The 144,179-nt window shown below is 40.2% G+C and overlaps 7 protein-coding genes and 1 pseudogene across 15 annotated transcripts; 4 read left to right on the forward strand and 4 right to left on the reverse strand.

Annotated features, from left to right (window-relative positions):
* Window positions 1–951: 951 nt before the first annotated feature.
* On the forward strand, window positions 952–5,840 carry LOC133011223 (carnitine O-palmitoyltransferase 2, mitochondrial-like; annotated as a pseudogene).
* A 6,747-nt stretch (window positions 5,841–12,587) lies between these two features.
* On the forward strand, window positions 12,588–24,782 carry LOC133011224 (high-affinity choline transporter 1-like). Its single transcript, XM_061078928.1, has 9 exons — window positions 12,588–12,657; window positions 18,380–18,528; window positions 18,606–18,749; window positions 18,861–19,014; window positions 20,754–20,971; window positions 21,047–21,511; window positions 22,358–22,616; window positions 23,977–24,129; window positions 24,667–24,782. Exons 1-9 carry the CDS (start codon window positions 12,588–12,590, stop codon window positions 24,780–24,782), a joined length of 1,728 nt encoding a protein of 575 aa, XP_060934911.1.
* Window positions 24,783–25,004: 222 nt separating this feature from the next.
* On the forward strand, window positions 25,005–33,671 carry c9h19orf44 (chromosome 9 C19orf44 homolog). The gene is made up of 9 exons (XM_061078210.1): window positions 25,005–25,367; window positions 27,326–27,465; window positions 27,600–28,062; window positions 29,223–29,562; window positions 30,054–30,133; window positions 30,796–31,231; window positions 31,457–31,537; window positions 32,784–32,950; window positions 33,239–33,671. The coding sequence occupies exons 1-9, from the start codon at window positions 25,236–25,238 to the stop codon at window positions 33,296–33,298; spliced, it is 1,899 nt and encodes a 632-aa protein (XP_060934193.1). The 5' UTR covers window positions 25,005–25,235; the 3' UTR covers window positions 33,299–33,671.
* Window positions 33,672–34,951: 1,280 nt separating this feature from the next.
* akr1a1b (aldo-keto reductase family 1, member A1b (aldehyde reductase)) lies at window positions 34,952–41,000 on the reverse strand. Its single transcript, XM_061077440.1, has 9 exons — window positions 40,880–41,000; window positions 38,920–39,015; window positions 38,279–38,398; window positions 37,954–38,105; window positions 37,376–37,571; window positions 37,077–37,276; window positions 35,813–35,885; window positions 35,613–35,699; window positions 34,952–35,257 (listed from the first exon to the last, which is right to left on the reverse strand). The coding sequence occupies exons 2-9, from the start codon at window positions 38,998–39,000 to the stop codon at window positions 35,192–35,194; spliced, it is 975 nt and encodes a 324-aa protein (XP_060933423.1). The 5' UTR covers window positions 39,001–39,015; window positions 40,880–41,000; the 3' UTR covers window positions 34,952–35,191.
* A 1,057-nt stretch (window positions 41,001–42,057) lies between these two features.
* uhmk1 (U2AF homology motif (UHM) kinase 1) lies at window positions 42,058–52,552 on the forward strand. The gene is made up of 9 exons (XM_061077439.1): window positions 42,058–42,819; window positions 43,358–43,487; window positions 44,365–44,551; window positions 44,647–44,844; window positions 45,187–45,281; window positions 45,412–45,488; window positions 45,588–45,686; window positions 45,785–45,873; window positions 46,492–52,552. The coding sequence occupies exons 1-9, from the start codon at window positions 42,543–42,545 to the stop codon at window positions 46,636–46,638; spliced, it is 1,299 nt and encodes a 432-aa protein (XP_060933422.1). The 5' UTR covers window positions 42,058–42,542; the 3' UTR covers window positions 46,639–52,552.
* A 1,370-nt stretch (window positions 52,553–53,922) lies between these two features.
* Window positions 53,923–71,285, reverse strand: LOC133010025 (meprin A subunit beta-like). Of its 5 annotated transcripts, none has more exons than XM_061077433.1 (16): window positions 71,218–71,285; window positions 68,527–68,632; window positions 68,389–68,416; window positions 67,942–67,992; window positions 67,807–67,844; window positions 66,650–66,728; window positions 66,446–66,563; window positions 65,721–65,899; window positions 65,133–65,351; window positions 62,492–62,641; window positions 56,444–56,659; window positions 55,547–55,803; window positions 55,259–55,469; window positions 55,005–55,181; window positions 54,175–54,428; window positions 53,923–54,067 (listed from the first exon to the last, which is right to left on the reverse strand). In XM_061077433.1, exons 2-16 carry the CDS (start codon window positions 68,566–68,568, stop codon window positions 54,023–54,025), a joined length of 2,064 nt encoding a protein of 687 aa, XP_060933416.1. In that variant the 5' UTR covers window positions 68,569–68,632; window positions 71,218–71,285; the 3' UTR covers window positions 53,923–54,022. The 5 variants fall into 5 exon arrangements, with proteins under 5 accessions (XP_060933416.1, XP_060933414.1, XP_060933415.1 ...); XM_061077431.1 differs by having other exon boundaries at window positions 68,527–68,635; XM_061077432.1 differs by lacking the exon at window positions 71,218–71,285 and adding an exon at window positions 69,717–69,786.
* Window positions 68,738–82,543, reverse strand: LOC133010026 (meprin A subunit beta-like). 3 transcript variants are annotated; one of them, XM_061077437.1, is made up of 15 exons: window positions 82,372–82,543; window positions 82,234–82,261; window positions 81,623–81,808; window positions 80,344–80,422; window positions 80,140–80,257; window positions 78,271–78,449; window positions 77,834–78,052; window positions 75,424–75,573; window positions 74,204–74,419; window positions 73,342–73,598; window positions 72,264–72,471; window positions 72,010–72,186; window positions 71,535–71,728; window positions 71,218–71,362; window positions 68,738–69,801 (listed from the first exon to the last, which is right to left on the reverse strand). In XM_061077437.1, exons 3-14 carry the CDS (start codon window positions 81,713–81,715, stop codon window positions 71,318–71,320), a joined length of 1,935 nt encoding a protein of 644 aa, XP_060933420.1. In that variant the 5' UTR covers window positions 81,716–81,808; window positions 82,234–82,261; window positions 82,372–82,543; the 3' UTR covers window positions 68,738–69,801; window positions 71,218–71,317. The 3 variants fall into 3 exon arrangements, with proteins under 3 accessions (XP_060933420.1, XP_060933418.1, XP_060933419.1); XM_061077435.1 differs by having other exon boundaries at window positions 71,475–71,728; window positions 82,372–82,542; XM_061077436.1 differs by lacking the exon at window positions 68,738–69,801 and having other exon boundaries at window positions 71,213–71,362; window positions 71,475–71,728; window positions 82,372–82,542.
* Window positions 82,544–82,866: 323 nt separating this feature from the next.
* On the reverse strand, window positions 82,867–97,987 carry si:ch211-247n2.1 (calcium-activated potassium channel subunit beta-2). 3 transcript variants are annotated; one of them, XM_061078397.1, is made up of 6 exons: window positions 97,920–97,987; window positions 96,407–96,634; window positions 86,871–86,978; window positions 85,557–85,727; window positions 85,222–85,417; window positions 82,867–84,350 (listed from the first exon to the last, which is right to left on the reverse strand). In XM_061078397.1, exons 3-6 carry the CDS (start codon window positions 86,918–86,920, stop codon window positions 84,066–84,068), a joined length of 702 nt encoding a protein of 233 aa, XP_060934380.1. In that variant the 5' UTR covers window positions 86,921–86,978; window positions 96,407–96,634; window positions 97,920–97,987; the 3' UTR covers window positions 82,867–84,065. The 3 variants fall into 3 exon arrangements, with proteins under 3 accessions (XP_060934380.1, XP_060934379.1, XP_060934381.1); XM_061078396.1 differs by lacking the exon at window positions 96,407–96,634 and having other exon boundaries at window positions 97,920–97,981; XM_061078398.1 differs by lacking the exon at window positions 97,920–97,987 and having other exon boundaries at window positions 96,407–96,640.
* Between the last annotated feature and the right edge of the window lie 46,192 nt (window positions 97,988–144,179).

Raw genomic sequence — 144,179 nt, forward strand, 5'->3', positions numbered from 1 at the left:
TGGCCGGAGCATTTCTCATTCCGAAAGCCATCACGGAATATTGTAAAAAATTGTCGATCTGAGATGTTCACTCTTAACACGAAATGTCCACGTGCACTTCTAGTTGAAGTAATGAAGGTTCAGGTCAGTCCTACCATTCACTGGACTGGATGGATGCTCGTGACAAAAAGACAGGTGCTCTCCTCCGATGGAAACAGGACTCCGTTCAGGGTGGTTACATCGCTGGGAAGGGTGTGGTTACTCGCTGGGGAAAGCTCGCCATCTAATCCTCTGCATGCGTGGAGCTAGGACGGACATGGGCAAAGTAAGGCCCACGGGCTGTATACGGCCTAGCTCCTTAGCCCTGAGCTAACCCGATAACGCTGAGCTCTGCCTCATTCTCCCTCTGCAGAAACCAATGGGTGACGTCACAGACCCTCTGTCCATTATACAGTCTATGAGTTATACTCAGTGTTGTGCCAGTTCACACTTGAACTAGGCCAAAGTTCAGTTCATGCAGATTAAAATTAACTAGTTCAAGTTAATTTGTTCTATTTTTTATTGTGATGATTTAGGTGACAAACTTACGATCATGTGTTAAGTTATCGATGGTGTCGGATTCATGCATGCGTCTCACTTAGGTAATTTAACACTAAGTCCTGACAACTGCAAAACAACTGCAGCTTCTGCTCTGATAATTGAGCAACAAAGTCACTTACTGGCTGCTTCTAGTGAACAAGCTCTGATCTCACTACGTGTGTTGCTCTGAGCAATGCAAAGCCATATGAAATTGACATTTGACCTTTAATCACCAAAATGTAATTGCTTCATCTTTTAGTGAAATGGAATGTTCGTACCAAATTTGAAGACATTCCCTCAAGCTGATCCTATCATATTCAAGAACAACATAAACACAATTTAGCTGTATTCCTAGTCCATGATCAGCTGCCACCTCGATCATCATCCATGATCATGATCTACAGTCCGCTATCAAGATGTACGATCTACTATCATGATCATGAACCACTGATGCACATTCAAGATACCATCACCATCTCTGATTTGCGATCCACCATCACGGTACACGATGTGGCCATAGCAGTGATCCTTGATCTGCAAATGATAAAGTACAAGGACTCCAGAGAAGAAGTCCAGTCAGTAACATGTATTGATGAGACATTCATGTCAATGTCAATGTCAATTTTTTTTATATAGCATATTTAAAAACAACTTGTTTGACCAAAGTGCTTTACAGGTGGAGTGGTACGACCAAAGGACAGTAAAAACGTAATACATTAAAGTTCAAGTAATACAATAAACATACATTAAAGTTCAAGTAATATAAGACGGTGCCAGTCTGTTAAGAGATTTAAAAGTTAAAAGTAAGATTTTAAAAACGATCCTGTGACAGACATGAAGCCAGTGTAGGATGCGCAACTTGGGTGTAATATGGTCTCTCTTTTTTGTCCTGGTCAGCAGGCGAGCAGCAGCATTTTGGGCTAGCTGCAGGCGTTTAATGGATGCTAAGCCTACCTACAGGGAATTATAGTTATCCAGACGGGTGGTTATGAACACATTTATAATTCTCTCTAGGTCCTTTTTTTGGTAGGTAGGCCTTTACCTTTGCAATTTGTCGCAGTTGAAAAAAGCTACCTCTGACTACTGAGGAGATTTGCTTATCAAAATTAAACGCCCTGTCAAAAAGAACACCAAGACTCTCTACAGTTATAAATAAATGTTAAAATAAATAAATGTTGAAATATAAGTGGGAATAAATGCGGAAATGATTAATAAATGATTAATTTACTTCTGTATTCATTCCCACATTTATTCATTTATTTCCACATTTATTTATTTATACATTTATTTATTTATACATTTAAGTGTCGATACGTAAATGAGGTAAGAGGTCCCAACCCACGCACACACAGGCCCCGGGGCTCCGCCCCCCATACCACCACAGAGTCGCTCAGAGACAGAAGCAGTGACTGAGACTTGAGCTAGTCACCGCGAAGCAGCCGCTCAGTGACTTTGTAGAACAGTGGAAACAGTGAAAACACAGAGTTTCTCTGGTCACATCTGCTCAGTGATCAGCTGCTTCATGGGCAGAGCAGAAGCTGCAGGTGATTTGGCATCACTTGACTTGCACTCGAGATTGCTTCTGCATCTTTGTGGCATTCTTAACATCACATATCATTTTACAGACGCTTTTATCCAAAGCAGCTTACAATTAGTGCATTCAACATTTATGAGGGGCCATTTTTTTTTAGGTGTTAAGTATCTTGCCCAAGGCGACTTCGGCATGCATGTGGAAGAGTGAGGATTGAACAGCCAACCTTCTCGTTGGAGGACGACCATTCTACCCCTAGGCCACACCGCCCCAAAATAGGTCTTTGCACAGTATTTGCAATTGTACACAGCCTTTCCTTCTACATTGGATGGGGTGAAATGTCTCCACACATGAGATGACATGAGTGCACAAGTCATTGTTCTGTAGAATAAGATGAGAAAAGTTTGTAAAAACACTAATGCAATGCCAGAGATATAAATAGTTAGCCAAACAAATGGAAACGTCTGAAAAATATTTTATAATTGATGGATAAATGAATGGAAATAGGCTAGATGAACAATCCTCAATCAGCATGCTTATATATTTTCCCCAGTAATATCATCGAAACTTACCTGACTTGTCCTGCACACTACAGCAGGCCTCAATAGTGCTGTAGTGTGCAGGATGCTGGGAATTATCTGTGCATGTGATGAAAGAATGCACAGTGGAGGGTTGAAATTCAACGTGCAGCGTGTGCTGCATTCCATACATCTTTAAAATTGAGTTTTGAATAATGTTTTTATTGCTCAGCGTTTAATTTGCTAATTTTTTTTTTTTTCAAAATTCCCAAACTTCCCGAGCTTAACTTCCCATGGAAAGTTTCCAAAAAGTTTCCGGAAATTTACCGGAAACTTTCCGCCCCTTTGCAACCCTACTCCCTATAGCAACTCAATCATCTGGATAGACCTGGTCATGGGCTTCAGTTGGCTCTCAGCCAATGAAATGTCAGGGTTCAAATCTCAGGGAGCGGCTAGAAACACAGTGGGGGTCCTCTGAAGGACACCCGAGATGCTTCCCCCACCAAGGAGAGGCTCCAGGTCGGCTGAAGAATGTGTGGATTCACAGTAGAAACCGGTAAAACTGGTTTCAGGTTGGCCTACAGGCCTCAGTTTTATTGCTCTTTGTCTGGAGGTCAGATCTCAGGACTCAACCCTCCAACAACATATATATACAGTAATACAAGGGAAAAGGTCATAAACAATCATTTTTGACGATTCATAAAATACTATGGTTAAGTAAACTAACAGTTACATCACTGCAGGAGAAGTCAGTTGTACATAAGATAAGATTGTGTGGACTCAACAGCCCTGCTGTAGTGTGCAGGATGCTGGGAATTATCTGTGCATGTGATGGAAGAATGCACAGTGCAGGGTTGGAATTCAACGCGCAGCGTGTGCTGCATTCCATACATCTTTAAAATAGAGTTTTGAATAACGTTTTTATTGCTCAGGGTTTAATTTGTGGAATTTTTTTTTTAATTCCCCAAATTCCCCAGCTTAACTTCCCATGGAAAGTTTCTGGAAATTTACCGAAAATGTTCCGCCCCTTTACAACCAATAGTGAGACACTCAACCTATTCATTTCATTAATGGATAATATTAACAGTTAAGATCTTGGATCTTTTGTGTGCCCTCAGAGCAACAGAGAAACTTGCACAGGATTTCCAGAATGGTGTGGGGAAACAGCTGCATGAGGAATTAGTAGCCCAGGATAAAATAAATAAGCACACTAGCTACATCTCAGGTGAAGCCTTTCTTGACAATTATAAATCTGAAGTTGAGCATGTCAAATTCATACAATTATTAATACAACTGGTTGGCTTTCTTTCATTTCAGGACCATGGTTTGATATGTACCTGTCTGCTCGTGACTCTGTGGTGCTGAACTTCAACCCCTTCATGCACTTCAACCTGGACCCTAACACAGAGTACAATAACCAGCTTGTACGGGCAACTAATATGGTGTGTACAGCTGTTCGCTTCATGAAAACACTTCGAGCTGGAGTACTAGAGCCTGAGGTTTTTCACCAAAACCCAGCAAAGAGTGAGACAGACGGATTCATAAGGTTCATCAGCTGGGTCCCGTCCTCTCTGTCTTGGTATGGAGCATACATGATGAATGCTTACCCCCTGGACATGTTTCAGTACTATTGCCTCTTTAACTCAACTCGGAACCCGAAATGTGGGCGGGATGAGCTCTTCACTAATGAGAGAGGGCGACATCTCTTAGTTATGAGAAAAGGCAACATGTATGTGTTTGACATCGTAGACAAAGATGGGAATTTATTGAAGCCTGCAGAGATCCAGTCCCACTTATAGTTAATTTTGTCTGATCCGACACCAGCGCCTGCCTTCCCTCTTGGGTTCCCGAGGACCGAACAGAGTGAGACAGGCTGAGGCCCTATTGAAATTGTAAGGATTATTATTAGGGCACGAGCACTGACAGGCACTGACAGACAGTGAGGCCCTATTGAAATTGTAAGGATTATTATTATTATTTTTCGGGCAAATTAATTGGCTTTTTGAGGGCTCGTGACTCTGTGGTGCTGAACTTCAACCCCTTCATGTCCTCCAATCTGGACCCTATCACAAAGTACAATAACAGTTATGAGAAAAGGCAACATGTATGTGTTTGACATCGTAGACAGCGATGGGAATTTAGTGAAGCCTGCAGAGATCCGGTCCCACTTTGCGTTCATTTTTTCTGATCTGAAGGCTCCATTATACTTCTACGTATCCGTTTCTCGGAGAGGGCTAGAGAGTCTTTTTGATTTTTACTTGTCCGACCACTGTACGTTGAAAAAAATTCACCGCCAAACCCATAGGTGGCGCAACGGAAGACGAGCTCAGAGAAGCCTACCCCAATTTTGGGAAGAAGAAGTCCACGTTGTTTCTGTTTATCTCTGTTAGCCTGCCTCCCACACACTGAACCATGGCAACTAACAGAACTAAATAAAGTGACACCCAGCGGGTCAAAATGCTGATGTTATCGTTTCTTAGCGCAGCGGTTCCCCGGTCTTGTTTCCGAACTGTGTTGCTGATTCCACAGCTTGAAGCTCCGTGTAGCTTGAAGCTAGCTTCCCTCCCAGCTTCCACACAGTCAGCAGGGACTCCCGACACTAACTACTACCCAGTGTTTGCTTCTAACCTGACGGTATTATAGTGTCATGATAGAAGTGGAATTAAAGTCGTGACGGCGGGTTTTTGCTCTGTTACCACCGCAGTTAGCATGGTGGCTAGCCCGCTAGCCTAGCCTGCTAGCGCCGTTTTGAAAGCTCGTTATAACCGTATGTGACCGTGCACACATGCCGTCAGTGCTCTAACAAGTCACCGTCAGCCGGACAACTCCGCTGGCTTAACACACACGTCACATTAATCGTAGAATCATAGTTGTGTTTGGGTTTGATGTGACACAGGGAAGGAAACAGGAAGTTTGAGGTCCGGAAATGACGTCGTAGGGAAATGACGTCGTAGGGAAATGATGTCGTTCGTGGACCAATCACAGCCAAGGTCTGTCCGTGGGCTCTCCGACATAAACACGGACAGTTAGAAAAATCAGAGGTGTACGGAAAGCTCTCCGAGGCGCTCGGAGAGGGCGTTCCACGACGGATAGGGCGGTCTTATCTGTCCATAATAGAAAAGACGTACAAGCATAAATTGGCCTTGACACCAGCGCCCGCCTTCCCTCTTGTGTTGCTGACCAGTGAGAACAGGGATGTGTGGGCTGGGCTAAGGAGCAAAGGAGAGCTTTGATTCAGCTGTGTCAAAACTCACTATAAAACTCACTATGCCATGGAGTTCAAGAAGGGTGGGAAGAAACAGCTAAAGAAGAGCAAGTTGAGTCCAGACGCTATAGCCTAGCTGGCTTTTCAGATGGGCTTCCTAAAGCAGTATGGTCAGACAGTGGCCACATGAGTCGTGCAGCACTGCAGCATTCAAGCATGGCTGCTTAAACGTATGCCCAGGAGATAGGATTTACAACCTATACTGCATCTAGCCACCAGGTGTTGTACAAGAAACGTTGTCCGTACTCAGGGAGCTTTGACCTTCCATGCCTCCAAAAACAAATGCACTTTCTTTTGCTTCATTTTGAAGTCCATTTCATGATGTTGACTGTTTCTTGGACAAAATTTGTTAGAGCCCAGGTGACCTAAACACAACCTAAAATAAGAAAATGTAATGGCAAGTAAGGAACTCTAACAAAAAAAGGAATTGCCTGCTCTTAACAAGGGTCGTTGTTGTTGTAATGTATACATCAGCTCAGCTAGCTGGATTAGTTGTTCTATAAAAACTAGGGCTGTCAAATTTAACGCGTTAATCTATGAGATTATTGTGACCTAGATTAATGCGATAAAATATTTTAACGCAGTTAACTCAGCTTTCTTTACATCCGGTGTGCGGAAGAAAATTCAGCTCCTCCAGCAAGCTGCCAGCATCGCCCTCACCGGTGACCACTGGACGTCACTCAGCAATGACAATTACCTCGGTGTCACAGCTGTCTGAATGAAAGCACAGCAAACTGCACAAGGACAGCAGGAAGAGTTGCTAGTTCAAGATGTTGCCACCCGGTGGAATTCTGCCTTGGAGATGATCAAACGGATCCAGCGAAACAAGGTCCGCTCGCTGCCACCCTCTCTCAGCGCTGGCTGAACTGTATTTCTTTTATTTTGCCGTGTTTGTCTTATTTTGAAGGCCCACAGCCGGAACTTCTGGGGATTAGTGTAGCAGCGCAACTTTTTTATCTCAGAAGCAGTTCTGAGTAAGTTGTGTCGCTGTCTGTTAGTGTTTTAGTTAGTTTCTAATGGTTATTTTAGTGTATGAAACTTGTTTAGTAATATGCAACTTTTCTTTTGTAGATAACTGTGACTGTGTCCCGTTATATGTTACAGAAAATAAAGTTAAACTGTTTCACTAAGCCTGAGTCAAGTGAAGTGAATGAAGAAAGCAGCAGTGCAAACAGAGACCGTCACACAGGCAACTCCACTCTTTCCGTCCTCTCATGTGCATTTTTTTAACTTCCTCGAACTGTGTGTGTGTGTTTGTGCGCATGTTGGTGTGTGTAGTCCTACTCTGCGCTGCTGAAGCGCAGCGCCAATAATATCACATACTTTTGCTGTTATCAGCCTGCAGTAAAAACCGCATTTAATCATTTTTTTCAAGCATATACTTACTTGTTGCTCCAACATTAACTGCAACAGCGTCCCAACGTTTGTATTTTTGTCTCATATGTGCTGAGGATCATACAGCTGACTATACTTCTCCACTTCAATTATTAATTTAATGTCATCCATCTTAAAGAACTTCTCCGCAGTTTGCTCTGTTCAATGTCGGGTGTGGAGGGTAAATTACGTATTCCTGGCTGCCACTTTATAGGTAGGTGTTATAGGCCTGAGTCTCTGTGAAAACACAGCATTGTGTAAAATACAGGCTGTCTGAAGTGATTACTCGTTAATTTATAAGATTTAGTCTTTAGAAGAAAAACAAACTTTTAATCGCGATTAATCTAGATTAATGAATTTCAAAATGTGAGATTAATTAGTTAGTTTTTTTTAATCTATTGAAAGCCCTAATAAAAACCCTTTCTTTTAAACGTGTCTAATTAGTGTGCAAGCTCATTGAGATACTGTGAAATGTTTACAGCATATCAAGTATCAACTCTGGCTCATATGTGTGCCCTGCCTCAAAATAATTTCTGATAATCACAAACATTGAATTAAAGGTGGTGCTCATGTTTCCATGTGAAAGCAGCATTGCATCCTTGTTAAAAAGACGGAGAGTGGGTTACGTCTGTCGTGGAATTTTCCCAATAATCAAGCACAAGTCATCACAATTGTTCTTTCTGGAAGTTTAATTCTACATCTGCAGATGGGCATCACAGTACAAACCATGGCAAAGATTTCATACAATGAGCAGTGATACACAAGACACACAGCACTCTTATACGTGTTCAAGCTCCTCCTGGAGAGGAACACATGTTATCAATTAACCACTTTGATCTTTAGAAATAGGTGATCAGTATCCTGTCTTCTACTCGGTCTTAAGCCCCTTGAGTGAACCATCTGTTTTCAAGGATCTCTTATAAGTGTTTTACAACCCACTCACATCCCCTTTCCTGTGAGGTCATGGTTAGGTGACCCTGTAAGTAAGGAAGTCATATAACAGCAGTTGCTTGAGCAAGACCCTGATACCTAAGGAAATCCTTTTGCTCATCTTCCTATACATCAAAGTAGTTTCTTCCATCAATCAATGCCCAAATGGTAAAATTCCCGCCACACGTCTAATCATTGAAGATCCCCCTCGGTAGCAGGTACAGCCCTATTCAGTTTATTGGCGGGTGACATCCTGCTGTCTTTTCTTAAATAACTCAGTGTCTTTATGCCTCCACACCGGCGACAGCTAGTGGCCAGAGGCATTATATTAACATGTTGTCTGTCCGTTCCATTCTTGTGAATGTGATATCTCAAGACTGCCTGGAAGGCATCTCTTCTAATTTGGTAATCATTCATTTGGACTCAAGGATGAACTGATTAGATGTTGATGGCCAAAGGTTCAAGGTCACTGTGACCACACAAAGCACACTTTTATATTGTGAACTTGATATCTCTGGAACGCTTTGGCATTAACATTAACTTGGACGCATTGATTGACTGATTTGATTTTGGTAGCCAAAGGTCAAGTTTATGGTGGCCTAACAAACCATGTTTATATTTTCTTGAAAATGATATCTTCAGATCAGGTTGAGAGAATGTCTTCAAATTTGACACAAACATTCACTTGAAACATGTTTTTAGGCAATTAAATGTGATATCTCGAGAATTTCTTCACCCTTTGCTCAGTTGTCGCTTAGTCTTAAGAAATGACTGATCAGACATCACTCTACCGCAGTGCAGTATTTCTCGTTTGATTTGTAGCTGTAGTCTGTGATTCTCTCTTGTGGGTTTTGATGTAATTAGGGCCCGAGCACCGAACAGAGTGAGACAGGGTGAGGCCCTATTGAAATTGTAAGGATTATTATTAGGGCCCTAGCACTGACAGGCACTGGTAGACAGTGAGGCCCTATTGAAATTGTAAGGATTATTATTATAATTTTTTAGGCAAATTAATTGGCTTTTTGAGGGCTTTAACATGCTCAAATTCTTACCAAAATTTGCAGAAAATTTGAAAGTGGTGAAAATGTACGTATTCTGGAGGAATTTTCAATGGGCGTGGCAAAATGGCTCAACGGTGCCCCCCAGGCGGCGATGTTGAGCCATTTTGCCATTCTACCCCTCTGGCCGCCCCTCACTCCTTCAAAGGACTTTTTTAGCATTACCATTTAGTACTGACAACTTCTACCATTACTGACAATAACTCCTGAATTCATGTGTCATGCTGCTCCCTTCTTCTTTATCAGAGTATCTTGTCATCAATGTATTAAATCCTGTTGTTGTGTTGATGTGTTCAGTTCCATGCAGCATCTTGTGTACTTGTGTCCTGGGAGAGGATCCTAACATGGGACTGCATCTAAAGCAAAACAAGACACACACTATCAGTACAAAATCACAGAGGCAGCTGCCTGTGGCGCCATCTAAGATCTATGGATTGACAATAGTGGACAATAACTAGGGATGAGCGAGTACAGCATTATCTGTATCTGTTTACCATATGAATTATCCGTATCCGTACTCGGAGTGGGCGGGGCCTAACCCGGAAGTGGGTGTGATTTAACCCGGAAGTGGGCTGGTTCAACATAACTTTCTTTTTAAACTTTGAAATTTTTTTACAATTTTTTAAATTAGTTTCCACACCAGGTGTGTGTGTGTGTGTGTATGAGTGAGTAAGAGAGAGACAAAGAGAGAGAGAGAGAGAGAGAGAGAGGGGGGCGGGGAGACTGTGCCCGATGCTGTTTGCTATTTCCCGGGGACAAGATTGACAGGAGACGCGGTGTAAAGGTCACCTAAGGGCACCTTATGTATTGATAAAAAGTGCATATGTCATTAGTCAGACGCCTCAAAACTATAAGAATGAGGGAATGGATCTGTGTATGTATTTGTTTATTATTTGTGTGATTATGTATATATGGGGTTCTGTAACGGGAAATGTGTTAAATATGGGGAAGTGACGTCCCGACGGGGTGTGTGTGGTTTTTTTTTTAATGCTGCGGGCTGGCGGTGCGGCCAGAGGTTCAAGGGCCAGGAGATCAATTACAACTTGCAAGGATTTTTCTCTGGAACGGGATTATTGCCTGGGAGTTACGTAATGGATTATTTCAAGGACTGAACATTTTCTGGGCACTGGAAGGGGGTGAGAAAGCGTGGACTTGGTTTGGATTTGTTTGCGACACTCACCTCGCCACACCTGCAGTCATTTCGTTTGGACGTTTGTTTGGGGATTATGTTATGGACCTGGGGTGGGAAAATGTTGATGTTTGAATGTGTGTAAATACCGTGTTTATGTTTACGGGTCCGCCATTGTTTGCGGGCACGAGCGCGGGGATATGTGGGGTTTGATTGGTGTTTTGTTTAAATACAGTTTATAATACGCAACCTGTTTGAGTCGAATTCGTTTATATTTATATTCATTTAATTAGGGGTTAGACCGATAACAAGGTCATCGGTCCAACCAGGGATTTTTCGTTTATGATAACTTGGTCGGGCAGCGCGCAAGGTACACAGTGGGTCGGGTCCGCCCGTGTCCTTAAAATTAAAGCCTAGAACATTTCCCCTGGGGTTTAAGCAGGGCGATTTGTTACAGCGGGTCTCTCCTGTTTCGGATGAGGATAATTAAAACAAACACGGTATAATCACATTCATGTGAACTAGAGCGATGCAGCGGAAGAAAAAAAAAAAATCTCCGACAGGCAGAGACGCAACGCGAGTCGCTTCTACCAGCACCACGTCTGAACGAACCCACGTTTAACAGAACTCTACTGGTTAATAAGTAAGTACAAACTGAAATAAAAACAAACTTCAAGCTGAAGAAACCCTAAACGTTAACGGAAAAGACCCGTGAACCTGAGTGACTGAGAGCTGATCTGTGAGTGTGCGAGCAGAGCCGTGTGTGAAGGCGAGGAGCGCTGTGACGCTGTGTGAGGATTTTCATTCAGTCCGAGCACAGATATTGACGAGTATTAATCGGATAATACTCGTACTCGGCAAAAGTGCTTTATCCGTACCAGATACTCGTTTCAGCCGAGTATCCGGCTCATCTCTAACAATTACTTCAACTCCACTATGGGTTGGTTCACAATGATCGTTTGACGATCAGTAGAACCTGTTCATTTAGACATTTTTCTCCCTACAAACAAAGGGTAAGTGTTAGTGTAAATTAAAGGAGACATATTATGCCCATTTTACCACAAGTTGAGATGGTTCCTTGGGGTCTTAATGACATGTCTGTAACATTTTTTGGTCAAAATACCACAAGGATCATTTAAAACCTTTTTACCATGTCTAAAACAGCCCTCTTTAGATTGACCTGTTTTGAGTCCCCCCGCTCCCCCCGCCCCCCCCCCCTTGTCAATCACACACACACACACACATCCACTTTCACGTCTTAAATCTCTCCTTAGCATATGTAAGGTTGTTAAAATAATTTTAAGTCACTGTCCTACACATATTTCTGTATTTGTTTGTTGTGTTTCTTCATTGAAGCTACAATTTTAAAACTACTACACCTTCTGATAAAGATGTACATTTATTTAAATGCATTAGATATGTGTGTATACAGTATATAATTGTATGTGTATATTTATTCATACAGGGCATATATTCTGAGCGCGCGCACACACACAGACACACACGCACACACAGACACACGCACACACACAGATAGACACAGACACACACACAGGCAGACAAAGGGATGTGGGGGCTAGCTTTGGAAGCTAACACTGCTGCAACTTTTGCGGCGAAATGCACTTAAAACCCGGTATGAGTCTATTTTAAAGCAAGCGACGGAGGCAGCAACGAGCTGCTGGTGACCGGCACCGGTTCGTGCAGCTCGGGGTGCGTGGAGCACATCTGTAAGAGCCATAAAAGTTATAAGGCGCAGCTCTCTCCCCCCCTCCTCCTCCTCCGCTTCGCCACCCGGGCTATTTGTATTTATACATGCTGCTTCTACCGGGGAAAAACACACACACAGAAGCCAGCGTTAGCTGCTGCTGCTAACAACAACAAAGTCACATCCAGCTGAGGCAGCACAACCACAACATCAACACAGTGAAGCAGCTCCGAGCTCCTACCTGGAAAAAACACCAACAGCTCACTCTCCCGGCTTCGTGCTCTCATCTCCCGGGCTCCGGGCTATGCGGTGGCTCCGGGCTACGCGGTGGCTCCGGGCTCCGGTGGTGGCCATCATATATGAACTCAATCCATCTCAAGCTTGTGTCTTCTGAAGCTGGAGTCACATGAAGAGCTTTGTGCTGATTTGTGCAGCCCAGCACTGAGCATCTCGGTGGTTGAATTCATTTCATTCTGCTAGATAGCTTATCCAGGTGATTCCGAGGCTCGCAAGAATGCAATGGCGGCGCACACCGATGGACCGTCAATGAAGTGGGTGGTTCTTAAATCTATGGTGGTTCCATGCATTGGTGGGTCGAGTGGTGGTGGGGGACTGCAGGGTTTCCCCCAGTGCTGTATAGGCCTGGCGGGCCTTACTCCCCCCCCGCCAGGCTAAGCGTCGCATGTTTTTTTTATTTAAAAAAAAAAAAAAAATCTGTCACTCGCGCACATCAACAACACTTCACTTCCTCATTGTGCCCCGATCCCCAAGCAACCATCCTATTGGTCCAAACAGTCACATGTCCCACCCAGACGCCTTCACTGACCCTCGGACATCAGAATGCTCCTTTAACACAGTGTTTTACTGAACATACGTCGCCTTCACTGACCCTCAGACATCAGAACGCTCCTTCAACACAGTGTTTTACTGAACATAAGTCAAAACCGAACATAAACATAAACCTAGTCCGTTACACGATTAGGCTGCAGCTATTTGGTTTTATTTATTTAAAAATAGGGTACTTCTTATTTCATACATTTTCCACAAATATGAGGAGGACTCAAATAGCCCTACAAAGTTCTGTGTTTAATTTATTTCAAAGTAGGCCGACACTTGCCTGTGTATTTTGTTTGTTTGTTATTTTGTTGCTTGTCTGTTTGAGTAGCTGGCTGAAAGCAAAGAAGTAGTGCGCTTATCTTTTATTGGTAACCAAACTGTTACGGTTCATTGTTTCTGAAATAAGAGGCCTGACTGCTATGTTCACAGCAAACTTGAATTTTTTTTAATATTAGGTAGGGCTGCCAATAACGACTATTTTTCTATCGATTAATGTGACGACTATTTTATCGATTAGTCGATTCATCTAAACGATTAATTTTCCTCCAAAAAAATCAAATTGACCATTTCAATTTAGTTAATTTTATTTTGATAACAACAAACTGTATGTCACCATATAATGCAGAACAAAACAAAATGTAAACAAAGGCTCAAATATTAAAGTGCAAAACTGTAGGTTTAAACTAGTAACTCCAACGTGATAAAAATAAATAAAAAAGAGGGCTTATAAGTTAAGTCAGCAGTGCAACTCAAAAAGATATCAAAGTATCTATTTAACCCCTTATCAAAATAAAAAAGTTAGGTGTGCATATTAAACAAAGTGCAACATGTTTAGAGTATAAGAAACAATGGTGTCCAGATCAAAATCCGACTCAACCCCCCACCCCCCCCCCACCCCCCGCGGGTGCCTTCTAGCAGCCCTACCACCAGGCTTAGCAAGTTTTCTGGGGGAAACCCTGGACTGGATAGAGCTATCGGGGAGTGTTCTATGGCAAGAAGTGACGTAGGGTGTAACGGCCCCCCGCTTCTCCACACAAACGCTGAGTCTCTTGAACTGATGTTACACGGCTCTTTATTTTCACTTCTGGCTTGCCGTAGTGACACCGTAAAACTGTAATGACAGTTTACAAGTTACAAAGATTTTAATCATTATAACCAAACACGAACGTTAACATACAATGAACAAACAAATCGCCACGTGAGACACATCTGACTCGTTAACGTGACAAAGCGACTCCCGTCCGCACTACCCGCAGCAAAGTAAATGGGACCAGCTTTCTTACCTCGTTCCGCTTGGCGAGGGGTGTTAAGCTATAGTTGTTTGGATGGTTCTTTAGGTCCGAGAAATGCCGCAAAGCTGGCGTCCGGTTTGGTTTCCGCTCCTATCTGTGCCGGGGTGACGGCAGGTATTTTATTGCTCTGGGGCGGAAACGAGGGATCAGGTGTGTCGCAGTGTTAATTTTGGCAGCTATTTTTGATTTAGTCTTAGTCTAAAGGCCAATTTATGCCTCTCCGTTTCTTCTATTACAGACAGATAAGACCGCCCTATCCGTCGTGAAACGCCCTCTCCGAATGCTTCGTACAGCTTTTCGTACACGTCTGATTTTTCTAACTATCTATCTATCTATTGGAGACCCGACGGACCGCTCTTGGCTGTGATTGGTCCGCGAACGACATCATTTCCGTATGACGTCATTTCCGTATTTCCGGACCTCAAACTTCCTGTTTACTTCCTGTTTACTTCCATGTAGCATCAAACCCAAACACAACTATGATTCTACGATTAATGTGACGTGTGTGTTAAGCCAGCGGAGTTGTCCGGCTGACGGTGGCTCGTTCGAGCACTGAGGGCATGTGTGCACGGTCACAGACGGTTATAACGAGCTTTCAAAACGGCGCTAGCAGGCTAGGCTAGCGGGCTAGGCTAGCCACCATGCTAACTGCGGTGGTAACAGTGCAAGAACCCGCCGTCACGACTTTAATTCCACTTCTATCATGACACTGTTTCTATAATACCGTCAGGTTAGAAGCAAACACTGGGTAGTAGTTAGTGTCCGGAGTCCCTGCTGACTGTGTGTGGAAGCTGGGGGGGAGCTAGCTCCCCTCGAGCTTCTAGCTACATGTAGCCTCAAGCAGATTCAAGCTGTGGAATCAGCAACACAGTTCGGAAACAAGACCGGGGAACCGCTGCGCTAAGAAACGATTACATCAGCATTTTGACCCGCTGGGTGTCACTTTATTTAGTTCTGTAAGTTGCCATGGTTCAGTGTGTGGGAGGCAAGCTAACATGTCAACAGAGACACGTGGACTTCTTCCCAAATGGGGTAGGCTTCTCTGAGCTCGTCTTCCGTTGCGCCACCTATGGGTTTGGCGGTGAATTTTTTCCGGACGTAGACTGACGGAGAAGTAAAAATCAAAAAGAGTCTTTGCCCCCTGCTGAGAACTCACCGAGAAACGGACACGTAGTAGTATATAAGAGCCTTTAGTCTTTTGACGAAAATGCATATTAGTTTTAGTCACATTTAGTCATTTTTATCCTTCTTAGTTTTAGTCTAGTTTTAGTCGACGAAAACAAATTACATTTAAGTCTAGTTTTAGTCGACGAAAACAAATTACATTTTAGTCTAGTTTTAGTCGACGAAAACAAATTACATTTTAGTCTAGTTTTAGTCACATTTAATAGCCACATTAAACTCCTTATCTTCCCTTATCAGGTCCAGGGACCCCCTGTGTTGTGTCTACAACTGCATACTAGTCTAGCATTCAGTACTTAAGTACTTAGCAGGGGTCGGCAACCTTTACTATCAAAAGAGCCATATTGCCCCCTCTTCCCCCAAATAAAATTTGTCTGGAGCCGCAAAACATATTTGATAACAAAGCTGATAAAATTTTATATAAAGTTATACTATACTAATCTGTAGATTATTGCATTTATGAAATTATAGAACAACAATAAAGAAAACTGTTGACATTTAATATATTTTTACCTGTTACAACAAAGGGAAACACCAAATGCTTATGAAGAGGAGAAGAAAATACTAGGGATGAGCGAGTATAGCATTATCTGTATCTGTTAACCATATGAATTATCCGTATCCGTACTCGGAGTGGGCCTAACCAGGAAGTGGGTGTGGTTTAACCCGGAAGTGGGCTGGTTCAACATAACTTTCTTTTTTAACTTTGAAATTTTTTTATGATTTTTTTATTTTTATTTTTTTTAAATTTATTTCCACACCAGGTGTGTGTGTGTGTGTGAGTGAGATGCGAGGGACGTTCACTGTCTCCCGGAGAAATGAACACTCTGTGTTTTTAGTATAGAAAGACGTGAATTATATTCGTTCACAAGTCATACAGACTGGTTTTGTTATTTTCACTTTACATTAACACTTAAAGTTTAGTGCAGTGTAATTGTTTGCCGTGATAATTAAATGCCAGTGTGATAATAAATGACAATTTCAAACCATACAAACTGTCATGTTGTACTGTATTTAATAGAGGGTTACTTTACTGTAAAGTAAGTGTAAATGTAAAGTGAAAATAACAAAACCAGTCATTATGACTTGTGAACAAATATAATTCACGTCTTTCTATACTAAAAACACAGAGTGTTCATTTCTCCGGGAGACAGTGAACGCCCCTCGCATCTCCAGCGCTCCTCTACTGAGCCAATGCAGGTCTCGTGAAAATTTTTCCAAAGACTCGTACCGGAAGACCCAGTCGGGAAATGAACGAATCATTTCTGCTTCCTTGACTGAGCCTATGGAACAGTCCCGATGCGCAGTGAACCTGAGTGACTGAGAGACAGAGAGCTGTTCTGTGAGTGAGTGAGCAGAGCCGTGTGTGACGGGAGGAGCGCTGTGACGCTGTGTGAGGATTTTCATTCAGTCCGAGCACAGATAATGACACCGATTACTCGTATAATAATCATACTCGGCAAAAGTGCTTTATCCGTACCGGATACTCGTTTCAGCCGAGTATCCGGCTCATCTCTAGAAAATACACAGGCAAGTGTAGGCCTACTTTGAAATAAATTAAACGCAGAACTATGTAGGGTTATTTGAGTCATCCCCATATTTGTGGGAAATGTATGAAATAAGAAGTACCCTATTTTGAAATAAATAAAAAAATATAGCTGTAGCCAGGGACAAACTCTCCCACCCATGACCTGACTATTAACTTTGACAACTCCGTGCTGACCCCCACTCAGACTGCTAGGAACCTGGGTGTGACACTCGACTGCCAACTCTCCCTTTCTGCCAACATTACTGCAACAACGCGGTCCTGTAGATTTATGCTTTACAACATCCGGAGAATACGCCCCCTTCTCACTCAGAAGGCGGTGCAGGTTCTGGTCCAGGCCCTGGTCATCTCACGCCTCGACTACTGTAACTCCCTCCTGGCAGGTCTACCTGCTACTGCCATCCGACCTTTGCAGCTCATCCAGAATGCAGCAGCTCGACTGGTTTTTAACCAACCTAAATTCACTCGCACTACTCCGCTCCTCCGCTCCCTACACTGGCGAGTTGGCGAAATGTGAAAACAAAAAGTGAAAGCAGATCAGACTGGAGGAGGACACAGAAACTGAAGCTCGGTAGAAACCAGCTGCAGCCTCTGCTCTGATCCAGAAGCTGCGGCGCTGATCCCAGAGCAGCTGAGACCAGAGGAACTCTGTGTTTTCACTGTTTCCATAGTTAAGAAGCAGCCGGTGAGTCAGTGACCGGCCTGCTTCAAGTGAACGAGCTCTGATCTCACTGTGTCTCTCTGAGCGAGTGCACGGCGGCAGGGGGCGGAGCCTCGGGACCGGTGCGCTGTCTGGGAGCACACACAGACACACACACTCGTCGCTCCGGGTACTTCATGACGGCCTGATACGATTATGTTTTTTAAAATTGTTGTGACTTAGTCAACCGCCAACATTTTCGTTTCGTCTCGTCTCGTTAACGAAAATTAAAATAGATTTTGTCATAGTTTTTATTTTCAAAGATCCATTTCGTTACGTCTTCGTCTCGTCTTAGTCATGGGAAAAGGGCCGTTAACGAATATTTTTCGTTATCGTCAACGAAATTAACACTGGTGTGTCGAATAAAACCGTCCGCTCCTTTGCTGCAGGTAACTATGCGAGGGGAGTCGCTACGTGTAAAAGACAACAAAATAAAACTGAAAATAACCCAAACCGTAGTTGAACATAAGAACAATATATAGCCCAACCCTAAAATAAAAGAATAAAACAGTCTGCATAAACTGGCCGGTTTTGCTGACAGTTACATAGGGATTTACAATAATCCCATAGGACGCACTCAAGCATACAGTTTCTGACAGAGAGGAACCCTAACCCTAACCCACTTTAAGCTCTCGTCATATGTGTGTGTGTTTAAATGTCAGTTTAAAATAAAAGTATTTGAAGGAATATGAGTCAGTGATACTTGTACAGACTGTATAAATGTAGAATTCCACTGATACAAGGTGTTTAACAGGAGGCACCATGAGTGTGGTCCTGGATTTGCCCTACACTCTGTGTATCTGGAGCTCTGCTGCAGTTGTCATCATCTACACTGTGCTGGGAGGTCTCTACTCTGTGGCCTACACTGATATTATTCAGCTTGTTCTTATATTCATTAGCTTGGTGAGTTGCTGTTCTTTAAGGTTTTATAAAATGGTTGAGTCCTTGTCCATTACTTACATTTGTATTTGTCTCTGCAGTGGCTGTGTGTTCCCTTTGTCTTGATGAACCCTAACTGCTTGGACATCAGCAAGACACTAATGAACAACACCTTACACGCTCCCTGGATTGGTGCACCAGGACTGAAGAAGACTGGGATCATGATGGATGAATTCTTGATGTTTGTAAGATGGAGCAAAATTGTGGCTGATGTCAAATGTACTTCACTAGTGTTGAGAGAATTCCTCAGGATAAAGACACATGACTCATATATTTAATTCTGTTTCATTTTCAAGGCATTGGGAAGTATGGGATTTCAGTGTTTTCACCAGAGGGCGTTGGCAGCTTCTTCATTAGTCACAGCTAAGGTCTCGTGCTTAGTCGCTGCTTTTCTCCTACTTGTGTTTGGAACACCTCCAATACTGCTTGGGGCAGCTGCTGCATCTACAGGTACTGACAACTTGTACATACTAATTTAAACTGTCAAATCTAACATCCACTTATCTGTTGTATTTAATGTTACCGAAAGAACAAAACATGTTAAATCAATGGTTAAATCGCAGGAAACCAAGGAGCAACATCTTTGCATAACTTAGTGAGCAGCTATCGAGCAAGGTGACCTTTTGTTGATTTGTGTACTATCATTGGGTTTTGAAACCAAGGTTGAACCATTACCATATAAAAGAAAGTGCTGAGTCACAATAATTAGTGCAACAGAGTCAACTGCAAGAAAATAACTATTTTACCGTCCATACAAAAAAGACCCCATGTTGTGCAATTGATACATTAAACGTGACACAATTAAATGAAAGCTCTAACTATATATTTGATTAACAATTAAATTAATAACTATAACCAAAATAACTATATAGATAGTTATTTTGAAGGATATAGAGTTCTTGACAGTGTAGAGGTTGGCAAAATTCACACTTGTGCAACATTAATGTAAACAGCACTTGTGAAAGAAAAACATTGATTATGAAGATAATAAAGTATAAAAACACAAATCACTAAGGTGTACTTACTATATTAATATGTGTACGTGAGTATGCGTGTGTGTCTTTGTGAGTGAGTGTGCTTTCAAAATGGAGGCTGGCCACAATGAAAACAGGACCCCTAATATGTTTACGACACGGTAAACATACCAGGGGTCAGAGAGATGTGTGCTGAGATATGCGTGTGTGTGTGTTTGTTTGTGCCAGGTTAGAGAAAGTAGCTAGTTGCATGCAAAGAAAGACTGTGAAGAGCATAACATAACTAACATTAACTTTCAAATAACTTATAACCAAAATATCACAGCAACACAAATCAAACTTATAAACATCACACAGAATCAAATGAATAGTCTTTGCTCAGCCTAGTATAATTATTAAGACCAGTTGTGTTACCTGTCCATGAAAAGTGAAAAAAGATGATGTGTTGTTCGAAGTTCAGTGAAGTCGTCTTGCTGGTTTATGGATCCTTTTTTGTGGTTCTGCTGTGGGATGCAGCTCTTGAGCTGGTTCTTAGGCAGGCCCTCACGTCGCTGCCTTTTGGAAGGTTTTATCAGTCTGCTGCAGTCAGGCCTGCTTGAAGGTTGGCAGAGCTTGGATTGGGAGGAAGATTCCCTCGCTCGTTGAGTGGAAAGTTGCACCTCTCCTCCATTGAAGTTGAGCAGAAAGAGAGGTGACCTCCTCTTGGAGAGTTGAGTCGAAAGGATGAGTTGAAAAGAGCAAGTGAGCTGCACAGCCACACTTCTCCTCTCAGAGAGTTGTGTAGAAAGAGAAAAAGGAAGGGAGAACTGGGCTTATATTGGCCTGGTGACCTCATGGGTTATGGGGCCCAGAAGGACCAATAGTGGTTGAAACTTGTGTCTCCGTTCAGATTTCACACCTTTGTATGACGTTGAGGCACCCTGGGAGACTGAGTTCTGGAGGCTCTGGTTTGTCTCCAGAACGAAGAACCTGTGCTCAAGGCTTTGACTAATCATGTGGGCCGAACTTTAGTTAACAAATACCCGGTACCAACATCCGAACTGATCACTGTAAGCAGACCACTTGATCACTATAACCAAGTTATTTAACCAGCCTTTGAATCGAAGTGATGCTGTTGACGATTTGGACGGTTGATTACTTTATCCTTGATCACTTTATACAGTGTCAACTCTAGTGTTTTATTTTTGTATGAATTTTCTTTGGCCTGCTCCTCAGATTGGAACCTGACGTCTTATGGTTCTCCATCTCCATATGAACGTGGGGAAGCGGCTCAAGTCCTGCCCATCACATTACAGCACCTTACTCCGTCCTTCATCTCCATAATTGGAACTGGATGTATTGCTGCTGCTGTGATGTCCTCTGCTGATTCTGCTTTGATTTCTGCTGCTTCTGTCTTCACCTCCAACATATACAAGAACATCCTGAGGCCACAGGTGAGAACATTAAATTGAAAGATAATAGTTAGTATCTCACACCTCTTCACCTCCTCCTCTCTACTTTTTCTCCAGGCATCAGACAGAGAGATTCAGTGGGTGATCCGAGTTGCTGTGATGGTCGTGGGTTTGGTTGGTACGTCACTAACCAGCCAGGAAAACAGTAGCTTACTCCTCTGGGTTCTTGGTGCTGAAGTAGCCTACATCATAATCTTCCCTCAACTGGTCTGCATCCTCTTCGTCAATATCTCCAATGGTTACGGAGCTGTTATGGGCTGTGTGGTGGGATTGGTGCTCAGAGTTCTCAGTGGACTCCCATCACTCGGACTGCCAGTTGTCCTCCACTTCCCAGGATGTGTTCTTGAGGATGGAGCTTATGTCCAGTACGCTCCAGTTAAGACCATCTCCATGCTGTCTGCCATTGCTGCCATCGCGTTGTTCTCCTATCTGACATCTGTGCTCTTCAACAAAGGCCTGTTACCTGAGAAGTGTGACGTGTTCAAGGTGAAAGTCCAGCAATCAGCACGAGAGCTGACACTGGTACATAGGGCCAAAGAAGACACTGAGAAAGAGACACTGGATAACACATGTCCTCAGACTGAGGCCTCAGAGCCAATGATTAGCTCAGAGTGTTAGAGTCCCTGACTATCTGTTGTTTCAATTCTAACACAGACCAAGAAGCTCTATCACATCACATCACACATCATTTGTTAATTTATCGTGTATACGTTCAAAACACCGACTTGTTATGGAAAGTGGACACTCTGTTAATAAATTATGACTATTGACAAATCACATGTCTCAAAGGCTCGATTTTCTTTTCCATGTAAAAGTGCAAACAGTTATGATTATCAGTGTTCTATGGGGCAATTATTACTTTATTTTGTCTGCCTCTTTATGACCTACAACAGCAAATGAGGCTATCTGCGAGAAAATTGGCCTTTTCTATAAACCTGACGAATAAATCTTATTCACGTTATATAGATGTTACCTTTAGGTCCCATTTTCTAAAAGTCCGTCTCCATAACGATGATAGATACTTTACCATGGAAATTTGGGCTTTCATTAGCACATACGAGCATAATAATAATAATAAGTTAATAAGCAGTGAAATGATTGTCTCACCATCAGGTCTACTACAAAAGCAGTTAAATAAACAAGATCCAGCCCACATCCAGCAATTCAGGGTGTCCAAATACAATAACCTCAGTCTTGTTTTCATTTAGTTTAAGGAAGTTAAAGTTCATCCAGGATTTTATGTCATTTAGGTAACTAAACAGGGGCTGCAGTGAGCTCTTAGTATTAAGATTTCAGCGGCAAGTATATTTGAATATCGTCCACAAAGCAATGGAAAGAGACACCATATTTTCCAAAAATTTATGCTAGAGGGAGCACGTGAACAGGCTGAGGGAGGTGACCAGGCTGCGGCAGGTGGACAGCCTGCGGCAGGTGGACAGCCTGCGGCAGGTGGACAGACTGAGGCAGGTGAACAGGCTGCGGCAGGTGGACAGCCTGCGGCAGGTGGACAGCCTGCGGCAGGTGGACAGCCTGCGGCAGGTGGACAGCCTGCGGCAGGTGGACAGACTGAGGCAGGTGAACAGGCTGCGGCAGGTGAACATTCTGCGGCAGGTGAACAGGCTGACAGGTGAACAAACTGACATGTGAACAGCCTGCGGCAGGTGAACAGGCTGACATGTGAACAGCCTGAGGCAGGTGAACAAGCTGCGGCAGGTGAACAGTCTGCGGCAGGTAAACAGTCTGTGGCAGTTAACAGGCCGAGGAACCACTGAGACAATCCAGTGACACAGAGAGACACAGGGAGGGTCATGCTGAACCATGATATGTTAAGTGTATTACAAACAGTCCAATAATTAAACTTAAAAGGAGGTAGAGGAGTGGTTTTCAGCGGATTCCCAAAATGTAAAATACAGAAAGAACACAGACAGAGGGAGACTGGCTGAATATCACCAGATGAGGTGAATACCTGCAAACTCTTCCCATCAGGTTCTGAGAGGATTTCAACCACACACAGCATGAACCCTATGAAGGTCTTCAAAAGTTAAATTATCTGAAATTTAATTGTTATTTGTAATTGGTTGCCTCAATAATCTTTACATACAGAAAAATGAAATGGACACAGATAATTTAGAAAAATCTTCTCGGCCTGTCTGTTGTTCACAGTGTGCAGGTGAGTGTGCACTGAGCATGTTCCAGGACTTGTAACGATCTGGGACTTGGTGCTTTGTATTATAAATTGTAAAAGTGTGTTTTGTGTACTCTCCTGTTTGTTTTCACACTGTGTTTTTGTTTCCTGTTTTATTTTGTAGTCTATGTTCCTTGTGTGTTGTTTCTGTCTTCACTTCCTGTCTGTGATTGTCAGCCCCAGTCCTCATGTGTAACACCTGTGTTCAATTGCCCCTGCCTTCCCTGTGTGTATTTAAGCCTCTGTCCTTCCCTTTGTCCTTGTTAAATTGTTCTTGCTGCTCCTCTTGTTCTTGGTCGTTCATGTTGCTGTTCTGTTCTGCGTTTCTGTCCTGCCCTGTCCTGATCTCCTGAGCCTTGTGTAAGCTTCCTTGTGCTTTTTGTTTTGTCCATTTAGTGTTCACGTTTGTTTAGTTAAAGAGGTTGATTAATTAAAATTACCTTTTTATTTTAATACTCTGCGTCTGGGTCCTACTCCTCCCCCCAAACACTTACAGGACTAGGCTAATTGGATATGGACAACCATGTTAATGTGGATTAATGTTTAGTGGGGAAGCACAGCAGTGTAATTCATATATAATCAACAAGCATCCTCATTGCATTTCATCATGGTAGTGGTGCATATCAGCAAAAATCTAATGTTATTTTCTATGCACACACGCTTTGACTTGAGATTCTTTCTTTATCCAGTGTGAACAGAGTTAAAAACCTACTTAGAATTGCTATAGACATTGAAACTGACACCACAGCAATGTTTTCAACTTACACCAGTTCAGCTGTGAGCTATATGGGCTTCTCCCCAGTGGTGCCTGATGGGTTTGGCATTGGCTACGCTGTCCACAACGACTGGATTGGCTGTAATGTGTCCAGCTACCCGGCTCGCAACGTCCATGAATTCGTGCAGTTTGTCCACAAGTCAAGTCCTGGAGAGCTTACATTGTATGATATACACAGAGGTATAATATGAATCTGAAATAATAACTTTAATTAACATTACAGCTACCTCGGGGCACCACCCTTTAAAGGAAGGGAAAACATAGCTAATTTATCGATTAAGACTCATGAAATTACTAACTTCAAATTTGGGACTCTGATTGATCATCGAAAAGATCACTTGGATTCTGCAAAAAGGAGCCGACTGTTGAAGGGATCTTGCAGATGTAGGTGGTGCACATGGATTCTATTGTATAGTGATGCTTTGTAAACAGAACAGGATCCTGTGCTGGTTTCAACTAGAATAACAACTGCAAGGGCAGAATGAACAAAGATACAACAGCATCTTAGCACATGTGTAGTGCTAATTATAAATTGTCTTTACATATAAACACATGAAACATATGACTTGATTTAAGTCAGATATTAGACAGGCTTAGTGTAAATGACCTGTATTTATACAGTGCTTTTATAGTCGTGATGACCACTATAGTGCTTTAGAGTACAGTACTTTACAGTTGGCCATACATTCATGGGAACTTTTCAGTGCTGCCTTTCAGGGTTCAGCATCCTGCCTCAGGACACTTCAGCATGCAGATGGGAAGACTGGGATGGAACTGCCAACCCTTCTGTCTGGAGGCGGATGCTCTCCCGCTCAGCCACAGATGCAGGTTAAGAAGTAGAGCATGATTGATAAGGTTTCTATTTTCCCTAAAGAAAGACGAAGTATTACTTTTACTATGATTATTTTAAATATTTCATCATTTAGATATTGTATTGATAGATAACCCGATTACCCTCCACACCAGTTGGTGGCGGTAATGCGCAACAAGGTAGCTTGCCTATTGCGATAAACATCACGAAGAAGAAAAAACAGGAAACTCCTCCATGGAAACAAGGGACTCCATAGTGTTCCGTAAGCTGTTTACATCACACAGTAACTCAGAGAATCATGAAGGTCTACAAATCAATCTATGACGAACATTTTATTAATATGCACCGTGTGTGTAGCTAGCCAGTAGCCAGCTAACATGCTATTGGCCACTAGCTAGCTAGTACCTTTGCCTGTAACGCAGGATGAAACAGTTGTAAACACGCGTGGCTGCTGTTAGCACAACGCAGTGTGAAGATGTGGAAACGAGGCGGGGGGAGCTCGGCCCTGGACCGGGCTGAGGAGCTGCTGTCCGCCAAGAGGAGCAGCAGAGGAGCCGCTGCTGCTGAGGCCACACAGCGACCTGCACCCACAGCACCCCCACACACCGTGAGTCTGTCATGTCTGTCACAGTGCTGGAAGAAGCACGGAGTAAAGTCCTAATAAGATAATGTCAAAGTGCTTCCTTGATTTCATTGTATTCACAATCACTATCTTTAATTAAGTGTTCATGGGTATCAAATGTAAACGTGCCAGATTCAATGATCCATGTCAAGGTGCAATGGGCTCCTTTTATTTTAATGAGATGACATATTATATAATTGTTATTTTAGTAGTGGATTATTATCTGATCATAATTTGAATGTTGCAGTTGCCTGGTACAAGTTTATCTTTTATAAACAATTATTCAGCAGTTTATGCTGAACTTAAACATCACACTTAACAAACTCAATACTTACCGTCTGAATCAGTAATAGCTGTCTATTCAGTGTTGCAGAGTTGAAAGTATATTTAAAAAAAAAAAAAAAAAAAAGCTTCTTGATATTTTTGAAAAAGCAGAACGTCCAATTGGCCCCAAATTGCTCAAGCTTCATCACAGCCCCGTCCTGAACAGATCCATTTGTCAGTATGTAGTGATAGCGCCACCTACTGGCAACCGGAAGTAAGCCTCGTTTTACAGCCTTGATTAAACATTACATTTCCACTGTGTGGTCCGCACTTGATGGCTTGGACCATAAAAACTTTTTGTTTGTTTGATTCGCTCTAGAGTTTATGACACACATGTAACGTAACATGACGCACAAAGTCAGGACTTTAGTGTTAAAGTTAGCTGAATGATCCAGAGTCATGATGCGACATCATCGATCAATAACTAAATACGTGTGATTATCAGTTTTTGTGAGGAGTAACAGAGACGTGGCCCACACACACACACACACACACACACTCCTGCAGACAGACTTTTTTCTTAGAGATTAGGACTCAACGATGGGTTTTAACTTGTTAGCCGTTTATCCAGGAACATAATTCCAGTAACGATTTCAGCTGTTTTTTTATAAAGTGATTGTTAAAAAACATCAGAGGAGTCTCTTGTTTACCTCCGCAGAGTAATTCACCTCAGGGCAGTGGCGCGGGTCCAGGTGTTAGTCATGTGTCAGATTACCTTTTGAACAGTGCTATTTAACTACTCACACAGCTCTTCTGTCACCCTCAGTTGTTTTCTCTTGTGTTATATTACTTGGCGCATGTTGTCATCGTACATGATGAACATTTCTTTCATCTTCTGCAGTTCTTGTCTGCTCTTCTCTTCATTCTCCTTTGCCCTCAGTTCTACAAGGTACAGAGGCACAATGTATCAGCTGTTGGTCATTCATATTGTGTGCCATTCTGGTCTTTTCATAGATTTACTGCACTGTTGAGTTTAGTTGTTCAGGTGATTACTTTGAATATGTTGAACTGAAAGAAGATAACTTGTTTTTTAATAACTATTTAATTCCGTCCAGCTTTATATAACAGAAAACATCAAAGGATTCAATTCATTCCTTGTTGTCAGTTTGCTTTAATGTGAGAGTGTCAGTCCTCATAGATTGCTTTGATGTCTTGCACTGTTGCAAAGGTCAAAGATGTATACAATCGGAAGAGAAACAAGACAGTGCTCATGAAAACAGCCTGTTTTCAGCTTTGTGACGATGCATTCTCCATCTTTGAATTTTCCCAACAAGGAACCAGCTTTCAGTTTATCACAAACATTTAACATCAACACATCTGGAGATACTCCGTTAGTCAGACGAATAAAGTGGAGTAAGAGGTACAATATTTCCCTCTGAGATGTAGTGGACCAGCCGAATGCCAACACTTAGATACCTCAAATGTGTTCTTAAGTACATTGCTTTAGTAAATGTTCTTAGTTACAGTCGCCCAACGCTGAGGCAAACATCCTGTGAAGATATTGTGCTTGATGCTGTTCCATTCAGAACATAAAGAGTGGATAATTTGTTAGGCAAGTTTGACAACAAGCTGCCACTTTTTGTGATGCTGCCTGACCTCGTCTCCTTCTCTTCTCCCAGGGCGTCAGACCGCAGAGCTCTATAGGAGGAGGAGGAGGAGGAGGAGGGAGCAGGTTTTTGAAGAAGGCTCCACCGTCTGCAACCAACAGCAACCAGTCACCTGTCAGCAAGAGCCAAACACAGCAGATCCCTGAGCCAAGGTACGATTCTGTAGATACAAAAAACAGATGTCATAATGAGCACCTGAGTGAAAAGAATGGATGTTTCAGTTCAAATAATCACTGTTAAAACTTTATTCTTCTCTTGATTCATCAATCGCTCCCCGTCTGGTCAGATGTATGTCATCCTCCCAGACTGCTGCTCTGAGTAGACTGGCTCAAATTGAGAGCAGCCTCCGCAGCCGAAAGCAGGTCCAGGAAGAAGCTAGACAGCGAATCTCTCCTCCACCAGAAACAACCAGTGTGCCTGTCTCGGTTCAGTCCAGCAGTGACCAGAGTCTAAATAGGAAACGTTTCCTCAAGAACAAAGCAGCAGCCAGAGCCGTTGACAGCACCAACACTGCTGCTGCTTCTGGGTTTCCAAATGGACCAGATGTGGGCATCAGGTCCAGGTCCAGAGCTGCTGATGCAGATCTCTCTTTGGCACGTTTGGAGATTAAGTCCATGAGAGTTGTAAGAGGTGTGAATCTGGAAAGTGATGAAGAGGACATGAGGAAACTGCTCGGAGACTCTTTGGATTCAACAGACAACAGCTTGTTAAAGCTGGGGATACCTGCTTCTGTGAGAACAGCAGACAAGGTACCTTTAACTTTGATGTCTGAGAGAGCAATGTTATTATATATTGTTATCAGGATGTGTTAGATTAATGCCAACATTTCACATTTCACTCATTGTTACATTACATGTTTTAAAACCATTTTTCAAATAATTTTGATTGATGAATTTCAGAAAAATAATGGAGGTAAGATTTATATAGAGGATAGAGGTTTACTGCACAGCAAACATATCCATAAGATGCAAGTAAGTGTCAGTGTATGAGAAACATGATGAAAAACATGTAAGTATTTCGAATTTGGCAGCACACTCCCCATCATGCTTCAGATGATGCAAATTGCAATTATGGAGTCAGTACATATTCACATTTGAAAAATTCATGCTGCATTATTGCTAGCAGGCACTATTAGCACGGCAGCCGTGAATGCACATAGAATTCTGAATATAATTACTTTTAATCCTTAGAAAAGCCTGAGGCCCTGTTCAAATCAGGTATTAGCATCCATCTTGGGTGAACTGATCACATGTGAGATATGATCACTCTAACCACATTCAGAGTTTATCTTGGACACATGTTTACACATTCTTTTCACTGTGTGAACACAAATGCATCCTGAAAGTGTTTTTACACCTGTCATTATATCAGATACACTGATTTATTTGTGGTCACCACAACACCACATTGACCTGCCACAAATTGATTATCTACTTAGTTTTTAACTATTTGGAATTGATAAAATTGTATTTTGTATTGTTTTGATTCACTCTGCATACCCTTGATGAATGATATATATTTGCATAGAGAAAGTGGGAGTAAGATCCATTTGTGAACAGGGCCTATAAGGATCAAGAGCCTTAAGCTAACTTCATATTAAAAATAGATTCATGTAGATTCATGCTTGACAGACATCAGAGAAACATCTACAAGTCGAAAGAGCAGTTGAACTGATTCAATTCGATCTGCACATGATTGATGCCTTCATTGATGGCGTCATGCATACACCTGGAGGACTACATTTCCAGTTTTACACTGAAGGAGGATGAGCAGACACAGAAATGTGCATTTGGTGGTTGCACATATCAAATCAGTTTAGTCTCACACTTCAAAATCTGTATTTTAAGACAGTGGTTGTTTACATTACAAAACAAAAGATGCACTAACTCTCTGCTTTCCTCTCTTACAGAGCAAAAGTAATCAGAAGGTCCACTCCACAACTCCTCAAGGTGCTGTTCCTCCTTTGCCACCTTCCAATGCAGCACCACCTCGCTCTCCCACCTCTCCTTCTCGCCGTTCGTCTCCTTTTCGCTTCACTGGGCAGGTCCAGGCCCAGTTCAGCCCCTCTGCGCTGTCTCCCACCCCCTCTCCCCCAAGGAGAGGGAACTCTGCTCGCAGGATGGCCAGTCCACAGCGCTCCCTCTCCTCCATGTCAGGCCACAGTGAGGTGCATTCTCTGGACGAGCTCTTCCCAGTGGCGCTTGGCTCTTCAGATTCCCACAGCGAGATGAGCTCAGTTTCATCTGAAGGTGAGAGAAGTGTACACGACCAATCGGATACATCAGTAAGAGATAAAACGTCAAGAGTCAATAGAATCGTATGTAAACAGAGTTCCTCAGTGATACGTCACAATATTTTATTTGAGATGGTTTACTAGTGTGCAAATATCCAGCCTATCATTTTTCATACAAAAGAAGTAACACACTGCTTTTGTTCATTAATCATTTTCTTTCTTAACTCCTTATCTCATGCATCCTAGATGGACAACAAGGTACATAGATCTTTCCATTGTAGAGTTTAAAAGAGAGTTTTAATCACTTTACCCTTCAGCATTTACCTTTAAAACATAAATGTGTTTAAAAAGGATAATCACCTTAGACACAGCAACCTAGAAATACCCAAATGTTCTTGTTTATTAATTTTTGATGTCTTGTGTATTACTGTACGACTATTAGCACACATGGCAGTTGTGTTGATATACGCTGTCATTTTATAAAATTCGGATCTTGTTTTATTACAGACTTCAAGATAAATGTGATGACGTTAGATGACCTTGTCCCGGCTTCGTTTGGATTTACAGAGGAAACACCAAAACAGGAGGTGGGCAGTGACAGAAAAAATTATAATTAGATCAGTATAATAAAAACAAACATTCCATACCCGTACAAAAGTGAAAAATAATATTATTGTGGAATTTTGACAATAATTTCTACTAACAAACTTAAAATTAACAGCATCAGCTGCAATAATTATTATTATACGTGTATAATGATAGATCCAATGACTGTAATGTGAAAATGTTGATTGACAAACCCACTGAGTATTTTCATCCAAATCAGTAAGTTCCCATCAGCTACTCTGTTTGCAGCTTCTGTTGTTTTATATGAAGCTCTGATTAACTCACCGTCAAACATTACACAAAGCCAGGAGCTAGACAAAGCCTTGGATATTCCACATGATAAATTGTTAATATGTTTACAGCTTGGTCCACTGATCTTAGTGATAACATTTTTTCATTTATGCTGCTTCAAATGTTTAGCTTTTTAATCAACTGTTTGATCAAATAATGTATGAGTGCTCTGGAATTATTTTCTAAATTGTATTTCAAGCCATCATTATTGTTGATAAGAATAATGGCTTGAATAAGCATAAACCTTAACAAATATATGTATTTTATGGCCATAGTAATCCAAAGTAATGGGAATCTTTTCTGATATCCTGATGGATTGATGTTTTTTGCTTCCTTTTTACTGCATGAACAGAGAGAACACAAGGAGAGGGAAGAGGAACAGCAAGAGAAAGAGGAGGAGGACATATTGGACTATCAAAGTGACTTTGAGAGTGAGAGCAGGTCACAGCCAAATCACAGTGCCAGCCAGGTTTCAGAGCACCTGCAGGGAGACAGAGATGAAGTGGAGGTGGCGTTGAAGGTCAGAGAGGAAGCTTCGAATTCAGATGTGTCCAGTGAGAGGACAGAAGACGATTACTCGAGCACTTTCTCGGACACAATCTCACAGACCCCAGGTCGCAGTCAAACATCAAAGTCATTCAGCAAAAGCAGTGACTCCAGATCCTCAGTGTCACACGGCCGCAGGACCTCAAGTCACCAGTCGAGGAGACGGGCTTCAGAAAGAAAGGTTTTAAAAGAGGCCGCAGTACAGACGCAGCCTGATACCATGTCGCACACATGGTCAACTGGTCAGTCATACAGTATATTTCATATTGTATTTATGATGTTGTAGAGGCCCCTTTCTTCACCATGGTCACGTACTGTAGGTTAATCATCAAGTTATCAGGATTCATTTGATAATGACATTGACAGTAAAATAACTACATGTATGATATTTACCTAACCCTAACGCGAAGTTTATGACTAAACAAAAATTGTCTGTTTCTGATCTCTGACTCTCTCCCTCTCTGCAGGCGTAGCTGCATTTGACCCCACAACCTACATAAAGCCCACGCCAGTGGCTGCTTACACTCTGAGTGCAGAGACACTGGAAGGTAAGAGACAGTGAAATAGAGAATAAGAGACAACATAAACAGACATAACAATCCTTTATATTGATAATAGAATATCGGCAGTTGTTTAAAATCTGCACCAGAACGTCGATGCACTGACAAATATGCACATGGAGACACACATCAGTGCCAGTTTGTTAATAGTAGCAAGGATGTCCACTGAGGAGAATATCTGGGTTTTGTTCAATAAGAAAATAATGCATAATTTCCTCTCAGGTGCCCATTTACTCTTTCCATGTCGCTGCAGCGCCATCTGTTGCTGAAATGCTATTGAAGTGTGCAGGGTGGCTTTGAGCCAATTCACACAATACCTGCAAGAACTTGTGTTTACAAAAAAAATAAAAAAAGTTATAACTATCTGTGAGTACTAGGGTAGCAAAATGTGTTCATGCCATACTGCAACTGAAGGAGGATTAGATATTTTGGTGAATACACTTGTTTCCTTTTTGCTAAATTTGGTAAGTTAATGCTCAATATTACATTGGTCACAAAGCAGTTGGCTTAGAAAAAAGAGTGGGAACAGGTGTAAACTCCCAGCCAAGAGATATCATTTGGTGAGGCTTAGGGGTGCAGGTAGATGATTGAATTTCTACATTTTTTCTTATTTATTATTTTTCTCACTGTTGAGGCTGTGTCCCCCGTCTCCACATTTTGTCCAAAGTTAGCTAGCTGCTACTTGGATGTTGCTCAAGCTATAAATAGGCAGAAAATGTCTTCTTAAAATGTCAAATTCCTTCTTTAATTGTACTGCATTTTGCCACTAACATGTAGACAAATCATGTTTTGTGTAGTGATGAAGTCAATCATTTAGTGTCAGGATCCTTCACACAAGTGTCACACAACATGTAAAAACAGTCCCTTTATGGGGGTTGTCTTTCTTTTGCCACCTGTTGTCACTTTCCTTTACACCAAAGCAGGTGAAACTGATTCACAATCACTTGTGCTTCCTAAATGGACAGATTGATAAACCTGAAGTTTAACTGACTGTGTTATTCTGTGAAGATTAAGTGTTCTAAAAATTTTTGAGCAATGTATATGTTAACCAGATGCTCCATATTCCTACTATTAACACAGACAACACATGAGTGCGTATATTCACCCTGTAAAATTACACATTACCTAAAGTTATGACGTTTCTCTCAGACTTTGTCTTCACCAAGCTGACCTATATGAGTGCTTTAGTCTTAGTAGTATTCTTTTAAAGTGTGCCCCATGTCGTCCTCCTCAGCTGTCAGCACCTTCAACCCAGCTGCGTTTGTAGTCAATGAAATGCTGAAGCAGCAGCTCGCCTTGACGAGGCGGTTCATCGAGAGCAGCCGACACCTTCACTCCAGCCTGGTGCAAAGTCTGGAACCACCCAACTACAGATACACCACACTGGAGGGCACCATGCAGGTAAGAGCACATTGCTTATACACACCCACACACCCACACACAATTACTTTCTAGAGTGAAGTTGTGAATGTCTCAATGAAATGACAAAAATGGAAATTTGTGGAGCAATAAAATTAGATTCTCCCATCCCACTATCACTTTGTGCAAGAGAGGAATTTGACTGCTTTGACCAGTGATGCAGCAGAAACCTGTCACCCAATAAATTGCTGTTATATTCAAACGCGAGGCTTTATTAGAGCTGAAGTTAACTCACAAACCTTTTACAGCAGTTTTGTATTCTTTCCACAGTACATTCGCAAGCACAGATGTTCCAAACTCACAATGGAGAAAGGCGTAGAGGAGGTGTAGCAGGAGATGACGACTGTTTGTGACCGATGACTCCGTCAAACTGGATCACTGAATCTGCTGGTGCAGCGCAAGAGACAGTTGCCATATATAAAGTTTTAAATAGTTGATATTTTTTATTTTGTATGAATTACTTGTTGTCACTTTGTCAAATGCCATGAACAACACATGCCTACAGTGTCTTCAGTGAGAAAAACCTGTCATCCATTCAGTTAGAATCATGTGATATTAGTATTGTGAATGGATCAGGCTTTTTTTAATTGTCTTAATGAGTCATTTATAGGACTTGACACCCCTTCCTTCCACTGGTGAAATAATGTGCACGCTGTCCTCTGTATATTCTCAGGAAATAATGATAAACAGTCTTAAACCTTCATGACTGTGATTCTGTTGTTTGGCATTGGATAAAGTTCCAGTCTAGTATCTTATTACTCCTTCTAAATCTTTTTTCAAATCATAACTAATCATAAATAATAAGGTCTAGACCTTAAGATGTACAGCGAAATGCAACACTTCCCACAATGAGCAAGTATTTTGGAGAGAGGGGAAAGGAGGAAGACCAGGAACATCACATTTGAACTCTGTAAGTCTGGTTGTTGTAATGAAGATAATAACAACTAAGGCTGAAGGTTAGTCTGACTGGCTACTGGTTCGAATAGTCAAAACATTAAGCCTTTTCCAGCTACTGAGCCCCACCAAGAAGCTGATACAATGGTTCCTTAGCTTTGTGACATCACAAACCCTGGCAGTTGGAATCTGTTTTTAAGACTAGCATTTGCTTAAATGGTAAATGGTTTTGTATTTATATAGCGCTTTTCTTCCTCGCTAATAGCAGCAATTTGTAGTTCTATGAGGGGCAATTTGAGGGTTCAGCATCTTGCCCGAGGACACTTCGGCATGCAGATGGGGAAGACTGGGGATCAAACTGCCGACCTTCAGGTTGGAGGACGACCGCTCTACCCCTCAGCCAGAGCCTGCTTAGTTAAGTAAAATGTTAAGGTGGAAATACTTAGCCATGGAGCTTTGGCTTTTAATATCTTAATATATTAAAAGCCAAAGGGGGGACATGTAACCATGTTTAGAAACTTGACTTTTAAATTATAGAAATGTATTTGTCGGAACAAAATAATAATAAAAAAAACATCTGCATCACTATTTAACGTTAAAAAGTTTGAAGAAATGTCTGCGGCGAACACAGGAAAAGGGGAAAATAATTGCAGTTAAGTTGGAAATCAGGAGGCACAGGTGGTCCAGCTCATCCAGGATGACACATCCATAATAATTTGAATAATTTGTTGGTCTTTTCACATTACGTGAAACTTTAGTTACAGCGTGATTTGCATCATACCTTTTATTCCTCTGGTGTGACAGCAACACTTAGGTATAACATTCGCTTCTGAAGGAAATAAGGTGTTTTACTGAGTAACACTTTACATATCTATTCATTACTTATTGATCTACCTTTGAGGAATATAACTAAGATTATGTTTTCTAATGCTTGTCTAATTCTTTATTAAAATCTGCTGCACTGTTTTTGTGAATTGACTCAATAGAAACACCACAAATCTTGCAAACATTTATAGTCTGAGTTAAAACTCTACAACATCACATTGTTGATTTGAACGAATCACCTGGTCAAAGAAAGACACTTCCAAGTGAAGTAACAAAATGTTTATTTAAAAAATAACACATACATAATGTGTACAGTCAAGATTTTCCAGTCTCCATAACCAACATTAACTTGAAATGATAACGTGCAACAATTCACATGAACGAAAGACAAATTCTGGAGCCAGGATCCAGAACATGTAACTAGTGATTTGGGAGGGTGGTGTTTTGAGGCGTGGAGCTGATGGGGGTAGTTGAAGGCACGAGTTTAGGTTGTAGTGCGAGTCATCAGTAGGGGTCGTTGAAAGGGTAGTGAGGATGTCCTGCATCCCGAGGAACTCGCTTTCCGTCCACCTGCAACATCCAAACCAGAGTCTTCACTGATGGGTTTACATTCACCTCTTCAAACTGTTGCTTTTCAATCACACATTCACTTCAGGTGCCTCTGCTCCCAACAATATGCTTGATTTAATGCAATATGGAAATGTTTTAACTAAACTTTTAACATCTGTAATATTTTGTGCCAATATCCTATACATTTTTCCCATTTTTACTATATCCAGGATAGAAAAAAACTCACATCAACAAAGAAAAGTTAATTTAACTTAAAATCCTCCTCTGACCTTACAAAATGATAAGTGATCATCACAGGCTCCATTATATTATATCTTACAAACTAAAATAAGTTGGTCAGTTAAACCCCACTTACTTCAATCATTGGCACAATGTAGCGCCAGCCTTTGTTCAGCGCTGTAATACTTTTCATTTCCTCTGGTTCCAGGGTAAAGTCAAACACCTGCAACAGACAATTTCATCAGCATTGTTTGAATTAAGATCATTAAGGAGAACATCCAAAAACAAGTATCTTGATATTGAAGTTAGTAACTGTGGCTAAAACTCCTGTGGCACCTGAATGTTCTCTTTGATGCGCGACTCCGTCACACTCTTGGGGATTGTTACCACTCCTCGCTGTGTCTGCCACCTGCGGATGCAACACACCTACAGTCACTGGAGAGTTTCCTTCCTTTAACTACTGCATATTTCAGCCCTGTTACCACAAATGAACCATACAATGGCAATGCTTTTAACAGTTCTTCAAGGCATTGTGTCTTTTTGATTGTTTTCAAAAATCTCCATCATTATTTTGCCAAACATGAACTTTTTTTACATAATTATGAAAAATCCAAAAAGGAAATGAATATAGCTGATTGACAATTATGAGAGTTGGATATTTTTCAGTGGGAAAATAAACCTGTCATTGCTGTCAATGTCTCGGTCAAGGTGACAGAGGCCCTGATTGTAAATAAACTTCAGTTTGCACCTACTTTCTACATTTGCTCACATGCAGTATTTTTTACTGCACGTGCTGTGTATGTGTTATCAAACTAGTAAGGTTGCTGTTTTTTATTAATTTGCTTGTGTCTTGAATATTTGGATGCATTTTGTTTCTTTACCTGCTGTGAGTTGAGCTGCCATGTCCAATGTAGCAGACAACTATAGACACTGCAGCAGAGAGATGGTTTTAAATAATTAACCAATTAATTCAAAGCAACTTTCCCACTACATTCTTACCGTTTGAGGCTTATTCTGTAGTAAATTCAATATCTTTGGCCTAAAAATGTTTTGGCATATGTAAGCCAGTATATTTATACGGATATTTAATAAGTTATCATGATCAAGACAAATACAGAGTTGAACATTTTACTGTAACAGGGACACTGAATTAAATTGTCTGTATTTTTATAGCACTTTTCTAGTCTCAAAGCACTGAGCCCCAGCGGCCCTTCTACCTCAAAACTAATTTGTTCTTTATGTGCTGCAACTAAATAAACACCAATACCTTTTTAGTAAGATAATATAGATGTATCAGTCTGGCTGATTTATGAGGAAGCTCAAGCTGATGTCTAAGATCAAAGGTGGGACAGTGTTTAACTTTCACTGCATCAGAGAATAGGTATCAGGAATATATCGAACATTATTGTTATTTAGAATCAATAACAAGTTGTCAGTACAGAAACTAACCTTTTAAAATCAAAAGTTTGAAAATTAGAAAACCTCAGACAATTTGATTTAAGAAAAGAGCTCAAGTTTTAAAACTCAAAAGGGAGATTTTTTTATCTAAAGATATAGTGTATCATTTAGCAAAAACACCTTCACATAATAGGGAAATCACCTCAGAATAATCTGAGCTGGGGACTTTTTATATTTCTCTGCGAGGGTGGCGAACACAGGCTCCTGAAGCACCACGGGTTCATCTGGATGTTTCCAGGCCCGGTCGGGGGAGCCCAGAGGGCTGTAGGCCGTCATCACCAGGCCTCGGTCGCGACAGTGGGCCAGCAGCTCTACCTGGGCCAGGTAGGGGTGGCCCTCTACCTGTCCACGCAAAATAAAGAAACACCAGTGTGACTCATGAATTTTACTGCCAGTTTCTCACCTCAACTCTTTTGTGCAGTTCATTGAAACATCATGTACCTGTAGGACAGTAGGTTTGATGCTGGCGACAGACAGGATTTCATCTATCTGCCGACTGTTGAAGTTGGACAGGCCGATGGATCTGACGAGACCCTTCTCCACCAGCTTCTCCATGGCAGCCCAGGTCAGCTTGAAGTCTGTGTCGTCATACAGCATGGTGCCATCCTCTTTCCTGGGGAAAGTAGCATCTCCTCGTCTGGTGGATACAAAGGGGGGTGCAACATTTAAGAGATTAAAAGCAACCAAAGACAGACTGAGGAAGGTAGCAGGCAAACTTGACATTTTCCTTTCCATTGTTTCCTCACAAAATTTAGCTCTACAAGTTTCACTTTAAATGTAAATAGCATGAAATGTAATTTATCCCACTTTCCCGAAATACCCACAGTCTTAACAGGTTAACCATCTTGTCATCTTGAAATAACAACTTAATTACCTTGTTATCTCAGGATACCAAAGATGTTTTCATCTGATATCTGATATATTTTAATTACCTCGTTATCTAGAGAAAACAAAAGTGGTTTTCTCAGGATAACAAGTTCATTCTCTCATTATTAGACCTTAGAGCAGGTTGAGCTCACTGGAAGGCGTAGGGCCAGTGGATGAGGTAGAGGTCCAGGTACTCAAGCTTCAGGTCCTTCAGGGTCTTCAGCAGGGACGGCTCCACGTCTTCCGGGTGATGTTTGGTGTTCCACAGCTTGGATGTGATGAACACATCTTCTCGCCTCAGTGACTGGTGCACACAAAACATGTCGGGTGTAGTCAGAAAAAGTGTTGAAATTATAATAGAGGAATTCTGAGTGTCAGGATTATACAGATGAAAAATACAGACTATAGATAGAGATATCTGAAAGAGATCAGGATCTCAGCATGAGCTTCTCAGGTAGTTTGGTGTAGGTGTTTCACCTTGTTGGGGCCCAGTGTCTCCTGCAGGGCTTCTCCAATCTCAGCCTCGTTGCCATAAATGGCTGCACAGTCAATGTGGCGGTACCCAGAATCCAAGGCCCAAACAACGGCTTTTTTTACCTGCAATTGGGATATAATGTGGCAACCGGTACAGTGAAATACAGATTAGAAAAGATACAAGGACAAATTATTTACAGACATGGACATCAACTGGTAAATTGTTGAACTTGTTAATATTTTTTGTGAGTACACACTCTCTCAGCAGTTGTCCTTAAAATAGTGTAAACATTAAAATACCATCTGACTGGTTTTGACAGGTATAACATTTGACAGATTTACCAGATTTGGTTGATAAATGTAGTCATAGCAGCATTAAATAATATTCTGCCTTTGTGGGTGCAGTGCAGTGTTAAAATATTATGAGATACAAAATTGAAATATTAAACCTGTAACTAAACCATTGCCTACTGGCATATGCAGCAGACACAGAGCAACACTGGCATTAAGTTAGAGCCGTGTGTCTCCTTCTGGCACATTAGGGCCAAACATTTAAGCTCTGTTTTTGTTGCCACCATCTACTGACAGTTTTTTAGCTTTAGTTCAGATAAGTCAAGGGTTGTGAAACCATAACAATGATCTACCTTTCCTGGCTCACTCTTCCATGTTCCCAGTCCGAGCAGGGGCATCTTCCGCCCCGTGTTGAGAACTGCAAAGTCATTCATGCCTTTCAGTAGCACCTTTAAAAAGGACAAGGAGAGCATGATTCAGACTGTGCAAGGAGCTGCTCAGCTCACTACGATGTTTAAAGCTGCAGTAGCAAGAGTATTATGCAAAACTGCAGCGCTCTTCTGGGCCATATGAAGCTATGCAACAGCATGAAAAATCCAATGCAAGCTTCACTGAGGAACTTAGCACAGATTGATTAACTACCATAAACTTAAATAATTAATAAAATAAAAGGTCACAAAACGAGACTAGAAAGGCACTCGCAAACCTCCACAAAAGCCAAACAGTTCCCTATTATCAAGAAGCGGTCAGTTGCTCTAACACATATCAGTCCTGTAAATATGCCAAATTTAGTTTTACATGACAATCCAATAATCATTCCCTAAAAATAATCTATGGAAATTTTGAAAAACACCCTTTATCACACTGTTCTAAACAAATTCTGGAATCATCCTCCTGATCTGCACCAAAATTAAATGGGTTCTTCCCTGACCCACACTGCATCCTTTTATCAAGTTTCCTGGAAATCTGCCCATTAGTTTTTGTGTAATCCTGCTAAGAAACAGACCAACAAACATCTTAGACGAGAACATAACCGCCTTGACGGTTTTAATAACATTCATTGGCGGAGGCAACCAGAATGGCAGTAAATGTGATAGCATCACCAAAGCCCAACAGTCCCTTAAATTCAATCAAGCCACATCAAATTGCAAACATTCATGGATATCACTCCTATATATGCGGGATTTCTTCATTCAGATCTGTGCAATTTTCCTTGATAAATTCATACAAATTTCAAACGGCTGTCTTTTTGAAAATGTTGAAATAGGGGGGAAATCCTGAATCTGCCCCTCAATTAAAAAGTAATGTGTTCTGCCTTAATCTGACATCTACTGCACTTGTGTCCATCCAGGGAGAGGGATCCCTCACATGTGACTCTCTCTAAGGTTTCTTAGCTTTTTCTCCCACGTTAAAAAGTATTTTGGGGTGGCTTTTCTTAACTCACGAGTCACGAGTCGACCAGGGTTAAGGGCAGAGGAGGACGCACCTTGTCAAGCCCCATGACACAAACAGGGGTTTGTGAACCGGAGACAAAAGTCAGCTGCAGTCACTGTGATACTGAGAAATATTTAACAGTGGTTCAAATAACTGTATTACAAACTCCCATATTGGTAGTGGGACAGACAATGCACTGCAAAAACACCATTGCTTTTTTTTCAGTTCTTATTTTATTGCATGCTTTAATAGCAGACTTTACTCTCTTGTTTCAGGCTCTGTTTAATTAATTTGCTTTATATAAAGCTCTCTACATTTTCTTTCACGAGAGGAATTGTTCATTTTAGCAAAGGCAAGTACGCAGCAATAAAAGCAAACTAAAGTGTGTCAACAACGTGACGTCAATAAAAGGGAGAATCTTCTGTAGCCTCCGTGGTTTCTGAAATATCTGGGAATAAAAACGTCTGGATCTAAAATCCCAGATCTGTCAGCTGACTTCCTGAAAACAAGTCACGCGCGACAACCCCACCTCAGCGACAACGAGCTGCAGATTTGAGTTCCATTTAAATCCAATTAATAACACACGTAAATGAGCAGTTAGCACGAAGACATGGTCGGCGTTACACTGTTTAATAAGAGCAATAGCAGTAGCATCTGTCATTGTTATTAGATACAGAACCGGGCCATTAGCTGATGAAGCTAGAGCTAGCTAGCTTGAGCTTCTTCCTATATAAACACACTCCCCTGAAGCCTGTCGTGTTCCCGGCTCCCACTGAAGTGTTACAGACTCACTGTCCCTCTCAGCAGACAGTCAGCTGGAGGAGCCGCTCACGTCCCAATGACTGCATGTGAGCTGCGGCTCTCTGCTCGGTCACTTACTGTCTGAAGATGTGCGTTTAAAAACAGCGGCCCTCTGTCTGTGGTCCTCCAGGTGTGCAGAGACTGTCGTGTTTTTCTTCGAGGGTTCAAAAACACCACCTCATTTTTGTTGACACTTCCTGTTCCGGTATGGTGAGTCCTCCGTTTCCGGTGGAGGAAACCACCAGTCATCATAAAGTCTGTAGTCTATGAGCTGGATCAGGGGAGTCCTGAACCAGCCCTTAGTTATGCTGCATAAATGATTTATTTTAGTACAAGTCACTAACTTTGTGTTTTTTCCATTCTCTTTCTCTCTCTCACAACATCTATTATTATTATTATTATAAATATTATTATTACATCTTTACACATAATAATCACTTTTATTGTTTTCATGATACAATCTATGAGGGAGTTTTTTCTCTCCGCAGTAGCTGCTAATTATGGATACTGTCGGGATTCTCTACTATTTTTAAGGTTTCGACCATCTATTTAAAGTGTCTTTAGATAATCTATTTTATGATTTGGCACTATGCAAATTCAATTAAATTCAATTAAATTTAAATGAATCAGCCTCCTCAGCTCAGACAGTTTCATTTAGTGTACTGGCCAAGTCCCACAACAATAAATGTACATTAGTAAAGGCTGAACCTTCTTTTTGTCTTTTTTTAAATGGAGGCAGAATTTTTGACCTTCAATTATAGAAAAGCTTGCATCAATCTCTGCACCAAATATATATAATCTGTTATTATCTATAATACTGTATGTGTATATTACAGTTGTATCTGTTATCGGTGTATATTACCTATGTTAGATATAATATTTGTATCACTGTTAGTTCGTATTTATTTTTATGAAACTTTGAATTTGTACTGAATGATCTGAGACAAAAATCAAATATCTCTAATGCATTAAATTGATTTTACACTTTGTGTGCAGCAGCAGTTTGTGCTTTTCATCTGATCACAATTTGAAGTCCTGAGGAAGAGAACAAGTACTATGAACATTTTTGAAAAAGACAGCCTTCAGTGGTCTGAAAAGCTAACATTGATAAAAAAAAAAAAAACACATAATAAGAGACAATTTCATGCTCTGATGGAAAAAATCTGACAGAAATCAGACAAACCCGTGTAGGTTTACTCCTGACCAGCAGGGGGCAGACTGTAGAAAAGTTGCACAGACGTGCAGGGACGGGAGCAGGAGCGGAAATAGGATTAATATCAACAACCTGAGTTTACAACAACTCCGGTGAAACTTCACAACACTCCAACCCGATAAGCTCCGTCACATTGTAGTGTTCAGTTAAAATGCTTTAACAATATCCGGCACAATATGGTGGAAGTGGTTATATGCGCTTCGAGGAAGAGGGTTGTTTTTGGTGCTGAAACTCGGTGGCTAGTTTAGCCTGAGGAGCTAAATTAGCTAACTTTTAGTCAGTTGATGCGTGAAGTCATTTCGACAGCCTCGGTGAGGAAACTGTCAACTAGTATGCTCGGATATCGCTCTTTGGTTAAGTCTCTCAATGTTGCGGGGGTTGCCAGATTGTGTGCCAGCTGCTGTTGACTCGTCCTGGTAGTTTTATGTGGCTTGATAGTGCCTGGTCCGCTCATAATGCACCTGCAGCTGCTCCCACCTGTCAACTAGCTGGCTCCTCTCCTCCTGTCCACCCGTCTGCCGTCGCCCAATGGCTCACTGCGGCTCCTCCGAGCCAAAGCCACAGGCACCGTCGCAGGGCAGCGTAGATCAGAGCATGAAGCCCGTGCTGTTCGAGATCTTCGGTGAGATATGGACCGTCGATTCGCGCCTCGGCCAAGGAGTCTCGGCCTCGGTGTACCGGGTCAGCTCAGGCAGGGCCACCACCGCCGCTGTCAAGCAGTTTCAGGTCGACACTCGGGGAGGAGATTACGGGTATCACAAGGAGAGGTCTGTGCTGGAGCACATACAGGGACACAAAAACATTGGTAACATTAATATTTACATTGTTATTTAAAAAATGTTGACCTGTATGCATGTGACAGGCAGTGGGTGTTCACCAACAACATCAAACAATAACACTAACGTTGGAAATGAAAATCTTATTAGAAATCTTTGAGTAGAGAAAATACCAAATGCTTATGAATTCAACTTGAACACACTTGTCATCATTTGTATAGTTAAGCTCTCACCATTTATAAACTTTGTAAATCTGCTCTTTGATTCTGCATATCAGAACTTAGCTAGCAACAACTGGTTTAACTTGCATGTCAGTCTTTCAAATTCTCAGGTTATCATTCCATAAAACATGGCTAACAACAGTTATGTTTGCAAATCTATTGTAAAGGTTTACTTAAATAGAATAGGCTGTATTTGAGTTGACAGTTCAAGTGAGGTCCTCATTTATCGACACTATGGTATCACTGCTGTTTTTCTAGACTCGTCCTCTTGCTGTCTTCCCAACCTGATGTGAATGCACGGGATAAGGCATTGCTGTTTGTAATGATGTATTCATTCTCTTCACAGTGACACTGTACGGGGTTTTCACCAACAACAGCTGTATGGGTGTTTCCACCCGCTGTCTCCTGCTGGAGCTCTTGGATGTCAGTGTGTCCGACCTGTTGGTGAGAGGAAGGAGTGATAACCAAGGTGGTAGGTGAGTAGTTTAATCTATTCTGATGACCGTGACTGTGGCAGTAAATCTAGCTCAACCATGTACAGATTCTAGAAATGGTATTACACGCTGCATACAAGGCATTCTCTGCCTTATGTCTGTGTCTAGAAACGAACATGATCATTTGTGTCACTGTTTCTAATCTTTGAAGGAACAGTTCTCCCCATTACTCCCCACCAAAGATTAGATTAAATTAAACAATCCAACAGTTATTACTTTTGATTTAGTCATACAGGAAGTTTCTTTTTTTTATCATCAAATGTTGTTTTAACCTTTTATTCGTCTATTAAACATCCTGGCCTCCCTTATGCAATGAATATTAATGGCATTTGGTTTGCGAAATCTGAAAGCACTAAAAGTGTTAGCAAGCATTGATACATTGTATCAGTTATAGAATCATGTATAAAGCTTAATTCAAAAGATTGGACATTGCCATCTACTGTTAAAACAAATCAACCGACACTAAACCGTCTGTGGTGCAAAATGATTCATGGGAGAAAGTATCCACCTCTCATACAAATGATCACTGATTCAAACCCCTTATTGTGAACTGTAACTAGACAACATAAGTAAAACACACATATTAATTGTTTAATCCCAAGGGCAGTTTTCTTTGCACAGTGGCACCAGTGAGTTAATAAAAAATATGACTGAAAAGTCACAGCAGCACTAGGTGTAATCAGGGTAAAGTCATTATTTGGTTGAACAGACCCTTTAAATATCACCAGTTTTTCCAAAATCAAATCAAGAATGTTGTGAAAGAAAGTAATTCAGACTTGTCAAAATAGACATGGTCTCAGAGAAATTGGAAAGATTTCTATGTGACTTCACAGTATTATATACTGTATATTCTTGGCAGACCCCAGCAGGGTCACTCCATGTGGCTTGTCCAGCACTGTGCAAGAGACATCCTAGAGGCTCTCGCCTTCCTCCACAAGGAAGGCTATGTCCATGCCGATCTCAAGCCTCGCAACATCCTGTGGAGTGCTGACGATGAGTGCTTCAAGCTCATCGACTTTGGCCTCAGCTTCAAAGAGGGAAACCAGGTATGTGTGACTGAGAAGTAGAAGTAGATTAAAAGGGGAGCTGGGATAACCCAAGTTTTGTTTTTCTAACCCTGACTCTTCCTCACCTCCTCCAGGATGTCAAGTACATCCAGACAGACGGGTATCGAGCACCAGAGGCTGAGATTCAGAACAGCCTCGCTCAGGCCGGGGTTGAGGTGGAGGGAGACTTAGGCTGCACAGCCGCTGTGGACCTGTGGAGCCTTGGCATCATCCTGTTGGAGATGTTCTCAGGAATCAAACTCAAAGACACCGTCCGCTCACAGGAGTGGAAGGTATGACAAAGCTCAATTCAGGCAAAAGGGATAATGTGGACTTAATTGATGATTTGAGTTCATCAATACTTTTTTGAAGGCTTAAGAAAGTAATATAATGTAAAAGATCTACAAATAAAAGGAATTAAATCTTTGCTTAGAGTAGCAGTGAAACTTCCCCTATAGTCACAAAGTTGAAATAAAAAAACACAAAAAAATAACATTATACAATACATATAGTGCTGAAAGAGAAAAAAAGGTTTTAAAGATTTTGGACATTTTCAGCAAGGAAATGCCCAATAATGCAGACACCTTTATGCAGTACTAAAACAGTATACTGCAATCTTTTTCTCTCTCCTTTAGGATAACAGTGCTGCCATTGTTGACCATATCTTTGCCAGCAACAGTCAAGCATGCCCTGCCATCCCTGTCTATCACCTCAGAGACCTTATCAAAAGGTAAACCTCATCTACTACACTATGAGCTGCACTGTATAATGACACAATCCCGCCTGCTGTGTAAGCAGAGCGCTATAGTCTGGTCTCTGAAAGGTCTCGTACTATTGATTGGGTTATGTTGTGTCTGCAGCATGCTTCTCATTGACCCAAAGCAAAGATGCACAGCTGAAACTGCGCTCCGGAGCCCGTTCTTCAGTATTCCCTTTGGTATGGGTCCATATTTATGACAAACATCAAGATTAACATATCCCTCAGTGAGCCATGTTTACTTATGTGTGTGTGTGTGTGTGTGTATGTTTATGTCAGCTCCTCACATAGAGGACCTGGTTCTGCTGCCCTCTCCTGTTCTACGTCTGCTCAACCTGATTGACGACAGTCATCTGCACAATGAAGATGAGTATGAAGGTACAGCATATCATATATATGAATTGATTGGTACATTTCCAAATGGATATCTACTTTCTTACAAGCTTGTAGAGGTTCATGTACATTGTTGTTCCCAGACATCCTGGACGACATGAAAGAGGAGTGCCAGAAATACGGCTCAGTGGTTTCTCTGCTCATCCCCAAGGAGAATCCAGGGAAAGGACAGGTAATTTTGTTTCATCAGCAAGGATCTTCATTATATTCTGTTTAACAAAAAGGGATTCTCAATAACATTTAGCAAAGCAATCTGATGGTAGAACGCCTGTACTTTGTTTCAGACACCACACTTAGTGCACCTTGTTGAGCAAAATATGGGAGAACATATGGTGAGGGAAAGGGGCAATTTACTCTCATGTATGATTTTTGTTGATTTTAGTGGTTCACTGTGTTGTAGTTCCAGTACTTGCCACCAGTGTAAACTGGATGCAACTGCAACCTTGCAGCTCTGTCGCTGCTTCTTGAGATAAACCACATACAGTGACCTGTGAATGAATATTAATTCCTTCATTTATTGACAGTGGATTTTTCCCATTGTCTTAACCATGCATGGCATGAACTTTTTCTTTTAGTTAGGAAGGAAGCCTAGAAGGAAACAACTAACATGCAACCAACATGCATTTTTATAAAGAACGAATATCAGCAAAACTGCCAAAATCAATATGAAATGTGTTTGCTGAAGGACCTCCAGCTGGAAAATGTCTTGTACTGTGCTGTAATCAGGCCACAGCACACGGCTACATGCATTCACCCACTTATTCATCCATGTTCTCTGTGTGTCCACCAGGTGTTTGTGGAGTATGCAAACTCCGGCGACTCCCAAGAGGCTCAGAGGTTGCTGACAGGCCGCACCTTCGATGGGAAATTTGTCGTGGCCACTTTCTACCCTCTCAGCGCTTATAAAAGAGGTTACTTGTATCAAACTGTGCAGTAAAGCCCTAGAGCTCACTTTATATCATTGGGAACTGCATAGGTCACCACAAAAGAGAGAGAAAAGTTGTTTTCTCCCTTTGAAAAAAGACCTTAGAAGCTATGAGTGGCCATCCTGCAGTTAAAATGCATTCAGTTAAAAAGGAGTGTAGTTTAAAGTTCTGCATGCAAGTCATGTGGTACATCTGTGTAAATTGAACTCAGTTGTGAGCAGTGTACAGTAACACTCATCATATCTCTGCTGCCTCCAGTCTGGTTGCCACTCTTATCAGTACACATCCATCTGGTGCTTCGAGGTGAACTGCATCTGTTGTTACTAATGACTCTGGGGACAGACTACTTACTGTTCTCTATTCCATTTTTCACACTTCATTCACAGAAATGACCAATGCTGAGAGAATGTGAATCTGAATAGTTGCACATCTCTAGATCTCTCTGGAAAAGTAGTCGAATACTTTCAGGGATGAGATTAGAAACAAGCGGGATAACACTGACCTCCTAGTCGTAATGAATGGGAGTTCTAAGTCCGAAACCTAAAAGCCCTGTCATGCAGCCGTATGCTTTGTAGCTTTTTTGCATTAGTTACAAGATACAAAAGCATCCATATGTTCTTTTGGTTTCACTCAGTCCATCATGGTATCGGTGGACCTGCAGTGCCCGTCAAGCAAACTGTCAAACAGGGAAGCATCAGATGGTTTCTATCCAAGTTCCCAATGACATTCACAAGCTAGCTAGCTAACTAACCAAAATGCTTCCACAACAACAGGTTGTGCTGCACCTGTATGTGTTGGTTGCTCATGTAGCTGAAGCAGATGCCTTAGAAAAGAATTCCCTTCCAGCAGTCGTAACCTAGTGCTGCTCGCTAACAACATGGATTCTTAAATATCTTCCAAAAGCTGCTCAGTGCAAAAACATTTTTTAAACCTGGCTATAACACGTAGGTGGAGAGTCATGAAGTCAGTAAACTGAGTGTGCGATTTTAGAGACATATTTTCATGAGACAACGTTAGCAAACATTATTCAACATTAGCCACTTAACATTAACCAACATTATCTACTTCAAGTCTGCTAACATTAGAAAATATTTACTACTTTAAGTTCACTTAAATTCGTCCAGATTAGACATTTTAATCAATCAATCAATCAAATTTTATTTGTATAGCCCATATTCACAATTCACAATTCGTCTCATAGGGCTTTAACATGGTGTGACATCCGCTGTCCTAAACCCTCATTTTAAGTTAGCTAGCATTAGCCAACATTAGCTCCTGGCTAAACCTAGCTACGTCGGCCCTAGCATATTGAACTCTGGCATAATTCAATGTTTAATCTTTAAGAGGTAGGATGAAGGTTGATTAGTTGTGCTTTAAAGTCTGGTGTGTAGAAGTGCAACTGGTTCACTGATGTTGTAGGACACAAAGATAAAGCACTGCTTCTTCTGAATGGGTACTTAATTGAGTATGTGAGAAAAACTATATATTCACAAAAATTCAGAAAATATCTGAATCTTATGGACGTATAAATCTTTCTGAAACATTGCACATTCTACAACAGAAAAATAAAAAACCTAGAGTCAGAAGAAAAAGTTGGAGATTTGTCTTTACGGAGTGACTCCAAAAAAAACTATTTTTCTACATTCTTTTATTTGATTGAGCTTGAAATGTAATTCTGGCCTAAAAACTTGATTTAAGACTCCAACCACATGTCTGTAAAGAACGTGTAATTTAGCGGCCTGTGGTAAATTATCAAGATGGTCAGTGTGGCTCTCAATAATAATCCTGGACTAAAAACCAATGAACAATCTTTGTCTCATAGTCCTGTCAAGGACCGAAAAAAAAATGATTGATAATGTCAGGATAGTCTTTTAAGGCATTTAAAGTTTTATTTTGTCTTATGATCTAAACTCGCCATAGTTCAACTGCACCTTATTGAATGAGATAACTTTGTTTGTGATCAATGATGCATGTGCACAAGTCATGGTCTATACAGAGTTTTGAGATACTGTGTGAGTGTCGATTTAATTAGTTAAAGACGCTGTGTTACTGAGTGTGTTTTGTTTGAAAATGAGGTTGCTTTTTCTTTTGGATAATTTTTGGGGCATTTTGCTTGAACAAATGAGTAGTTTCCATCGAAGATCCAGACAGGAGACATGGGTGGAAGAGAATCGTATGTAACAAAGGTCCCCAACTCTAATGGAGTGTTAGGGCATTGCAGTTACATTGCTCATGCCTTCCTCATTGAAAGTGTTGGGTTCAGTTTGAAACTAAATGCCCGCATATTCACAGGAGCTGGCAAGACTATTTCTAATGAACAGCCATATACAGCTAAATAAATTGTGGCTTGTGCTTCTTTTGACAATACGAAAGCAAACCAGTCAACTGTAATGGTTTTTTACAGATCTCTGATACTGGGGGTTTCTATCCTCACACATGCAGACAGCACGTAGTCTTCCACACTTAATCAGCCTCTTCCCAGTGTCCCTTCCAAAGCGGCCATCTCACTATCGCTTAGGGTTGTTTTCATCACTCTTGATGTTACATGTGAGAGAGATGCCACAACAGGTAATCAGAAAAAGCTAAGATTAAAGAGATGACTGACAAATTATTAACAGTAGCATCCACTGAATTCACTATTTAAAGCTTCACTGCCACTTTTAAATGCACTGCACCATGATCACGGTCCAATCAATTGTTGTGTTGGTTCAGTTGTCCTCATCTTCTACTGGAGGATGTTTCTATATCTGTTAGCATTAGGTTATTAGTGGCTATGGAGTTAGGGTCTGTACTGTTTCTAGTTAACATAGACGAGGACAAAGCAGGTTCTTCTGTTGATGGCTGCACCTCAGTATTATAATATTTTTGTTCTTACATTTTTTTCCTGCTGCACTCAGTCTGGTGCCGCTCAGACTTGATTAAAGGTTCAGTGTAGAAGATTTAGGTGAAAGATTTTATTGGCTGAAATGGAATATAATAGAATATAATGGAATATTCCAGTGATGTCTTCACATGTGTGTAATCATCTAAATTTTACAAATTGTTGTTTTCTTTACCCTAGAATGGGCCCTTTATTTATTTATTTATTTCATTTGGCGCTTGTCCTTTCTACTGGGGCTGCCATGTTTTTTACAGTAGCTCCGACTGGACAAACTAAACACCTTTTGAGTTTTTATGACAACTGCAGGTTAACACAGGTTCTCTTTCATGTTTGGAAGGGGAGGGTAAGGTGAGGGGTATTCACCACTAAATTCGACAAACTGAACCTTTAAATCAGCTTTACGCCAGGTTTACACCGGACGCTGAAGCGATGGTTAAGCGTCGCGTAAGCACAGCGCCATGCCTTGAATAACAGCTGGCTCCCATCCACTCCCATGTTAATCCTCTGTGCCGGTCCCACCAGAGGCTGAGGGGCCGTGCGGAGCAAACAGCGGAGAAGTTCTTGAAGATGGATGACATTAAATTAATAATTGAAGTGGAGAAGGAGTACAGTGAGCTGTATGATCCTCGGCACATGTTGTATTAAGACAACATTAAAAAGGACAAATTCTGGGACGCCGTTGCAGTTAATGACAAATATCAGCTGTATGTGTGGTCACAGAGAGGAATCGCAGGATGACCGCCGCGGGGTTAAGAGTGTCCGGTGTGACCAGCCAAGCGCCGGCGCGCTAGGGATTAGCGCTTACCCTTACGCGACACTTACGCGTCGCTTCAGCGTCTGATGTAAACCCGGCGTAAGCCCTGCATGTAATCATTGGCAGTCTGACAGATATTGTGCTGTCGCAGAGCTGTGAGCGTCTGCAGTGGAACAATGAGACTGGCAGCAGTGTTTAAATATTAGACTCAGATATTTATTCAGGCTGATTTGAATGATATGATACTAAGTTGTTTGCTGCAAGCTGATCCTTTTTTCAGTAGGAGGTTTAAGTTGAATCCTTAAAACATCTTTTGACCAGTTAAGCACTGGGGTATACGAAAGCAGCAGTTTTTTGTGTTTGTTTACACAATACTCTATAAATATATCAACTATAAAAAAAAATTTCACTTTTGGTGTAAATAGCATTTATTCTCAAACTAGGAGTACTACAGTATTCACGGCACACTGTTTATGTGTAACCCTATTAATGTGACATTTCTGTCTCAGTCATGTTCTCACTGTGGTTAATGCTCGCTGCCACTGTTAACCATCAAGCAATATCAACAAAGCTGCAGAGATCTATTAAGAACATCGACATCCAATGACATAATTGGACCATACCATGATATTTAGAGAGAGAGAGAGATCTCTTTTGTGCACTGAAAGTTTTAGAGTCGGGCTTTAAGACCGTGTGTGTGTATCAATTATGTGTGTGTGTTGCCGTAAGCTAGAAGGTGATTTGACATCATTTTATATTATAAGGACAGTGACCGAAACAGTCAGTTTATAACTGAAGAGATAAGATGCAAACGTACAGCCTGCCATTTACAAACTGTGTCTGTGGTATCCATTCCTATAAACAAGCACACTTGACATGAGCTCACCTTAAATTTGTTACAGCACAGTAGATGAAAACGAAGAGCAGCGGTGCACAAATCTTGTTGTCTTAAAAAGTTGTCTTAAAACAACTAAAGTTGTTTTAAGACAACTTATTCATAAAATTGGATCAATTAAACATGAATATAAAAAAGTTAAAGTACATCAGCAGTTAAAACTTTTAAGTGACTTTGGTTGGTTCATTTCTTAGCTGCCCTGCTGTGATGCATATTAACAAAGTGTCTACAACTGATAAAAAAGAACTGTGATTTCCTGTGAATATTTTTTTTGTATCTCCATTTTTAATTTAAAGGTTCCGTGTGTAAAATTGAGTGACATCTAGTGTGATCAGTTGTCCTAATAATGCAAAAGTTGTTTAGTTTATCCGGAATGGACTTCTGTAAAAAAGAAAAAGGTGGCCACAATGGAGCGGACCAACTTCTGATGTACATACAAAGTATTTAAATATAAAGGGCTCATTCTAGGGTAAAGAATATAACAATTGATGATTGCACACCAATGCAACTAGGATTATTTTACATTCCATTTCTACCAATAGATTCCTTTCACCAAAATCTGACACGCTGAACCTTTAAAGCTGCAGTAATTATACATTTTTGGAGCCAGAGAAAAAACACCCAAAGTAACTAAAAAAGACAAACTGCAGTCACAAAAAAATGTCTCTTTCTATATTTACACATGAATATATAGATATAATTTCATATGAAATGGGACCCGTGTGAACTTTATTCAAAGCCAAAACTGACTTATTGCTGTTCGCCTAAATGTCAAGGTGCACAAGCGCAGTTGTCCTAAAAATATCATATTCTGAAAGAACTATCAAACAACTGAACAAAATGATTCGATGGGAACTTGCACAGTCCCGTGTTATTGTTTTGAGTCTGAATAACTAAAAAATGTAAGGTCTTCATTGTAATATTTAAAAATATATAAAGACAATCATTGAGATTATTTTTGCCTTTATTTGATCAAGGTCTTCCTTTTGTTTTCAGCCAGTAAGGTTGAGGAGATGTTTGTTGAATGTTGTGTAAAAGTTCAATTTGGACATTACATGATGTTCATTATTGGGTGAAATGAGGTGTATCAGTTTTTCTCAGTGAAACATTCGAATGTAAAACCTGTTCATGTTTATTTCTGTGTCCAGATCACATATCCTCATTCAGTGGTCCGGCCTCATGAGACTTACTACCGATCAAACTGTAACTGATAGAGCAGAGGATTGTTACTTCCTGTTTCAGAGCGTCTGTTCAGAGGAAGCACAATGTGAGGAGGTCACTGTGTAACACACACATAAGATGGTGGACCTGTGTGTTAGTCTATTATCCAAGATTCATAGCACTCATGTTGTGTTTAGTATCTCAAAAAATGAAATAAAATGATGCTTAACTTGACCTGATGTTTGTCTGGTATTTCTTGAATGGATCTAATGCCGAACAGTAAAATTGGTATTTTATTGATTTTAAACTATGTAAGTCAAGATTGACTTTAGCTTCACTATACTTCTATAAGTCCCTACTGACAAACAGAGTTCAGATAGAGTTTTTCTTTCTTGGAAAATTTGCAACCAGTTTTGGAAGGGAATGTGTGGAAGCGCACACGCAAAAAATAAATGAATCTAAATCCAACAACTGTAGATCTATGAAGAACAACAGGAATCCATGGAACCGTAACATATCAATGTAAAGGTCGATAATGAAAGCATCACTTAACATTGACTCGTCTGCTACTGTCAAACCTGTACTTTGGAGAATATGGTGCCATGAATTTACACCGAACAGTCATTTTGAGCATGGTGCCTCTATGGCTGCTGTTTGTACTACACTTAGTGACAGTAGGACCTGTACCATCAGGTCCTTGCTGTCACTAAGTGTAGTACGAACAGCAGTGTATTACAGCTGCATTTGTTAATTGTACCAAATATATGGTTGTGAATAAATGTGAGTATCAGCTCTTATAGTTACTTTAGCAGCTCAGGAAACTCATAGTTGATCATGTTTTAACCAAAGGAAACTTTGTGATTCTTGCCTTCATTTTCTATCATTTGGATTACTGCAATTCTCTCTTCATGCCAAACATTTCAGATCTTTTGAAACCACACGTGTCAGGTCGTAACCTGTGATCCTCAGCGAAGGCTCAGCTTGCCATTCCATGACCCTGGCTGAGGACCAGGAGACCGGGCCTTTTCTGTCAGGTCCTTGGAACAATGTCCCTGAGAAGATCCATCTGGCAAGCTCCTTATGCGCTTTTAAATCTCTCTTCAAGGCACATTTTATAGGTGTGCTTTCTCATTGTTTTAAAACTAACAACATTTTTTTCTATTTTGCAATGGTTTATCTTGCTTTGATGCTTTTATTTTCTGTCACACTTTTTATTTTTTGTATTTGTGCCCTGATGCTATGTGATCTTCAGAGAGCTTTGGATTGTTTCCTTTTGTTTGCCTTCAATTTTTTTTAAAGCACCTTGTAACTGTGTTATTAAAAGTCATCATAAATTGTAAATGTGTGGCTTTTAATCTGAAGGGCTGAAGGCCAGGTGACCAAGTGGTGGGAACAGAGAGCTCTTCAAACTGGGATGATGCTTCTTTCAGGGAATACAATGTCAAATTGAATTGCTGCTCCACAATAAAGCCAGTGACTAGAAGTTTATGTTACATAAATTACCAAACTTCCTTATTCCCCTAAATTTGAGATGACTTTAAAGTTAACACAATAAACAATCACTAATGAGAGAGAATTTGTGAACAAAATAATTTGAATACTACTCCTGTCAGACATTTTATTTCCGAGATACAGCTTCAGATTCTGTGAAAATGACTCATGTGCAGAGATGTGAAGCGTCCTCTGCTCTGGTCAGTGAGGAGCTCATGCAGAGATCAGAACTGAGGGTAAGTCTTTGGTCGGGTGCTCCTGTGATGAAAGAGAGATTTAGAATTCAAGTGTTACTGCACGCTAAATTATAGGTAGAATAAATTGTAATGACTTAAATTTGAGCTGACTCTAATAGTCTGACTCACAGTGAATTGCATATCATGTAATGTCACCACATCGTCACTCCCTCGCTGTCTTCTCCTCACCCTCCACGCCTGGCCAAGAAGTAGTGTGGAAACCACAAAAATGGCTGCTGACACAGACATCGCCACAACCACGATCACCATGAGGTTACTAGCTGCTGCCTGTGGAGTGTCTTGGTCTACAGCCTTCATCGCACTGGCTTCAGCATAGTCTGCAGAGCGAGGACGAGGCTGAGGTTGCAGCAGGTCAGATATATCTGAGGACAAATACACAACAACCATGATGTTTCAGAGACTGGAGGAAACAGATATAAACTGTGTCTAAATTCAGGGGCTGCATCCTTCAGAGGTTGTGTTTCAAAAGCGATTGCATAACAGTGGCACGACGAGGCTGTCCCATTTCGAGGGTTCCTCAAGAAGCGACGGCTCAAACGTGTTGATCCTTCCCAATCCAAATTTACCCAGAATTCATTGCACTTCAGAGATCAACTGTTCTTCAAAGAGGTAATGGTGCCGGCAAGTGATGAGACGTCCAGCACTTGAGTGTCACTCTTCAACCAAACAGCTAACGATTCATATATGAAAATAATCAGGGGGCTTATAACTGTCTTGGTGTGTCCAACTTTAGCTCTGTTGCTAGGCAACAGCAATAAAGGCTGTACAAACTAGTGGTGCAGATCACCAAAACCCTCTGTAGACGGACTTGTTTTGTTTGTCTATGCAGCCCACAAAGGAGGATGTCTACATGGACGGTGTAGACCACGCTCACTGAAGGATGCAGTAGGAGTATAAGTGTGTGTGATTTCCTCGTCCTGTCTGAATGACTTCCATACCATCCAGACTTAACAAGAAGAAGGCATCATCTCCTTTGATGAACTGTCTGCTCCTCAGCCTGCTGTGTGTGATGAAGGTTGAGGTCCCGGTTCCTGGGCCTCGATAGTAAAAGCTGCCATCAGACTGCGTCACTTTCGACCCCACTTTCCTTGGGTCATCCCAGTAGTACTCAGTACCTGAGAGAAAATGTTGAACAGTCATTCTCTGTTTGACTAACCCAACTCAGTAGATATATATCATCAACTTCTCTTACCATCACTGGACACCTTATCAGGGTCAGTGGTGACCATTCGGTGCATGTTCATTTGCTCTCTGATGTCAGAATGCTGATCCATCAGGGCCATGGTCGCCTGCTGCCAGGGGCAAGGCCACTTTAGGTTGTGGTCGTTGGGGCCTGAGGTCAGATGGAAGTAGAGGCCCATGTACCCCTGACGGTCGCTTCTTCCATTTAGATATGCTCCAACCTGCAGATCAGAGAGCGGCATGAAGTGAGTTCTGTGGACTCAAACAATTCACCCACCCCTCTAAAGAGGACATGTACCTGGAAGGAGTAACCTGCTGGAGAGAGAAAGCGAGGGCTGTACAGTTTTTCTCCTGCTGGTGTGCTGGCCATCAGGCTGGTGATGTTGCGGATGCGCCAGACGTGCTGAGGGCACTTTGTGGACGACAGGTTGATGTCATCAAGAGAGAAACCCCCACTCGATGGACTCTTTCCCCTCACGGCCTGAAACACCACACGGGCCTTCTCTGTCACGCTCAGATCGACATTATGCAGCTCCCAGGAACCCATGACACCTCCTGTAACAGAGAGAATGTATATTAATCCCTATTAATCTGATTGCATTATAGGTGAAATTGTTATATAAACTGCACTCTAAAGTATCACTCTACAACTCATTCCCCATCGCTTAAAACAGCAGTTTCAAAACGGCGTTGGCTCATGATGGCTTATTGACTTGGAAAAGGCAAGAGCCAGGTTTCCCTCTTTCATTCACTCCTCACTCTGAACACCTGTTCTTACTCTGTGTAAAGTTGGTGAGTGAGTTGGATCTTCTGTGAAAACTCTGGAACTAACTGATGGTCCCATCCTCCATTGTCAGAATCAGGTCCGACAAGTTCAAGAGTAATGTTGAGCTGCAGATGAGTTAAAAAGCCAGGAAACCTTTCAAATAAAAATAATTACAAACAGAGTTTCTTTGCTGCAAATCTTCTGGTTTAGGAAGCCAGGAATCATGGGTAATATCCACCAATCAGTTGTGCTTCTGGAGCCCAACGGAATGAATATGTAGAAGGCGATGTTCCTCACCCTAACCCTCAGTAAAAATGACAAACTGTGGGATTAATGTTGTAAATTTACTATGTGAATATTGTATCTTTTACATAAAATCATCCCCTGCTATCATGTTCCTTCTAATTGGGGCAAAATGTCATACATTACCTGAAATGCTCTTGAAGAGGCTCAGTTTACCGCTGGGTGTGGCCTTGTCGTACTCTCGCACCCAGATGTTGAGAACATCATCAGCCGCCCCCGTGTTATGGAGGAAGAACTGCAGACACTGAGCTCCAGGTTTGGGGTAAAGCCAGCGACTCTCCAGAGAGGCCTGGTGCCCAGGTTCAGTAGAGGCTGTGCTGAAGTGCATGAAGAAGCCTTTCCCTGGCAGAGCAGCCGAGAAGCAGGTCATACTAAGCATCCACAGTTTCTCACATTTGATTAAACTAGTAATGTTTGCTCTGCATTATCGCCTGTGAATATTGCAGTCAGCTGGGAACCTTACCAGAGTTAGAGTTCTTTCTCTCTTGCAATATTCATAAACAGTTTTTTACGAATGCCCCAAAAAAAGAAAAACATTGAAGAGTCGATGCACACCCTGCACAAGCACTTTATGTCCCAATCAGACAAATACAAATTTATTTTTGAATAATGCCATTTCTTAATCCTCTCCTCATGTAAAAATACGATGACAAATGTTCCATTAGTCTATTGTAAATATGTTGCAGTTCTAGATGTGGATGTAGAATGTGTTTCTAATGTTATTGGTTGTAAAAGTACAAAACTATAAAGTATGGCTATTGGAAGCATAGTCACAGTAAGATAGCTGCGGTGCGTTACTGTTCAGAGAACGAACCTAGAGTTTACACATGTTCCAGGGTGGGTATATATATATATTTTTTTTTTTTTTTTTTTTTTCATTTATTTATTTTCTTATTTTTTTTTTTTTTTTTTTTTTTTCTCCCGTTGTTCTCCATTTTATATTCTCCCGATCTGGCTATACAGCACCATCCATTTCAGCCGTATCATTACCCAATCCGCTTGTTTATTAAGCTATGAATAGAGCAAACACAACTTTAGCTGGAGGGTCTGCAGTACGTTTTGTTAGCTGGAATGTCAGAGGCATGAATGGCCCAGTGAAAAGGGCGCGAATTTTTTCACATTTAAAACGGTTGCACACTGAAATTGCATTTCTGCAGGAAACGCACCTACGAGTACAGGATCAAGTTTTGCTTAGAAAGGCCTGGATAGGTCAGGTGTACCATTCAACCTTTAGTAACAGAGTTAGAGGTGCTGCAATTATAATCCATAAAAAAGTACTCTTCACTGCTTCAAAAATAATTTCAGATCCCCAGGGACGTTATGTTATAGTATCAGGTCGTCTCTATCACACCCCGGTGGTTTTGGTTAGTATTTACGCCCCCAACTGGGATGATGCCGATTTTTTCAGGAAGATAATCACCTTATTACCAGATTTAAATACTCATCATCTAATATTTGGCGGTCATATGAACTGCGTGATGGACACAGCCATGGACCGGTCAAGTCCCAAATCTGCACCTTCATCCAAAATGTCCAGAGCTCTTATAAGTCTTATGACGCACCTTGGCTGTATTGACCCATGGAGATTTTTGAATCCAAACAAAAAGGAATTCTCTTGTTTTTCACATGTTCATCAGTCTTATTCAAGAATAGACTATTTTTTCATTGATAGGCGTCTTCTTCCCTCAGTGAAATCTGTAGACTACTCTGCTATTGTAGAATCTGATCATGCACCCGTCATCCTTGATATTGGCTTTACACTTAATTGCCCACCAAGGCCAGCTTGGAGACTTAACACGGCATTACTTTCAGATGCAGATTTTTGTCAGTTCATGTCTAAAGCAATAGATGATTTCATTTTAACCAATCAGAATGACTCCGTATCACCATCCATACTATGGGAAACATTAAAAGTCGTACTGAGGCGACAAATTATATCATTTTCGGCTTCACGTAATAAAAAAAGAAAACAAAGACAGGAGGAGCTCATTGATTCTATTCTTAAAATTGATCATCAGTACTCAACAACTCCAACGCCTGAACTATACAAAGAAAAATTAAATCTGAAAGCAAAATATTTATTATCTACTGGAAAGACTGAACATAACTTGTTAAGATCACGAGCATTCTTTTATGAACATGGGGAGAAGGCAGGACGCCTACTTGCTCACCAGTTAAAGGCTAAGTCGTCTGCCCAACTCATATCAACAATTAGGAAAACACCTCAAGAATTGACAATTGATCCCCAAGAAATTAATAATACCTTTAAAACATTTTATTCTGAGTTATATACCTCAGAATTCCCTCAGGACACTTCTTCTATGGTTAATTTTTTAGAAACCCTGAATACTCCAACAATTGCACAGGAACAAAGGGACAACCTGGAAAGACCTCTAAACCGACAGGAAGTAGATAACTCAATTAAGGACATGCAGAGCGGGAAGGCCCCTGGGCCGGACGGCTTCCCAGTCGAATTCTATAAAAAATTCTCCTTCAAACTGATCCCTTTGCTTCTCAATATGTTTAAGCACTCGTTTGAACAGACAGCTCTCCCAAAGAGCCTCACAGAGGCTCTCATCACAGTCTTGCTGAAGCCTGGTAAAGACCCGGTGGATTGCAGCTCTTATAGGCCTATTTCTTTACTGAACGTGGACGTTAAGATACTGTCTAAAATTCTGGCCTCTCGAATAAACACCATAATATCAGACATAATTTCAAATGATCAAACCGGTTTTGTGAGAGGCCGTCACTCATTCATTAACATTCGTAGACTCCTGAATGTGGTGCATTCTCCAGCGTCTGGGGGAGGACCAGAGGTGGTGGTCTCCCTAGACGCGGAAAAGGCATTCGACAGAGTAGAATGGGAATATCTTTTTGCTGTACTGGGTAAATTTGGGTTTGGGCCGAAATTTATGTCCTGGATTCGTCTATTATATTCATCTCCTAAAGCTGCAGTAGTCACTAATAAATTATGTTCACAGTATTTTCCTTTATCTAGGGGCACGCGTCAAGGCTGCCCACTTAGCCCATTACTGTTCATTTTAGCGATAGAGCCCCTGTCAATTAAACTTAGAACTACACCATCCATACATGGCATTAGAAGGATGGAGATGGAATATAAAGCTTCCTTGTATGCTGATGATCTCTTAATATTTTTAACGGACCCGCTATCCTGTAAATCCGAACTTTTGAAGATTCTGGTTGACTTTGGTGGTTTTTCAGGTTATAGAATTAACTATTCAAAAAGTGTGTGTTTCCCTATCAATGATAAGGCAAAGCAGATTCCAGACACAGACTTGCCATTTTGTATATCACATTCAGGTTTTAAGTATTTAATAAATATCACCCCTTCTTTTTCTGAATTGTTTAAGGCCAACTTCACACCTATAATGGAGAAACTAAAATCTGTCCTCCAGAGATGGAGTGCTATTTGCCTTTCTTTGGCTGGGAAAATCAACTGCGTCAAGATGAATGTGTTGCCTAGATTTTTATACTTGTTTCAGAGCATCCCAGTTTTCCTGCCAAAATCCTTCTTCCGTTCACTTGATGCCCTACTCTCAAGTTTCATATGGGGAGGTAAATCTTCAAGACTTCGTAAAACATTGCTTGAAAGACCGAGAAAAGGGGGTGGGCTTGCTCTCCCAAATTTCAGGGTTTATTATTGGGCAGCGAATCTGCAAAAAATAATGTACTGGTTTCAGGCCCCAGACACGGGTTGGTGCAGTGAGGAGGCAAAGCTCTGTAATCTGTCATCACTTCCTGCACTGTTAACAACAAAACTTCCTCTCTCCCCATCACAGTTTTCCTCAAGCCCAGTAGTGCGCTCATCCCTAAGAATTTGGATACAATTCAGGCAAACATTTAAATTGTCTGGCCTTTCTATGCTAAGTCCCATATGTAATAACCACCTTTTTCCAGCTGCTGAACTTGATGTCACATTCATACAATGGAACACTATGGGTCTTACTACATGCAAGGACTTTTTCATAGATAATATTTTTCCTACTTTCACGGATTTGGCCAAAAAACACTCTATTTCTAAATCCAGTTTTTTCCGATATCTTCAGATACGCCACTTTATTCAAACGTACAACCCATCGTTCCCTCAATTACCGGAAAGTTCAAACTTAGATGTCATACTAAAGATTCCCTTAACTTTGAAGGGCCAAATCTCTAATTTATATAATTCAATTATGTCGTTTAGTAGTGTATCAACCGAAGACATCAAGACAAAATGGGAGGAAGAATTAGGAACAGCCATTTCAGACGAGACATGGGTTAGAGCTCTTAGCTGTGTAAATGGAACCTCTTCTTGTGTACGCCTCAATCTGATTCAATTTAAAGTTCTCCACCGTACTCACTATAGTAAGGCCAGGCTTGCAAAAATATACCCTGAACTAGATGATACGTGTGATCGCTGTAAAGCCACTAACGCAGACCTAGCTCATATGTTCTGGACGTGCTCCAAGTTGGAAGAGTTTTGGAAATCAATATTTGGGATTTTGAATGTTGCTTTTGGCCTACATCTACAACCTAGCCCTTTAATGGCTATATTTGGGGTAAGGGGTAACGACACTGCGACAGCCACTAACAAGAAAAATGTTATTGCCTTTGCCACTCTAATTGCTCGAAGGAGAATTCTCTTGGAATGGAAATCACAATTACCACCGAAGGCATCTGTGTGGCTTTCTGATATGATGATGTTTTTAAAAATTGAAAAAGTTAAATACTTTCTTAGAGGATCAACCGGAAAATTCAACAAAGTCTGGGACCCTTTACTGGTCTATTTTGACAAACTTGTCACTCTCCCCTCTCATTAGTATAGGGCGTTAACGTAAAGCGCAAACGCTTTCATCTTAGGAGAACTTCCCCCCCCCCCTCCCTTTTTTTTTTTTTTTTTTTTTGTGGCACAGGGAATGTTAGGGTGGGATGGGGTTTATAAAAATATAAAAATGTAAATTGTTAAAATGCTACTGTTTCATTGTACATTGACACAAAAAGAAATTTAATTGAAATATTGCAACATGTGTGACAGTGTACATCTTGTCTAACAACCAATAAAAATACATGTAAAAAAAAACAAAAAACTATAAAGTATAAACTATGAAACAAAAAACGATATGACATAATTTCTTTCCTAATAGTGATGCCATGATGACATCATACCTACCATATAATCATACATTATTATTTAGACTATATAAGCTTCGGGTCATGTCTCCAGTCCTAAAGAATGCCTCAAATAATGAATATGATGTCATTTTCTGACATCTTTGTGACTTCTTCATGACGTCAATTATCTCAAGATGTAAGAAGTGATGAGGACTTATTTTCTGATCAGTATAATTTAGATTTAGATTTTGGTTGACCTTGACCTGTGATCAATCAGCTCCATAAGTTAATATTCAAGAGAAACTGTCCTGAGTAAAATGGGAAAAGAAAACAGAACATGTGTTGTTGAATTATTTTGTACACATACACATAGACAGGATTGAAAACAATGCCCTGCTTCCAGTTATGTCAGCGCACAGGGTAATAATTGTTATACTGCTGACAAGAGGATGAGTGTTCCCAGTACAGAAGCAGGGCAGTGGACAGCAAACCACTCAACTATGTTATTTTCAAGGGTAAACTGAATCCAGAAATTGTGAAACATATTTTAATTACTAGGGGGATTAAGCTCTGTTGAATATGGGAGGCAATGTATACGATGCATTTATATGATGCTCAATTTAAACAGTGTGTAGGTCAGAAGTAGGAGTTAGTGGTCATAGTTACTTAAGACATGCAGATTCAACAATGAGCTGTTTATCCAGCAGGCAGATACTGCACAAAGTCCTGAATGAAGTATGATCATGTTTATCTTGAACCATTAAACTATGATCATTAAGCTTGATACTCTGTTCAGTTCACTGTTGTAAAGCAATTCAGCTACATGTGTTTTTCAGATACACAAACCCAAAGGTCAGATAGGGAACGAAACCTTTGAAGTCAAATCAGAGGAGCAGTAACATTTATAACCACACAAAGAAGCATACTAAGTGTTATCTAAACAGCTATACACCTCACTGTGATCCAATAAATGTAGTGGAGTAAAAAGGGGAAAATTTAAACCTCTCTACTTGAGTAAATGTACTTTGTTACTCGCATCCATTTTTAATGATTGATAATCACCTTTGCATTGTCCCATGGCGGTGAAGTCGTGCTGAGGCCCTCCACTCACAGAACTGCGTTGTTCCCACTTTTTGTTCCCATTTCTTTGGATCATCCCACAGATGTTCTCCTGTTCAAAGTCACAGCTGTCCACAAAGGTGGAGGACTCTGCTGTGGACAGGGAAGAGCTGATCAGACACTGATCCAAGGACTCGAATAAGCCAAACTTTTGTTTGACCGTAGCTCTGTTTTCATTCATCTCAATATCCTGTAATTCAAATAAAGTTAATACATTTTTTATCATTCATAACACAATTATTCAGCCAATTTAAAATGTATGAAAGGTGTGAGAGACTGGCAAGAGGAGGGTAAGATCACTACTGAATATCAGACCTATAAATGGCTGATTACCTGTTGCATCAGGCTCAATAATCACCTGATGGAAACTTCTTATGTAATCAATCAGGGCACCTCTCATCCACCACGCTATCATACAAACAGTTTAATTTGCCCTGCATGGAAAGAGTGATGCTGATATGATACAGGGTATTGATACTCACAGTTTGATTACAATGAGTGAGGAAAATAAGCTAAAATAATAAGTTAAAGCTAGCAGAGAAAACATGACTTCTGGCCTGGGCACAGAGTGAAATCAATTGGAAAACCTTCACTAAAGAAGTGAACCTGGATAAGTAGCCAGTTTTCCTTGTTGTGATGTTAATCAGCTGATTACTAAAGGCTTCAATTGCTATTTTCTACCTGCATTGCTGTTTAAATACACAATAATACAATCAATCACTGAAATTAACAATGATCACTTTAGCATTTTATGGCATCTTCAGAGTACTCAAACTCATGATGCGTATTAGTAAGAGCTGGTTAGTGCCCAATACTATCAATAGGCTATATTTTACACTCAGCTTTTGCTAGATAGACTCTGAATGTCCATGTAACCCTGGAAGGTTATTATGAGACAAACATAGTTTTATAGGGTGATTTAGTTTAGTTCAAACACTCCAGGGACCCCTCCAGTGCAGGTTTATGCAGCCTATGTCACACCGCGGTGAGATCATGTCTTGTTTTGTGTTTTTTGTCTCGTCATTTCCGGTTTTATTTTGAAAAGTAACTCTCCTCTCGTTTCAGGTCACTTGCCCTTCCTCATATGTCACCGGTCTGATCGTCTCCCCTGATTCCTGATTGTGTCCACCTGTTCCCTTTTCCCCCATGTGTTCATACAGTCTGCGTCTCCCTTTGTCTTGTGCCAGTGTGTCGTCTTTAGTCGTCATTCCAGCCCGTGCCATAGTTACAAGAGTCATAGTCTTAGTTTTTGCTTAGCCTCGTGCCTATAGTTTTACCTCAATTGAGTGATTATTCTTTGTAGCCTTTTTTGTTTCAGTGTTTAGTCTTAGTTAGGTTTATAGAATGAAGCTTTGTTTTTCCTCCCTTTGGAGCGCTTCAGTTTAATTGTTATTTTTGTATTGCAGTATTAAGATAGCGTTTTCCTCCTTTTTGGAGCGACTTTATTTTTGTACCATAGTTTACTCTGTGTGGAGGTGTAAATAAAACATTCTCCTAACACATCCGCTCTGCGTCTGAGTCCTGCCTTTTGCCCGGCCTGACAGCCTATTCACATGTAGTACTTACTTCGATTTTAACATTTAATCTGTGGTTATGTTTTATAATGCTATGCTTATATGTTGTATTCTGATTCTGTTTGGAATCCAGACACATGGTTGGTTTTTGGCAATCTCACTCATTATGAGTGAGATATTATATTATATGTTATATTTTCACTCATGTCTGTTTGATTGATGGTTTATTTTCAGCAGAATTATCAGAACCTACGAAACTGATTTCCACCAAACAGGGACGGGGCCTGGGAAGAACCTTGCAGGATTTGTTTCAATTTCTTTACCTTGACAAATGAATCAGACCACTTGGTTTTTCTATATTTCTACTAGGAACTATACAATCATGTGTAGCATTATTCGGCCTTGCAAATTTGTATGCTATTCCTTGTGTGTCTTCATTGTTTGCCATATGTTTTATGGGGAAAGTCACACTATAGTGTCGTGTAATACTTTGGAAATCTAGTTATCCCATGCTATGGCTACAAATACTTTTGTATTGTATATAGCAGTGAAGCTGAACAATACATGATGTATGATTAGTGTTCACTGCTGTCTGCCATATTTGATGCAACTACATGTTCGGTTTGTGCCAACTCTTAAATGTTTAAATTCTATGTATAGTGGCTTACCTGGCATCAGTACGTGAACTGAGAGTTATTCTGACAGCAGATGACAGTAACCTTAGCGAGTAGATAATATTAGCTAGATAAAGGAATAACTGCAGAGCCAACGTGGTAACAAACCGTCACATCCCCCTCTCTTCCTCTCAGTCCCTGTCAAGATCCCCTCAATACACTTTTCCAACCAATTACTTATCAGTCTCAGCTGTTAGAGGCAATGATGTCTAACCCTGTCTTTATTACTTTATTGCAATGATTCCATTATCTTTCATACGTCTGTACATTTGTTTACTTCCTATATATATACATTTACATATATAACTATACTGATATATCCCGCGCAATGTGTTGCCTGAGGCTGTCGTACCTCTAAATCTATCAAACACCTGTCTTTTTCATTGGTTAACTTACTGCATTTGTAGAGACGGTTGAGTTTGGTTAGGTCACTAGCACTGAACCCCATCCTCTGACCAATCACATCCATGAAAGAGGGGATGTTGGTTACGATGGTGGGCTCAGAGCCGATGTTGAAGGAAGTCTTACTGTAGTGCATCACTGAACCGTAGTCATAGGGGACGCCCAGAGCACTGGACACTTTGTCATCATATGTCTTGAAGTTGTGCTCTTTTCCTGAGGAGGGCATAAAAAGAAGCTTGGTTTTGTGATTTTTACAGATATGGATGGAGTAACAGGATGTATGTATGTATTCAGATGGTAGATGAACATGAGGAGATTAAGCAGAGCCTCTGAACAGTTTAAATAGTCATGTATTAAATATTGTTATAATATGTAACACTTTTCCTTTCTTTTCATTTCAATGACATTGCTCTTACTGCATTTCAAGGCTGAGCTGACATATCCTTCTCATTCAACAATTTTTATTTTACCGTTGACCCCGTGTTAACTAACATAAGACAAATAAAACTCGAAACTTGAACTTGAAACTTGAATCTGACCTTTGTCAAAGTTGCGACTGTAATTCAAAGTTGTTAACTTTACCAGGTTCAATGCGATCCCACATGATGTTGACGTAATCATCACGATCAGCTCTGGACTGCTCGTGCCAAAATCCAAGAGCATGCAGGAACTCATGCTCAACAGTTCCAAGACGATCACAGTTATTACCAATGGACAATCGCTGCTTTCCCTCCTGCTGGTTCCCTACAGAGGAGAAGCATCTACAGAGAAGGGAAGCAAAATGCAAGTTTGGCAAAGTGGTTTAGTGTCCTATTATTACAAATATATTGATTGAGCAATTTAACTAAATCATTTATTTATATAGCGCCACACATTACCTCAAGGTATTGTGAGGTTGAGACTATTGTGTACCTACATGTGCCCTTTGTCCTCAGTGGGGTAATGAGAGTAGTGAGACTAAACTAACACAACAAAATGTAGTCTTGGCCACAAAAATCCAAACGATCTTTAAGACACTATAACACTGCAAAGTGAACTGCAGAGTTGGGTGATAATAACCTCAGCCAATGTTAGCCTTGGCGGATGTATGTGCTCTCTGTTTAATCAAGTTTCATGTTGCGTGTAATATTTACATCTATTAATATGACATGAATATATCAGCTATTGCATTGGGTGCAGCATTTTGTTTATTGGATGTGTGTTATGACTGTTGACAAAGAAACATACAACCAGCAAACATGTCAGGCGCTGGAATAGCTTTGTCTTGTTACATAATGTACACGTCTGAAAGTGAAATCTGAACTCACCCGCTGCCTTTGAACACAGAGATGTAGTTCTTTTCTCCATTCCATGGTGTGAAGTCAATACAGGTCTTCAGTCTGTACTGGTCAAAGGCCTTTAGGATCACTCCCTTTGCATTCATTTCTATATGTTCCAAAGTGAAATTAAATAATGTGTTACTTAAGTGCATAACCATGGCACGTACTTTGAATTTCCACACAGTGTCTTACCCAGGCTGTCCTCCAGGTAGTAAGGAATGGTTGTTGGCCAGCGAAACGAATCTCCTATGATGGAGTTTCTGCCCGATGGCTGACAAGAAGGAAGAAAGGAAGATATACATAGATGGTGAATAAGAAACCGATGAAGGAGAAACACAACACAACCTTGACCAGGCTCACTAAAGTGTGTAGTGGAAAAATAACTAAGTGTAGTGGAAAATAGCTAAGTGTGGTTGAAATCGATAGTTGAAGAGTAACTTTTTGCAGACCTGTCTAAGCCTCCATGACCTGAAATGTTTATGAACTGAAACCTGTATGACCTTTCTATATACCTGTTTAACCTTTCCATTACGTATTGACTGTCCAAAGAACCCAATTGAAATGTATGCAAATAATTTATTCCTGTGCTTTAGTTCCAGTCTTAAACTACGCTTACAGAACCAGTCTGAACCGGCTCAGGCAAACAGCCTTGTCCTATATATAAGATCTATGCATTTGACTGTTCTCCATCTTCACTCTGAGATCCTTATGGTTTCCCTGTGTTGATCCTTTCTGCAGAAAGCCCCTAATTAAATACACATAAATAACTTTGTTGTTTCCAGCCTCTTGTATTTCCAGATTTCCATCACAAGTGATTCAACCATAACTATGTGTTTTTTAACTTCAGACATTCTTTGATTGTTATGCAAAATTATTGATGTACTTAAAGACATTGTTGGTTATTTATTCCTATTAATAAAAGAAATGTAATAATTATAATAATCAGATATTACACAATATTTTATAGATATATATATATATACATATCAATAAAATCTACTTTTATATAGCTCTGCTATTCACATAACCATTGAATTGAATAAATGTAGTATTTTAATTGCTGATTGGTTGTTTTACCTCCAGTATGACCATTATTAGGACAATGAATCACCAGCAGGGAATTAATCAGCATTCAAATATTATTTGTATAGCCCATATTCATATATTACAATTGGTCTAATAGGGCTAAGGAAAGTAACTTATAAAATAAAGCATTTGCATAGAATCTTTCTCTGTGCTCAAAATATCCCTTCATGCACCCAAAGCGCCACACTCAAACAGGCCTGAAGATCCTGTTTACCAAAAAGTATTCGCAACAGAGTCTTTGTTATGTTCACTCACTGACTTACCATGTCGATATCTCCCTCCAGCAGGTCCAGCTCGGCCGCTGCAAAGAAAAAATGTGTTTGCATGAGAAAAACCTCAGAAACATTTGATGACATAGTACAACAAAACCAAACAAAAAACAATAAGAGTCCTCAAACCTTGATTGATGTCGAAGATGTCCCAGTCATGACCTTCATCAACATCAGTTTCTGCAGTAGGTCCAAATAAGTCCAAATTAGATCACAATATGATGAACTTAAACATACAAACAACAGATTCTGATATATAAGTTACTTTAGTATTGCTGAACTAGTGCAAAATATGCAGCACAATATATATACAGAAATAGTCATGTATCCAATTAAACTTATGAAGAAATATGCTACACACACACACACACACACACACACACACACACACAGAATCTATGCATTTTACCTTCAATTTACTTTTCTTTTTTTTTTTTAAACAGCCGCAAGAAATAGAATATCTCTGCATTAGCAGTATTCAGACTGAAATACTTGCATATGGGAAGGATGACATTTTTAGCTGGAACTTCTGAGTAAAATGTTCTGATAAAGAACCCATCATATTATCTGACTCACCTGTTTCCCCTGTTAGTGCAGCTGCCGTCTGTAAAATAAATTAAATAAAGCACGTAACATTTATGGAAAAAAATTATGACATCATTTAATTGTGAAACATTAACTGACATCCTGCCTCTCAAAGGGCTTCATACTCACCAAACCCAGGCCAAAAAGCAGAGTTAGGAACCGGAGTGACATGACTCCTGCTGCTCACACACTGTGTTGCTTCGAGTCTTGATGTGTCTGAGAGAGAGTTGCTGCTCTGCTTTTGGACAGAAAAAAGTGCAGCATGCAATATTCACTTTTATGACTCTGGTTGGAGAAAATTACGTGACTGTGTAATTAATTATTAATTCAAAAGTCATAATTCGCTTATCTGAGAATTTTAATCCCACTAATAAACATGCACTGAAACAACAATACAATAAACATACAGTACAAATGAACAGAGCTGGCTTGGACATGGTGTCTATTCACCGCAGATTCTGAGAGTATTAACTGCTTGGAACAGTTTGCATTTACAATCAATAATCTAGGCTACACATTGGTGAAGATTTAACAATGTAAATAGATGAGTCAACCAGAGCTTTGAAAAAAACAAAGGTCATAGGTGTAATGTTGCCTTAGTGCTCCGCAAAAACATCTTATTTGAAAAACCTCCACCATAATATGTTTGGAGCTCATTAACATTTCTGTCGGGAATTGAAGATGAAACATCCAAAGTCATGCAAGAGAGATTAAGATAAAAAATTAAACAAATGGAAAGGTAAATGTTTTCATAGTGCTGTTTGTCAGTGACGTGTTTAAGTGTTAACTGTATAAGCTACTGGATGATCTGAATTTCCCTCGAGATTAATAAAGTATCCATCTATCTATCTATCTATCTAAAGTCTATTGACCAATTCAGTGTCAACACATGTACTCATGACTACCTTGCAAGAAAACAGCCTTGAAAGCCAGTGGCTGCCCCCCCATGTTTATTGAAAGCCATATCAGACTTATTGGTGTTGCCTTAATGTCAAGGTGCACAAGTGCAGTTTACCTAAAAATATAAAATTCTGAAAGAACTATCAGACAACCAAAACCAAATGATTCGATGAGAACTTAAACAGTCCTGTGTTATTGTTTTGAGTCTGAATAATAAAAAATCGTAATATTCATCGTAATATTTAAAAATATCAAAAGACAATCCTTGAGATTATTGTTGCCTTTATTTAATCAAGGTCTTCCTTGTGTTTTTAGCCAGTAAGGTTGAGGAGATGTTTGTTGAATGTTGTGTAAAAGTTCAATTTCGACATTACATGATGTTCATTATTGGGTGAAATGATTTGTATCAAATGTAAAACCTGTTCATGTTTATTTCTGTGTCCAGATCACATATCCTCATTCAGTGGTCCGGAATCATGAGACTTACTACCGGTCAAACTGTAACTGAGAGAGCAGAGGATTGTTACTTCCTGTTTCAGAGCGTCTGTTCAGAGGAAGCACAATGTGAGGAGGTCACTGTGTAACACACACATAACATGGTGGACCTGTGTGTTAGTCTATTCTCCAAGACTCATGTTGTGTTTAGTATCTCAAAAAATAAAATAAAAATGATGCCTAACTTGACCTGATGTTTGTCTGGTATTTCTTGAATGGATCTAATGCCGAACAGTAAAATTGGTATTTTATTGATTTTAAACTATGTAAGAAAAGATTGACTTTAGCTTCACTATACTTCTAGATAAGCCCCTACTGACAAACAGCGTTCAGATTGAGAGGTTTTCTTTTCTTGCAAAATTTTAAACCAGTTTTTGAAGATAATGTGTGAACAGACGTGCACATACAAAAAATAAATGAATCTAAATCCATAAACTGTAGATCTATGAAGAACAACAGGAATCCATGGAACTGTAACATATCAATGTAAAGGTCAATAATGAAGGCATCACTTAACATTGACTCGTCTGCTACTGTCAAACCTGTACTTTGGAGAATATGGTGCCATGAATTCACACCGAACTCATTTGGAGAATGGTGCCTCTCTGTGGCTGTTGTTGGTACTACACTTAGTTGTAACAACTGATAGTTTGTGGGTAAAGGTATTTCCAAATATATTGATGTTGAATATAAGCTAGCATACATAATATATATCTCCACAATATAACTTTACTATTAGAATCATAACTCCAAGTTACTACAAATTAAACCTCTTGTAAAGTTAATGCTCGTATACAACAATATGTTCAAGGCTGAAAGTTTACAAATTACATGATGTCCTCAAACTGATTTAGAGAACTCCACATTAATGTGTGTAACAGCTGCATTCATGAATTGTACCAAATATATGGTTGTGAGTAAATGTGAGTATCAGCTCTTATAACCAAAAGAAACTTTGGGATTCATGCCTTCATTTTCTCTCATTTGGATTACTGCAATTCTCTCTTCAGGGGCCTGCGCCAAACATTTCAGATCTTATGAAACCACACAGGTCGGGTCCTAACCTGCTATCCTCATCAAAGGCTCAGCTTGCCATTCCAGGACCCTGGCTGATTTGTGCCGTGACGCTGTCTGGTCTTCAAATAGCTTTGGATTGTTTCCTGTTGTTTGCCTAAATTTTTTTTCTAGCCACTTATAACTGTGTTATTAGAAAGTCACGTATAGATGGTAAATGTGTGGCTTTTAATCTGAAGGGCCGGAGGCCAGGTGACCACGTGGTGGGAACAGAGAGCTCTTCAAACTGGGATGATGCTTTTTTCAGGGAATAAAATAAAATGTCAAATGACATAATTTATGCCAGTTGAAACTGTACTGTAAAGAGCTTTGAGACTAGAAAAGCGCTTTATGAATACAAAAAACATTTACTTCAGTCAGAGATTTTATTTCCGAGGTACAGCTTCAGATTCTGTGAAAACAACTCATGTGCAGAGATGTGAAGCGTCCTCTGCTCTGATCAGTGAGGAGCTCATGCAGAGATCAGAACTGAGGGTAAGTCTTTGGTCGGATTCTCCTGTGATGAAAAAGAGATTCAGAATTCATTGTAAGTGTTACTGCACACTAAATAATAGGTTGAATAACTTGTAATGACTTAAATTTGTGCTGACTCTAATAGTCAGACTCACAGTGAATTGCATATCATGTAATGTCACCACATCGTCACTCCCTCGCTGTCTTCTCCTCACCCTCCATGCCTTGCCAAGAAGTAGTTTGGATACCACAAAAATGGCCGCTGACACACACATTGCCACAACCACGATCACCATGTGGTTACTAGCTGCTGCCTGTGGAGTGTCTTGGTCTCCAGCCTTCATCGCATTGGCTTCAGCATAGTCTGCAGAGCGAGGACGAGGCTGAGGTTGCAGCAGGTCAGATATATCTGAGGACAAATACACAACAACCAAGATGTTTCAGAGACTGGAGGAAACAGATATAAACTGTGTCTAAATTCAGGGGCTGCATCCTTCAGATGTTGTGTTTCAAAAAAACGATTGCATAACAGTGGCACGACAAGGCAAATTGACCCAGAATTGATGAGTTGCCAGAACTTGAGTGTCTGGCAACTCATCAATGGACGGTGTAGACCACGCTCTCTGAAGGATGCGGCTAAAGAGTATAAGTGTGTGTGATGTCCTTGTCCTGTCTGAATGACTTCCATACCATCCAAACTTAACAAGAAGATGGCATCATCTCCTTTGATGAACTGTCTGCTCCTCAGCCTGCTGTGTTTGATGAATTTTGAGGACCCTAATCCTCGGCCTCGATAGTAAAAGCTGCCGTCAGACTGCGTCACTTTCCAGTCATATTTCCTTGGGTCATCCCATCTGTACCCAGTATCTGAGAGAAAATGTTGAACAGTCATTCTCTGTTTGTCTAACCCAGCTCTGAAGATATATATCTTCAACTTCTCTCACAATATGAAAACTCATCAGGGTCAGTGGTGACCATTCGGTGCATGTTCATTTGCTCTCTGATGTCAGAATGCTGATCTATCAGGGCCATGGTCGCCTGCTGCCAGGGGCAAGGCCACTTGAGGTTGTGGTCGTTGGGGCCTGAGGTCAGATGGAAGTAGATGCCCATGTACCCCTGAGGGTAGCTCGTTCCACCTAGATTCACGCAAACCTGTGGATCAGAGAACAGCATAAAGTGAGTTCTGTGGACTCAAACAATTCACCCCACGCCTCTATCGGCATAGTGGTGTGTAGATAATGAGGGAGTTTTCATTTTTCTGGGAACTATCCTTTTAAGGACATTATGTCATTTAGGAACTTGTAATCTAAAACTATACCACTGTACCATGCACTATACTGTATATTATTAATTATTAATATAATATAAATAATTACTATTACAATTACAAACTCTTAAAAAATAGACTTCAGGTTTCTTTAACAGGCTTGACGAAGTGTTTAACAGCATCGACATTTGTATATCTGAGATGGAATGGGTCATCATTTCAAGCTGCTATTTCTTTAAGTGGCTGCACTGGTTGAATATGGAAAGAGTCTACTGCTCTCTTCACTAGAATTTACTTTCTCATCTCTCCCTGCATTAATAATTAACTCTTTATCTGTGTTCAAATCAGAAAAGCAATGGAAAGTTCTTTACTGGTCTCTGCAAGTCAATCATTTAATTTATTTTGATTGTTTATTAACATATGTTTTTGATGATGGGCAAGATAAAGTAATTTATAATATCAATATTCTATTCGATAAATTACAGCAGGCCGGACAAAAGATTAATAAACTATTCCAAATAGTGATATTTACAGTTGTGACAAATGTATTTAGAGCAGACTAAGATGAAATGGAGTCCTTACTAATGACATAACAATTGTTATGTACATTTATTTCAGTCCAATTTAAGCTTTTCATTTATTTATTAGGTCTTCGTATTTTGTTCTATTTCTTTTTATCTGTTGTTTCTCCTGTAAAGATCTCTTTTCTAAAAATTCACAATAAAAACCGTGGAGAAACAAAAGAGCACATATACCTGGAAGGAGTAACCTGCTGGAGAGAGAAAGCGAGGGCTGTACAGTTTTTCTCCTGCTGGTGTGCTGGCCATCAGGCTGGTGATGTTGCGGATGCGCCAGACGTGCTGAGGGCACTTTGTGGACGACAGGTTGATGTCATCAAGAGAGAAACCCCCACTCGATGGACTCTTTCCCCTCACGGCCTGAAACACCACACGGGCCTTCTCTGTCACGCTCAGATCGACATTATGCAGCTCCCAGGAACCCATGACACCTCCTGAGAGAATGTATATTAATCCCTATTAATCCCATTGCATTATAGGTGAAATTGTTAGATAATCTGCACTCTAATGCAACACTCTACAACTCATTCCCCATCGCTTAAAACAGCAGTTTCAAAACGGCGTTGGTTCATGATGGCATATTGACTTGGAAAAGGCAGGAGCCAGGTTTTCCTCTTTCATTCAGTCCTCACTCTGAACACCTGTTCTTACTCTGTGTAAAGTTGGTGAGTGAGTTGGATCTTCTGTGAAAACTCTGGAACTAACTGATGGTCCCATCCTCCATTGTCAGAATCAGGTCCGACAAGTTCAAGAGTAATGTTGAGCTGCAGATGAGTTAAAAAGCCAGGAAACCTTTCAAATAAAAATAATTACAAACAGAGTTTCTTTGCTGCAAATCCAGGAATCATGGGTAATATCCACCAATCAGTTGTGCTTCTGGAGCCCAACGGAATGAATATGTAGAAGGCGATGTTCCTCAGTAAAAATTACAAACTGTGGGATTAAAGTTGTAAATTTGTATGTGAATATTGTATATTTTACATAAAATCCTCCCCTGCTATCATGTTCCTTCTAATTGGGGCAAAATGTCATACATTACCTGAAATGCTCTTGAAGAGGCTCAGTTTACCGCTGGGTGTGGCCTTGTCGTACTCTCGCACCCAGATGTTGAGAACATCATCAGCCGCCCCCGTGTTATGGAGGAAGAACTGCAGACACTGAGCTCCAGGTTTGGGGTAAAGCCAGCGACTCTCCAGAGAGGCCTGGTGCCCAGGTTCAGTAGAGGCTGTGCTGAAGTGCATGAAGAAGCCTTTCCCTGGCAGAGCAGCCGAGAAGCAGGTCATACTAAGCATCCACAGTTTCTCACATTTAATTAAACTAGTAATGTTAGCTCTGCATTATCGCCTGTGAATGTAAATTGTCTTTCAGAAATTCAGACACCCCCCAGGTTTATTTTACTTATACCAAGGATATTATGTTTTTACTTCTACATTTGGTAGTTTGATGTATTCCCTGTGTATTCTAGAGAAACTGTAAAATGAGTAAAATGGGAAAAGAAAACAGAACATCTGTTGAATTATTTTCTACACAGGCGGTTGAGGCTGAGGTTGAGAGTGGTCGTCCCCAACCAGAAGATTGGTGGTTCAATCCTCATGTCGAAGTGTGCTTGGGCAAGATACTGAACCCCAAATGGCCCTTCATAGATGATGAATGCACTTAATGAAAGTCTCTTTGGCTAGAAAGTGTCTACCAAATGACATGTAATTTAATATTATGTAATACACATAGACAGGGGTTAAATCAATGCCTTGCTTTCAGTTATGTAATAATTGCTGTACTGCTGACAAGAAGATGAGTGTTCCCAGTACAGAAGCAGAGCAGGGCAGTGGACAGCAAACCACTCAACTATGTTCTTTTCAAGAGTAAACTGAATCCAGAAATTGTGGAACACAGTTAAATTACTATGGGGATTAAGGTCTGTTGAATATGGAAGGCAATTCATATGATGCATCTATATATATATATATATATATATATATATATAATGCTCAATTGCAACTGTGTGTAGGTCTGAAGTAGGAGTTAGTGTAATGGTAACTTAAGACATGTAGATTCAACAATGAGCTGTTTATCCAGCAGGTAGATAGATACTGCACAAAGTCCTTAACCACAAAGAAGCATACTAATTGTAATCTAAACAGCAATACACCTCACTCTGATCCAATAAATGTAGTGGAGTAAAAAGGTGAAAATTTAAACCTCTCTACTTGAGTAAATGTACTATGCTACTCGCATCCATTTTTAATGTATGATAATTACCTTCCCATTGCCCCATGGCGGTGAAGTCGTGCTGAGGCCCTCCACTCACAGATCTGCGTTGTTCCCACTTTGCGTTCCCAGGTTCCTGGATCATCCCACAGATGTTCTCCTGTTCAAAGTCACAGCTGTCAACAAAGGTGGAGGACTCCGCTGTGGACAGGGAAGAGCTGATCAGACACTGATCCAAGGACTCGAATAAGCCAAACTTTTCATTTGTTTGACTGTAACTCTGTTTCCATTCATCTCAAAATCCCGGAATTCAAATAAAGTTAATACATTTTTGATTATTCAAAACACAAATATTCAGCTTTTTTAAAATGTGTGAAAAGTGTGAGAGACTGGCAAGAGGAGGGTAAGATCACTACTGAATATCAGACCTATAAATGGCTGATTACCTGTTGCATCAGGCTCAATAATCACCTGATGGAAACTTCTTATGTAATCAATGAGGGCACCTCTCATCCACCACGCTATCATACAAACAGTTTAATTTGCCCTGCATGGAAAGAGTGATGCTGATATGATACAGGGTGTTGATACTCACAGTTTGATTACAATGAGTGAGGAAAATAAGCTAAAATAATAAGTTAAAGCTAGCAGAGAAAACATGAGTTCTGGCCTGGGCTCAGAGTGAAATCAATTGGAAAACCTTCACTAAATAAGGGAACCTGGATAAGATGCTACAGTAGCCAATTAACCTTGTTGGGAATGTTAATCAGCTGATTACTAATGGCTTCAATTGCTATTTTCTGCCTGCATTGCTGGTTAAATACATGATTAAACAATCAATCACTGAAATAAACAATGATCACTTTACTATTTTATGGCATCTTCAGAGTATTCAAACTCATGACGCTTATTAGTAAGAGCTGGTTAGAGCCCAATATTATCAATAGGCTACATTTTACTATCAGCTTTTGCTAGATAGACTCTTATTGTCCATGTAACCCTGCAAAGTTATTATGAGACAAACATCATTTTATAGGGTGATTTAGTTTAGTTCAAACACTCCAGGGACCCGTCCGGTGCAGGTTTATGCAGCCTATTCACAGGTAGTATGTACTTTGATTTGAATATTTAATCTCTGGTGATGTTTTATAAAACTATGTGTTTTACGGGTTCCAAGATTGGTACCACAGCAACAAAGTATATCTGTAGAATACAGCATGAATGCAGCAGCAATGATGACACAGAGCATTCAGTTCCTCATCCAGACTGCATCTGGCATGTGGGCGGAGGTTACCGTCAAAGAGACAGTACGGTTTGCATCTGCTCCCGTGCCAAACGTTCCACCTGAGTGCTGCTGTCATTTACTGATCGATCTAATAGACATAAACCCACGTGACTATCACGTGTATTAATAGGAATAATCTTAAATTACTATTAAAGTAATTAAATTAAATATTTTGGGGCATACCACATATGCTTCTATGTTGTAGTCTGATTTTGTTTGGAATCTAGTCACATTTGAAATTCTATTGGTTTTTTACAACCTCAAGGGAAGGTTATATTTTCACTCATGTCTGTTTGATTAATGGTTTATTTGTCAGCAGAATTACCAAAACCTACTTAACTGATTTCCACCAAACAGGGATGGGGCCTGGGAAGAACCTTCCAGGATTTGTTTAAATTTTTTTAACTATGTTTTTATGACTAATGAATAAGACCACTTGGTTTTTCTATATTTCTACTAAAGGAACTAGACAATCATGTGTAGCATCATTCGGCTTTGGCAGATGTGTATGCTATTCCTTGTGTGTCTTCATTGTTTGCTATATGTTTTATGGGCAAAGTCTCACTATAGTGTTGTGTAATACTTTGGAAATCTTTTTATGCCATGCTATGGCTACAAATACCATATAACATATAATTGTATATAGCAGTGAATCTGAACAATACATGATGTATGATTAGTGTTCACTGCTGTCTGCCATATTTGATGCTACTACTATTATCATCTTTCATACATCCGTACATTTATTTACTTCCTATATTAATATATATATAGAGTAAACTTTAGGTTCAAATACACTGATATATCCAGCAGAAGGTGTTGCCTGAGGCTGTCGTACCTCTAAATCTGGATTTGGATGGATTTGTATTTATATAGCGCTTTTCTAGTCTGATGAAGAACACTCAAAGCGCTTTACAGTACAGTTTCACATTCACACACACATTCATACAGTGCATCTACTTGCAGCACTTTGTTATTCTATGGGGGGCTATTGAGGGTTCAGCATCTTGCCCAAGGACACTTCGGCATGCAGATGGTTCAGACTGGGGATCGAACCGCCGACCTTCAGGTTGGAGGACGACCACTCTACCCCTCAGCCACAGCCGCCCCCAATGCGATCCCACATGATGTTGACTTAATCTATCAAACACCTGTCTTTTTCATTGGTTAACTTACTGCAATTGTAGAGACGATTGAGTTTGGTTCGGTCACTAGCACTGAACCCCATCCTCTGACCAATCACATCCATGAAAGATGAGTTCTTGGTGACCATGGTGGGCTCAGAGCCGTTGCTGAAGGAAGTCTTACTGTAGTGCATCACTGAACCGTAGTCATATGGGATGCCCAGAGCGCTGGAGATTTTGTCATCATATGTATTGAAGTTGTACTCTTCTCCTGAGGAAGGCATAAAAAGAAGCTTGGTTTTGTGATTTTTACAGATATGGATGGAGTAACAGGGGGTATGGATGTATTCAGATGGTAGATGAACATGAGGAGAAAAATTCAGCACAGCTTCTGTACAGTTTAAATAGTTTTGTATTATATTTTATATAATATTTAATGCTTTTACTTTATTTACATTTCTATGACATTGCTCTTGTTATTAACTTTACCAGGTTCAATGCGATCCCACATGATGTTGACGTAATCATCACGGTCAGCTCTGGACTGCTCGTGCCAAAATCCAAGAGCATGCAGGAACTCATGCTCAACCTTTCCAATCTTATCACAGTTTTTACCAATGGATAATCTCTGCTCTCCCTCCTGCTGGTTTCCTACAGAGGAGTAGCATCTACAGAGAGCGGAAGCAAAAATGCAAGTTTGTCAAAGTGGCCGTCAGGTGTTTTGTTCCTTAGATATTGAAAGAGCCATTCAATTCATGTCTTGCACGGCTGGCAAAATCAGTGTTTCCGCAATTGTATGGGGTTTGCCAAGCTTAGCAATTGTAAGAGCAACTAAATACGATGCCTCCAGAACACTGCTTGAAGAAAGTGCTATGCTTGGAGATGGTGGTTTGTTGTTGCTGGAGGCCATCACGTTTACGTTTAAAAAAGTCCACAGGCTTCTCTTTCAAGTCCGGGTGTTTGGTGTCGAGGTGCCTTTTTAATTTGCACGTCTTCATGCTGTCATTTGCCAGCACCTCGGCACACAGGACACACTGAGGACGTTGCTCAGTCGTGCCAGTGACGGTGAAACCAAACTGCATGTAGCTCTCGTCATATTTGCGAAGCTTTGGCTTCTTCGCAACTGGCGCATCGGTTGACTGACTTTTATGAATCAGAAACTTGTCCATAGTACAGTGTGTGTGAAGTTAATAAAGTTTTAATTGCAACGTCGTGGTCGTGTGAGTGTGTTTGTATGTGTGGCTGTGAGTGACTTGCACTCGAATAATGAATAAGGCTGGTCTAGGCAATGGTTCCTAACAAAACGACCAGTACACAATGTAGACAGGGACAGCACAGAATAGTTTTCAAGTGCTGGCGTTTTATTTATTGCAACACGGTGGATGATTGAAGATGTAAAGGTAGGTGTTAAGGAGAAAAGGGCTAGCTCCTGGGCCTACGAGCTTTCTAAAAAGACTGTGGAGCAAATTACTCCTTAGATTAGGCTACAAATAGGCCTACTGCACGTGCAGGAAGGTATTACCAAGGAAGGAGTGAGTCTTTAAAAAGACTGTTTATAAAGCAATGAATAAAAATTTTTTAATTTCAACCAAAAAAAAAATTCTCCGTCTGTGACATCGTGTCTCCCACTTTGAGAACCACTGCCTCAAGGCATCGTAAGGTTAAGACTATTGTGTACCTGCATGACCCAAGAAAGAAGCCACTAAATTTTTGGAGTGGATTAGGGAGATCCAATGTTAGCCTTGGCAGATGTATGTGCTCTCTGTTAATGTAAATGGTAAATGGTTTTGTATTTATCTACTGCTCTTCTAGTCTTGATGACCACTCAAAGCGCTTTACAGTACAGATTTACATTCACCCATTCACACACACATTCATACAGTGCATCTATTCGCAGCACTTTGTTATTCTACGGGGGGCCATTCAGGGTTCAGCATCTTGCCCAAGGACACTTCGGCATGCAGATGGGTCAGACTGGGGATCGAACTGCCGACCTTCAGGTTGGAGGACGACCACTCTACCCCTCAGCCACAGCCGTACTACAAACCAGTACAGCAAAGACGTCACGGCAGAACTACAACAGATTTAATACATCTTCAAATTAAAAAAAGAGATTAGCTTGATGAACTCTATTAGACCCACCAGTGGGTTTATTTTGATAAATTCATGTTGCTTGGCCAGGCATGGTACAATGTGACATGAATATATCAGCTATTGCATTGGGTGCAGCATTTTCTATATTGGATGTGTGTTATGACTGTTTGACTTAGAGACATACAACCAGCAAACATGTTAGGCGCTGGGATAGCTTTGTCTTGTTACATAATGTACACGTCTGAAGGTGAAAACTCAACTCACCCGCTGCCTTTGTATACAGAGATGTAGTTCTTTTCTCCATTCCATGGTGTGAAGTCAATACAGGTCTTCAGTCTGTACTGGTCAAAGGCCTTCAGGATCACTCCCTTTGCATTCATTTCTATATGTTCCAAAGTGAAATTAAACAATGTGTTACTTTAGTGCATAACCATGGCACTTACTATGAATTTCCACACAGTGTCTTACCCAGGCTGTCCTCCAGGTAGTAAGGAATGGTTGTTGGCCAGCGAAACGAATCTCCTATGATGGAGTTTCTGCCGAGTGGCTGATAGGAATGAAGAAAACCAGATATACCAAGATGGTGAATAAGAAACCGATGAAGGAGAAACACAACACAACCTTGACAAGGCTCACTAAGTGATTCAACCATAACTATGTGTTTTTTAACTTGAGACATTTTTTGATTGTTATGCAAAATTATTGATGTACTTAAAGACATTGTTGGTTATTTATTCCTATTAGAATTAATGAAGGAAATTAAATAATTATAATAATACAAATATTATAGTAGATTTGATATATACACACAATGGTCACTGAATAATAAAAACTTCATTACTGAAAATTATCTAATTAAAATCAGACATTGCTTTTGAATTGTGGTTCAATAGAAACATTTAAAAAAACGAACTAATGAAAATGGCCTGGACAAAAATGATGGTCACTGCAATCAAGCGATTTCTGTAGCTCTCAATGAAACTTCTGCACCTGTCAACAGGTATTTTGGCCCACTCCTCGAGATCAAACTGCTCCAGCTATCAATTTTCCTCATGCGGCCACGTCCAGGGAGGTTGGCTACAGTCCTGTGGACCTTAAACTTCTGAATAATAGGTCCAACTGTAGTCACATGAACATCAAGCTGCTTGGAGATGGTCTTATAGCCTTTACCTATAACATGCTTGTCTTTTTTTGTCTTTCAAACCTCCTGAGACAACTCTGTCCTTAGCTTTCTGTGGTCCATGTTCAGTGTGGTTCACACCATGATACCAAGCAGCACCGTTACTACTTTTCACCCTTTAAATAGGTAGACTGACTGATTACAAGTTTGAAGACACCTGCCATGCTAATTAGAGAACACACCATAGTTTAACATGTCCCTATGGTCAAATTATTTTTAATCTTTTCTAGGGGTACCATCATTTTTGTCCAGGCCATTTTCATAAGTTTGTTTTTAGAATGATGCTGTTGAACCACAATTCAAAAGCAATGTCTGATTTTCATTAGTTAATTTACAGTAACATTTTATTTATTATTACTTTTGTCAGTTTCAAGTTATTTCAGTGACCATTGTGTTTTTTTCTTTCTTTAACAGAAGGGTACCAACAATTTTGTCCACGTGTGTACATATATGTGCTCAAAATATCCGTTAATGCACCCAGAGCGTCCCACTCAAACAGGCCTGAAGATCCAGATTACTAAAAAGTATTCGCAACAGAGTCTTTGTTATGTTCACTCACTGACTTACCATTTCAATATCTCCCTCCAGCAGGTCCAGCTCGGCCTCAGCAAAGAAATAATGTGTTTGCATGAGAAAAGCCTCAGTAACATTTGATGACATAATATAACAAAACCAAACAAAAAACAATGAGAGTCCTCAAACCTTGATTGATGTCGAAGATGTCCCAGTCATGACCTTCATCAACATCAGTCTCTGCAGTAACAGAATCAGTCATAATGAGATCACAATATGATGAACTTAACCATACAAACAACAGATTCTGAGATAGATATTACTTTAGTATTGCTGAACTAGTGCAAAATATGCAGCGTAATGGACAAACACTATATTTACATATATAATCATGCATCCAATTAAACTAAAGAAGAAATACCCTACACACACATATATATATATATATATATATATATATATATATATATATATATATATATAGAATTGATACATTTAACTGTCAATTTACCATTTTTTTTATTTTAATACAGCCCCAAGAAATAGAATATCTCTGCATTAGCAGCATTCAGACTAAAATACTTGTACATGGAGTAAAATGTCAATGTTTTGTCTCCCTCTTTTGATCAGTACTGACGAAGAACCCATCATATTATCTGACTCACCTGTTTCCCCTGTTAGTGCAGCTGCCGTCTGTAAAATTAATTAAATAAAGCACGTAACATTTATTGAAAAAAATTATGCTGTGATTTAATTGTGAAACATTAACTGACATCCTGCCTCTCAAAGGGCTTCATACTCACCAAACCCAGGCCAAAAAGCAGAGTTAGGAACCGGAGTGACATGGCTCCTGCTGCTCACACACTGTGTTGCTTCGAGTCTTGATGTGTCTGAGGGAGAGTTGCTGCTCTGCTTTTGGACAGAAAAAAGTGCAGCATGCAATATTCACTTTTATGACTCTTGTTGGAGAAGATTACGTGACATACAGTACAAATGAACAGACCTGGCTTGGAAATGATGTCTATTCCCCGCAGATTCTGAGAATATTAACTACTTGGAACCGTTTGAATTTACAATCAATAATCTAGGCTGCACAATGGTGAATGTTTAACCGTGTAAATAGATGAGTCAACCAGAGTTGTATTTCCGGTAAGTATGGAAAGAGCTTTGAAAAAAACAAAGGTCATCGGTTTAATGTTTTTTGTAGGGACTTAAAGATTTAATCATCCAATATATAAAAATAGACAAATGGAAAGGTAAATATTTTCATAGTGCTTTTTAATGTGTATTGACCAATTCAGTGTCAACTCATGTACTCATGACTACCATGCAAAAAAACAGCCTTGAAAGCCAGTGGCTGCCCCCCCATGTTCCGTTCTGTGCTCTTATTTGATATGGTTAGTGCACATGGACAGGAGGGGCAGGGAAATAGTAATTGAACCATAGGCCACCACCCAGGGGATTTGGGGGATTTGTGGTGTGCGTCCAAATCATTAAGCTACCAGGTTGCCCCAATGATTTTTCTAGCTACTATGTTAATGATGAACTGACAGCACACATTCTTTCATCGATCAATCTTCTGAGCTGGAAATGAAAGCTGGCTCAGCTATTTGATCATAGCCCATTTGATGTGCTTGAACTCTGCCTGCCCATTGGATAAGCATTGAATCCACGCTTGGTTCATGTGGCCCCAGGTGGCTTAAATGCACTTTTGGTGTCAAGATACGAATATCTGTCATTACAAGTTGGACATTTTCAGAAGTACAGTTACACAATACTATTTTGCTAAGCGTTAGACAAAACTCGGATTCCTAGTTCAACTTGATCTTAGTAACCCATTTTTTTTAGGACAGCAGACATCTTAAAAACACTTTATCATTGGTTTCAGACAGTTTTTACACCATTTTTCATAACACCTTGTACAAATCTCATAAAGAGACCCAAAACTACACTGGACAAACTGCGTTAAACAGATGGAAACCACTTGTCATTATGAATATCGCTTTTGTTTCTCAGTATTTCTCACTGTAAGTAGTTATGAGAGTCAGGCCAGCTGTTTCATTTTGTTTGGAGTGCTAAGCTAAGCAAACTAGTTGCTAACTGTAGCTTCATATTTATTGGACAGTAAATGGCAGAGAAATATCATACTTCCCGAAATGTTTAACAGCAAATGCAGAACAGATACGTCAACATGTTATGTCACATTTGCATAGATTTTACTAAATTAAAAGACTGATCCACAAACACGTTGCAAATCATCATTTCAAAGATTGTTACTACACTTCAACCACCAGCAGAGGCCACAAGTGTACAACCAGCATCAGTTTATCTTTAAATGTGGCTTTCAACTTTCTCAAAAACACGTGTTCCTCTTTCTGAAAACTTTGAGATTGTCACTGTGTAAATCCCAGCATTCCAGGTGTCACCTAATGCTTCCACTCATGTCGTATGTCCGTATTACAGGAACTTCCATCTGAACCAGCCGCCTTTCTCTCCGTCACGTCTTGATGCGGCTCAGTCGATCACACATGATGGATAGGTACTGAGTGAACTTCACCATGGCAACGATAATGGCTCCTCCGATCAGTGTGCAGGTTGGCCAAAACAGGGAGTGGAAGACGGCGACCCGACCGTAAATCTGAGTCAAAATGGCACAGTCCATCCTCTCAGCAGGGTCCACGAAACACTGAACTGAGTGCTGAGGCCTGAGACGCCCAGAAATGTTCTGAACTATGGCGTGTGTGGCTGCATAGTCTTTACGACACTTTGGGATGTAGAAGCACTGAGGGAAAGGGGGAAGAAAGAAAATAGTTAAGATTATATTATTAAGTTATGTTATATATATATATATATATATATATATATATATAATATTTACTTTTCTCTAGATAAATAATATTATGATACACCAGTCTGGTCTTGTGGCAGAGGGCGATATAAACATATATGCTTATATATATCAAAATACATACACTATGACTCCTATTCTACTCATTTCCAATGCATGCATATAGAATAACTCTGATTTGCAGATAGACAGTTTAGAATACATAACGACTCAAAACAAATGGTCTTCATAGCACTTTTCTAGTCTTGATGACCCCTCAAAGCACCTTACAGTTTTGCCATTCACCCATTAACACCAATACACTGCATCTACATGCAACACTTTCTCTATCACAAATCCATCACAAGCTGTCGGACAGCCTTCAGGGGCAAATTTGGGTTCGATGTCTTGCCCACCAAAAACTGCAGCATGCGATATGTGGGAGAACCATCAAACCGCCTGGTTGTAGACGACCAACTCTACCTACTGAGCCCCAACCGCCCCCCAAATGACTTTGCTTTATTAATAAACCACTACAATGCCAATGTGTGTGCTTAACACTATAGACCACTGTTCAATCCACTGGCTTATTAAATGAACATGGCCTGTAGGTTTGCAATCCGAAGCCATTAGAAGTCGTGTGTGTGTGAGTGTGTCTTAGGGGGGCGGATTTAATGAGCAGCTTTCTAAAACACTAATAAATAAACCATAAATATGTGTAATATTAATTAAGGGGCAAACACATCCTTAGAATAGGTTAGAATGACTCAATGAAAAAATAAATGTTTCAGGGTTTCTAGCAGGAGCATCATCAAGGGTTGAGTACCTCAGGGTTGTTGTCCTCAGTCTCCTCGTTGTGTAGCAGTCGCATCACCTTTCCTGAGGAGTTGAGGCTGACGTAGACCTGGAGACAGGGGTAGCGGGAGTTCTTCCAGCACTCTGACCCACAGCTGTACGAACAGTTTACATCCCACATGATGGTGGAGTTCACGATGGTGCAGCTGACCTCATTAGTCCACACACTGTGGGAAAGACCAATGATTTCCACTTGTTGCAGGGATCGTATATCTCTGATTACATAAATCGATCGATCAAACAACAACTGCGTTTACACAAAACTGAGCATGCATTTGTTGCCCTTTGGCCTGAAAGTGTCTCTACCTGTCAGAGTAAGAGCGCAGTATGGTGATTCCCAGGACAAAGTACGTCATGACAGAGAAGAAGACCATGCTGAGGCCCAGCAGTATGGCTCTGTCCTCTCCTGCTCTCAGAGCTGTCACCGTCTTCTTCTTGTCCAGCACATCATACTCACGGAACCTCTGGTAGATGGATCTGAACATTTGTATCAAAGAAGATTTTTTATAGTGCATATTCACAAATCACAATAGATATGTGCAATATTAATTAAGTTGCAAACAAAAACATTTATCATGATGGTAGATCGCGGATCAGAGATCACGATGGCGGATAATGCATCGTGATCATGTTTGCTGCTGATCATGGATCCTGATGGTGGATCCTGATAGTTGTTGTGGATCATGATGATGGGTCATGGTGGCAGCTGATCATGGACTATGATTACAACAAGACTGCTTGAGCTTCATCTCTAACTGCTTATATCTCTGCAGTTGTCTGATAATTTAATAGTCGTCTCATCAACCCTTCAACTGACTGTTTACCTGCTTTCAGACTCTTCACATCATCTGACCTTTCAAATGAAAATTAAAATGCTCCAGTATTCACAAGACACATACTTACATTCTCACTGCCACTTACACTTCAATCAATCAATCAAATTTTATTTGTATAGCCCATGTTCACAAATCACAATTTGTCTCATAGGGCTTTAACATGGTGTGACATCCTCTGCCCATAACCCTCAACAAGAGTAAGGAAAAAACAACATAAAAATACCTTTTAACAGGGTAAAAAGAACTTAGAAACCTCAGAGAGAGCCACATGTGAGGGATCCCTCTCCCAGGACGGACAGACGTGCAATAGATGTCAAGTGTAATGGAGAACATTAGAAAGATAAGGGTATTTGCAGCATTGATTAGAATAAACACTAAGTAACATACTGGAAGGTAAATTAATTCATGGATTATTGTCAGTAATGGTCGAATATCTGAGGAGAAATATTATATATCAAGCAGTCTTGTTGTAATCATAGTCCATGGTCAACAGCCGCCATCAGGATCCACCATCAGATCACATTGTATTTATATTTTCATCATCAACAGTTAAACTGCACTATATCTTCCTTGTAACATGCAATTCAGCTAACCACTTTAAAACAAATTAAAATAAATAAATTAAATTATTTAACTTTAAATTGCAACTCCAAATTCAACACGTCACTTGCAAAAACGATTAAAAAAAATTTCTGTCTTAAATTTTAATTCCAGCAACATGTTGCATTTACGAACATTTCTGCCTTGTCGTCAGATTTAACTGAGGTAAGACGGGATCCAATACCTGCGCTCGCTTCTTCCATTTGTTGCTTTACTTCCTGTCAAAAGAAACATCCTCTCTGAGGCATGTGGGAAATCAAGTCCACCGTTGCTGCCAGAGGTGCTGACTCTCCTGTAAGACACGATGAGTGAGGTAGGGTCTGTTAAAAGAGCGATGAGGAAGTGATGTACATGTCCTCCTCAGTTGTAAAACTAAATCCATGTAGCTAGAATTAATAAAGTGGTTTGTGTTAGTGTGCAGTGCCTCCAGAAAAGCCTACCACACAAGAAAAAAACTGAATAAAAAAGATTTTGTTCAAAAATATTTTTTTCACAGATACATTTTTCAGTTGATACACTTAGGAATTTCCAATGAACATTCAGAAAAATACTTCTCGTCAACCAGGAAGGGAAATAGTTATTGAAGAGATTTTATAGTATAAATAAAATATAATAAACATAAACATTTAAATAATAGATACAATTGAATAAATAATAAATTACATAGTATAATATTTCCTTGGCAGTGGCTGCTTGGTTCACCTGTCAGGAATGGATGATCGTGAATGGGTTTGCATTGTTAATTGAAAACATGGTGAGTCTCTGTTAGTCTTTGTTAGACAATGAGATAAAGAGGCCACCTCAAGAAGAATTTTATGTAACCTTATGTTAGTGATTTCCAAAACTTTGATCATAATGTCCACAAACATGACAAAAAGAGTCAAAAAGCTGTTCTGTTAACAGTGGCTAAAAATATCAGTGGCTGGGCTGATCTGAAGTGAACAGGAGTGTGTGTAACATCAAAGAGGTGAAAACAACCCCAGCTGGTTGTCAAGACGTACGTTCATATGTCAGCACCGACCTGACCCAGCATGCCTCATCATGGTTTACGACCCAGGCTTGACAGGGTTCTCTTGTCGGTCATCAATACAATTCAAACACTTCTTGAGTAGTTACAGCGTCGTCAGCTGTTCTCTTGTGATAAACCAGCCCATAGGTCATCTGTGCAGCAGCCTATCACACCCATAGTTACATTTTATTGTTGAGTGACGCCTGGTGGCCCTAGACATTGTGCCAGGAGGAAAGAAGGAAGTAGGCACCATGGCATAAAGAGTGATGGATCCTGCTGCTTGTTTTTATTGTAAAGCCAATAGTCTGTGTAGTTTCCTTTATCAGCGACCTATTCAAAACCTTACCTTTTCATTATTTTAACCATAACAACAAAAATTGGGTAATCTTAATGAAGTACTTCTTCTTAACTAAATGCTCTTATTCTCTTCCTAACCCTAACGTAAGAAGTAGTAGACATTTTCCGTTAAGGTATGCAAAGGTATGGTTTGCTGTTGCTGGTAAGCTCTGCATGTTAATTGTTGTTTCCATGATGACCAAGATCTGTTTCGCCTGCGTTTTCTAACTGAAATGATCTCTGCAAGCGTTTTGTCTCTGTATCAGTTTTAATCCTATCTATACATACACGCCAGAAAAACGCGTCTCTCGTGACCACTCTCGTACACTGGGCATGGGCGTGATGGTGTAAACAGGAAGGCATGTGCGACCCCTAGACATGGGAATTGTGGCATATGGTTATGATTAGGCCTCTTGGCTAAAACAGACAATTCACCTCTATGTTCAATGGAAAACCTTCCCATTATCCTTGAAAGTGGTGACGTCATGTTTTGGTGAACTGCAGTATGGTGTCATTGCTTTGATTTGCCTGCCAAACACCCATGTGCAGGCACTAGCCAATCAAATCGTGTTAATATAAATAAATGTCCTGTCTGACTGAGAATGAGCCTGGAAAAATGCGGCCGAGGCAGGTGGGGAACCTGGTATGTGTTCATCCTGTTTATTTCCTGTGTATCTTCCCTTAAGCACTGCACGGACTTCACAGTCTGACATGTTACACACCCACCACAACCTTCACATTCCCACTTTCCTCCGCGCTGCATATAAAGGTGACCCCACATTCCACTTTGCCAGTGAGTGTTGGCAGTGACTGTAAATCTTGAGGTGCAGATTTTTCAAAAAATGACTAATTTCCTGGGAGCTTTACTCTGGTTGTTCAATTAAACCAATCCAGCTTAACACTATTAAATATCTGATGAGGAACTAATTCAGTGGGAAAATACATCAGTGCATCTGCATGTCAACTGATGATAAAACATGTGACCTAAATAATTGGGGCTGACGTGCGTGTGTGTGTGTGTGTGTGTGTGTGTGTGTATGTGTGTGTGTGTGCACACGTCTTTCTTGAGAACATGTGTTTCTTTTGATTTATGTGCGGGCGAGTGTGTTGACTGACTGCATGCCTACACAGGTCTGCGTGTGTGTCTCTGAGTGTTATATTTGTCTAAAGAGAGTTATCTTTGTAATCTAGTCCACAACACATAACTGCCATTCCTTTCCAGTTTAAGGGCTCTTGCACAAACAGGAAAACACACTCTCGTGAAGGCTGCCATTGTGAAGGTTACTAGACATTAAGAGTAAAACATTAAATAATGCTAACTCGAGCACTGCGTCTTGCGAAAAAGGAATGTGTAACATCAATGAGGTTAATCCTTTAAAGCAGAAATTAGACACACCTCTTGCTACATGTTCCCACCCAACGTGATTCAGTAGATTGTATAAAACCCTATTGAGACATTGTATATTTATTTTATAAGAGTATATATTCCTACAACATTTGGATTGGGAAGAACACAGTCATTTGAGGCCAGTTGATGTCACTTACTTCTAATGCACCACAGATGAACTATAATAAAGGTGCATCTCCACCAGCATGGTATAATTTAAACCAATTGATAGTATTTCCTCAATAGAGCTCATGTCATCTTTAATGATAGTTTGGTTTTATCTATCACATTCAAATTCCAAACACAATGTCTCAAATCCTCCCCCCAGGTCTGACTGCAGTATATGAACCATGGGAGCAGCAGGCTAGGATATGAGTTATGATTGCAAAATAATCTAACAATATCCATGCCTTAGGCCTTTAAATATTCAAATGTTTTATTTTAAATTGTGTCAATTTGTTTTGATTCATTTTTGATAATTTATTTCTCAGTTTCTCACTGCCTGGGAAAGACAAACCCTCAAGTTTTTACATGGCAACGTTCTGCTTAGCTATTATTTATTTCAGTCCAGAGTGCATCCATCATGAAAAACAAACATATCAAAGCCAGCAAACCTATTCAGACTGACCCTACTTCTCCATTTTCAAGAACAACAAGAATACTCACAACAATAAACCTAGAAAATGTGAAAGACCTGATAAACTGAAAAGGTCTCTTTCTTTTCTGCAAAGTGGCATCAAGCGCCTGCGTGACGCAAGTGTCTTTTTACAGACCAACACAGTTGATAATTTACCATCCAGCATCCACATTGTATTACTTCCAAATGTGCTTTCCCAAACTGAGAACCCATGGAGGTGTTGGTCCATGGTGATACGAATTTTGCATTACTATGACAAGGTAGCACAGGAAAAACTAAATCTGAATATGAAATTGGCAAATTCTTAAAGCAATACCTTAAAAACAGGGATTCAAACAAATCTGTGTCCTCTGCAGAGAAGTATTATATCTTAAATTTCTAAATATAATAGCAATATGTCACAGTGCAAGTGAACCCGGCTTCTTAAAGCAATAGAAGATGACACTGACTGGTTTATTGTACATTAAATGGTGAATGGTCTGTATTTATATAGTTCTTTTTAGTCTTGATGACCACTCAAAGCACTTTACAGTGCAGTTTATTGCCATTCACCCAATCACACACACATTCATACAGCACTATTTTTCCTATGAGGGGCAACTCTTGGTCCAGTGTCTTGCCCAAGGACACTAAATAGAGACTAAGCTCAACCTTCTTGAACCATGGCCCTGGTGCAGTGACCTCTTTCTGCTGATTTTTTATCATTCATAAGAGGCTGACTGAAATTTTTTTTTTTATATATATTTAAGACAAGACCAAATGTTTTTGACATAGTCTTGAAATAAGTCTGTGGTGCGTTCAGCATGAACAAGAAGTAACACACCATGACATCATGAAGCTGTTTTACCTGAACATAGCAGTCAGGCCTCTTATTTCAGAAACAATGAACTGTAACAGCTAGGTTACCAATAAAACGTAAGGGTACTACTTCTTTGCTTTCAGCCAGCTACTCAAACAGACAAACAACAAAATAACAAACAAACAAAATACACAGGCAAGTGTCGGCCTGCTTTGAAATAAATTAAACACAGAACTTTGTAGGGCTATTTGAGTCCTCCCCATATTTGTGGAAAATGTATGAAATAAGAAGTACCCTATTTTGAAATAAATAAAAACATATAGCTGCAGCCTCATAGTGTAACGGACTGGGTTTATGTTTATGTTTGGTTTTGACGTATGTTCAGTAAAACCACTGTGTTGAAGGAGCGTTCTGATATCCTGAGGGTCAGTGAAGGGGTTGGGTTGGGACATGTGACTGTTTGGACCAATAGGATGGGGTTGTTTGGGGATCTGTGGTCAATGAGGGGGTGAAGTGTTGTTGATGTGTGCGAGTGACGGAGTAAGAGCGAGAAGTGCACATGTTCGTGTAGAGGATAATAAAAGTTACTAAACCACGAAGAAGTTCCGTGTCCTGTGGAAGCGGAGACGCTACAATAGCTTAAAAATATATATTTTAGTTAGCGAAATATTAAAACAAAAAGCGAGAGCAGGTCAGACTGGAGGAGAATACAGATACTGAAGCTGCAGCTACAGCTCTGCGTTAATCTCGCGTTAAAAAAAAATGACGGCGTTAAAATGGGTTTGCGTTAACGCCGTTAATAACGCGTTTAACTGACAGCACTAGATGTAACACCATATGATTTAATTAACATGATACTGAACACAGCCATGTAATGTAATGAACTGTCTACAGGAGCAAAAACAAATTAATGTTCTAATGTAGTATTTCTCAGATGGGGGTCTGTGGCACACTGCCACGGGGTCCATGAAAAACTTCCAGATTTATCCATTGAAATGATCATCATATATTTGTTGTTCTTTCACAAAACTGAGTAGAAGCATAAAAAATAGAAAATGTCAAAATTACAATGGACATACATAAGGAGGCCCCTTGGAATATTTCTTGTAGAGGTTCCTCAGAGAAATTAGAGAACCTCTGTTTGAACGGACATGTTGATTTTCTTTGGTCAGCGTAATAACAAAACATTTAGTTCAGTCAAACCAAAGCACAACACGTCATCAGTTATGGCTCAATCCAGTCATATGTGAACTGAAAACAATATAAACCATCACTATCCTGGTTCCAACATCCTATTTTACAAAAGCAAAGCATATCCTTATATTGCAGAGGTAAGACCAAATGGAGCTCACCTGATCTCTGATTGTGATGTCTGACAAAAGTCAATGGTCAGACTGTCGGAGCAGTCGTCCCCAAACATGGCACCTTGCACATTACAACACCTCAGGCCATTGGCTCATTTTAACCTTTATCCAAACTAAGCTTTCCCGATTTCATCAACTCAATGCTCCTCAGGCTTCACTGTTGGATGCTGAAACAAAAATAAATGTCCGATTCGCAGCACCCAACATTGAGGAAGCTTTTCTAATATTTACTGTCAGAGGAAATCTGAAAACACGGCAATCAAAAAAGATTCTAGTTTTTAAAAGGTTGGAGAGGTAAAATGGAAGTTACTCATGACAAAACCTGCAAATGGATTCCTCTTTGCAGAAAACAAACCTATGAAAATTGTCGAAGACATCTGTTCTGTCTGAGGTATCAGGTCTATATAACAGGATTGTACGTCAGCTTCATCAGCATCTGTCAGAGAGGATGTGGGTGGTGTGTGTGTGTGTGTGTGTGTGTGTGTGTGTGTGTGTGTGTGTGTGTGTGTGTGTGTGTGTGTGTGTGTGTGAGGGCTGGGGGGAGGGGGGGGGGGGGTGACAGAAAGGAAAGGGACATGAACATGACAATATCCTAAAACACCAACTCTGTTCTGTATCTGAGCCTCTGTCCTTCCTCCTCCTCACACACTACTGACCAAACTTAACAAAAGTTACTGAATTTACACTTGATTGCAGAATGTAAACAAAGATCACGTCACCTAAAGACTTCACATTACGACAAAAGTGACGTTAAGGGTATAAAAACTCTCACGACACATTCAGAGAGCAGTACAAATGGCAAACTTGACCCCAAAATATAGTGGACTATATAGTGAGTAGTGATTGATTTCCTGAAAAATAGAAATTGAGTGACACAACACCCATTTTTCTTTATAGTTGACTGGTAAGTAGATGACGGTGTGTGTTAGGTGACACCGCCAACCCAAATTATCAATACTAATGATCAGACAAGAGAAGCTTATCAAGAGACGGAAGCTGCAAGACAGCAGAGAGGAAGAGATGGACAATAATAATTCAATGAAATGTATCATCGTGTGGATGCACATGCACTTGGACAATAGTCTTCAGAGACTTTAACATGAATGGTATCATCTGTAATGTCATGTATGTATGTATGCACGACGCCATGTGTTTTACAAATAGCCCATCAGGCGTCAAGAGACCATTGGGGTCCAAGCACTAAAGTCTATTCCTCTGTTTACAATAAACAAAATTCATTCAAATTTACAAATTTTCATTTGTTTGTCTGTTAGATACTACCAGAGAGAAAGTTATGGATGATTTACATTTAGGCTCTTTGACTCTTCTTCTAAAATTAGTTGTGTATTAATATAACTGCATTTTTCAGAAATGTTTCAGTACATCAGATTACTCAAATCAAGCAGATATACAGCAAAGCTAGTTGGTACAGTGTTCCACACACAATTTTGTATGATGAAAATGAAGCTGCAGCAGGGAACCCAGTGTAGAATAACCCAGTGTGTTTTACAGGTCATGCTTTAATTTCTCTCACACTTTTAGTGTTTTTATTCTTAACTAGTGACACCCTGTTTTTTGTCACAGTTGGAATCCCTGTTCACAAACCATGGACCCGCAACATCTTTTGATTTTACTTGGAGACATTTATAAATGCATTGATTCACACTTGAATTAAAAAAAAAGAGTATGTTGTGTCCACTCCCACCGTTGTGATCTCCCATATGACTGCCAGTATGTGTAACTTTTCCTGAAATACATCTGTACTGCAGCTGGAGAGGCCCAGTATCTTTCTAGAAGCTACAGCAAAGTGCACTCAGTGAAACAGAGTGAGAGCGAAGCTTGAGAGGCCCGAGCAGAGAAAAAGACAGAGGGACATGCGGACGGGACAGTGTGATGCACTGTAAATAGCATTAATGTTGTTTTGTCTGAGACATATTCTGTTGTCAGTGTTGGACTGAGTGCTAATGGCCGAGGAGCAGAGGCAGCTGGTATTAATGGTTCAGACCAGACTTGGCGGCACCTCACAGCGATGCACCGTTAGTGGAACGATCCAGACCGCTGTCATTGCAGTGCATGTAAATTACACTATCACCAGAGCAGACAGTAGCTTGGTGGTTGGTCACCTACATTTGAGTTTGGACAAAATATTTTAAGACTAATAAACAAGAAAGGGACTCATTTTCTAATGTATTTTTTCAGATTTTGTTTTATTCCTTCATTATTCCACATGTCGTGACAGTAAAAACTTTAGACAAGTATTTGTTAGTATAGCTACACATTCGTTTTTCCTTGTAAAAATGTTTAAGGGTCAAGTAGGAGACTGTAATCCAATTAATTTCTCATTGAATTCAGTGGATATCTCTCCATGGTCTGCTGGCTGTCTGTTTGGGTTGTGTATTTAAAAAATGTGATGCTCTATACAGCCTGAAGATTGGAAATAAACCAAAATACTCTGAGCGAGCCACACAAGACAATCAGCAACAAGAGGCATTCATGCTCACGGTTAGGATGCAGAAAAGAAGAAGAGAATGGGGGTACTGGGCAGTGGGAGAGAGAGGGTAAATGTGACGTATGCTTATGGTTGATTGTGCCAATTTAAGGACTTTCAAAAGGAAGACGAATGAGCAGTTGCCCCTTTTGTCGTAGATAGAGTTTTTTTCCCTCCACAGTCGCCAAAGTGCTGCTCATTGTGGGAAATGTTGGGTTTCTCTGTTATTTTGAAGGTCTCAACCTTCTGTGTAAAGTTCCTTGAGATTACGTATAACATGATTTGGTGCTATACAAATATAATTGAATTTAATTCAATTGTCATCTTATTCTGAGGATGAGAGTCTAGCAGCTAATTTAAAGTGAGTCCATGGAAGGCACGTCTAGCTGTGCGACGGCAGCCTGTCAAACTTTACCTACGATGCCAACAAGTATACATAAACATTAAATACAATTTGAATTGAAAGAAAGAAAATATAGAAAAACTATTTTTTGTATGAAAAGATAGATTTTTGTCACAATGCTGATACTGACCAGTAGCTATTAGTGACAACAGAGATTAAGATTAATCTGAATCCTCTTTATTTGACATGTATGAGGACACATACTAGGAATTTGACTAAATGTACTTCAACAGATAGACATACAATTAACTACAGACTAATTAACTAAGACTAAGAAACTAGCAAAATAAGCACAGCATAAACTACTATGTTCAGATAGAGTTAACTGCTCAAGACAGTTGTGCAAGGGTGGACAAAAAATATTACTACTTTGCGAATATAGTGGAATTGTAACCAGAGGATCATTAACGTACAGGCTACTTATATACATGAGGAAGGTGATTCATATGGTGCTGAGTGCAAAGTTGCTGGAACAGGTATAGGTTATTAATGTAAAGGATGCATATATGCAAAGTAGGTGAATCATATGACGTTTGTGTATTGTACAGTATATACAGTCTGCTTAGATTGATATTGTCGGAGATATGTATGTGTAAACCTGAATTGAGTGACAGCAAATAAATAATAACTAATTGGGCTTTGTGTTGGCTGACTAATGTACAGGTATACTACATACGTACACTGTAGGAGTGATGTCCTGTGGAAAGAAGCTGCTTCTGTGTCTGGTTAGGAGTCATGGTTCTAACTACTTGATGAATTAAAGGCCAATATTCACTCTACTTCTACTTTTTTCTACTTTCCCCAAACTCCTGATGGAGATATGAATTGCTGACTCTGTGTGTTAGCTGTTAAAATGCCTCATAGAGCTGAAACCCTTCCATTTCATTACATGTGGTCGATTGCTCTGTTTACCAGTATAAAAACAATTTCATAGATAATTCAATGATTTAAATTACATCAACTTTAACTGCAGAGATTTAAAGGCTTACTCTCAATGGGAGTCACATTTTCACCATAATGTGATTTATTATGTAAAACAATGTTACAAGCTCTTTACATTTATCTTCTTTTAAATTTCCAGTATGGATGTATGGCTACAAGTTCGGTCTAAAAATGCTGCATAGAAAGATCATGGGAAAACATAATGAAGGCAAAATTAAAAATCAGCTCACATAGGACACAGGGCATTGGTTAAGCTTTCATTTCAGTGACTAAAATAGCCCCCCCCCCTCTCCAAGTTTTTGTGGAATGTAGTCAAAACATCCCTCTGTCATCCACTCAAGCTCTCAATTCTTACCTTCAAATGCTGCTGAAGTCAGAAGGTTTCCTGTTTTTTCATTTTGTCTTTTAATCCCATGGCATGTTAAGAGGTGTCCACTAGGCAACATGTGACATTGTGTTTATCAGGGACATAGCAGCTCTGAGCATGACTCCCATGGTGCAGAGTGAGGGGCAGCCACAACAGTCACACTACCTCACAGTGCTCACACTAATAATCAGAGTCTGGTGGCTATTGTCTGTGGGACTTAGAGAAGAGAGACAGTGTTTGTGAGGGACAGAAAGAGGAAAAGTGGGCAGGAGTAGACAAGACACAGAGACAAGTAATAAAACAATAGATGCTATGTACACAATAACAAAAACCACACTGCACATATTACATTTATGAAAATAGGCTTTATATTTTGAAATATTATAAACGAAACCAGAGAAGTCCAGATGTCCATGTATTAAAATAAATGTCCATAAACCTCAGTCAAGGTATGACACTGCTGTGGTTTATGTTTAGAAACAGGGACCTCTAGCGGTGGCTAGCTGCTACCTACAAGAAATATGAAACTAGAATTAAGTTGATGAACATAAATGTATGTGATTTGTTCTGGGTTTGCAGAGCCTGACACTGTGGGAGATTGATATCACGTTGATATGTAATTGATATTTGTATGCTACGGTTAGGTAATTCATCTCAATCTCAGTGTCGAAGGTACGGATGTAATGCAGAGGTGAAGAGGCCATTTCCTATCGTCTTCATTTCAGCCCTAAGCCGCTGTGGCTTTAGAGGTTTCCTGTGAAACAGATCAGCTGAATGTTGCTTGACATGAGTAGGAGGAGTGATGACATTATGACATCACTATGAAGGCAGGTAATTGTCATATATTGTACTGATGCTTTAACTTTTACAACCAATTAAATCAGACACACCATCTACATATAGATTAACCAGCCATTCGTAATCATGGTATAATTATATACAAGCCAACATTATGATGACATTATAAAGTAGTATTATTACAACATATTGCCTGGTTTGGGTATATACAGCATGCATATAATGCATCGCCTCTTGTCTTTACCACTTGTGGCAGTGGAGGCCGCTGTTGCCGCAACAACAACTAAATAAGAAAATCTCTAAGAGCTGTTTATATTCTATTGATTCAAATGATATTCCTTTTTCTTCTGAAAAAAACGGAAGAAACATAACATAGCACCTTGGTGAAAAAATGTGTGTATATGTACATGTTTATTAGAGAATCATTCTTGTTTTTTGTAGTATTGGTAACACTTTATAACACTTTCTAATTGAATGTGTCCCATAGTATTCCAGTAAACATTATTATTTTCTTAACATTATAAAGTATACAAGACCAATAGACCAATATGGTTTTCTCAGTCAATTTTAAGATAAAGACCAAACCCAAAGGCGATACTTTCTTCTCTTCTATTTTTGTTTTGCAGAAATATGAAAGACATGAGATGAAAACAGGGATTAAAGCTGGTATGTAGTGAATGGAGAAATGGATCAGAGAGCTCACCCTGAGGTGCAGTGGGCGTCGGCCTTTCTGAAGCTCCTCTGGGTCAGCATGCTGTTGCTGTGTTAACGTTAACACAGAGAACTGACCACACACACACACAAACACAGACACACAAGGACCACAGGATGGACTAAAATGCTATAATCAAAGAGAGAGAATTGGAGGAAGTGGAGGCTTGGCTCAGTTTCCTGGTGGCAGCAGAGGGCGGCTGCCATTAAATGCTTCCATCCAGCTTCAACTTTCAAGTTTCTTGACTTTGGTCACTTTAATAAGGTATTTATTACATCATTTTTGTTATATACTTATATAGCTGAAGATCATCATGCTGCTACTATTGATTCATGTAGAAATCTTTGACCTACATAATATAAACTAATATTGATTTTGCAATGATTACTGAGAGTGATTGTTAGTTCTCTTAAGATTCTCACAGTAAGTTCTCCTATCAAAGCACGTGACCCACTTTAATGTGACAAAAGGTTAAAATATCAGGATCATCCTGGAGTGTTAAGACAGGGCAGAATGTCCTCCACTAGGTGGAAGCAGAGAGGCAGTCTGACGGTGATTGTAAGTGGTCATACTTTTCAACAAAAGCACAGTAGGGGGCAGTGTGGAGTCATAGAAATCGACATGAAGGGGATGCTGTTTGTCCATAGGGGGCACTATATCCATAACCTTCTCTATTTACGAGTGTGTGTGTGTGTGTGTGTGTGTGTGTGTGTGTGTGTGTGTGTGTGTGTGTGTGTGTGTGTGCGTGTGTGTGTGCGTGTGCGTGCGTGTGCGTGCGTTCGTGTGTTTGAAAGAGCGAGAGAGAGAGAGAGAGAGAGAGAGAGAGAGAGAGAGAGAGAGAGAGAGAGAGAGAGAGAGAGGTGTGTGTGTGTGTGTGTGTGTGTGTGTGTGTGTGTGTGTGTGTGTGTGTGTGTGTGTGTGTGTGTGCTTTGAATCAGGGTTCACTCAGGGCTTAGCTTGGCATTCTATTTTCGAACTCCACCCTTAACAGCTCTAAATGTGACTCCACCCCACCCCCATAGTGTGTGTGTGTGTGTGTGTGTGTGTGTGTGTGTGTGTGTGTGTGTGTGTGCGTGCGTGGGTGTGTCTTCTAGTGCGTGCAGAGGTGGGAAAAAGAAAAGCCAGGCAGGCATCGAAGGGCCAAGGCATCAGGAGGAAATGTAGGTCATACTAGATATAAGGGAGGAAGAAGTGAAGGAGACAAGAGGGAGGAAGACAGAGGAGGACAAGATACTCGGCCGCCCACAGTCCCCCATGTGTCCTTTGGCAAATGAACAGCAGGGACAGAGAAACAGAAAGAAGAACAGAGGGATGGTGAAAGCAGAGCAGCACGGAGTCGATCACAAGTGTATTTGCTCTGCGTGTGTCTGTGTGTGCGTGTACTGTTCTGACCAATCAACACCAACCATTACATTGGGATGCTTCTTCCTCTCTCCTTCCACAAAGAGGTGACCTAAATACTAAATCCACCCGACTGTTGGAGAAGAAAGTGGGAGAAACTGCCCTCTGAGTGTGTGTGTGTGCGTGCGTGTGTGTGTCAGGGGGGGAGGTAAATGTTGCATCAGTCATGAAAGCCATAGTACTGCAGCTCAAAGCTATTTTCTTGCCTGTTGGCATAGCAACCACTGAGTCAAACGAGGATGATCAAAGAGGGCTTGATTATCCAGTGTGTAAGTGTGTGTGTTTTTGTGTATGTGTCTGTTTAAAGGTTATACACACTGCAGTTAAAACATTGATGGAGCAGCCAATAACATGTTCTTAGTGCTCCACATTAATGTTGGTGTATGCTGTATGCCATGTCTTTCAGAGCACATAAACACTACCTATACTTTCATGGACACTAATATTCCAACTACTGACCTTAATAGAACAAGGTAGTACAGTAGGCAGATAGCATGTTCACATGATGAGTTGCTAAAGGAATGAACGTTTATATTCCCCATGTATAGAGCATAGTCTAAATACGTGTTATCTTTTCCTGCTACGCGTTTACACTCAAACACAGGGCATGTGTCGTCAAGTAGTCCATAACTGCCATTATGTCAATGTTACAAATTACTCTGAATTAGGAGATTTTAATGTGATTAGGACATATACGTGTCTTCATCTTGTGACTAATACCACAGTACTCAGCTTGTCTTTCATTTCATTTCATTATTGTTTATTCCAAGGATGATTTTGTTCAGGTTAAGAAAAACTCGGTCTTATTCAGACTATTGTGTTAATCTGGTTTATATTGAAATATTGGTGTACAAAAACATGTCTCTTAACACAAATATCACCTGCCCACCATGCTGCTGTTGAACCAGAATTACTGTGGCCACACATTATTTATCTAAAGAGTATTGTTTTCTAGTCTGTTACCTGTATGACTGAGTTTAAGCAATGAAAGCTAATGAGTCAAAGTTAGAGAAAGATTGTGGTCACTGGTGACATGATCGTCCAGACACCCTATACTGTCTTCTCTAATACTTTCTATGGTGGTATAACAACAACACATAACTGTTTCCACTGCTATTATTTGTCATTTCAAAAAAATTATGTTAAGTTCATCCTGTATCGGCTGCCACACTAAAGGCTTGGAATAAACTCATTTGTATGAAGCGTTGTTTGATCATGTGTCGAAGCGACAGTGTTTATAGCCCGAGCTTAAAGCTAAAAGCAGCTGGTTGAAATCTCAAACGGGATTAAGTGAGAAACCTTTCATCATCCTTATATTTGGAGACACAAAAGAGATTTGGGGGTTTCCTGCATCTCAGAGAAGGGCTGGAGTTCACAATGCTGAATTTTCAGAAACAGGATTATGCACAATCCTATGGGTGGGGAACAGTATTTAGCCACATTATTATTGAGTCAGGAAATAACACGATGGAGCTGTTTGAAGAGCAAAGGAAAGACGGGAGCTTGTTGATAGATTTTAAGTATCCCTCCTCTGTGAAATGCTAATGACCTCCTCTTAAGCGTTTGCTTCCTGTACATCTGTTTTTGTCAGTGGGACATGGCCCCTTAGTGCACACATAAAAGGTTACACGCAAATATCTTGGTCAACACCTTACTAGCATCTGCTCGCCATGCGTGTGGATGCAGAAACACGTTTGAGGCTTTAAAATAGCTCTATCCTCTGTTACTACTACACACGATAAAAGGTTTCACTGCTCAGTTGAAAATTCAAACCAGCTTTTATTCCAGTATTTGATAAAATCATAAGGTTGGTTTGTCTATATAATATCAACATCGTACCACATTGCCGATACAGTCAACAACACACCCAATATCCCAACAGACCTCGTGGCTTGTGCTGCATCTCATTCTCTCTGCAGTCACCTCACCCTAATGACCTCAGATGAATCAATGCAGTGGGAGTTCGGAGGTTTGTCCCTTTCCCTCAGTCAGGTAAGGAAATTAAAGCCAGTAAAGAATCAGTGAAGCCAGTCTGACAAAGAAAATGCTTGAGATTCATTTGACAAACAGGTTCAACGTGTTTTCATCGGAGGGAAGAGCAGAGCTGTAAGTGAGAGAATAGGCGTGTGTGTATTTTTATGTGTATAAAATGTGAGTGTGTGTGTGTGAAAGTCAGTATGGGGGTGAGCCTGGTGTTAGAGTTATAAAAAAAATAACATGCCATCATTTCTCAGAAATCACAGAGCCGGTTGCCATGGGAATGCTGCAGGGAGCTCCTCATCCTCCCACCAATGGGCTTCAGTGATTTGTTACCGCGGGAAACCTGGCTTGTTGCCTAGGAGACTGAGAGGCTGCGTGCTCCTGCTCAGATGAATAGTTGTTTCTGCTTGGCTGTTACCAAAGATGAAACACTCAGCGGAGGAAGAATGAATAGGATTACACACACATCGGGGTTTACTGGTGTGTGAGGGGAATATTGATCTGTGAATTAAAAATTGGATATCAGCCAGTGCATGTCGTCCATCTATATTGCAGGTTTATTCATTCTTAAAGGAATAATCCACTAAAATGGCCAATGATTAACAATGTCTTCTATTTCGTAAAACATAAATATCCAAATTATACACTTAAAATTGGGATCATTATGAATTTCTTTCCTTCCTCCACAAATAAGAATACAATCCAACGTCATATATATTTATATAGCCAAACCAATGAATTTTAAAATGAAGACTTAAATTTATTGTAAAATTGTCCATTTATTACGTGTAAGCATTTGTTGGTAAAATAAAAAAGATCATTGAACAGGAAATAGAATATTTCACTCAACATACAAGGTTACACAGATGTCGCTGCATTTCTACACCAATTGTAAAAGGTTAAAGACTCTGACATCACCTGCATTTACAATAAAATGTCAACATTGTTTCGGACAAAATCAATTAAATGTGTAACATCACAGTGACCAGTGAATGAGTGCAGTCGGGAATCTGTGCGACATCACCAAGCTTCTGACACAACCTATTCCCATTAACTCGCAGATAAAGATGTGTCCTTGTTGTAAACAAATTCCGTGGCTAGACCGAAACCAACTGTCCAATAATTAACACTCACCAAACGTCTGGTACACTTAATGTAGTTTCATTTGAAAAAGCTGGGCCTCTGCATGTTTTAGCAAATGTTCCTCAAATAGAAGGAAGTCATACATATGGTGGGAACTATTTTTAGCAGAGGATTAATCCTTATTCGAGACCAGGGAGTGTTTACAGCAGCAGGATAGACAACGGTAAGTAGGATAGAGTCAAAATAAACCACAGTGCAGCATGCTACTCAGTCGATGATGTGGTTTGTTGGTATTTTGAGGAAAACATCAGGTTTGGATACACAATAGAGCTATAAATCGTTGATTTAGTTTTGTGAATCTTTGACGTGAAGTAAAATATAGAACATCTTAACACTTGCTATTTCATCCCACTCCTCCCATCTCTATTGTAAAATAACCTTTTACATCACACAAGCCTTGTGAAAATTATTCCAGTGTTGTACGGCCAACTCACTTATTCTGTTTATGAAATTATAAAGATTTGATTTTAAGGATAATGAGATAGTTCTGAATAGTAATGGATGGTTCACTAACAAAATGAATAAATTGCAATGTCAAGGCAACTTTGTGATTCAAATATTTTGTGTGACAAAGCATTCCACGGGAGTGTTTTATGTGGAAATTCACATTAAAATGTTTCAGAGCAAAGAATGAAGAGTGAAAGAAAGTGTTCAAAACACGATGAATTATTGATAAGTGTGCCATCTGGAGATGCAAATAACCTCCTACTAATTCACCAAGGACACAACCTGAGTGCACGACAGCACTGCAATGCAGAGGAAAATATCACATTGTATTGACATTCGGCTGAGAAAATAAAATGTGGAACCAAAGCTCATTTCCTGGTTTTCAAGGTTTCGTATTACAGTGTGTGTGCCTGTAGGGGATGAGGTTTGATACTGTCCAGCTATTGAGGAGTTCATTGTTTTACAATGGCTCACTCCTCTGCATTCATCTCCTATAGCAACACTATCAATATCGATATACTGAAATACACGAGTATGCATGATAGCTTCACGTAGAACTGTCTAACGTTTGTGCAGGGTAAGGAAAAACCAAATATCCTATGATAAATTAAAAAAGTATACATGAAAGAATATGTTTTAATGTGGAGATAAAGAGATTCTAAATCCAAAATTGTGAACAATAAATATACATTTTCCAATGGATTTTTGGCCCAACAACTAATATTTTTTTTTTTACAAATGATGGATTACAACTGTTGCCTCACAGCCAGAATGTTCTGGGTTTCAACGTGTTGGCTGATCAGGGTTATTCTGTCTGGAGTTTACAAGTTCTCCTCGTGAAGATGTGGGTTTTGTCCAGGTTCTCCAGCTTCCTCCCACAGACCAAAGACATGCAGATTGGGGGTAGGTTCATTGGAGACGCTAAATTGAGTGAAGGTGTGAATGGTTCTTTGTCTCTGTTTGTTGGCCCTGTTTTATGCTGGCGACCTGTCCAGGGTGTACCCCACCGCTCGCCCAATGTCGGCTGGGATTGGCTCCAGCTCCCCTGCGACCCTCAAGAGATAAGCAGTGTAGATAATGGGTGTTACAGCGATATCACAAAAACATCACACCAAACAAAACACTCTCTATACAATGGTGCATAAGGTAATTCTATTCTCAACAGAACATTTTTTCTCAAACTATCTAAGATAGATGCACAGTGACTGAAAACATCAAGTTGGACCACTTATTGATAAGAAAGGTGAATATAACAATGTTCATTCCGTATGTTTTCAAGCTTTCAGCTACGCAGAGAAGTGTTTGCATGGCTTTCAAAAAGTGGAAAAACACTTATTCACCTTTTAGAAATAATTTGAACACTTACATAATGTAAATATGCTTTCACACGAATACTTCAGAAATGCCTCATCTTTACAATTCTCTGAACTCTGCTTAAATAGAACGACAGAACTAGTGCTGGCCTAGAAAAAATCCCGGCCTCTGCGTGGTGCAGTTGGTGTGTCAGGGCAGATTTGAGTGTGTGGCGCTCATGGAGAGCTTCTGTTTACATGAGAAGGAGGTCATCCTGCTCCCCGGAGTATTTCCTCTGCACTGACAAAGACTGAGACAGACAGATGCAAGATTCTGCTTAAGCTTGATCCTTGACGAGAATATAACCTTTCCGGCTGCTCTGTGATTAGATTGACACGCTGAATGTAGTAGGTGGTTTGTCTGTCTTGATATTTAATATTTAAAAAAATGTATTTAAAATGTTTGGTTCACGTGAAGTGTATATAATGTAATTTGCATCATTACTTGATATTATTTAATCCTTTCTGCAGAGCACTGATGTTTAATGAGATGTGCAGGTTTTCACAATATTTGTCATCGTGTCTGTTCATATGAAATATTACACAGTGACATAAATATGCGTGTCAAGCTGAAACAGCTGAAACAACCTGCAAGTGTGGTGACGTTGTGACAGCAGGTGGTGAAGTGGCCATGGGGGAAAGGCCTCCTTGTGATATTACACAGAGGTGCACAGTGTGACACAGCTAATGTAGGCTGACAGCTACTTCCATGTTCTCCATTCAGGTGTGCGTAGGAATAAAAATGGTCACGACATCTTCTTACAGAGCTGCTTATCTACATGGTTAAATGTGTGAAAGTGTAACACAGATATGGCCACTGATAGTAACGTATTGATACGACTCATCCTAAAGTGAGACTGAACACTGTGGATACAGCAACACTCTGTTTTCACTCCCATAGTTTTATGCCTTTGTCTCTCTCTCTCTCTCTCTCTCTCTCTCTCTATCTCTCTCTCTCTCTCTCTCTCTCTCTCTCATTCTGCAGTTATCTCTGAAAACATCTCACCAGAAATAGCTATTGGCTATCTGAAATGAAGCTAAAAGTTGCTAGATTGTATACAAGCGTCACGTCTTATATAGATAAGTCTAATTTGCATACGTAGTGTTTCTGACAGGCATCCCATTGTCTTGCTTTTTTCCTCACGCTTTATGCAGTGCCTGTGTGTTTTTAGTAAAGTGCCTTTGGATTTTACCATCATTTTAATTTAGAGTATCTGCATCGTCACGGTACAGTACTGAGAGTAAAATGCCGGGATGTCTATAGACGTATTTAGAGGACAGCGGCCTAAAATGATTAGCACGTGTATGTTTACCTATACAATTTTCTCTGTTCATACATACGGGCTAAGTCCGATGTCTATTCATCCCCGATATAGTGAACAAGTTCTAGTCATTCTCTATATAGGGCATGGGGATGAATGGAGTTTTCAGACATAGCTACAGAGGGCTCATAGGACTTTGGTTTTATCCACATGCACGGCGATAGGCATCATAGCATCATGGGATTCAAGTCTGTGTCTGCCTGCAATGCACACTATCATGATTATTATTAACTGGTGCTCCTATTATAAATAACATCATTACAACAACCAGTCGGATAGAGCTAAAGCTATCATCGCTACTTCCGGGAGTGGACTTTAATGTTTACAACAAGGTGTAAATTAAATGACGCCGTTTCGAGTCGAATATGAATTTTGAGGCTTGCGGACAATTGAATGACACCACACAAGCAGTATGGAGGCATGCTAGGTTTCTTTCTGTTGTTCTTTTATTACGTCTAAAGAAGAGGTAGCCTTGGCTGCAACGCTGTTTACCCCTGAGACTTGTGTTTTCAATCAATCAATCAATCAAATTGTACTTGTATAGCCCATATTCACAAATCCCAATATTTCTCATGGGGCTTAGCAAGGTGTGATATCCTATGCCCTTAACCCTAAACAAGAGTAAGGAAAAGCTAAAAAAAAAGAATCATGTTTTTTGTGGACTCAAACACTTCACCCACCCATCCATCCAGTGGTGAGTGATAATGAGTGAAATATTTATATATATATATATATATATATATATATAAAACTAACCCTTTAAATATAATTGTTACATAACTGTTCCTGCTCTCTCTCACCACCCACCACTAACCCTGATTTTCTCTGCTTACCCCAATGGATCGAAAAAGATGTCTGCCCACATTGAGTCCGGTTCTGCGAGAGGGTTCTTCCTGTTAAAAGGGAGTTTTTATGCTCAACAGTCGCTGTTGGGTTTCTCTCTATATTTATCAGGTCTTGACCTTATATGTAAAGTACCTTGACATAATGTATGTTGGGATTTGCCCCTACAAGAATTGAAACACACACTCGCATGTTCTGCTTTGCAGTTCCTGGTTAATTTACTGCTACACGCCTGTCTCCTGCTTATTTTCCTGTCCCTGTACTTTTCTGCCAAGAAACCTCTTTAAACAGTCCACCCTTTCCTTTGCTTCCTGCCACGTTGTCTTGTTTCCCTTCATTCCAGTGTTTTCCCCATGTGTTGCTTCCCTGTGTTTGACCTTTGTGTTTTTGGACTTTAGCCTTTTGCCTGTTTTGGTTGCTGTTTTTGGACTGACTTCTTGTTTATGAAGATTTGGACTCTGAGTAAAGACACTTTTCATCTTAAACCCTGCTCTCCTGAGTGTTCCCTGCATCTGAGTCTGATTCCTCTGCCAGTATCACAGATTTCTCATTTACACATCCAGCAGTTACAGAGCAACGTCATCACTCACTTGCAGTAGTGTTTCTTGCCTCCTGATGAATGTAAAAACACAATGTTCAGTCTGTATTTCACTGCTAAAGGCTTTTTCACTGAAAACATCTGTGGCAGAAGACAATGTTCTGACCGTGGTCAGCAATGAATGCTGGGAGGAGCTGCAGATTCGGTGGATAATGGTCATTTGATGCATTGTTATTACTGCTTGCCAGCTGTGGGAACTGTTGGGTTTCTGTAAAATGTTGTGAGGTCTTGATCTTACTATGTAAAGTGACTTGAGATAATTTATGTTTTGATTTGGCGCTATACAAACAGAATTAATGGAATTGAACTGAATAGAAATTTAAATTAACTGCTCTTTATAACTGCAACCATGTCTCCTGAAAGAGATGTATTTATACAACTAAACAATACATTCTGAACAAAACTTAATTGCGACCTAATTATTTTTGTATTTACACAATGAGGATATGTTAATTTTAGGGCTGGGCAACGATTAAAATTTTTAATCGCGATTAATCGCATGATTTCCCTGATTAATCACGATTAATCGCATTTGTATACGCAAAATCCAATAATGAATTAAAAAGTAGTGTATAGCGCAATTTTATTTCAATGTTCTGCCATTTGAACGAAAGTGCCATAACATTTGTTGTGCAAACACTTTTAACATCAGCATTTAATACAGTAGCAGTTAAATAAAATATTCAGTGTAAATCTCAACTTTACAATGTTATCAAAGCAAATACAAAATTAAAGGTCAATGCCACTGCCAGGGCATTAACTCTTCGTTATGAAAAATGTATACTCCTCCCTGCGTCTAACGTAGTCTGCCGAAGCCTCGCTCCACTCACTGTTTCGTTGAGTGATTTGCTGATATCAACTGTGTGTTTTGCATTTAGGTGATATTTTAGACTGGAAGTACTCCAGTGATAAAAAAATTCACCTTGGCAGTGGCTAGAAATTACTTTGGTTCTGTCGACTCCGCCGTCTGGAAGAACTTTAAAATGAAAATGGCCATGTAAAAGCTCCATACCCTTATCCATGGTTGTTTATCCGCCAATTATTTTCTTTTTTCCTGTTCCGCAGCAGTCAGCAACAGACTTTCACAAAATAAAAGCCTGACTTTCACAATAAAACAATAAATAATCAAACCTGAGTTAATGCAAGATAAAATAATTAATCGAGTTAACTCATCACTTGAGTTAACTCGATTAAAACGAGTTAACTTGCCCAGCCCTAGTTAATTTATGTAATGGGAAATTGACAAACACAGAACAACAACAGATATATAGATGTATAACCACTAGTATAAGTAAAGTACAGCAGAGACCACGCAAAATTATATAGAAACCCAATAATTGGCACAAAGTGCAAACACTCTATAAACCCCATTCCAGCAGAACCAGACTCCACCAGTTGGGATGAGCAGAGAAAAATTGGGAAGAGAGATGAGTTTGGTCAAGAGGGGATAGAAGAGAGAGTGGGGGTGATAGAGAGGAGAGACAGACCAGGAACAGTTGTGTTACTGTGAGGTAGTCTAGCTCAAGGGTCACAAAACATGATGGTAGGCAGGCAGACTCCCAGAACCTAGAAAAAAGATGAAACAAAAGGAAAATATCAGAATCTACAAACTCTGCAAAGGCAAATGCATGCTGGTGGCAACACAGCTTCACCTCTCCTTATACCTTCAGAACTACAAAATTCAGCTGCTTGAATAGGGTGAGCAATTCTCACCTTCAGCCGGAACCATCACGAGCCGGTAACTAGAAACAGTATACTTCCTGTAAATATTATTTTCCCACCTTATGTCCCACTATGAAAGATCATTCACAATTACTGAATTGCACTTTAAAAACATTTTTTAAAAACACACACCGCAATTTCTACATAGAAATCACAAAATAAACTCTCCTGAAGAAAAGAAAGCCCCTTTTGTTCTTTTGGTTTTGTCCTGGTGATATAATCAATGACATCACCAAGACTATAAAAAAAACAGAGAATACTGGGCAGTGTCCTTTCAAACCCTACATGGCATAACGGGCTAGAACAAACACACAATTAAACAGTGTTTTAACCTGCAACAACATTAATCTACTCATGTATTAGGATGTGAACTGTAACATTATGCCAACATTAACAAACCCGGGTAGTCAGTCATGTAATGTTACTTAAGTTATTGTAAATCATAGTAAAATGAATTGGTGTGATGTGTTAAAACTAAAAAGTGCCATGTCGAATGTGGACAAATGATGAGTAAAGAGGGGGGGTCTCTACACAGTAACCATACATGGCTCTGTCAGACTGGTTGTTATGATAAAAATCATAATAGTGATACTTGTGATGTTATTAATAGTGGGAGCACCAGTAAATAGAGGTAGAAGGAATGATAATTAATATGCGTAGCACTGATTTCATTTCAAATATAATTATATGCTGCCTCTGAACATATTTGAGCCAACAGTTGTGTCCCAATAATCCTTATTTATATAGAAACATAAATTCTAGGAGACAAGTTAAAACAACTGCTGTATCTTCCATGTGGAGGGAAAACCACAACCAGTGTGCTACAGGATTTTGGTGCAAGATAGAATCAACTGAATATGTATACGCTCTGATCATTACACTATTGAAATAAAGTCTGGTCTAAATTCTGCTGTGAACGGACCTTGGATCACTGGAGCCCGTTGACTTATGGTTAGTGCTCTTCTTCATTTACACTGGAGTGATGGACCAGCGGACACAACATGATCACAGCATGATCACAGCAACACCTGTGAGCATTAAACAGGTTTCACTGATCATTCTGAGCATTAAAATATTCTTTATCGTGATGTGACTGGTGGGGGAGGGGTGTGATCACCTGCTGGGCCTCCTACTGTTAAAAGTATGTTAGTGTCATAAGTGAACTGAAGCCCTTGAAGACACCACTTGACCCTTTGAGGCCGTGATTGGCTGCCTCGCCACACGACGTGACAGTTGGACGGCTGCGGCTGATGACGGTTCAGCTGTTTAACCACAGATCCGATGTATCAGAGAATCTCAAATCTTCTTCTTCTGTCTCCGTCGGCCCCCTTCTGGCTCCCTGCCTGCCTCTTGTTTAATATTTCAGGTTATCACTAATGAAGGAAGTTATCTGTCTCTCACTGTGACAGCAGCTTTAAATAGAACTGGAGCATCAATTCACAGCTAACCATCCCACAGCTCGCTTTCTTTCTCTCTCTCTCTCTCTCTCTCTCTCTCTCTCTCTCTCTCTCTCTCTCTCTCTCTCTCTCTCTCTCTCTCCCTTTGTGTTACACAACCTCAGCAGCCGGCCTGGCAATATTCTAACACACAGAACACATCGTCAGATTTCAGTGATTTGTTTAAATTGCCCCGCACTCTGATGATATTACCAACAGAATCATAATGAGGACAGAAACCAAAGGGAAAATGACTGTCAGGCTCTGCTGCAGTTAAATGAGGAGGGTGGCTGCTGATAAATCAAGCTCATGTTCAGATCGTCAGGGTTCAGATTAAATCCCCACACGGATGAGTGTGTGTTCTTTGTTATACCCTTGTGCTGTTGTTCAGATAATTTAAGGTTGAGTGTGGTGAAATACTTTTATTCATATTAAAAGACCAGATGGGAAACTGATAAATCTTTCATGTAAGTTGAGTAATTTGGGCTTCAGAACCTGAACTCAACCTGTACTCAGGATAAAACAAATGTCTGAGTAAGAGGCTTCAGATGTGAGACCACAGCAGGAGACCCTTCACCAGAAACAAGAAGCGTCGTGTTGATGACGTTTCTAACACGTGGCTGACGCAAAACTATGACAAAAAAAAAATATCTCAGAGAAAAAGGTGCCAAACATAGAAGACAATGACAAAGATGTTAAGAGAGTTTGTGGATGATAAGAGCAGACACCGTTGTCAATGTGCTCTAAAGAAAAGCACACGATCTCCACTGCCTAACATTGTAAAGCTTTTTTATATGAAACATACTAAACAAAGTAAATAAAACATGCTATCTACAGATTTTTTAAAGTGCTCTTAGTGGTATTGTTGTCGAAAGACAGGGCCAGGCTGTTTCCCCCTGTCTCCAATCTTTATGCTAAAGTGACTACCGGGGGCTGTAAATAATTGTTTTCTGTGCAACCATGAGACTGCAAATCTTTTATGAAAAATAAAACATTCAACCAATATGTAATAATGAGAAACATGATGATCCTACTATCTGGTCGAATCTATTTGCAGTTCGGCATGTAATTAATCACTAGGGTTGGGTACCGAGAACCGGTTCCAATATGGAACCGGTTCCAATACAACCGGTACCTACCCGGACTGAAATGCAACGGAGATTTCGGTGCCTCATTTCGGTGCCTGAGCCAATCGAAGAATGAGGTCTCCGCTCCTCCCGCCTCCTCACACTTCCGCTCCTTCCTTCACGGGAAGCGGCGGGCCCCCGCGGGGCCGCCGGGCGCGGGAGCCCGGGGACAGACTCTTGTCCCCGGGCTCCCGCGTGTGTCCGGGCTTCCGTGCAGGTGGGGGGGGAGTATCTCCTCGTGAGCCCTCTCCCCGGCTCTAGCTGGCCCCCCCTCCCCCCCGCCGGGCGCATTTCCTCCGTGGCGGTGCTCCGGGACCGGCTCCGGGTCGGCTTGGAAAGGCTCGGGGCGGGAGGAACGAAGACCACGCCGAGACAGGTTTCACAAAAGCGTCCGCAGTTTAGGGGGACGAAGGCGGGGGGCCGAAGCCCCCCTGCGGCAGCCTCAGCCGCGGAGAAACGGGGGTCTCCGAGTGATGGAAAAGCGACCCTCAGTCTTCATTTGGCTCAGGCACTGTAGTCAGAGTCACGAGTCAGAGTGTGTGTGTTTTGTATTTATTTTTATTTATTTAAGTATAGTGTAAACTTTTGTTAACAGTTCGTATGTTATTCATAGTTTTAAGTTATAAAGGGTTTTGTATTTATTTATATGTATAATCTGCTTTAAACAGTTAATATATTTGGCAATTAAAAAAGCCTTTCTTAGTCAAGCATCGTTTTGTGCACTTTTTTGAAAAAAGTATCGGTTCAGGCACCGTTTAGGCACCGGTATCTTTTTAAAAGTATCGGTTAGGAACTGGTATCGGATAAAAACCAAACGATACCCATCCCTATTAATCACTGGACAGTGAGAGAGACTCGGAAACCCCAAGGACAGTCATAAAGACCTGAGGATGGACCTGATCCAAATTGTGGTCAACCTGAACAGACCCATAAAGAGACACAGACAGTTTCATGATGCAGCACCAATTACTGGACAGCTGCAATCGAAAAAAGCAGCAGCAGGCCACATATCTTTTTTTTCCTGCTCTGTATAATTCACACTCTCTGTGTCGCCTCAAGACGCACATTTTTCTCATTCAGTGATTATGACTCACTATGATCCGAGCTGATGGCAAATGCACTTGGATCCACTCAGGAGTATTGACACACAGAACTGACACCTGTGGCAATAACTGGACTCCATGCAACCACTTACATTAAACCAAATTTATATCTTACTCAAAATAGGTTGCTGGTCACTTCAGGTCAGGGGTTCGATCCCTGTCTCCTTCATTCCGTGTTCCAATGTGTCCTCAGGGAAATTCCCCAAATTGCCTGCGAAAGCTTTGCTGACAGTGTGTGATCAGTGATGTGTGATAGAGAAACTGTTGCATATTGATGCATCGTCTGAATGTGTGTGTGAGTGGGTGAATGGCAAAACTGTACTACCGAGCTTTGAGGTGTCATCAAGACTAGAAAAGCTTCAATTCCATACATTTATTTTATCATCGGTTACTATGAACCAAATGGACTTGTGAGGACCATAGCTGTATCTGAAATCACTCACTCATCACACTATAGTCCACTGTAGTTCACTATATAGTTAAGTTACCATTTTGTAGTGCTGTCTCAATGTTTAGTGACATTTTGTATAACCTATAGTAGACTCATTGTTTCCCACAATGTGTCATGAAAAGTACTATACAACCGATGATCACTAACTGAATCATATATACCATCATGCATTGGGCTTGCAGGATTGCCAGAAAAAAAAAATTAGGTACCAATTAGTGGGCATCAAGTCTGAGCCTTCTCTCTCCATTCTACTTCTTATTCTGATCAATATTCTTATGAATCATCAGGAGGACAAAGAGAAACGAGCGGGTAGGCAGAGATTTTAAAACAGTCATTTAGCCAACAATGAATCCTGTGAGAGGTTGGACTGGGAAGGATTTATACATTGGAGCCTTAAGAGTTTCTCAGGGACAGAAGGATGCATTGGTTGACCACATTTGAAGAAGCTTTTGAAATGGGAACAGCCTAGTCGTGACACAATCTGTCTTCAAATGCATCCGCCAAAAGCAGCCCCTGAATTGAGATGTTGTTTGTGTGGGTAACACAACAGGATGAGGAAGGTGTGGCCTACAGAGCATTTGTTTTGGTCTGAGATGCTGCTGCTAGTGCAACATCATAGTAGCAGTAAGTATTGTAGATATAACTTCTAAATCCTGACAGTAACTTAAAAATACCTCGGTCTTCTTCTCTCTCCTCCCTCCTCCAAAAACTCTGCCTCTCTCTCTTTGTTCCGTTCTCCAGAGAGAGGGTAAGTCTTCAGAAGAGCTCTGTATCCAGACAGACAGACACATAGAGGATTGCCAGTCTGCCAAGATAAAGGCAGCGAGAGAAGTAAAAAATATGGCAACAGACAGATTTGCTGGGGGAAAAAAAACTGGATGATTAAAAGTGAAGCCCGGCTACATTTAAGTTCAAGCAAAGTTTAGATGTCCAAGCAAAGTTCAGTGGCGCACTGAGAACTAAGTTGTCCTGCTTATTTCTTTTATTATTTCCGCATAATACTCTGCAGCTTCACATTCCACATTTTGATCTTGACTCTGACACTGTACACTGAAATAACCCTTTTATTCCATCACCCGATACACAGGCCTACAGCCTAACACTCAGTCACAAGAGGATTTGAATTGTCTTCAAAAGTCATTTTTCCACACAAGAGTTCCAGTTAAACCAGATACCAACATGAAGATTCAGTCATTAATATGCAGAATGTAATCCCAAGCTGTACTTCCACGTGTGTGTGTGCGTGTGTGCGTGTGTGTGTTAGGCGTGTGTGTTGTGGGATGTGAGCTGTGAGCACTCTAGGCTACATTGCTATTTATAACTGACATTGGCAGAGTTGCATAAGGACAAAGCAGCACATCAGACTGTGGAAGACGGGGAGAGAACTGCAGAAGGAGAATGTGTTGGCACTGACCGATGATTTGTAAAATGCCCTCATTCTACTTTAGTGCCGCATTTCCACCTCCTGCACTTTATATCTTTTTTTGTCATTTTTATTTATAAAGTATCACCTCGACAGGACAGTGTTGTTGTAGATCAGTGTGGTCAGCTGCCATCTTGTTCTGATATTTGGCATTACTTGATTTAATTTAGCAAATATTGCAGAAGCAGAGCTAATACGGATGAAAATATAGTTTCATTGCTTTATCAATCCACATTGGGTAGTGCCAAAGAACGACACTTTAATCTGTTGAACAACTTACCTTTTGTTTCAACAGCAGGCCTTGATATGTTATATGTCATCTGATGCTTAAGGTGACAGCAGAGTGGACTTTAACAACTGTTGAGCAAACATTTTATATATTTACACATACATGTATATGCACTTGGAGATAAAATTATTCAAATTACAAATTAAAAGCATCAGACGGGTGAGCTACATCCTGCAAATGCTCTATATTCTTACTATATTATAATATTGTCCTTTCATAACAATTTATACCATATGATGACGAAAAATTGGTTTATCTTAATAAGATGTAGATTGTAGATTGTAAGTTCTGTGGAGGTGTCATGTTGTCTATCTTTATATACAAACAATGATTTAAAAAGATTAAACTTTTATCACCTTTGTGAAAAGTTCACACTTGTTTACATTCTATGTCAAAATCTAAGTTTACATTTAACGCTATTCACCAACACATTGTATCCCCGAGGTTTAATTAAGGTGTTGAATGCACTTCCTTCCTCGTCAAACATTTACTCAGCAGATTTGTCTTAAAAATTGGAAACGTGCATTGGCTACAAATTCATCCCCTGTGTGAGAGTCCACCTCCAGCAGGACATGTCCAAAGGGGCTCCAGTTGGCATCTTAATAAGTGCGGGAGACCTTCAAACAAACAAGCGGTATTCTCCATCTTGTCCTATGCTCTAAAACGGCTTATGTTTGGGTTCTAGGGTGAGGACTTGCATGAAAGACATAATGTCTAATCCAGAAGAGGGGGGGGCAGCTGTGGCGCAGGGTGGTCATCCGCCAACTAGAAGGTCGGCGGTTCAATCCTCAGTCTCCCGATCTGCATGCCAAAGTGTCCTTGGGCAAGATTAACCCTTAAATGGCTCCTCGTAGATGTTGAATGTGCGAATAAGTGCCTTTGGATAAAAGTAACAGCCAAATGAAATGTAATAATAATAATATAATAATGTTTCAACTCTAATTCTGCTGTTCTCTCCTTGGGTTCTATTGGTTTGCTAGCTGTTTACGTCAGTAAAAGCAAAGTGACTCAATAGTAGACAAATTTAAATATTTGGGAATGATTTGTTCTCTTTCTGGTCTTTGCTTGGACAGGAGTATAAACTGCACTGGATATTGTCCCATCAACATCTGTATTACTGTCTCTCCAATTAAACTCCCACTGCGGACAGAGAAGGAGGAGGTTATCTGCTCTGCATTCAGAAATCCTCGAGCTTCTGCATCTCTTCGGGTCTTCTGCATTAATGTGAAGTGCCCATCCCCCTTGTAGCCAGAGTGGAGGCTGTGCTGTGAGACAGTAAGCAGAGGGACAGTGAATGGTCTGTTCTAAAATAAAAAAACAAGATGATCCTGTCAAGATTTAATATCCAGGCAAAGCAACACACTTGTTTAGTTCACTAAATAAGATAATAAAAGAATATTGGTTGAACAAAAAAAGAATTGAGTTTTGGTCTGAAGCTTGGTTTAATCTGTGTTGTTCCTGTTTTCTACAGAGATAGCATCAAACATTCAAAACATTTCTTCTGATGTTTTCAAAGTCCCTAATTGTATGGTTCATATTCAAATATATTTCATTCCTTTTTCCTTGACTCTGCTTTTTTCGGATTATGGTTTTTTCACTCCAAGCCTGTATCACAATGCTACAGATTGAGTCGGAGCCTCAATATCGAATCGTAAATATCTGTATATATGTTTGATTCACCATTCACACACACATTAATACAGTGAATCACTTTTTCCATGATTATTGTACATTCAAAAATACTTAATGCTCGCTAAAGTAGGCTGTGTTCAACAGCTTAAAGAGGCTCAGGTACTGAGTCTGCACAGAGCAACAGCAGAGAGATATGGACACGGCTGTCACCTGCAGCGTCCTGTTGTTTCTCCTCTACGTCTTCAGACATCAACAGTGACCTTGCCTGAGGTAGCTTCAGTGTGCTCTGTTAAATATTACAGCATCTATGACCTATCTGCAGTGCAGCTGGTTGGAAATGAAACCATAGTTCTAAAACTACGCAGATGTAATTTAGAATATCTACGACATCACAGAAAAAATTATCTTCTGTGTCGTATCATGCACATGAGCATATTGCGTGGGAGTGTGTGCATGTGTGTGTCTGGTGGTTTTAAATGCGATCTTAAGCACATGTGAGCACCTCTGTGTTTGTGTTATCTCAGCAGCTCCACTGTTAATCCCTCATCAATAAATGGAGGCGCTCTTTCATGATCGCTTCGCAGTGGCCTCGATCTGTCACATGACATCATGTCAGTGCCTGCTTCACACACTTGCAGTCACATGTTTAGGTGTAAAGCCGTGTAGGTTGATAGTGATACAAATGGAACATGCACAGGAACACATCACCTCTCCACATTTAGCCCCATTTATGTTGGTGCGTTTTTTTTATATATTTCGGGATCTTATTCTTTATTTTTTCTCTGATTAATTATTAATGGTTTCCATGGTCTTTGTCAGAAACAGCCTGACAAAACCTTTTACGTTTGCTGATGCTGTTTCCACTACAACCACATTTTCTCCTTTTCTTCTGGTGGCGTCTTCAAAGGCACCTTGACAGTAATATAGCAGAGACGGTTACGCATTCACTTTCCATGCACACACTTTCTCTGGCAGGCTGCAAATTTGTGCTGGCACAAAAACAGCCTGCACGTCCTCTTAGTTACATAAAGGTTGTCACTTTGGCAGAGTAAGGAGAGGAAAACCACCTGGCAGGTGCTGCACTTTCATTATTTTACTGATGAAAGTAAAGCACAAAATAGATCAAGGATCATGGACGAGGTCCAAATAAGGATCCTGGCACTCGCCAAATGTGAGCAAAAAATAAATGAGCTCACTCTCCATTTGTGGGTTTCAGAAATAGGCTTACTTCACCATCGAATAAATTGATCGACTGTTTTGTGGGATTTATTGACCCTCGACGTCCACCATCGCTGCTCAACACAAGAGACAGAAGGAAGTCATTTATGGTAACGAAAAACTGTGTCAAGCTAAAAACTAGCAGTAGGCGTTCACCGCTAAAGCTGCTTTGCGACATGCACTGAACTGTGAAATGTAAAAACACAGTGAGAGCCTCCGGACTTTCTTCTGAGTTTCTCTGGCCAACTCTCGTGGTAAAATCTGTAGATAATGTCCAAATTAACCAATGTAAGAACATGTAGGACATCCTCACCACGATGATTCAACACAAGCGGGTGTGTCAATGACATTTAGTAGCCTAATAGCCTTTATTATTGGGTATATTTATTAAATGTTGGTTTACCTCCAAAGATAATCAGGAAACATAGGTTATAGAGCTGTGATGAGAGAATACAAGAAGGAGGTAAAATAAAACTTACATATAGTAGTGAAATAAAAATTACACTTTCTATTATATGTTAGAAATAGATAAAAAAAATATTATAAACCTTTTTTTTGCCTCAATCTATTTTGCCACTGTCAACAGACAGAGCCAAGCTGCTTCCTGTCTTTATGCTGTTTGACTAATCTCAGACATGATTTTTTTGGGGGGGTGATATATAATCATACCGTCCCACGGAATGAAAAATATATTGTTTTTACTGTTATACAATATATTTTAGATTTTCTGGATTTGATTAAATTTGCAGCACAAACAATTATTTTTACCGAAATGTTACTATAGCTTCTTTGGCTACTGGCTAGTTGGTATTATCTGGCAAGTATGATGTATTAACAGTGCTCATTTCTAAGGTATATCTAGTGATTATTAATTTCTTATTTGACCATGTAAATTTGACCTCAACCCCAACCTCAACATTAGACCCAAAGTTACGCTCTTGAGTCTAATCAACTCTTTATTTACAATACATACATACTACATAAGTAAAAGACTGACATTTTCCTTTAAGTCTCCTTAACCAAAATGCACATATTTGGTCTTTAGACTTTCCAATACATAAAGCGGGTGGGTGAGCATTTGCTATATTTCCCCCATTTACTGAACGTTTTCCACACAAAGGGGCGTAAAGGTTTTTCCAGCACAGATGGCTTTGTGATGTCATCCCAGCCGAAGACGTGCCAAACAGCTGCAGTCACATTTCTCTTCTTCATCCTCCCAGCTTCCTCTCGGAGTGCCTGTTTCTGCATGAGATAACTTGTGTCGGGGGGGGGGGGAATAAATAAAACGGAGCTCTAGCCTCAAACTAAAAGTGGCACTGTGGTGAACAGAAGTCAACCGCTCGCATAAGCCGTGCGCATTTTCAGATACCCTGACACTGATACGCAGACTGCCTAGTCCCAAATGCTAACTGAGAAATTGATTTGGTGACACTTTACATTAGCTGGGCTCCATTTGCTTCCTTTTATACAGCTTCAGCCTCCGAATAAGCCTTGTGACTCAATGTTAATGCTCACAAACCTCCCAGTATCTCTAATCAGTAAGACAATCTATAGATACACATGTGGCAGCTGTGACACTGCTGGCACTGAGCCCATCTCAGCCTCGTCCTCATACACAATCTGCTGCACAACAGCTTTCTGGTTTTCTCTTTGTTTATCTCTTTATGTGTGTGTCTGTGTGTGTGTGCGTGTGTCTCTCTCTCTCTCTCTCTCTCTCTCTCTCTCTCTCTCTCTCTCTCTCTCTCTCTCTCTCTCTCTCTCTCTCTCTTGGCTGCCTCCCTGCACATTCATCATTAATTTATCCAATTTCTTAATGTTCCTCCTCTTCCTCGCCTTCTCATGGCCTCAGTCTCTCTACCTCTTCAGCCACCCACTGGCTCCTCTCCATCTGCACTACTCCTAGATTGAAGAGCTTCTCTCTGCTTTATTGCCGTCTGTGTTGTTGAATTCCATCATAAAAACCAATGACTGAGACTCTAACAGCTTTTAGAGAAATGGGAGAAATTTTGGACTTTCACAATTTCTGCACCACAGGTTCTGTGGGAGCTGCTTTTTCTTTGCACCATTGATAGACTACAATCCAAAAGCTGAAAATACTGAGTGTATTTGTGGTGAAAGTTTTGATGACACTTGCAGGGGATATATACTTTCATTTTCCCTTTTTCCTGACAACAATCATTCCTGGTTGAAATGCCCACCGTTGACATAAAAAAGGAGGAGAATTCGACAGTGATATAGTAAATGTAAATGTTTTCCACAGACTTTTAATCATACGCTCTGTTCTATAAATGCATAGAAATTTACTTCAAGCTGTGAGGTGAGGGTGTGGTGATGAGTGAAAATTCCACTGTCATGAAAAGTGTAATTTTTAAATGAATGGCATTGGCAAAAATATGCCAAGAATAAAAATGTCAGACTGGGAATTAAAAAGAAAAAAATTAGAAAAAATTTAAATTGAGGAAATTGAGAGATTAGACATTTTGGCATATATATTGACTAATATTACTTCATTGCATAATTTTAAAAAATCGCTAAGTTGTATGCTCAGTGACAAGGAGTATAGTTTGATATTGTAGTGATGAGGTCACAGCAGATTATCACTGAACTTTGCAAGTCAACTGCGTTCCACAGAACATCAAACTCTGTTAGACAGTTGTGAATGTGGTGCCTATGTTCCAAAAATATTAAGTATTTAATTATTTCTGAAATTCAAAGTAAAACTTAAGATGCTTGCCATTCCTCATTTTAACACAGGCAATAAACTGATCTTCTGATATTCCCCATGTAAAATGCCATGTAGCCTTATGTTATATGTTATTCTAATACAATTCTTGCTTATTTCTTGTATTATAATGACTTTATACTCAAAATCTCTCTTATTTTTCTTCAACATGGCCCCAGCACTCTGTTGTAGATACCTTTGTTGAACATATTTCAAAATAGGAATGTTCAGGTTAAATACAGAATCTAGGCAGCATGCCTCTTATGCTTCTTAAGCATATTTTTGAGTTTCATTGATACTTGTTCTTGTCAAGGTATAAAGCCACTAAAAAAGCAAAGATAACTCTATTACAAATCTAATATCAAATGTGCAGACCCACATAAAAGGAAAACTATTATTTGCCAAAACAAGTGTTTCATGTCACAGCTCTTATCAGTGATTTAATTATAAGTAATCTCTTCTCCCTATAGACACTGATACAGTTTCGTCAGAGCATTTGATCAGTTTTTAAACAAACTCTATTTGGCTTGTTTTCGAACATGTGTCTGTTCCCAGATGTCAGTAATTACTTTGGCGAGACAATGTTATCACAAACAATCTTTCCCTTAAGTCATACACTGGAGCGCATGAGAGTTCTTGAAAACTGTCATGAACTTCCATGATTAAAAAAAAATACATACCGACAGAGAGACATTCTGATTAATGGTTTTATATTAGTCATGGAATAACTTAGAGATGGAGCCAAACACAACAAGAGGTCTGTAAATGCCTTTAAGGTTACGTGAATGATAGCTTTGTGGGTCGCAGCAAACACTGTTTTACAATGATGTTATTGTTCGTGTTGTGCATACACTGCTCTGCTCTATCCGTAGGTGTCACAGCAAAACATTTAATCAGGATAATTCTAACAAGCACAAGGCTAAAAGCCTTGGAGTATTTATTAGTGAGTCAGAGTGTTTCAGCATGAGCTGTTCAGATGGGACAGAGGGTGAGAATGTAATGTGAGACTTTGTTTTCGCACTGTTCAACTGACCTTGGCACTGATGATCTGCTTAGAGACAATGAGCAGACAAATCAACAGAGGGAAGAAACAGAGGAGAGAAGAGCTGGATCATTTTCTGTCATAACACAGCATCACACCCTGGTCATTTCAACTTTATGTGAAAAAATTGTTTTGTACAATTTAAAACCAATGAAAGAAAATTGACTGTGTTTGTTTAAAGTTTTCCTGCTCTATTGACCAATCAAAGCACAGAACAATTGTCCTCTCCTTTGTGATTCAGAGCCTTGTCCTATGCCATCTATCTATCCATCTATCCATCCAACCATCCATTAATCCATCCATCACTCAGACATTCATCCATCAATCCATCTTCTTCTGATTATGTGAGTTGGGTCATGGTGGCAGCAGGTTTTTAACCACTGTTCCTTGGTGGAATATGTCACAAGGTCAAGGAAACATGTAAAGGAGAAGTAGTAAGGCGTTAGGAAAGGATAACCACTGTGTGGAGAAAATCTCCACTTACACTCAACGTTGTTTTTAGACTATTTTAATACCAAAAGATATGGACAAAATGTACAGTATTCTGTGCTGTAGGCTGTGTGCTGACAGTTATATATACAGTTTCCTATCCAAAACAGAATGACACATCCTGAGAAAATATGTTTTCAGTTTATACAGAGACAACATTTAACCATCAGTTAGTCACAGAAATAAACAACAAAATAGATTTAATTAAAAGAAAACAGGACTGAAATGTGGAAATAAAATAATAATGTGAGGAATATACTTGGCGAAAACCTTAAATCAGAGGAGCAAAAAATGATTGTGTCAATTCCACAATCAGGAGATTAAATCACTTTTATACAAGTATTTAGTTCTGATGATGATATTGAGAACAATAATCAGCTTGTTGTTGACTGGAACCATGTGACAGAGAAGAATTCAGGAGCTCAAACAATCACGTAATTTCAGTTTCAGTATCAGTTCTGGATCACATCATGAGAATAAAACAGCTGTTCTGTTATATTTACGTGGGTGTGTCCAGGTGCAAATACAAGGTTGTGTCGTTTTAAATGTTACTGCCGCAAAGAATTGTGGGGCGGTACATTAGTTCCTTTCCTTCAATAAAGGATGGTCGGGTGTTTCCTACGCTAAAGGAGATAATTTAGGAAGGTTTAAAGTTCCTTTCCTTATCATTTATTCAAACAGCCCTTATTATTGTGGCCGCAGAAATAATTCCCGGTCATCCATTGTCTTTTGGTCAGAAATCATGCCCAGGTGAGATCCGTATCAGATGCCTAAACCATCTCAACTGGCTCCTTTCCTCACAAAGGAGCAATGGCTTCAGTCTGAGCTCCCTCTAGATGTTCTAACTGCCACAAGAATCACACAGGGATCCCAATCCTGTTCTGATCCACCCTGCATGTGGTCTACGATGAAAGATCCACCACGTGGAGGACTGTGGCAGGTAAATAGAATTGAAGAGATAATATATAACAATTCTTTATTAAAATGTCTAAAATTACTTGACCTAAGTTATATATTTTAAACACTCATATACCTACATTATCAGAAATGTTTTCAACAATGTTCAAGGTGACGTGACCTTTCGATTTGGTCGCATTTTTAGTGCATCATATCCACTTTACCAGTCTCTGCAAAACAACAATTGACGAAAGAAAATCATACTGTTAGCAAGTTAGCCAGCCCACTGTTTTTGTCCCTCAATTCTTTGTACTGTTCAGTCGTTTTGGATTCCAATTATTTATTGTAGTTTGCTGCTTGATGTCAATAAAACTTTTATATAATCATCATCTTTTTGAATGAGAGACCCCTAACGGCCGAAGTTACATATTATACATTTAAGAAAAAGTCTGTATTTCTGAGCCACAGGAAAAAGAGACGTGGACACAAAAACATCCTACTCAACCATCACACTAAGCATTAGTACTTTCAGAAACTAGTCACCAGAGTTGGTAAAGAAGTAAAGTAGAAAAGAAACGATTATAGGAAGTATTGAAGAACATTAATTGAGAGACAGGAACAACCATGGCAGAAGAGAGGACACTAATATGAGAAGACAAAAAGTTATGGTCTGTGCTAAAATGAAACAAGGTAAAGAATAATAAAACCAAAGTAGAAAGGAGAATGCCACTTTACCATTTATTATTCACTCTTAAGGAGCAATTCCTACCAATTTCATTCCATTTCCTCCCGCTGCTTTTCCCTCTATTATCCACTGTGAGGGATGTGAAAGACTTAGTGCCCTTGAGGTGCTTTTCATTTGTTGTTATGTGTTAGGAGTGAGATTTGTGTTATAAAGCTTTTGAAGTCTCATTCCAGTAGAAATGGACTGAAGGACAGAAAACACTCAATCAGCGTCCACTGCAGCTACTACTGCACAGTACGCCACTGCATCCCCATCATGAATTATTAGTGCTAGTACATTGCAATTACTCTTCCACACTGTAACCATAGAAATAACGAATAAGCCTTTATTTGCAATGCAGAGTAAGTGTAGAGACTTAGCAGGTACTTACTAACCTTTCATGAGGGACTTCAATCATTGAATCAAATTATGCTGTGTCAGTGCTAACATCTCTCAGTCTTAAATCTGAGGGTTTGCTCTTATCTTTCATAAACATTCTACACAGGAGCCAAGGCTTCGCTCTTGTCCTTTGGAACAAATCTCAAGGCTGTTGATGCGAACAAAGGCTGCAGAAGATGGCTGAACACTTTCATGGAGCCATCTGTGTGCTGTCCATGATCTCAAGGAACAATGTTCGCAGACGACGATTTCTGTATCTCATAATTTCCGTTCCGTGCCAACCTTCATTGTCGAGGCCAGTGTTGGTCAGTGAAAAGGTAAGGGTTTGGAGATCAGGGTCGGTGGATAGACGTGTAGTGTCTGATGCAGAAGTTCACACTCTATCAAGAATTTCAGTTGGCCCACCTTTGCCATATCTTTATATTATTATTTTATTTGCCATGACTACACTCTTTATTTTACCTTATCTGCTTTTATCTTGTTGTCATGGACAGTTCATAATGAAAACAACTGCTTTAAATATGACAAATAAAATACTAAGTTCTTGTCTCATTTTATTGGTCTACGTCTCTTTATCTTTGGTGGAATGGATTTGAAAAGAGCTGCATATGCTGTATATTATTATGGTCAGCATGTTTCAGACTGTGGAGCAGAATTCCCATTTTAATGCATGATATTGTATTTGTTTTAAAGACTTGCTGACTCTAGAAAACAGTGGGGACAAATTAAAAGTGGTTGTAAAAGAATAGTGGACAGGGATTAGGACCTAAACCTAGGATTAGTATGGCTCTGGTCTTTATCACAATGAATTGTGTTATAGAGATTATTATAAAGAATCATTATAATGTAAAATAAAAAAACTACCTTTGGGTTTCACTGTATCTGGCGGAGTACACCTCTATGTAAACAATTTAGAAATTATGATCCAACACATACACGTTAACAAAGAGATTTCTATGACCATATCTTTACCTGCTCTCTCACATGACATCAGTCCAGATGATATGTATCACTTGCCAAACCCAAATATAAAAGACCCTAAAACAGGGTGAAGATGGTGGCAGTTCAGACATGAAAGCCTATGACCAGAGAAGATGTGAAAATAAAAATGTGAAAATTATATTCATACTAGCAACAATTATATCAAGAGAGTGTATAATTGAATTTTAGATAATGGATACATACTTAGATACATAATTTCCTCCAGTCAGTTTCATATATTCAATGACAATTAATATGCACTTTACATCAGATACCTGAAATGAAATTGTTACAATACAAATATATTATTAAAAAGGGTGGAAATATGCAAATTAGGACGCCATATCTAAAACTGCTTTTCTGAAATAGCAATTGTTGATATCTGAAATGGGAAATTGCGTTTCTATTCGTCACATTCCTTTTTCAACATCTGAGTATTGCAGACACAATACATGTATTTGATACTAGTAAAAAACGAATTAGTGATATTTATGAATATTTAAAATATATTTAACTACATTTAATCAGTCAAAATGTTTATTCAATTTTTTTTGTAATGTGTTGAAATAGATATCTTAAAGTCCCATTTTGGGTTTTCAAAATGTCCCCTCCCCTGGTGAAAACTAAATCGTTGTTGGTCAGCTCTATGCACTATATGTTCAAACTGCTTGCATTACACTCAGACGCACGCTGACAGATGCCCCTCTCTGCTGGACCGAGTATAATATGAGACTCTATTAAAGCTGGTATTAGTGCAGGTCTGCAGTGCTGCTGGTCTTCTCTTCCTTTGCCTGTTTCCACAGATCTATAAATAGCAGTGCTGAGCATGCAGCACAGCATGCCATCACCCAGTCTGTGCTCTGCAGCACTCACACACCCAAACCTACACACTTCTTCTCATGTTTCCTCACCTCTTCTCTCCTATTAACAATTTCACACAGATATTCTCAACTCCTCGCCCTTCCCCCACTCGTTCTCTCTCCTCTCTGTCTCATTTTATCTCTGTTCCCTCATTATACTTGCACTCATGTCCCTCTTTAAGTCTCTAATTTCCCTCCTAGACTCCACAGCCTCTTTCCATAAAATTTCCATCAACCTCTTACATTCACTTTGTCCCTTCTCCACCCATCCTCCTGTCTTTCTCCCGCTCTCTCATTAGACTTTAAGTATGAGTCACTTTCATCTCTACACACAGAGATGGATGGATGGAGGGAAAGATGAAGTGGAAGAGGTGATTGATAATAATGACAGACAGTGGGACTGTGGAGCAGTCGTATATTACAGAATAAAGTAACTACAGTTTACTGGACTTTGCTTCTCTAAATATGGAAAGTGAAATGTTTCATTGGAGCGTGATGTGCTCAGATATATTTCACCACCACCCACTGTTCCGTGAGCCCTCCAGCACCCATTAGCAGTTGCGAGCACACTGGGAAAATTATATTCTATGGTGACCATATCAGGAGATTCATACCATCTCGAGTGAGTGCAAAATAGAGAATTGAACATGATGTCAAGGCAATGAGATTTTCTTCATTTTGTCATCTCTGCTTTTCACCTTTTTGGGCCTTTGGTTCATGGACATAGCTAGGGAGCTAAATATCTACTGAGGATGATAACATCCGTTGCCTACAATGCCTTGATTGGTCAAATCACAGTTTTGGGTGGCAACTCAATTAGTCTGGTAATAACAGGTGTGTACGGCTGACAGTACACTCAACACATTATGAATCACCTACTTTCAGATCCTAGAGCAGTTCCTGTTCTAACCTTGTCTGTTTCGTAAGGGCTGTTTGCTTGGCTAGTGACAGCTTGTCTCTGCTGCACAAAGAGCAGTTCACCTGTTTGTTCACTGTACTCAGTAAGCAGAACCGAATGGAGAATCTGTTGATGAGTCCAGACTGTCACTGCTACAGAGCCCTACAAATTCTTTTAATTTGAACACATCATATGTCCAATTCAAACCCCACTAAAGTTGACACTGCCCTTAGGAATCATGGCTCAAAGTTTTGCTATGGGATTAGACTATTAGATCACTGCATGGCACTAAACAAATCCCCTTTGTTGGCACACTTGGCCACAGGCTTCCCAGCACAGTTTCAGTGAGAACCGCTAAATACTTGACCTTGATGTATGATATGCAGAGTGCTGGCAACTCTCTGTTCAGCTCCACTTCAGACTGCATGATAGCACAGTGTCTCTACATGTTGAATCTACTTTGTTAATTTATCTCAGTCTGGGAACTGATCTCACTGCCTCTGTGGCCTCAATACTACACCTGTCAGCTGACACATGAATGAAAACAAGCTTCAGGAAAACTAGAAAGGAAGTGGTGCTCTAACAATCATGTTGAAATTCACTTAGCCTCGAAAGATAGTCTTCAAGTATATATAGGAAGGCCCTCCACAATGCAAGAGCTGCCTTCTACTCCACATTAGTAGAGGAAAAAAAAACAACCCCAGGATTCTCTTCAGCACTGTGGCCAGGCTGACTGAGAGTCAGAGCTCCATTGAACTCAGCAATGTCTTTCTGCACTCCTTACTTCTTTAATTAACGATAGTATTCTGACTATTCAAAGCTCAATACATCATCTCCTGCCCTCAATTGATGCATATGTCAGCAAGCACACAAATTGCAGGAGCAACTGAGAAAGCTGTTGATCAGCTGATCGCAATTGTCTCATCGTGTAAACCCACAACTTGTATCTTAGATCCCATTCCTACAAAGTTACTTTAAGAAGTTCTGCCCTTAATGAGTCGTACTTTACTGAATACAAATAATCTATCAGATATATATATATATATATCAAGACACCACTCCACTTTCTGCTACTGCAGAAAAATTAAGCCAAAATATCTCAGATATGAGTGCTGCCATCTTATGCTGGCGATGTCATTTGGTTATAGCCAGAGTCTGTGCAGTAGTAATCATGAAGTGGAGTCATGTATTGAGCCTCTTTTTTGCCCATGTCCCATCTGCTAACATGGAGGAGCCAATATCATCTATGTTTAAATACAGTCTACGGTTTCCTTTAACTGTACTTGTTGTCCCCACTGACACATTACATAGGTCTCTTGAAAGGTGCTATATAAATTATTATTATTATTACTAATATCTTAGAATGTAAGTAGAATAAGGATACCCTGATGTCACTGCTTTCTTTTGTTGCCACTCAAAGCTGTAACAGTTGTATCAGTGATCTCATGTGAGTTGAATGATGAGCGCAGATGAATACCAGTCATGTGTAGGTGGAAGTAGTCTGTGGACCAGAGGGACGTTATCCATTAACCCTGACCCAGCACTTACTGTCTGGCTGACTACTCTGCAGTCTATCCCTCCACTCACATTGCCCATCCCCCATTCCCTTTATCCGTCCCTCAGTCCCTCCATTAGTGCTGGGGAAAAACAAACCAGCAAACCTTTCCTTTTCTTTGTTTTTTCTACATTGGTATTTACTTCCAGTTCTCCTCAACACCACTAAAACTGCTGGTGAGAGGAACTTGTGCATTAAATCATCAAATGCTTTTACAGACCCAGTCAGTACTGTCTGATGAAGTTAAGCTTGCTTTAAGCAGGTATGCACAGACACATCTTCCCCTTAGGGCTTACCTTAGCTGTATGCGTACATACCAAGATCGAATCATATGCTTAGCTCAACCTGACCTGCACATTTCCACTGCCTGTGAGATCTACCTGTACGTGCCAAACCCCTTTGTCTCTACGCTAAGGATAGCACCAAATTCATTCATGTGCCACATCAGACCGTGGCCTCAGTGCTCGTTAGTCTGTGCATGATGCTCTGGACTCTCTGTTATGTGCGTTGCTGTAAATACTAGACAAGGGAACTCATGTGAACATCAAAGTCTGTTTACAGGTCTTAGGGAGTATTGCTGCATCAAATTGTATTTGTATAGCCCATATTCACAAATCACAGTTTGTCTCATAAGGCTTAACAAGGTGCAAGATATTCTTCCCTTAACCCCTAACAAGGGTAAGAGGGAAAACATAGAAACCTCAGAGAGACATATTTATGAAGAAAATACATAAATCACTAGATGTATAAAAAAAGGGATTGAGAAAGCTACTGCACCTCTGCACATCATCACATTTCTGTCTGACTTAACAGTGATTCATAAGCAGAGTTTAGGTAGAATACAACTATCACATTAGCAGTGCGGTACAGCCTACAATAACTCAATAAGCTGGATAGTTTCATTTATTTAGAAGTTTTGACCTAGTTAATAGGGAAGCAACATAAACGCCTGAACTTCAAGATATGACCATCCATCCACCCACCTACGCATCTGTTGTCCATTTACAAACATATACTGGGGCCACATCCTTCAGAGGGGGCATTTGAAGACCTATTACGTCAAAGGGACATGACTAGGCTGTCCCATTTTGAAGGTTCGTGCAAACACAGCCAAGAAGGGCGTCCTTCCATTCCATTCACAAGCAATGAAGGATCTAATGGGTGGATTTCTCTTGGGCCAACCTTTCCAAGGATTAATTGCATGGCAGTGATGAATCAAATAATGCAACTGTAAGGGCTTGACAAGCTGGTGAAATCTTCTGCAGACCAGACATCCTCATACTGCCAAGGATAGTCTTAATCGTCCAACAGATGTGGACAATTGTGTCTTAGACATTCTAGTCAGGAAAAATATACGTGCGACGTGACTGTCACTGTCCTCCCACTGCAAGAGGTTTCCCAGTTCAAATCCCAGTTTGTCTTTCTGTGTGGAGTTTGCATGGTCTCCACACAGGGTTTTAATGGGTTTTCACCAGAAAACCTTATATGATCCAAAGGTAAGTCATCACAAACTGCTGAAGGTATCACAATCGATCTCATAGTTAACTTCAATGGTTTCTGCTTTGATTGCAGCTGCTATTTCACCTCTTGCAAATGCTGGCCTGTGTCAATACCATTAGTTACATTATATGTCCCCCATGATATGCATTTGTATCTATTCGCAGTCATTATTTATGTATACATCATGTAACAACTTTTCTCCTGCAAAAACAACAACACCCAATGGGAATAATTAAACATTCATCCAATCCAGTCCAATCCATCCATCTACTGTATCTATGCTGCCAATGCTATAGTTAACTGTCTGTCACAGCCCACCTTTTTGTTTCTGTCATTCACCTCCATCTCTCCTTATTATCCTCGGCATTTATTCAATACACACTCTCTCTCTCACACACACAGACAAACACACACACACACACACACACGCACTTTCTATTTTATTAGGACATGCACTTAAGGGAATCACTTTCTCAGACCATTTATGCCTTTCCTCCCAACAACCGCACACAACCCACCTTCACCTCTCATACACACAGACACATGCACTGTAGAATATGCTCCTCCAGAACGTCAGTGCTGCGGACATCAGATTATGTATCTATCCCACAACAACGTACATCGCACATTTCTGTCCTGGTCAGTCCTGGGTTATGTCGATTAGTCGACTAGTTTATGAGCCACTAAAGCGGACATTTTTGGAAACACTGCTGTTTTAGTAAGAAAACTCCTGGTTTTAGTCTTTATGGGCAGAAACTAAGACATTTGGAAAACCAACCGATACATTTTCCCCCTGATTGGGTCATATCTCTTTCTCTTTGCAGTTATCTCAATTTAAGGTTTCCAAATAACCTAACCCAAATCTGCATGATTTAGGAGGAAGCCAAAGTTATCAAAGCAAAACATATGCAGACATGGGCACTGGGAACCTTCTTACCAACCACCGCACCACTGTGCTGTCCAAAACTTATATATGAAGAATTCTAATGAAATTTGGTGAGTTTATTACCATAACAGAATTTTTGGTTCATAGACGCTGAGGACAATGACAAATATACACTGCTCTGTGTTTCAGTTCAGTGAGTGGAACTAGACACAGCTGGAGCTCCTGTCAAGCAATTAATTGGCAGTGTCAACTGTTACGCAGCAGATTTACATAGCATTGCCTTAAATGGTGTAGTTTCATACAAACACCAAAATTTAACTATTCTCACTAAAACGCAATGCGTGTATACTTGACATATGAGGTAACATTTGCAGAATAGATGTAGAAAACCTGCATTATTCACATCAATGTTAACTAAGTCCTCCTCCGTCTCTCTTCCTCCACCAGCTGCTGATGACTCATAGTAGGATGGTGCATTGCATTCTCTGCTCATGCACTTGCATTTGTGTGCTCCTGCAAGGGCATGATAGCAAGCTATGACAAATATGTAGACACTTTCCTTTCACATTTCCTCATTAAATAAAGGCTTTGTCACATTGTTGGCTTTTTTTCTTCATAGTGTTGTTTTCATCTACCTGTTCCTGTGAGACAAGTTGGCCTGAAGTGACCCAGCCTTCCTCCACTGCCTCCTCCTCCCCCTCTCCAGTCAGCAATTCATTATCTGACCTAACCAAGCACACAAGTCCCGATTCATTTTTTCTCCTTTCCTCTTTCTGCTAAACCTCCCCCACCACCTCCTTCATCCTTACGCCTGCCTGCCTGTAATTGTTGATTGTCCTTTCCAGTTTGTGCCTGCAGCACGCTCACGTAGGCGCCCACACACTAAAACACACACACACACACACACACACACACACACACACACTCTGAATATTTATCTTTTTATAGCTCTGTCTTGTTAGGCAGGGGAAGCAGATTTCTCCCCAATGAACAGTAAGCATCTCCCGCAGCCAAAACTGCTGTCTTATATAACAAGGGACTTAAAAGTATGCCACTGAAGTACGAACTCCATTTCCAACTCCAGTCTTATGTGAGATGTTATTCGTAAACATGAAATATATGAATGTTAATGTCATGATTATTTGTGCTTTTAGATTTCACTGTGAGACAGTTATGAATCCACTGAGAGGAAGCCTTGGATTTAGGTCTGACTGCTTATTTATAACTTCACAAGCCCAGAAGTACAAGGTGCATCCTCATGTGCCGGACTTGAGTAAACAAACATGTGGAAAACCTCTCATCCACTAAAACTTGTGTGCTTCCTGTGTGTGCCAGCACACAAATATGTGCTGGGGTTTCTGGTAGTTTATTTCCTAAAATAAAAAGAGGAGCTATGTACTCAACTAAATATGCATCCTCCGGCCCTGCAAATATTTCACAATAAAAACCTTGGAAAGTCAAAACAATGATTCAGATTCAGTCAACAAAAACATTTAAGTGCTGCTACTTTGAAACAGGTAAGTAAGCGTTGACAGGGCGGCTGTGGCTGAGGGGTAGAGTGGTCGTCCTCCAACCTGAAGGTCGGCAGTTCGATCCCCAGTCTGGCCCATCTTAATTACTAGCTGGATAAAATGTTACGAGTTTCTTAACCGAAATGAGACAAAAAAGATCATCACATACTGCTATTTAGCCCTCAACAATTGAATCTAAGTACTTGCACATGGAGGATTGTGTTTCACATCACGGAATGGTAACAACATGGGAGAGTGACGCTCCACCCAAACTCCATCTGTTTAGAAACAAACATGACCTAACTTGAACCTGTCGAGCTGGTCCAATGCCTTGAGACCAGGGAGGTGCTTGAAAACACAGCGAGCATATGGGCTGACAGTGTAAGAGAGTGAGGTGTCTGTATACTGTATGTGAGTGTGCATTAAAGTCCATTATGAATCCAAACATTGCTGCAGCTGCTCATCTCTTTTTCCACAGTCCCCCCTTGGGGCTGCAAACGTGATCACAGAAACCAACAGAAAACTGCTGCCTTTACTTGAAAAGTTAATCAAGCCACTTCTGTATCTTTCTCTCCTCCCCTCCTCCTCCCACATCGATCCGCCCCTCTTCCTCAGCCCCACCCCCTCCAGAGAGACGGCGGGGGAGTGTAGATTATAGTTTATCCCTCCTCTGCTCTGCTCTCCATTGCCTCGCTCTGACAGCAAAGCCCTTTCACCTACATTCACTGAGCGTCTGCCTGCCTGCCTAGCCACACACACGCACACACACACACACACGCACGCACGCACGCACACACACTGTCTGCTTGCCTCGTCTTGTCATGCAGAGTGCAGCAGTGCTCTGCTATCTGACATGGCTCCCTACAGGTGGGAAGTATTTACCATCTGTCTACGTTTACAAACGCTCTCTCTCTCTCTCGCTCTCTCTCTCTCTCTGTCTTTTATCCTTAATCCCTGTCTTCCTTTCTCTCCTTCAGCGCTCCCCCTCTCAAAAAATAAATATAGGAAGAGCTAAAGAAAGCAGAGGAGCACAGAAAAGGGGGGAAGTGCTGTAGGAGGAGCCCAGATGAGTGTAAAGGAAACAAGCTGCCAAGACCTGTACGCCACAGTGGGCTGTTGCATAAGCAAAATGGTGATCTTTTACTTTATTGTTACTGTAAATGAAGCCAACATGTTCTTTGCCAAAAATACATTACTGGGGAAACATTGAATTCTTAATTTAAATGAGTTCAACTGGCAGCAAAATGTTATGAGTGAATGTTTTACAAATGCCCATGTGCAGCATAATGGACAATTGTCCCTTTGGAGCCTCTCTGGAAATGAGCAACTGGATCAATCATCTGTCAAAGTTTAATCAGAATCAGATGAGTGGTGTTGCAACACTGGACTTTTTAAAGTAAGAAAATGTGACAAGAATTAAGGCCAATTTATGCTTGAGCGTATTTTGTAAAACGGATAGATAAGCCCGCCCTATCCGTCGTGAAACGCCCTCTCCGAGCGCTTCGGACAGCTTTTCGTACACCTCTGATTTTTCTAACTTCTCCGTGTTGTGTCGGAGAGGACACGGACAGCTCTTGGCTGTGATTGGTCCGCGAACTACATCATTTCCGTATGACGTCCTTTCCGTACGACGTCATTTCCGGACCTGTAACTTCCTGATTCACAATAAACACATACACAACTACGATTCTACGATTAATGTGACGTGTGTGTTGAGCCAGCGGAGTTGTCCGGCTGACGGTGGCTCGTTCGAGCACTGATGGCATGTGTGCACGGTCACATACGGTTATAACGAGCTTTCAAAACGGCGCTAGCAGGCTAGGCTAGCGGGCTAGGCTAGCGGGCTAGGCTAGCGGGCTAGCCACCATGCTAACTGCGGTGGTAACAGTGCAAAAACCCGCAGTCACGACTTTAATTCCACTTCTATCATGACACTGTTTCTATAAAACCGCCAGGTTAGAAGCAAACACTGGGTAGTAGTTAGTGTCGGGAGTCCCTGCTGACTGTGTGTGGAAGCTGGGGGGGGGGCTAGCTCCGTGTAGCTTCTAGCTACATGTAGCCTCAAGCTGATTCAAGCTGTGGAATCAGCAACACAGTTCGGAAACAAGACCGGGGAAACGCTGCGCTAAGAAACGATAACATCAGCATCTTGACCCGCTGGGTGTCACTTTATTTAGTTCTGTTAGTTGCCATGGTTCAGTGTGTGGGAGGCAGGCTGACAGAGAAATATAAACACAAGTGGACTTCTTCTTCCGATAATTGGGGTAGGCTTCTCTGAGTTCGTCTTCCGTTGCGCCACCTATCGGTTTGGCGGTGAATTTTTTCCGACGTACAGTGGTCGGAGAAGTAAATATCAAAAAGACTCTTCGACCCCTGTGGGGCCCTCTCCGAGAAACGGATTCATAGTAGTATACAAGAGCCTTTAGTGGCTTAGTTTTTCCAAAAAGCATTTGCTGAGACTAGTCCTGAAGTTCTGTTTTGTTTATCAATACATTTGCAGTTCTTTCAAGATATATATGAGCAGGTTTTGCCCCTCTTAATAACTTTAATAGGGGCAAAACATAGGGGGGGGGGGGGGGGTTTACAGCGTAAACATGTTCATATAACATTTTATAAATGAATATAAGGATTAGACGATTTGAAAACTAGTAAAATCTGTTACAGTACACTGTTACTGTCAAGCTGTTAAGGCTGAAGGCCAAAGCCAAGTTCTCTTATATTTTCTTTTTTGAAGTAGTATTGCCCTGAGGAGGCGTTTGACTTGTGTGAGGTTGATATTTGAGACTGCTAATAACTAAATATGTGTTCAAAATGTGTTTGTTTCCACGAAACACTTTTGGAGTAAGTGGGGTAAACAGCGTTGTAGCCAAATCCAATACAATTGAAGTAAATGGTGACCGATTCTTCAAACATAAAAAAACATCCAATGGTGTCATCCAAGCCCCAACAATTCAACTCAAAAAAGTGTCATTTACACCATATCTTTAGCCTAAATGAGGATAACAGTGGACATTTAGTTGTATAGTGTAGTGGTGAGTAGCTAATGCATGAATTTAGATGTTTGGTTGAACTATCCCTTAAACATACTTTTTCCACCTGAGGGCAGCTGTTTATTTGAAGTGTAAATGTAAGACCAGCAACCACCCTCCTTTTACCTCTGCTTTGGTTTTCACCAACTGTATTCACCAGGCAGGCAGATCATTTATCAACCGGCGTTTTACCTGCTGGGTCCAGGAACGGGTCCAAAATGGTACGTTTTCAGCCGTAAAACCAAAACAATGAGCTGAAGACACAATAATGGGTTGGAAGATACTTTTCTGTGGGTTTGTCACAGAACACACAGATTTATTATTATTATTACACAAAAATATCTAAATAAGCCAGCCATAATGTATATATATATATTATATATAATAGTATATAAAACCTCATCTTTGTCATCTAGCTTTTCCTTTTGATTTAATTCTCGTCAACAGAAAGTACTTTTGGTATTTTTGGAGGAAAATGGAGATTTGACTGCAGTACTAGCAAACTGTGCTGGATTTTGCGCAGGTTTTTTGTGCTTTTCTTTCTCTTTTATAATGATGCAAGTCGACGTGTAATTTCTACCTCAGAGAGCCTCGTCTTCGTTGCGGTGTTGTGCAGATCAGAGTCTACATGAGCCTGTGATGTATTTCAGTCTTTCTCTGAATAATTGGAGAACATATAACTGGAGCTAATTAGATCCAGTGACGTGCATAGCATCTATTCTCACAAAGACTTGGTAGCCTTTAATTTTCACAGAAATATTACATCAGTCAATGTTAATGATTTTTTTTTTAAAACCTCATAATACATTTTAAAAAACTGTTGAAACAAACAGTATATCACAACCAGTTATATTGTTTGTCCTGAGGGTAACACAAGAGAAAAGGTTATTCAATTAAAAAGGGTTCACCTGTGTAATTTAAATTGTCCATGTCAAATTTCATGGCAGTTTACATTTTCAAAGAGAAGATGAGGTATGTTGACATTTTGAATTTAAAGTGGTGCTGAAGAAGAAGGTTCAGTATCTCAGTATGAGGACCTGTTGATGGAAGAGAAATGCTGTCTTGACAATAATGCAAAGTGAAAAAGTGGTTAAAAAAAATCATAAGGCATCATCCTCTGGGGTACAGCATGATTTCACGGTACTCAGTAAAGTATAGCTCTTGATAGATTTTCTCCTGGAAGAGATTTTTAGAATTGCTGACAGACTAACTGATTGATCTAGTGCCAGAGAACTCGTCCTCCAACAATTCAAGTACGAAGTAGGTAGCTCTCTCTGGTTTTTGTTGTTAAAAAAACTAGGGTATTTTGTCAAAAGATTGATTTATTGCATAGTGAAGTGCAAAGTCTAGTATCTGAAAAGATAATACTGGTCAGGACTTTCTTTCCTGCAGTGTTGTTTCATCTCCATTGCAGTTATTTTTTCTCAGGAGTTGGTTAAGACCACAACAGAGTTAATATTGCCCTTATCTCCAAACAACATGGAGACATGGATTATGTTGCTCTGTTTGCTGCAGTGACTTACTACCATAAAGGGAAAGTGTAAAAAGTTCTCTAAGTAGCTGATGGGCCCGTTCAATACATGCTCTGTGGAGGAGGCAGTGTCTGAAGACTCAGGGGAAACCCCCACACATATCACTGATTCTTGGATTTGTGATCAGGGACCCTGATCACTGAAGTAGTCAAGAAGCTAACAAGATGCAGTGTGTGGATACACTTCACCCTGAGATGTTGAAAGCTCTGGACATCATTAGGTTGTCTTGGCTGACATGCCCCTTCAGTGCAATAAGTAATGCAAACGTTGTGCCATAACATTGCTATAAAGAGGCAACCGAGGCAGAACAAATGCTTTCAACTTACCGGTAAATCTACTGCCGTTTTAAGACATTAATTATAGAGAAAATCCGCACAATTGGGTCTGCACAATTGAGTTCTCCAGAGTTTGTCTTTCAGACATTAACAACGCAGCAGGAGATTCTCCACAAGTTCTTAACAACATAAAAATCTCCAGAGGGTTCAGATGAGGGTTGGTGCAGCAGGCAGAGGCAGGAAGTGACATATTAATTCTGCTGCAAAGATCACATGTTTTTGTTTACTGCACATAGGGGCAGCTGTGCCTTAGGGAGTATCATTCTTATATGAATGGAAGGATTTGTGTATGAATGGGTGAATTGCAAAAAACTGTAGCGTTTTGAGTGGTCATCAAGACGTGGAAAGCCCTATATAAAAACAAACCAGTTACTGTACATCGACACAAACGTTGGCCCATAGCACCAAAAGCTCCTCATCGGTGTCTTCTACATCTGGCCTTTTACTGCTGAGGATCAGGAGAGGGACATATTAAATACTCTGCACAGCCTACTGCCACTATGAACCAACCAAAGAGAAAGGATGGATGGATTGTGAGTAAACAGCTGTTAATGCTAATGTAAACTATAAACTATATAGCGATGGCAATAAATGTCCATATAGCTCCTTTAAATATGCCCCCCAGACTGCAATATGCATGAACAGATTGAACAATTAATAAAAGCCCCATCTAAATGCTGGGAGATGTTACCTTTGGCTGAACAGCTTGTCAGGTTTCATGTCCATGTACATAATAACCAAGTAGGATGGTGCAATTTAGAATAAATATCATCTTTTCTCCCTCCTGTCTCCCAGCAGAGCAGCTGATTGTTAGTTCTTTCGTCATTGTCAGTGCCGCAGGGTCAGCTGGGACTGAAATTAGATAGTGCTGATTTGGCCATCCTCCACACATCTCTCTTGCTTTTCCACTCACTCAGTCTCTCTCTCACTCACACACTCATACATAGCATTATACGCAATTATTTCTTCCTGCTAAAGCTTCCTGTCAGCAACTCAGAATATAATGTGGCTTCTTTTTGTTGCGTCCAACTCATATTTGTTTTCACTCTCACTCACTCCTAAACGTTCTTCTCTCCACATATGCAAACTGACATCTTATCAGTTTACTAACGATAGCACGCTGCATAAACCGAGAACTATACATGGACAGATCACCTTTCTGAGGAAGATACTTAATCATTCATGCATGCCAGTTCATTTGAGTTGTAGAAGTAGAAATAACAGAAACATTAGTGGCATTAGTAGCGGAAACAGTAGAAGTAATAGTAACAGCAAAAGTAGAGCAAGACTTAGTCAGTACATAAATGTATCAAACATTAGGGCAACATTAAGTTTACTGATAACAAAACAGGGCTCAGTGGTGATTACAGCAGTTTGGCGTTCAGTACAAATCCACCGGGTTCAGTCCAAACTCCAAACCACTTCCACTTTCTGAAAAAATCCTGAAACACTTTGTCACTATATTTGGAAGTAGATGTCAGCCCCATTGATATGAACCAATAACAATAGTGTGATCATTAACTATGTGTTGTTAATTATATTATTTTATTGCTGATATGCCTTCATTGGTGTTGCATTGTTTTATGATTGTATTGATGACATCTAACTATATTGTCTTAGAACGTGCCCATGGTGTGATTTGTATGCCTCTGCAAGGGCAACAGCCAGATGGCCAGTCCAGTCTTGTTAAATCTTAAGAAACACTCACGTACAAACATTCATCTGGACTTAAGGATGAACTAATTAGACATTGGTGGTTTATGGTCAAAGAACAACAAAACTTTGTTTTCTTTTGAATGCACCATCTTTACAACGCATCAGGAGAATCCCTTCTAATACAGCACAAATGGTGACAGACTCACAAATTAACTGATTGGATTGGATGGTCAAAGATCGAGGTCACAAAACATGTTCATGAACATGATATCTTACCACTTTGGTCCTGTCTGCTGAATTAATGATCATTAAAACCGGTGCAGACATTAACCTCAGACTTAATTCTAGCTTTCATGATACAAATAATTAACTATAACTAATAATTTAACCTTTTGTCTCAGCTAAGCTACATGTGTAATGCTAATTAGCAAATGTTAGCATGACAACACGCTAAACTAAGAATGGCAATTATGGTAAACCTTTTAACTATGCTCATTTAAACGAGGGCTGCCAACTGTCATTTACTAACTGTGAGACTCATAGAGCTGGCCCAGACATCACTGTCTCAGGGCACTCATATGCACGTAATGGCCAAACAATAACTACTTTGGGTTTGCAAATATATTCTGCAGAGATATCCTTTCTTTACTCAACACGATGATACATTAAAAGATGGTCACATCTCAGGCTGAGGGAGATATTGATGGTTAAACCAAATTTTGTAACTGTCCACCAAACAGCCATGCTACTAACATCGCACTAAATGTTGCTAATGCTAAAACCTTTTAGGATTTTCCTGTTAGATCTCTGGTCTAATAAAGCTCAGTTAAATAGGAACTCTTGTCTTTATCATCCGTGTTAATCTCAAACAGCTTGTGGCTTGTTGGTGTTGTTGCAGTTTTGACCACAGATTACTCAACAGATGTGGAGCAAGGAGATAAGCCTCTCATTTGCTGACGGTTGTATCCTGTTTCCTTCCATTCTTCCTTCCTGTCGGTTAAATATGAAACACCAGCATGGGGGCGTGAAGCTAACAAGCTCATATGGAAAGGTTTGCCTAAAAACTATAAACGTTAAATACTGAAAGAACCCAGACCACATCCTAATGTTAACTGCCAAGTAAACCCCAAATCCTTCAAGCACCTGTAGAGCATGTATACAGATACGTAAGTCCACGTTGCTTTACTTGGTTAATTAAAGATTCTAACTTTGCATTTTTTCTGTCCACTGTCCGCTGTCCACTCACAAGCGTGAGTTTTACAAATGCCTTTCAAATGCAGATTTTCAACTTTGGGGAAACAATGACACGCAAGTTACTTTGCGTATGCCCACTGTTTCTTTATGTAATGAGCATGCGCCAGAAACCACAACAACAACAATGGTGGTTTACAGGAGTAAAACCTTACTGAGCCAGCTAACAATGTTTTTTCTATGATATTTAGTGGATCATTGATGAAAACTTTATCGCCACCTATCTGAATGGCATGCTTGTTTGAGTTTATTGTAATTTTTTGTTTTCATCTGGATGGAGATTTATTTTTAAACGGAGGGAAAGATATATGTTTAAAAAAATATATCACATACAGTAAGTGTAGACAAGGCGTCAAACACTATAACTGTTCAATTCATCAAACTTAATGTAGGCTTCAAGGTAACAAAGGCAGTAAAATGAGGTAAGACGATGCACCCAAGGTTGTAAAACAAGTGCATTGTTTCATTGCTGTCCACATTACTGTTTGTAAAATGGCCCTGGAGCAGATTTGGTAAAAAAAAAACAGAAGTGACCTGTGTATATATTGAATACTGTATATGTCTTTTCCTCCTTTTGATTCTCCTAGAAATAGCACCCCATTCACAGCATAGGTTGCTATAGTGTTGCCAAGGAAACTCAGAATATGTCTGGTATTGGCTCAGCTGTATCTAGGCAGCCTATTGCAACACACACACATTCACACACGTTTTCAGACACAAAGACACGTAATAATGGCCTGCCTCTTACACAAACACAGCGCGTATGCTCTGGTGGTGCAGCACATCAACAAAAATCACACGACGGTCCAATTTGTTTTGGCGATTTCAGAGATGCAATGCATTTGTATTCCTGACACAGTAAGAAGGAACAACGATGTTGTCTTATGTGTGCGTTTTAGACGACAGTACACAAATAAAAAGTGTGATATTATAATAATTGTGTAAAGAAAATGTCGATTTCCCTCAGTTAGTCTGGTTTGTCAGAAGCCACAAAAAAGCAACTTGATCAACTTCCAATCAATTATGGCTGAATTTACATTTGTTCATTAGCAAAATAAACTGAAGTAATGCTGAGTCTATAAGGAAAACAGTAAATAACAAGAATAACAGTTATATTTTTCAAATTTAGCTCAACACTGGGTTTTTTAGACAGGAGAAGGGGGTAATTCTGCTATTTGGCCTGGATAATCTTGGCCCCTCATTACTAATGTGGAGGTGAGGGGAGGATGGGAGAGAGACAAAGACAAGCAGAAAGCAGGTTGGATGAGCATGGACAAAAATGTTGATTTGGATAAAGCTAAGAATGATGCACACAGGGAATGTGGGACATCTCAGTAAGTCGCACGTATCCAACCTACACATGCACACACACATGCTGTTCTAAAAGGCTGTCAGTGCAGTGCATACACAAAGGGATTCTCTTGTCAAAGAGAAGAGAGAAGGGGGTAACTGAAACACCCATGAAGATTTCTCCTAATTCACCCTTACAAATTTAAAATATTGTGTGTGCGTGTGTGTGTGTGTGTGTGTATGTGTGTCTGTGTGTGCGTGCGTGAGTGTGTGTGTGTGTGTGTGTGTGTGTGTGTGTGTGTGTGTGTGTGTGTGTGTGTGTGTGTGTGTGTGTGTGTGTGTGTGTGTGTGTAAATACTTTGATATCCAGAGCTCCCTGGAGTTAAGCTCTTCTCTGCCTGACTTCTGAAAACAGGCAGCCTGTCAGGGCAGCCTCTTTGCTTAGAGAAGTGTGTGAGAGAGAGACGGGTGGTGCAGGAGAGATACAGTGCAAACAGAGAGGGGGGTGGTGCCCTGTCAAAAATAAATGTGACATTCATAATAAAGTGATGTTAAAACTGAAATAAAGTATAACAGGTCACTCAAAGCTATGTCAGTGGGGAGGTCAGAGGTCAGTTGTCCCTGAGCTGCACCTCACCTGAGACTGACTGCTCCACCTACATCTGGTCTACACATTACTAAGTCTTTGTCTGAAAACTCTGAAACTGATATGCCTGGAGTCCACGGGACAGAGATGTGTGGAAATGCTGCAAGCCGCATTTTGGTTTGAAAATTCCGGGACAGAAACTGAGATATTTGAAACTATAATGTGGACACTTATAGCTGCTAGCTGAGAGCAACTTTTCGGTCACGACGTAGCCTCCACTGATTCATCAGGCTCATATGACACGACACTCCTCTGCAGTAACAATATTTATTGACATGGGCACAGAAAGTGATGTGAAGGTTATAGTCTTTTTCGCATTTTATACCTTTATGTGATGTCATCAGGATTAGATGAGGCTGAAGCAAAACATCCTACAGGAATCCCCCCCGGAGTCTAGACACTGCTGGTGGTTCAATAAGTCAATAAATCAAATTGTTGTTGTATAGCCTATAATCACAAATCACAATTAGTCTCATTGGGCTTAACAAGGTATGACATCCTCTGCCTTTAACCCTCGACGAGTCAGGAAAAACTACCAATAAAATAACTATTAACAGGGGAACAGGGAGTATTTACAACAGTTTGTAACATAATGCAAAGTAATTTAATTGAGGAGTTATTATCAGTAATGGAAGAGTAGCATAATCTACAATCGATTGTCATGATCCACTGACACTATCCGGATCCACCATCGTGATCCAGCATCAGCTGCCACCTAGATCATGGTCCACCACCACTATCCACAGAAGCCGCATGATTGGCTGGAAGAGACTGTGGCAGAATCTGATTGGCCATTTAGAAACACCCACTATCAGCTGATCAATAAGAATAAGGGAGTGAGAGATTTGAGATTGATTGAATTTATGCTGAGCTTCATTAAGACTTGGCTACCAGAATCTGTAGAATGCAACATGGATTGTTGTCTTTGCTAGCAGTAGTTGTGCAGTTAAATTTTACATTTATCAAGGATACAGCTACAAGTGAGGAACAGGAAGTATTACAGCTGCATGCGCATGCCCTGTGTGCGTGAGGGCGTGTTAGTATAGACAAGGGAAAAACCTAATACGGAACTAATACTGATACGGTACTGAGACTCTCCTCCACAGAAATCAAAACAGTGTTTCCAATCTAAAACGTATTAGTCTGGATGTAGCCTACAGCTGCAGGAACTAGGGTTGCCCTGAAGAAACCACACGTGACATTCACATGCAAATTGGAGGATTACACTCTAGCTAAGGTCATATCTTAAGTATGTGGTAATAAGTATCTGTACAAATTACTTGATATTCCCTTGCATGGTGTGAATTACACAGTTCACATGGATTTGGCTAATTGATTACAAACTACTGTTACACATGTTGATCTTGAATAAGGTCCTGAGGTCTGACCTATTTTCCCTTTTTGAATAACCCATAATTAAATATAGGCTGATGTCAAATATCAAAATCTCAAATGATCGATCAAATCAGTTGAGCGATCAAAATGCTCTGACTAACAAGATATACCTGAAATTAGACATTAACATTCTGCTGTAAGGCCTGTTCAGCAAACACTTGAGCTACTTCAAAAGAGCTCTCAGGTCCTCAAATAACAGTCCATGCACTTTGGGTCTGAATGTGACGTTATATAAACCAGTGTTAGAGAAAAATAGTTTGAGATTTAATGAAAATAACAATAAAAAAGGCAAAACTATAGAAGCCAAGGAAAAACCATATAATATTTTGAAATAAGATTATTGAAGCTCCTCTGCTGACAAACATCAGTGTTTAATTTACTACTTGAATCTGGTTCTTATCCCTTCAACAAACTCATATACCCTCAATGGTTATATTTACATATTACTCAGATTATTGTTCATTAGCAAAAATATTAATCATCCAAAATCTGGAAACCGATATAGATGTGGGTGTGGGAATATATACATAGCTCTTTTCTAGTCTTACTGACCACTCAGCTCTTCGCAGTATAGCTTTTGCCATTCACCCATCACATGCAGATTCAATCAGGCAATCCAAGTGCAGCACTTTATCTGTCACAATCACTCATACACTGCTGGCACAGCCATCAGGGCCAATTTGGGGTTTAGTATCTTGTCCAATGACACTTCGGCACACGGCACGGGGAGACTGGGACCTGCTGGTTAGTGAACAACCCACGTCCTGGACCACAGCCGTCCACAGTCTTCTTTTCTCTCCACTGTCGCCAAGTGTTTTCGGTTGTGAGAACTGTTTGATTTTTTCTATAATATTGTCATGTCTTGACCTTCCATTTATCTCAAAGTGTCTTGAGATAATGTCTGTATTGATTTGGTGCTATACAAATACATTTAATTGAATATTCTGTTCAACAAGTTATGTGATAGTATTATAGAGACATGTATTTTTCTAACACCTATTCCTGTTGAGCAAGTGTTATCTCATGACACATCCTGGGTTCTAAAACACGACTGATATAAATCTGGGAGATGAAAGATGATTATTGATTAATCTGAGTATTTATAATGAACAACATATAATAAAGATTTTAAATCAAGTTGCTAAATCCCATCCTTTTATTTTAGA

Source organism: Limanda limanda, chromosome 9 (assembly GCF_963576545.1).
Source record: "Limanda limanda chromosome 9, fLimLim1.1, whole genome shotgun sequence".
Classification (NCBI taxonomy): domain Eukaryota; kingdom Metazoa; phylum Chordata; class Actinopteri; order Pleuronectiformes; family Pleuronectidae; genus Limanda; species Limanda limanda.

Bases quoted from the DNA above. Each gene is read 5' to 3' on its own strand.
- c9h19orf44 (XM_061078210.1), top strand. From the start codon at position 25,236: ATGTGGAAACGAGGCGGGGGGAGCTCGGCCCTGGACCGGGCTGAGGAG. The intron at 25,368-27,325 runs GTGAGTCTGTCA...CTCTTCTCCCAG, and splicing joins CCACAGCACCCCCACACACC to GGCGTCAGACCGCAGAGCTC. The intron at 28,063-29,222 runs GTACCTTTAACT...CCTCTCTTACAG, and splicing joins CTGTGAGAACAGCAGACAAG to AGCAAAAGTAATCAGAAGGT.
- LOC133011224 (XM_061078928.1), top strand. From the start codon at position 12,588: ATGGCGGCGCACACCGATGGACCGTCAATGAAGTGGGTGGTTCTTAAA. The intron at 18,529-18,605 runs GTGAGTTGCTGT...TTGTCTCTGCAG, and splicing joins TTCTTATATTCATTAGCTTG to TGGCTGTGTGTTCCCTTTGT. The intron at 19,015-20,753 runs GTACTGACAACT...CCTGCTCCTCAG, and splicing joins GGCAGCTGCTGCATCTACAG to ATTGGAACCTGACGTCTTAT.
- LOC133010026 (XM_061077435.1), bottom strand. From the start codon at position 81,715: ATGTCATCAAATGTTACTGAGGCTTTTCTCATGCAAACACATTATTTC. The intron at 78,450-80,139 runs GTGAGTTGAGTT...CGCTCTCTGTAG, and splicing joins TCTGTATACAAAGGCAGCGG to ATGCTACTCCTCTGTAGGAA. The intron at 73,599-74,203 runs GTAATGTATGAC...ACATTCTCTCAG, and splicing joins CCTCTTCAAGAGCATTTCAG to GAGGTGTCATGGGTTCCTGG.
- LOC133010025 (XM_061077433.1), bottom strand. From the start codon at position 68,568: ATGTCACTCCGGTTCCTAACTCTGCTTTTTGGCCTGGGTTTG. The intron at 67,845-67,941 runs GTTTGAGGACTC...TTTTCTTTGCAG, and splicing joins CATCTTCGACATCAATCAAG to CGGCCGAGCTGGACCTGCTG. The intron at 55,182-55,258 runs GTAAGAGAAGTT...ATTTTCTCTCAG, and splicing joins TGATAAGGTGTCCAGTGATG to GTACTGAGTACTACTGGGAT.
- si:ch211-247n2.1 (XM_061078396.1), bottom strand. From the start codon at position 97,969: ATGCTGACCCAGAGGAGCTTCAGAAAGGCCGACGCCCACTGCACCTCA. The intron at 85,728-86,870 runs GTATTGGATCCC...ACAAATGTTCAG, and splicing joins AATGGAAGAAGCGAGCGCAG to ATCCATCTACCAGAGGTTCC. The intron at 85,418-85,556 runs GTAGAGACACTT...TCTTTCCCACAG, and splicing joins CTGCGCTCTTACTCTGACAG to TGTGTGGACTAATGAGGTCA.
- uhmk1 (XM_061077439.1), top strand. From the start codon at position 42,543: ATGGCTCACTGCGGCTCCTCCGAGCCAAAGCCACAGGCACCGTCGCAG. The intron at 42,820-43,357 runs GTAACATTAATA...TTCTCTTCACAG, and splicing joins ACAGGGACACAAAAACATTG to TGACACTGTACGGGGTTTTC. The intron at 45,874-46,491 runs GTAATTTTGTTT...TGTGTCCACCAG, and splicing joins AGAATCCAGGGAAAGGACAG to GTGTTTGTGGAGTATGCAAA.
- akr1a1b (XM_061077440.1), bottom strand. From the start codon at position 39,000: ATGAATGACTTTGCAGTTCTCAACACGGGGCGGAAGATGCCCCTGCTC. The intron at 37,572-37,953 runs GTGAGCTCAACC...TGTATCCACCAG, and splicing joins CACTGGCCCTACGCCTTCCA to ACGAGGAGATGCTACTTTCC. The intron at 35,258-35,612 runs GTAAGTGGGGTT...TGGATGTTGCAG, and splicing joins ACATTGTGCCAATGATTGAA to GTGGACGGAAAGCGAGTTCC.